This window comes from Cryptomeria japonica, chromosome 7 (assembly GCF_030272615.1).
Source record: "Cryptomeria japonica chromosome 7, Sugi_1.0, whole genome shotgun sequence".
NCBI lineage: Eukaryota > Viridiplantae > Streptophyta > Pinopsida > Cupressales > Cupressaceae > Cryptomeria > Cryptomeria japonica.
This window is the reverse complement of record NC_081411.1, coordinates 629,764,532-629,908,710: the sequence shown is the minus strand read 5'-3', so window position 1 is coordinate 629,908,710 and position 144,179 is coordinate 629,764,532.

The window sequence follows — 144,179 nt, the reverse complement described above, 5'->3', positions numbered from 1 at the left end:
GGTAACTCCATTGATAGAATAGAGTATTCCTCCACCGGTAGGAAATTCCACCGGTATCTAAGGTATAAGCCTTAGGGGTTGGCAAATTCATTGATAAATTTTGCATATTACCCCAGAAGAGATCTAAATAGATCTAGAAAGAGATCTGTGCTGGCATATGCACACTCCAATGAGACATTGTATGTGATTGAAGGTTTTGTCATTGATGGCAACTTTGCAATCCTATGGCTCCGGCAAGGCACTATACTGGCAAGGCATTACACTAACAAGTTAGTGCACCAGCATCAACAAATCACACTCTACACTGGCACTTAGGACACTGGCACCAACACAAAGAAAGGAAGTATACTGGCACAGAGGCCGATGGGATTTTGTTATATTATATTTTTTTAATTATTGTAAAAACTTTGTAAGCCAACTTGGCAAATTGTAAAATGACTCTTATATATAAAAGAGATCATTGTAGACATTTTATAGTAGTGTAGGTAGTGATAAGAAACAAATTATTAGGCAAACCTATTATGCAAAATATAGGTTGAAGGGTTTATGTAAGAAGCAGAGCAGCAACCAGTACTGAATCAAGCATTATAGATGCTATTGTAAAGCAGTACAAGATATTGGATTTGTATAATCCACATTGTAAGTCAGTGAGACTTCCCATTGAGCAGTGAGCTCTAGGTAGTTGGCCTTCTTGCATGTGCAGGCCCCTATTGTAAGTAATATTCTCTTATTGGCCAGTGAGTGAATATTGTGGGTCATAAATCCCACCAAGGTTTTTCCCACACTGGGTTTCATCATTAAATCCTTGTGTTATGGTGTGCTTTTCATGTGGATGTTCTTAATTATGTTTATTACATTATTTCTTGCATACCAGTACACTATTATAATATGTTCTACATGTTTTAAGTTAAGAAATTATAATTACTAGTTAGATACTGATTCACCCCCCCTCTTAGTATCTATGAGATTCCTAACAATTGGTATCAGAGCTTGGTCCTCTATTTCCAGAAGCCTAACAACTTGAGGAAGATCTTAACACTGGTAAAGATGAAGAATCTGATGAAGAAACTTGAAGGAGCTCTCTCAGACTATGATGCAGAGAAATAAAAAAATATCAAACTAGAAGATGATATAAGGGTAGCTTAGGATATCATTAAGGCACTTCAAGAGAATATTACTGTTGCAAGAAATAAGAGAAGAGAACTTTGTGAAAAGTTGCAAAATGAGAATGATGAAAAGGAATCAATTAATGATCAGATAGGCAAGCTGAAACAAGAGAACATGACCACAAAGAATGAGATGCAGGATATGACTATGAGATTTTGTAAAGAGATTGAGTAGTGGAAGAATAATGATGAAGAATTGACCAGAAGACTAAGTGATGCAACAAATGAAAACACAAGACTTAGCTATGAAAATGACATTTTGAAGATAGATCTGATGCACACTCAGAATGACTCCAATGAACTGATGAGATAGAAAGAAGTCTTAGAAAGAGAACTAGAAACTACAAATCAACATAAAGAAAAATTCAAGAAAGGCTCAAAGGAACTTGGCACCTTGTTGAAGAATCAAAAACCTAAAGGTGACACTTCTAGAATTGGCTTTGAAGTTGGTGAAATCTCTGGTACTGCAAATACTCATAATCACAGCAAATCGGTAAGACAACCTAATGCTTATAAATTCAATGGAAAATGCTTTAACTATAATAAGTATGGTCATAGAGAAAATGAACGTAGATCTAGAAATTATCAGAATATCAACACACCCACTGCTCAACGTTCTAAATGCAACAAAGTTGGTCACAACTCTAAAAATTGCAGAATGAATGTGAGATGTCATGTTTGTGGAAGATTTGGACATTTATCTAGTCAATGTAGAACACAAACCGGCATAGGTTATGGGAAAGCTATTCAGAAGAATAATGTAACTTGTTATGCATGTAACAAGATTGGGTATATTGCAAAATTTTGTAGAAGTAAAGGATCACCACTAGACAACAAAAATTCTAGCATGAAGGGTAAAGAAAAAGTTGAAGAGGTTAAGCAAGAATTCTCAAAACAATGGATTAGAAAAGCTGATCTAAATATTTGGAATACTCCTCCACTAGTAGAACCAATCAATGCTTCACCAGTAGGATAGAGTGATGCTTCACCGGCAGGATAGAGTGATGCTTCATCGGTAGGAAAAAGTGATGCTCCATCGGTAGGATAGAGCAGTGCTCCACTGGTAGGAAGTTCTTCATCTAATTGAAGAAAGTTTCCTTGAGGGTTTGGCAATCTAATGACACATGTTCTATTATCCCCTCGGTTAGAGATAAGAAGTTGGAAATTACTTATTACCGATAGACAATGTTAAGTGAATACTTAACTGACATGCATTTAATGTGATAGATGGAAAAGAGACACTATAAAATTGAGGTTTTGGCTCCATTTCATTTCACCGAGATTTCAAACCTACGAAGAGCATGAAGATTCTGAGCTAAGGCATTTTGAGCAAGAGGCAAGAACACTGCAAGCAATCATCCATCCTAAAGGCAGTAAAAGGTATGTTATCATGGCATCCACCTCTGCAATTGAATATATAGCAAACCCTACCATTGTCAAAGTTATAAAAAGACCTAGGCCCGTATTTCAATTAGTTCCCGAGGTAGCAAAGAAAGATGATACCTTAGGTGCTTTTTATCAAATTCCTAAGGGAGTTGTTTATACTGAAGACCCTAGAATTTACATTCACTGTAACATTGAGGAACTAGGAGATGAAGAGATTAAAACCATGTTTAAAATTGTCATATGTAATGAATCTGGCAATGTAAAAGATGAACATAAGATCATTGAAACCCTAGGATTTAGAAAGATCCTTAGCATTCTTGAATTTCCCAAGGATGTGATTAGGGTAGTCTTAAGCAGGGTACATGGTGAATTTTTCTAGCTAGATACAATCCACAAAATCACTAAGGAAGCTGTGAAAGTTGTCACAGGGTTACCGACCACCGGTAAAAGGCCAGACAAAACTAAGAAGGTTTCCAATGACCTAGTTACTTAGTTAACTAGTGCAACATCTGATAAAAGGTCCTTAAGAGTAAATGATGTAACAGACATTAATGTGAGATTTATCAGCATGATATTAGGGTATAAAGCTACTCATGCAAATAGACTTAATTTAGTTTCAAGTTTATGCATTAAGAGTGCTTATGATATGGTCACAGATAATGCAAAGATTGATGTATGTGAGTGGTCAAAGGATGAATTAATTGACAACTTAGGCAAGATTAAGAAGGACAAGAAAGGAACTTTCAGGTTTGGAAATCTGCTAGTATGCTTGATGCTACATATAACCAAACAAGTTCCCAGTATAGGCTACAAAGAACTTGGATATGATATATCGGTAGGCAAATAGTCAATAGAACTATTCAATAATATAGGAGAAGACAAGGAAAACAATATCCATGATTTCTTTCAAGCACTAAAGGTCAAAATGAAGAAAAGAATCTGACTATCACAAAAGATTGTTGACAAATATAAGGATGAAATATGCTTTGTAATCAAGAAGGATGAGATCTAGATGGAAGCAGTCATCCCTAGGATAGTTTGGGTAATAGAGATGGGTTATGAAGCAGATGATCATATAATTGAAACATATGCTAAAGCACTTCTAGAAGCCCCTAAAGAACCTAAGAAATAAGTATTTGGTAGTTCAGAAACTATTGAAATCCAAATACAATATAAGAAAAGAGTGAAAAAGGTTGAGGCAGTTGTAAGAAAAGGTTCCAGATAGGCAAAGGCCATTAAAGAAGATGTGTTAAAGCAAACTAGTATAATAGAGGATGAGTTAGCAGCTCCACAACCTGAAACTCACCTATCATCGGTAGGTACTTCTTTGAAGAGTGACATGCCTACAACTTTCAAAAGAGTTGTAAGGAAAAGAGATCCCTCACCGACAACCACACCCTTACCTAGGAGGACAAGACAAAAACAACAAGCAGTGAGATCTCCGTTAAGAAAGGCTACACCAAAGAAGAAGAAATTGACACCCAAAAAGAAGAAGAGGAGAAACAAGGACTTGGCCCCTCTTGATATACTATTGATTGAAATTACAAAGGAAGGCAAATTGAAGAATATAGAGAAAATATATGACACTCTGACAACTGATGAAAAAGAACAAGAAGAAAACAGTGTTATATTACATATGGATATGTATAAGAAATTTTTGATGGAAGTAGTAAATGAAGTTCTAGATGAACTATTTAAGAAACTAGAAGCAAGAAGACAAGCAGTAATAGAACTAGACAAGAAAATAAAGATTGAAAAGCTACTTGTTGTATATTCGGTGAATTCACCCAAAGAAATTGATGACTTAATTGCTCAAGCCAACTAGTTAGTATTTTCTACTCCACACTGGCACATTGCTTTAATGGCTGGAAGAGTCAATGAGGTGACTAAGGAGACAAAAAATGCATGGGACATTTTCCTAGTGGAAAAAGAAAAACAAGAAGAATACATGAGCCACAAACCTATAAAGGTATATCAGAAAGGAAGAGACAAGGGTAAAGGTAAAGTTAGTGGACCACCTAGTATCAAGGTTAAAGACAACTTACCCCCACCTCCTTTGATTACTCCACCGGTAAAAACAACAGCTACAGAAGATCAACTAGCAATCGAGAGTATTGATGTAGAGGATGGCAATCCTAATCCTGAAGTCTTATATACTATGGATGTTGATACTCAAAAGATCAACATTGTGGTAGACAAAGATACAACTGATAAGACTGACATGGCTAGTGAGCCTTCGGTAGCTAAGAAAACTAATAACACATAGGAGAAACCGGTAGATGACAAAGAGAAAAAGGTAGAGACTCAGACTCAGACTGAGACAATGTAACAAACAAAGAAACAAACAGAGAAAAAGGCTCCTGAACAGGAACAACAACAGGAATAGGAACATAAGGAAACAGTGCCACTAGCAACTGGAGAAGTAGAAAAACCATTGCTTAGGGAAATGAAAACACAAACAAACCTACCAGAGGTCAATACAGGCTTGGTTACTTCCACTAGCGGTACTCAAAATCTAGGTTCATCATCAGGCTACAAATCAACTAATGTGACTGAGGTACTATTAGATTCAATTAAAAAGATAACAGACTACAACTCACAAGCTTATAAGCCAATAGATGATACCATACCAATTTTGAAGGTAATTTATCCTAACTGTAATATAGACATTAAAGATTCTTTAGGACAACTTGATACCTTGTGTAAATATATCACAGAAAACATTGAGAAAATAAAGGAAGAGACATTAAAGGATAAAGTAGAAATTGAAAAGCAGAAATTCTTTGATGAGCAAATAAAGAAGTGTAATAGATATTTTGACACACTTCTACCAGAATTGTGTAACTTACTGAAAGAGTACAAGACTTTGTACAAAGATAGCTGTAAGACAAACTTTTTGACTTTAGATATAGATAAAAAAATGAGCAAGGTACAGGATGAAATCAATAAACTTGCAGATATTTTTGTTAACTCACCTAATACACTATCTGTTTTTGAGGAGAAGATAACCAATTTTGAAGAAGAATTACTTAAATTGGAAAGAGAAAAAGAGAGAATAGTGAATAAGGAAAAACATCTAAGATTAAAACTGAGTCCAAGATTGGACTATCTAGCATCACTATGGAAGGAAGTATCTAAGGCACTAATACAGGGACATAAAACACTGGCAAAGCATTTGTAGCATCTCACCAGTACAGTTAAGAGAACAAAAACAATAATAAGAGATAGTAAAAAGTTTATGGAGAGTATAAACTTAATTTTGGCATATCTATTTCAAATTGTAACTACCTAGTTACAAGGTTGAAACTACAAACTTTACTGACATCTTGACAACCTTTGTCATTGATGCCAAAGGGGGAGTAGTGGGATGAGAAAATTCAACATCACAGGAATCATATGCTCAGGGGGAGCAGACACATTTTTGGTAACATTTTTGGACTTCACATTTTTGGATAATTTTTGGATACACTTTTGAAATTTCTCATGAGTGTTGCCATCAATGCCAAAGGGGGAGATTGTTGGTATATGCACACCCTAGTGAGACATTGTATGTGAATGAAGGTTTTTTCATTGATGGCAACCTTGCAATCCTATAGCCCCGGCAAGGCATTATACCGGCAAGGCATTACACTGACAAGTTAGTGCACTGACATCAGCAGATCACACTCTACACCGGCACTCAGGACACTGACACCGGCACAAAGAAAGGAAGTATACCGACACAGAGGCTGATAGTATTTTGTTATATTATATTTTTTTTATTATTGTAAAAACTTTGTAAGCCGACTTGGAAAATTGTAAAATGACTCCTATATATAAAAGAGATCATTGTAGACATTTTGTAGTAGTGTAGGTAGCGATAAGAAAAAAATTATTAGGCAAACCTATTATGTGAAATATAGGTTGAAGGGTTTATGTAAGAAGTAGAGCAACAACTGATATTGAATCAGGCATTATAGATGCTATTGTAAAGCGATACAAGATATTGGATTTGTATAATCCACATTGTAAGTCAGTGAGACTTCCCATTGAGCTGTGAGCTCTAAGCAGTTGGCCTTCCTGCATGTGCAAGCCTCTATTGTACGTAATATTCTCTTATTGGCCAATGAGTGAATATTGTGGGTCACAAATCCCACCGAGTTTTTTCCCACATTGGGTTTCCTCATTAAATCCTTGTGTTATGGTGTTCTTTTCATGTGGATGTTCTTAATTCTAGTTATTACATTATTTCTTGCATACTAGTACACTGTTATAATATGTTCTACATGTTTTAAGTTAAGAAATTCTAATTACCGGTTAGATACTGATTCACCCCCCCTCTTAGTATCTATGGGATTCCTAACAATCTAGAGAATTATGTTCATCATCGATGAAGGTTCACCCGACACATAACTATGAAACCAACATCCGTAGGGTTGTTGGTGAATCATTTATTATAGAAAATTAGGGTTTTATTTGTTGATAAAAGAGGGTAAGTGAATTCATTTTCACTGAACAAGCATTCAAACATTCAGATAAAAGTAAAGGTGAGGCAAGAGCAAGCAGAAGCATTATGAAAATCTTTCGAGCAATTATCAATCTTTCACTAGAATTTACTTTCAAGTATTTTTCCGACATGGCATCTGGATCTTCAGCTTCTATTTTTATTTCAAATCCCACCATTTTTGATGTCAAGGATAGGTTAAGGCCTATATTTAAGGAGGTTCCCAAAATTGCTAAAAAGGAAGACTCTACGAGAACATTTTCCAGGTTTCCTGATGGTGTAATGTATGTTGAAGGTGTGAGGGCATACATTCACTACACCCTTAAGGACTTGGGCACTTAAGACATCAAAAGCATGTATCAATCCATGATACTGGGAGACTCTGGAACCATCAAACTGAAATTCAAAGCAATTAAGGATCTACGATTAACCAGTATTATGTACATACCGAAAGGTAGGGATGAGATGATCAGATACGTTCTGAGTAGGGTTCACAATGAATTTATTTGTCTAGATAGGCATTACATGATCATGAAGGAGGCAATTCAAGCTATCATCAGCTTACCTAGGGTTAGACAAGAACCTGGCAAGAAAATTTCCAACACAAAGGTCAAAAAAATCACTGGTGCTACACCTAGCAACAGATCAATGAGGATAAGCACAATCAATGACACAGATATAAAGTTTACAAGCATGATCATATGTTACAAGGTAACTCAATCCAACCGATTGAATTTTTTTGGTTCATGAATTCACGTTGCATATTAGATGCTAATGAATAATGTGAAATATGATTTATGTCAGTGGATGAGGAGCGAATTTATGTTAAACCTTGGAAAGATCAAAGGAATCAAGAAAGGCACCTTTAGATATGGAAACTTGATTTTTTGTTTAATTCTTTACTTCCTAAATGAGCTACCTAATATAGCGAAGAAGCATTGGGCTCATGACATACTGGTAGGTATGTAGATCAAGGAAGCTATTAGCAGTCTTGGTACCGACAAAGATGAGAAACTTTGGGGGTATTTGAAGACTTCTCAAGAAAACATGAGGAAAAGGGAGAGAATTTCAAAGAACATTGTGGAGAAGTATTCCACTGATATCTATTTCATGGTAAAAACTAATGAAACTCTTATGGAAGCAGTTGAACCTAGGCAAATCGGGGTTACTGAGCTTCGATATGAGGTAGATGATATCCTTTTTGAACTCTATGCAAAGATGTTGTTAGATGCCCCATTAGATGATAAGACAAAACATTTTGGTATAGCAAGAGAGAAGGCTCTTGAAGTTAAAACCAATTTTAACATGAAGACGAGAAGAAAATAAAAAATATGTCTGGATATGTACAAGAAGTGAAGAAGTGAAAATCAAAACAGGCTGCTAAACTGGTAGAGGTTGGTACTATAGAAGTTAAGAAGCCACAAGTTCACATTTCCCCTATCACTTCAGACTTTGATCCTGAAAATAATGAACCACTAGCTTTCAGAAGGGTACAAAGGATGAATGTGGTAAAACCACCGGTAGAGTAGAAGAAGATAGAGCCTAAGAGGAGACTTTCTAGAAAGGCAACTAAGCCTACTGCACCTCCACCACTAGCAAGGAAGCCTATGCAGAAGAGGAAACTAGTCACACTAGCAACCACAAGAAAAAATTAGAAGGGTGATGATACGGGAACTGGTAAGACCACAATGACCTGTGCTAAGCTTATTGATGAAATTCAAAAAGATGGAATATTGAAAAATATATCTAAATATTATGAATATTTAGAAGAGAATGAGAAAAGTGAATTAGAAGAGGCTATTTTATTGTATATAGACGTCTATAAGAAATCCTTAATTGAAATTTTGAAGGAGATACCTTTATCCTTGTATAATAAACTTGAGGCTAGGAGACTTGACGTTGTCAAGAGAGATAGGGAAATTAAAGAAGTTTCACTTTTGGAATTGTGTGGTACTATAAATAATGAGGAAATGAAAAGATGTATTGACACTGCAAATATGACAATCTTCAGTAGTAAATCTTGATATATAAGCCTTATGATGGGGAGAGTAAATGAGGTGGTAAATAAGACAAGTAAGGGATGGACCAAATTCTTTCAGAGAAAACCCATATTTTCTCACATCTCAAGAAGAATTTGCGAGGGAAATGTCTTCCACCATTCCTAACAAATCAAAAGGGAAAGGTATTTTGGGCACTTCAACTCCAGTTTTGACACAACTAGCAATAACTATAGATACTCAAACAGAACCAACAACTAAGGAGAGTGTACAGTTTGTACCTGCACAAAACATTTTTGAGCAAGGCAATGTATAGGACACTGGAAATTCTATGGATAATACTCCATAGGTAGTAAACTGTTACTACTTACTAAGGATGCCATTAGTCTTATGTTCAAAGTTATTCTATATACTCTAGTCGGTTACCTCTACCAAAATATTCAGTCGGTATTCACAAAACAGTCGGTTATAGAAGAAAGTAGTCACAAAGCCTAGTATGCACTGAGCTGTCTACCGAGTATCATTCCATGTCTACCGAGCAACAAAGATGACACACCGAGTTGATATACACCAAGTGAAACATGTTACCAGATTCATTGAACCTGGACACACATATGAAAATGTGTTACAAGATCGAGGAACATAGAACCATTATCACATTGGAAATTTCACTTAAAGATTGTGTATGATTTTGAGGTCATCTAACCAATGAAATATTTTGCATGGTTATTCATTCAATAAAACATGTTTGTAAGATCGAAGCAATGAATGGATCACCGACATAAGAGATCTATTTATACAACATAGATTAAGATCAGATATACACATGTAGTATGATAGAAAGGAAGATATAGAAATATATGAAGCATGACATGTGAAAGCACTAAGTGTTATGACTATTACAGAGACACAGAGGTCACCAAGAAGGATTTTAGAGAACAGTCAAAGAATAGAGTAAGCAAAAGGGTTTACCGAGTTACTATATGGGTTATCGAGGTATGTTATAAGCAAGGTAATCTTATTTGAGCACATAGAATCTGCTATAACATTTCAGATGTAAAGTTGTAGATATTTGTAATTATTTTATTGTAATATTTTTAAACTATGAGAGAAACCTTTAATAGGGCAACAGACTCTAATCAAGTCTATAAATTGTAAAGCCTCTAACCAAGTGTAGCATTTAGATTAAGTGTTGTAAAATCCTTTAGCAAGGTAGATCTAACAGATCTTGATACTCCTAATAGGGTAAGCTATCAGAAATAGCTAAACATGTAGCTCTAACTGAGCACCCTTTATTATTGCAGTAGTGAAGTTGTGGGTGCCATCCCCACTGCAGTTTTTCTCTCTAACCAAGAGTTTTTGCATAAACAAAATATAAGTGTTATGGAGTGAATCATGTATGATTGTTATTTATTTGGTTTAGCATTATATTATGTTACTGCACTATTCAGTTTATGCTTAACAGTAAAGTTATTTTTGAAGAAAACTTTAGAAGTACTGATTCACCCCTCCCCTTTTAGTACATTAGCTTTCCATATTGGGACTAACAATTGGTATCAGAGCTTCAATCTTTGAAAAGGGTTTAACTACCTAAAGAGAAAGATCTTATCAATGGAAGGCTATAAAAAATCTCAAAGGATTGTGTATCTGCAAGAAGAATTGGATCATGCTAATCAAGTGATTGCAGACATGCAAAGACAAATGCAAAAATCATTGAAAGTGAGAAGAAGATTATTTGATGATTTGCAGGACTCTCAAGAGTTAGTGGAACAAATTGAGACATCATCTGAGAATAGTATGTCTGAAGAGACTGAAGAAATGATTGAAGTGTTGAGAGAAAAGAACAAAGCACTAACTGATCAACTAAAAGCAATGAAAAGGGAACATGAGCATTTCAACACACAAATGACTGAAAATCTTGATGCATTGAGGATAGTCGAGGATAAAGTAAGAGATCTAGAAAGAGAGAAACAACAACTTGAAGCCTTAGTATCTGAAAAGAATGATGAAATCATAAGATTGATTGGGATTCAACAAAATCTATTAGTTCAACTAGGTTATGCACATCATGAAGCAAATTTGAAAGATGATGAGAATCAAGCATTGAAACTTGAAGTATCAAGGTTGACCAATGAACTTGAAACAAAGAAGAAATCCAAAGAAACACTGAAGAAGAGTTATGAAGCATCAAAGATGTTGGATGAGCAACCGAATACAAGATGACGCAACAAAGATGTAGGACTCTGTTACAAAGGAAAAGACTCTACCAAGAAGGGAATTCATACTACCGAGAGAGGAGAATCATCAAAGCGAGATAGAATCAAGAAGAACATCAAAAGAAAGAATCCTATTTGCAACTACTATGAAAATCAAGCTCACACTACCAACATGTACCAAATCAAAAAAGGTAAGTAACCAAATGTCACTAAGTCCAATGGTTATTGTTACAATTGCATTAAATATGGTCACACATCTAATCAATGTAGGACAAAGTCTATTAATAATTATCAGAAGGCAAAATTAAAAGGGTTTTGTAAAAACTACAATAGATATGGACATAGTATCAAGAAGTGTTGGTATAAGAAAAAGAACTATATGTGGTATGCACACTGAGAAAACACTGGAAGCTACTGAACCCACAAAGATCTTAACTGACAATATGCTGCAGTACCATGGGATTACAATACAAGGATATGGTGTGAATGTTGTGGAAGATATGGACATATAAGTGCCAACTGCTTTATAAGGTTTGGAATGAACAACCGAAGATCATGGAGAAATCCTGGTATGGCATGTTTTCATTGTCACAAAGTTGGACACTTAGCTAGAGATTGCAGAGATCAACCTAGAGGAGAACTGAGGAAATAAAAGAAAAATTAAAGATGATTTGGAAAAAGAAGGAAATTGTGTCAAATGAAGAAAGCACCTTACCTACCGAGTTAGGTGCTCCTATTCCAAATTAATCGGTAAAGGTATGAACGGACTGCATTCTCTCAAAGTTAAATCTTAACAGTTCCTACTTTATTATGTACTTAATTCAAAATCTGCATAGTTAATCTGTAGTAGTAAGTTTGAAATTCTATCAAAGTCTTTTGGAGCACTATACAGGAAACCTGTCAAGTCAGTGAATACAGGAAGCCTATCAAGTTGGTAAATGAAGGAAGTTTGGTTACTCGGTTAAAGAGAAAAACAAAGGAAAGAAAGGTTAGTGGAACTGAGTGCATTTAATGTTTTTGACCTAACCTGCACGGAGCCCGATAAGGTATATTGTGTATTTAAAGCATTTACGCGGTCATTTTTCACTCACCAAGTTTTCAAGAGAGTAGAGCAAGTGATTCAAAGGCAATCAAACCTCCTACAAAGAAAAATTCAAAGTATTTACATTAATCTCAATGCACTATTAAGCTAGTTTACTGATCTTATCAAGTTGTTATTATCTGCTAAGTGTGAAGCATCTACCATTTGAAAATCCTCAAACCCTAAGGATCTTTGTTAGTTTTTATCTAAAATCTACAAATAGCACCTAAGATCCAAGATCCCATTGTTCTTAAGAATGTTGAAAAGCCCTCACTAAAATACTCTTTAACTCCCAAAATTGTATCTGAACCGGATGACAAAACCACATTCTCACTCATCCCATATAGAGTGTTATTAGTCAAGGATGTGAGATTCTTCACCAAATGTCATGTTGAAGAACTCGATCACATTGAAATCAAGGATACCTATGATGAATTGTGCACCAATGGTAAAATGGATAGCAAGTATGAGCACATTAAGATCAAGGGATTAACTAGAGCCCTAACCTATCCCTATGTGTTCAAACCCCAGTGGGTTAAGTTTGTTCTGAGCAGGGTTCACAATGATTTCATGTGGTTAGAAGAGCAACCATTTAAGATTACTAAGGAAATCATTCATTTGATCACCAGTTACCCTATTTATGATCATGCCCGAGCTCAGAAGATTATATCACAAAAGGAATTGATCACCTTAACCAAAGTAGAATCAGATTGCAGAGGACTAAAATTGAACAATGTCACTGATGCAGAACTAAAATTTGCCATTAGAGTAATAGGTTACTGTTTCTTCCAATCAGCAAGGGAAAATAGTGTACCCTGTGCAATAGTAGACTTAGCATATAAAATTGTGAAAAAGGGAATGAAAATTGATCTATGTGAGGTGTTGTTGAAAAACTTGTTTGAGAATTTGAACACCATCAAGAAGCTGAAAAAGAACAACTCGGCTAATACACTAAAGTTTAGATCACTGCTTCTATGCATGTTTTTCTATTTTGAAAAATTATTTCCAACAGTCGGTAAAGTTGTTTGGGAGCTACATCGACCAATCACCCATCAAATCAATGACTTCATCAAGAAGCTAGGTGATAATTTTAATGATATTATGGATGATTACTTTAGAAAGTTTTAGGAAAGGATGCATAACAGGCATAGAATTCCACCCAAGCTAGTGGAGAAATACAAAGATGACATATGTTTTGAAGTAGACACTGATTATTGTTATGTGAATGTTGTGGAACCAAGAGCTCAATCTTTGCCACCTTTGGGTTATGAGATTGATTTTGACATCACACAATAGAAAATAGATGTATTTCTTAGATTACCAAGTCATGCTACCGAGCTGACATATGGAACCTATGAAGAAGTGAAAGAAAAAGTAAAAATGAGCATTGTAGTACCCAAAGCTACAAGAAAGGCAACAAAGATGATTAAGACATTATCAGAGAAATTTGGAGAAGATTCTTCCTCCACACCTATCAAAGGCACTATAGCCATTATCGAAGAGGAATCAGAAGCCCAAGAGGCAGCTATAACACTGAGCACCAAATTGCCTAAAGGGAAAGTGTTGAAAAGAAAGAAACAGGATACATCAAAGACCTCACCGACTCCTCCAGCAAAGCGACCTAACACAAGAGCATCTGCAGCTTCACCGAGTAAGAAAACAAAGAGTGTATTGTTCCCAAGGTAACAAAAACTTACAAGAAATCTACTCGGAGACTCATTTTGGCAAAAGAGTCTAGTGACATCGAATCTGAGGATGCAAGCAAATTTCAGATTGTTAAGAGCAAGAAGGTAAATGTACATAGTGTTGAAAATTTTTGTGCTAATCTGAAACAATATGGTGGATTTGGATCCTGCAGATATGTTAAGTATGAAATCAAAAATGATGATGAAAAGAGACAAATTGAAGAAGCTGTCATTTGCACACTTCTAAAATTTCGATTGGTCCCATTAGAAGTCTCTAATTCTCTTCCAAAAGAATTATATTTGCATATTGATAATAGGTGGAAATATGCAATGGACTTGGAGAAACAGATTAGAGAAAGAAGTCTGGTACATCTCTTTCCTGACATGTCAGTAGTTGAAATAAAAGAACATCTGACAACCTACCACACAAAGTTCCTCATCAAACAAAAAGCCTTGAAACTGATGAATGGTCTGCATATTGAAGTGGAAAATGAGACAAAAGAAAAGTGGCAAGAAATCTTTAGAATCAAGGATGTCGGTGAGCAAGCTGAAGTTGAAATAGTTGATGTGACTGAGCAAGATCCTGATATCACCAAGCAAGACCCTGCTGACACCATTCAAATAGATAAAGATATCATGGATACAAAGGCACCAGAATAGGAAATGATAGAAGGAAATGCATATGCAAAACTTGTATCTAGTGAATTAGTTTTGGAACAAGTTCATCCTTATCCACTGGTCAATCAACCTATCTTAACCAAAGCCCCTCAGGATACGGATCAAGGAACCGAAGGTCACAAGTGTACAATAGGAGAAAGTACTACTCAAGAACAAACCTCTCAAACACCTTCTAGAACTAAAAATGTTGCAATTAAGACACCAAGTACTGAGACACCAAAGGACACTATAGAGGCTTTAAAAACCAACCAAAGTGTTGCGTCTACCAAGCAACCTACCAAGGGTCATCAAGCCTCACAAGCCATTGTCTTAGATCAATCGGTGAAAGGTAAAGAAAAGAAAATGAAAAAGCATAGTTTCAAGATAGATATATCAAAAACAATAGTGTTGCCAAATGTTGACATATCAAAATTATAAGGGCAAGCCCTTATTCAATTCGGTGAACTATGCAAAGCAAAGGCCAAACAGAAAAAACAAATGGCCATACAAAAGAAAAATAAAGTACTTCAGAAAGTGAAAGCACTCTTAATAGATATGCTACTTGAAGCTACAATAACCAAAGATGTAGCCATCCACATTCAACTGGATGAACTCCTAACCAAGATAGAGACATCTGGAGTAGATGCATCTGAATATTTGAGAAAGCTAAAAGATAAGGAGCTCACTGCAAAAATGATAGAAGAGGTACAAAAAGCTATAGCTATTGGAAAAGTTAAACTTGTCAAATTTATTGCTGAGTTGTCCCCTCAACTCAAGCACATTCTTTATTTATTTTAGAAACCCTATACATTTTCTTTATTCATTAAAGACATCAAAAATAAAATAGAAGCAATTGAGAAAGAGATCACTGATCTCTCAAATAAGTTGACCACAGAGCCCAATTCAGTTCAGAATTTCTATACAAAGTTACAACAGCTCATGGCTCAACAATTGGACCTAAGAAATGAAGAACACAAGATCAGGATGGACATAATGACACTTCAAACATTATTCCTTCCTCATCTTTCATCCGTTCAAGAATAGATCAACCGAGACACTTACCTATCTACTACACAAGAGGGAAGCACATTAGATGGCTTAATATCATTATTGGCTAATATTCAAGCACATAATTCTTTAATGGACAGTGTAAAGGATGCCCTCTCTATTGCTCTCACCGAAGCACAGACAAAGTACAAATCCATTTTTGACCAGTTGCCACCACCAAATGGTAACTAAATTTTGATGTTTGTCAAAAAGGGGGAGTGATATAGTATTCAAAGCACCAAAGTATAGTATCAAATAAAAGGAGTTTAGTATACAAGGGGAGTATACCAAGTAGAGTGAGCAGAGTATCCAAGTGCAGTGAATTGAGTAGTGAACAGAACAATAAGCAAATAATAAGAGTAGCACATAGAACATTGATCACCGAGCATGCAAAATTAGAGTGTTGTACAATATATTGATAAGGGGAGTGTATCTAAATATACTATTTCATTGACAAATGTATATATTGTCAGTTTAGTCAAATTTTGCAATTATATAGATTTTTGAGTTATAATTTTGAAACTAGTTTTTGTCAAACATCTCAACTAATGTCAAAAAGGGAGATTGTTACTACTTACTAAGGTTGCCATTAGTCTTATGTTCAAAGTTATTCTATATACTCTAGTCGGTTACCTCTACCAAAATATTCAGTTGGTATGCACAGAACAGTCGGTTATAGAAGAAAGTAGTCACACAACCCAGTATGCATCGAGCTGTCTACCGAGTATCATTCCATATCTACTGAGCAACAAAGATGACACACTGAGTTGATATACACCGAGTGAAACATGTTATGAGATTCATTGAACCTAGACACACATATGAAAATGTGTTACAAGATCAAGGAACATAGAACCGTTATCACATTGGAAATTGCACTTAAAGATTGTGTATGATTTTGAGGTCATCTAACCAATGAAATATTTTGCATGGTTATTCATTTGATAAAAAATGTTTGTAAGATCGAAGCAATGAATGGATCACTGACATAAGAGATTTATTTATACAACATGGTTTGAGATCAGATATACACATGTAGTATGACAGAAAGAAAGATATAGAAATATATGAAGCAAGACATGTCAAAGCACTAAGTGTTATGACTGTTACAGAGACACAAAGGTCACCGAGAAGGATTTTAGAGAATAGTCAAAGAGCATAGTAAATAGAAGGGTTTACCAAGTTACTATATGGGTTACCGAGGTATGCTATAAGGAAGGTAATCTTATTTGAGCACATAGAATCTGCTATAACATTTCAGATGTAAAGTTGTAGATATTTGTAATGATTTTATTGTAATATTTTGAAACTGTAAGAGAAATCTTTAACAAGGTAAAAGACTCTAATCAAGTCTATAAATTGTAAAGCCTCTAACCAGGTTCAACATTTAGATTAAGTATTGTAAAATCCTTTAGCAAGGTAGATCTAACAGATCTTGATACTCCTAATAGGGTAAGCTATCAGAAATAGCTAAACATGTAGCTCTAATCGAGCACCCTTTATTATTGTAGTAGTGAAGTTGTGGGTGCCTTCCCTAGCATAGTTTTTCTCTCTAACCAGGAGTTTCTGCGTAAACAAAATATAAGTGTTATGGAGTGAATCATGTATGATTATTATTTATTTGGTTTAGCATTATATTATGTTACTGTACTATTCAGTTTATGCTTAACAGTAAAGTTATTGTTGAAGAAAAGTTTTGAAGTACTGATTCACCCCTCCCCTCTTAGTACATTAGCTTTCCAAATTGGGCCTAATAGTAAACGCAACTACACCAAGTAGTGAACCCACCGGTGCAATAGAGGTTGAGATAGACAAGGTAAAAGCCACTGATTCCATACCAGCAGGTAAAACTAATTCCCCAGCAAAGGTTTTGGAAATTGACACTTCTCAGGTTGAGAAGAAATCTGTCTCTAAGTTGAGTCTAACTGAATTAATGATTATGGCTACTCAGAAATTACTAAAGGATGGTACTATAGATAAAGGATTAGATCAATTAGTCTCTATACTGCACAAATTATTACCTTACTATTAGATTGAAGATGGAGCAAGCCCTTCTGGTAAGCTCAAGACTCTAACCGAGCACATATCCAACAATTTTCAATCTTTGAGGCAAATAGCAAATCGACAGGCTTTGGACAATTTCACAGCAACAAAATAAACAACTTTTGATCAGCTTATAGAAACAAGGAAGAAGAAAATTGAGGACAAACTTATCCATATTGATGTTTGTTTAAAACAATGTACAAATATCTACAAAGTGTCTTTTAACATAGAAAGTCTTACAACTAATGTTGATAGCAGATTGAAAGAGGTATATGATAAGATGGCTAAAATTATTAACTCTTTTGATGGATTGACTACACTAACCACATCTGTTGATGGACATTGGAGAATTTTTTTTTTTTCTTTTGAGAAGGAGAGAGATAAAATCATGAGAAGAGAAAGAAATCTAAGAAGATTTGTAAGTCCTAGACTAGATTCATTGGGTGTTCACAAGAAAGAGTGCATGGATATGATAGCTAAATCCATACCGATAGATATCTAAGAGAAAGAAACACTTGCCCACTTACTAAGTGGACTTGCATCTATTTCTAACACCTTTAAATCCAATTGGGATACATATCTTCAGTTATTGCAAAAGGCATACCCGAAAATCCTAAAGATGACTGAGCTCCAGTGAAACTAACAATATTCTTTTATTTCTTTTATTCTTTTACCGGTATGTGGCATTAATGTCAAAGGGAGAGTATGTTCATATGTGAAAAATATCAGAGAATACATTTCAGATGGAGTATATAGCTCTGGAGGAGCATATCAGCAGGGAATCCATTTTTCACCAGAGTGTTGCCATCAATGCCAAAGGGAGAGATTGTTGGCAATTGACACTCATTGGATTCATTTTGTTGTCATTGATGGCAACAAGATATGATGGAAGTCATAAACTAGCACTAGGAAGCATATACTGACAGATACCAGCTTTGGAGCATTTAGGGCTACACCTACACCGACACCAGCATCAATACTTCTTTGGAAGCTAACATCAAGGAGGATTTACTTAAATCATTTTGTAATTATTATTGTCAAGGCCGACTTAAGGCATATCATTTATAATATGTATATAGGTCAGTCTGCTAGGTTATTTTTGTAAGAAAACTAAGGTATATGATGTGTGGATATAGGAGAATATTGCAAAACTGTATGATGCAAATTATATATATGGAGATCATTTTGTATGCGAATTCTATAGATAGCTTGGAAAGCATTCCTGGAGGAGAAGAGATACCAATAGGAGTTTAGATTTTATGAATCGGTATAGACCAGAACTAGAACTGGAACTCTATTTGGCATAGTAGATGTAGAAAGCTTGTAGTCAGTGAGGCTCTTTAGTGATGAGAAGTATTCTCTAGGCAGTGTGCCTTCCTACCAGTGCAAGCCCTTATTATATGTAATATCTTTTCATATGGCCAGTGAATTGATATTGTGGGTCACAAATCCCATTGTGGTTTTTCCTCATTGAGGTTTTCCACGTATAAATTATGTTTGTTATGGTGTTCATTTATGTAAATGGTTTATTTTCTTCTTGTTTTTAGTATTATGGATGACTTCATCATGTGTTGCATTGGTTTTGTCATTGATCTCAACACTTGTCTTCTTGGAGGTTTACATTATGTTCACCAATATGGTTAGTGGCTTATGCACAGTCACTGGTATGTGTTCACCAGCAGGTTATATTATTCACCGACAGTGATGATAACTTGGAGATATTTTGGTTATGTCGAAGACATGGATTTGAAGTTTGGATTTGGTGTTTTTCTTATTGGTCTAATCGGGTTGACATATTTGCCTTTACCAACAGATAGGTCTAGGTTATGGACCAGTACTCTAGATCAACATGACACATTATGGAGATTATTTATTGATTGGATATTGTGCTAAATGTATTGAGCTGACATGTTGTATCACATCAAGACTTATTTAAGTGTAATATCTTTAGTGAGCCAACCTATACATTTGGTCTTAGGTTTTGTATAAATGATTGTAAGATCTTATTGAAGACCGGGATATGGTTATGGTATGACTGTTTATTGAAGAGCGAAAATAAGGAAATCCTTGTACGAATTACGTAGACATTATTTGAAGTTTTAAGGAAGGTTATGAAGGTGTTTTTGGCATTCATGTTCATAGCTTAAACTAGTACTGAATCCAACATTGGAAATGCTATTTTGAACAATACATTATCATTGGATTTAACCATCCAATTGCGTAGTCAGTGTGACTCTTATTTTGTGATTGAGCAATGAGCTCTAGGTGGTTGGCCTTTCTGCATGTCCAAACCCCATTTGTATACACATACTATCTGCAGTAGAATCTATATACACCTAAAAATGGTCTAAAGATAATTAATTGAATAAGAAATTATTCATCTCGCCATTCATCTACCTATTAATAAATCTAAGGATTTATTTAATAGATTCATTTCAATACTCCCCTTTGATTAATTAATTCAAATTAATTAATTCCCTCCATAGAAATAATTTCTTCTAATCCTCTAATTAATTAAAACAAATCAATTATGAGTTGTTGAGATTAATTAGCCTTTTCTTATCAATTGAATTTCTAAATTCAAATTCTCCTAACTTTTTAACCATTCCTAAACCTAACCCATTCTACCTACCCACATGTTCCCTTTAATTCAACCTCTTCTAGAAGATTTGTGACACTTGTCACTAAGTGTTCCCTTTCATCCAACCTCTTCTAGAAGCCTCTTAACACTTGTCACCATAGAGATGAAAAATGTTCCCTTTAGTCCAACCTCTTTGCCAACCTCCTCCAATTTAACCATTGATATCTTCAAATCAATATTGACCATTGATTCTTGCCACCTCACCCCTAGCCTTGGGAAATCCTATAAATAGACCCCATTTTGGAGCACAAAGGGTCCCAATTCATATCATTTTTGTATCTTGATTGATTCATCTCATTTACATTAAAGCATTGTTACTATAGGCATCTAGCTTCTACTTTATCAATTCAAGCATTGTTATCATGTTCAATTTTAGCTTAATTGCATCTTCATTCTAGCCTATTTTCTAGAATAATCATAAAATAATGTAGCTTAATCATGCTATCATTGCTAGATCATGCATCTTCATCATTAAAACACTCATCTTCTTCAGGTACCAACTCATATGAACTACCTTTTAGTCTTGTATGAAACATCATCTTATGTCGTATGAACTCATTATCCCTATCGTACGAGGTCTAAATGCATGTCGTATGAATTTCTGACTAGTAAATCCTATGTCATATGAACTCATTTTCATGGTCGTACAAGAGTTAAATTCATGTCATATTAATTTCTAGTTGCTAAATTCTATGTCGTATGAGTCTTCTTTGACTTATGTTTTAAATTTAACTTTGTGTCATTTGAGCTCATAAATCATGTCGTATGAAATTCTGCTTCTGAGTTTTGAGAGCAGGTTATATTTTAGGTTTTCATGGTTTCACTTGGTCTTTTCTAATGCTAATATTGTTCTGTTTGTGAGATTTTTGGCAACCTAACTCTTTTCTATAGGATGATTGAAGAAGATACACTTGTCAAAGACATAATTCAAAAACCAATCAATGACTACTAATGGATCTATTTTGCAGGTTGCCTATGAATCCGACTAAACTTTGTGTATTCATTAAATTTTTCTAGGCACACTTCAATTTTTCTAAAGGAAATGAACTATCATGTATTTTGTGTCTTTGATGATAGGCAAGTATTCTCTCACCTTTCTTAGGTGATCAGAAATCTAGACTCATCTTTTTCTTTCATTAGTGCATATCTTTAGTAGGCCTACCCTCCCGAGGAGCTTAAAAACTCTTAAAGCCATTACAACTAGTGTAAGGGGAATGGCTAATGCTAAGTAATCCAACCCACTATAAAATAAATATTCTTTTGATGGAAATCAAGTCAATGATAGTGCTTGGGAATAGCTGTCCTCTGTACCTTCGGGTATATCAAACCTTGGTTTTCAAGGCTAGGAGACCTCTTAATTGAGTTTATACCCTGACGCGCCAAATGGATCCCTTACTAGTGCCGATTAAAATAGAAGCTACCTGATTCACCTCCAAAAGGGTGATAATATTTGTGCAAGAGAGATAGTCACTCTCCCAAGACACTTGCCATATCGTGCCCCCATTAGTGTTTGGAGTCGGATAATATGACGTTGAGAATTCATTGCATGAGACTCAGCAGCCATATTCTGATTAGCTATTAGGTGTGTACCTAAGCTTGCAAGGAAAGGTTTTCATTATTAGCCAATTTCCTTAGGGTCTAGCATGCTTTGATTCACTTATCACATCATGTGTTTGCTGTGTATTCATCCCTAAATTGAAAAATCAGACATCTAAAACTGGAAAAAACAAAAGCAAAACACCAAAGTTCACTAATCAAATTCGACAAAAACAAACATATTTTTCAATGTCATGTTCTCTGAAGTACAAGTCAGGTTCTCTATTGTATGAGGAAACTATTTTTCCGTATGGTTCATGAAGTTTTGTCATACGAGTCTCTACTTTTTGAAAGGAAATTTTTTATTTGTCATATGGTCTTGTATCTTTTGTCATACGAGTCTCTATTTTTATCAGTCGAGAGCTACCACTTTGCATGACTTTTTCAGATCTATCATTCTACTTGAACAATTTGGAGTATTCATAAACACTTGTTATCTGTTGTTTTGTACTTAAGTTGTCTTCTTCATTTGCTTGGTCGAGTTATCATCTATCAAAATCAGACTTTGAAATATAAACACCTTAAGATTTTCAAAGTGCTCACACTCAACAAGTTCAAGATCTAAACATCTCAAAGTGCATTATCACCCTCTTTGATAAACTGATCACTCAAACATAGTTTCTCATCAGGATCAATCATCCTTTATCATGAAACTGAAACATTTGGTCAGGACAATCTTGTCCCACATCATAGGATATACTGTTCCTACTAGACTTGGTTCTTATAAAATCACCATCATTGCACTCCTAAATTGAAGATCAAAAAAACTTACAAACCTTTAAACACTTGAATCATATTTTTCGTGTCATATCATTCTAGCGTATCTACCTTGATAATTGATCGCTTACCCAAAATAACTTTTGGACAATCAAATTATAGCACAATATCTAACACACATGTATGCCCATTCTAACTAGAGCTTAGAGATGAAAAATCACATAGACTGAAATTGAAACATTGGAAATGAATATAATCATGGAACATGAAGATGAAATACAAGCTGAAGGAGAAATAATAGAACAAAATATCAGAGACATCAAAAAGGATCCTCAATTTGATAAATTTATGCAAAAATTGTTGGAGGAGGAAAAAGAAAAATATTTCCTAATGTTAGCCAAATCAGGTGCTACACTTCCCCAAGATTTTGATGTAAAGAAATTGACACAACAAAAAAGTGATCCTCCTTCTAATAACGAACAATATGAGGATATCTTTGGTCCCAAACTGAATGACATGTCAATCCCTAATAACACTAGAACCAATGAAGAAACTTACATACCCAAAATAGATGAAGTAGAAATTCTGAATAACATTCAATCTAATGAGGATACAAGAAGGGGTAGGGATGAAACAAGAAGAGATCCAAATCCTCCTAGAATACAAAATCATGGTCATGCAAAAACAAATCATGTTGATAATCCTATCACAACTCTCACACAACAACTACAAGAAATGCAAACACAAATTCAATATATGCAAAGAGGAAATGATAGATGATAATCACTGCAAGAAATTTGTCCTTATCCATCGAATAAAACCTAAAAAATGATACCATTTCCTATAGGTTTTGAAACTCCTAGATACAAAAAATATGATGGAAGCACTGACCCTCAAGATCATATATGAGAATTTTGTACAATGAGTATGGGGTTTGTGATAGTTCTAATACTAATTGTTAAGTACAAATGCCAAGCTAACAAGATGAGAGGGGGGGTGAATCATACAAACTTAAACCTCCATGAAATCAATAGATTCAACCTCAGTAGCTTTAACAGATATATGTAACCAAAACTGTAAAACATGCAAACTCATAAACAGATGACATCACAACATATTCAACACCAGATTTAACATGGAAACCCAAATAGGGAAAAACCACTATCAGATTTTAGACCCACTAAGAAATATACTCTTCTAGAGTATGCTCGGTTAAAACCAAATCATGTTAAAGATTACAAAAACATTGCTAGATGTGACCCAGTTAAGGGATTTCCCTCAGATCTGTTAGGATCTTCACCTTGTTAGAAGTGACCTTATCAAAGGGTTTCAAACACTCAATCAGAATATCACCTTGCTAGAGGATTTACAAATAAGACTGTTAAGTCTACTCGATTAAGAGGTTTTCTGTCACTTACAAATAAACAATAGTAATGAGTATGTCTGCAACTTTGCATCTAAAATGCTAAAGTAGATTCTTATTTTCTCAATACAATCTAATCATAGGACTTATCTTGTCCCTCTGCTAGGCTCTATACTCTGTTATTCAAACAGGTCTTCAAGCTTCTATGCTCGGTAATCACTATGTAGCATCCCTGTGCTTACACTTGCCTACATACATTGTTTATCAATAGTTCCTTATTTATAAACAATTTGCTAACCACTTAATCTCCTTGATCACATTTCCCATGATCAATCTTAGCCATTAGATCTCCATACTTGACTAGGTTCAATGTATCCTTTGATCTAAAAACGTTTTACCTCACCTTGAAACTTGCATACATTTCTTTGAACTTGTGCTAGGGTATTGCGGTTCAATTTGACTTGTAGATCTTCTTGCCAATCTTCCATTGCCATAGATCCTTAACAAACTTCATACACGTATCAATCATTTATTCATATCCAACTCATCAGCTTCCTTCATTAAATAACACATGTATTCATCCAATGCATTCTATTATTACTTAGTTTCAACTCAGTAAATACTAAACTTCACTTGGTAGACATTCCACCTTCATTAACCGATAGTGATAACCTTAGGGTTTACCGACTAGGTTCCTTAGGGTTTACCGACTAGGTTCCTGGCTCGGTAACATAGTATAGTATTAACCTTACAAATAATAGCATATGTAGGATATCAAAACAATCTAAACATCATGATCTCATCATTGTCTAACTCGTTACTCATTGCCCATTGAATAACTTATTCCTCCCCTTATTCATCACATTCTTTCTGTGCATTTTACCGACATCTTAATTCTCTTCAAAACATACTTCTTAAGATATGGCAACATCATACTAAATCAGAAAATCAATTTCTTGACATCAATGACAAAATAATATTGTTTAAGATAGTAAACATCCTTAATCAGTTATATCAACAACCTTTTCAATATCCTTATTGAAATGCCAACAATCTCCCTTTGTCTGTTATAATGCCAACAATGTCCCCCTTTGGCATTGATGGCAAAACCAATTGATTTGACCTATTGATTCTTAAATGCTCTCCCCCTATCATCAGTCTTCTCCCCCATATATTAATCTTCTCCCCCTTTGACAACAATGCCAAAAGAAAATTAATACAAAATTTCTTCCTGTGTTAACTAATTCCTTTGCTCTTCAGTATCAACTCAGTCTCGGTTAGAGCATTGTCTACAATTCATGTTTCCTGTATTGTTTCCTACACACCTTTAGCAAACCTCCTAAAGTGTGTAAATCAACATCAACTCCTAAAAGGTATTCTTTAGAGTCATCGAACTGATGCTTTCACCAAACTTTGTCAGTGAGTAGAAGATAGGGGTAGGATCCCTAACTTGCTTCTGAGATACTCAAAAGTGTCCCTTGGTAGTGGCTATTTGTTCCTTTGTGCTAACATATTCCAACACCACTTTCCTTCTTGAGCTTCTTCTCTAAGATAATGATATTTGATAGAGATGTGCTTTGTCTTAGAGTGCATTACAAGATTCTTTGAAATGTTAATGGCACTAGTATTATCATAGAATATAGTTACTGGCTTGGTATCTTTCTCATTTATGCCTTCCAATAGTTGTTTGATACATGCTATATTGGCACAGTTCAATGCTACAGCAACATATTCAGCTTCTGTTGTTGACTGTGAAACACATCCTTGTTTCTTGCTAGGCCAATGTACTAGTCTTTCTCCTAAAAAGATAGCTCTTCTACTTGTGCTTTTCCTATCATCAATGTTGCCTACCCAATCAGCATTAGTATAAACTTTTAGATCAAAATCATTTCCTTTCTGATATACTAAGCCATAATCCTTAGTGCCTTTTAAGTATCTTAAAATTCTCTTAATTGTTGTCATGTGTGTTTCCTTGGGATCTATAGAAAATCTTTCAACTATACCTACTGAATGTTTGTATATTTGGCCTGCTGTGAACAACATATTGCAACTTTCCAATCATAGATCGGTAAAGTGTCTCATCAACAAATGCAGATTCATCATTCTTTGATAGTTTATAGTTGGTAGTCATAGGAGTACTTACTGGTTTTGAATCCTCCATTCCAAATTTTTTCAAGATTTCTTTTATGTACTTGGATTGAGTAATGAAAATCTCATCTTTCATTTGCAATATCTTTAGACCTATAAAATACTTTATTTCACCGATTAATGACATCTCAAATTCTTTGCTCATTTCATTTCCAAAATTTTTGCATAAGGAGTCATTACCACAAAAGATAATATCATCAACAAATATGGTTGAGATTAGTATTCCTTTGTCTTCATCAGTCTTCATGTACATATTATTGTTTTCACTAGTTCTTATAAAACCAGTCTAGATTAAATAAGAATGCAATCTCTCATATCATGCTCTAGGTGCTTGATTTAGACAATATAAAGCTTTGTTTAGTCTACATACCTGATCTATATTCTCTCCTTCAACAAATCCTTTAGGTTGTTCAATAAATATTTCTTCTTCTAATATACCATTCAGAAATGTAGATTTGACATCCATTTGATATACCTTGAAATTTTTGTAAGCAGCATATGCCAACAATGTTCTTACTCCTTCAAGTCTTGCCACATGTGCAAAAGTTTCACCATAATCAATTCCTTCTTCTTGAGCATATCCTTTGCAAACTAGTCTTGCTTTATTTCGAATGACCTCACCTTTTTCATTCAGTTTGTTTCTGAAAATCCACTTTGTATCGATTACATTTTTGTCCTCAGTCTTGGGACCAATATCCATGTGTCATTTTCCTTGATTTGATCAGTCTCTTCTATCATGGCATTTATCCAATCTTCACTATTAAATGCCTCTTTTACTATCCTCAGTTCAAATTCAGATATTAGACATGTGTTATGTCTTAGTTTGTTCCTTGTCATCACTAGATCATTCTTATCTCCTATAATCTAACTTGATGCATGATTCCTTCTGACATACTTGGCTAAGATAGGCTCAGTAGATTCTATATGATCTTCTTCATCACTCGGTAACTGAATATTCTCTTCATTTCCTTCAACAGTTTTCTCGGTAAGGCTTGTTGGTTGAACATAGATGAATTCATCATAATCTTCCGGTTCCTTGGAATTTCCTTCATCAATTTTCACATTTGCACTTTCTACTATTTTTTTAGATGATTTGATCAGACATTTAAATGCTTTGCTTCTAGAAGAATAACCTAGAAATGTTCCTTCTTCACTTTTTTGATCAAACTTTCCATTTCTATCATCTTTGTGAACATAACATCTACTTCCAAAGATTTTAAAATAACTTACATTAGGTTTCTTGTCATACCAAATTTCATATGGTGTCTTCAAAGTTCCTTTCTTCAGTTGTACTCAGTTCAGGGTGTAAACTGTTGTGCTTATTGCTTCTCTCCAAAATGTTTATGACACTTTCTTTTCAATCATCAGGGTTCTGGCACAATCCACAATAGATATGTTTCTTCTCTCAGCTATCTCATTTTGCAGTGGACTTCTTAGTGCAGAGACTTGTCTCTTTATACCATGATTATTGCAGAATAAGTTGAACTCATCAAAGGTGAACTCTCCTCCTCTATTAGATCTAAGAAATTTCAGTTGTCTTCCTGTTTCATTTTCAACTCTTGCCTTGTACCATTTAAACATTTGAAAAGCTTCTGATTTTTCTTTTAAAAATATTACTGACATCATCCTTGAATAATCATCCATAAATACTATGAAATAATTATCACCATAATAACTCTGAACTTTCATAGGACCACAAAGATCAGTATGCACAAGATCTAAAATTCCCTTAGAAGTGTAGGACTTACTTGTAAAGCTTGATCTTGTCATTTTACCCATCTGGCATCCTCGACACATAGCATTTTTAGGTTTCTCAAGACTTAGTAAACCTCTTACTCGGTGCTTCTTACTTATTTTGATCAGATTATCAAAATTTACATGACAAAACCTTTTATGCCATAACCAGGTATCATCTATCTTTGCATATAGACACTTATTCTGAGTTGAGTCAAGGTGAAATGTGTTACCTTTTGTTTGTGTCCCGGTAGCTGCTAACTTTCCATGCTTGTCATGAACTTTGACAATTCCTTTCTAAAACTCTATTTGGTATCCTATATTGTTTAGCTGTGCTACACTCAACAAATTATATTTCAAACCTTCAACCCAATAAACATCATTACATTTAGCATTGTCAAGAAGTGTTATGGATCCTTTACCTCTTACTAGACATGGTGCATCATTACCAAATCTTACATAACCTCCATCATAATATTCTAATATAACAAACTTGTGTTTATCACCTATCATGTGATGTGACCATCCACTATCTATGATCCAAGAATCATTTTTACTTATGTGAGATACAAGGGCTTTTTCTTCATACCTTTCTTCATCTAATCCATCTTTGATAGCCACATAAACAACTTCCTCTGTATTAGTTTCATCTGATTTATCATCATTAGATTCCTCATCAGCTCTTAGGCATATCTTTTTATCTCTTCTTCTGAAGTCTCGGTGTCCTCTATAATGATTATCTTTCTGTTTGTCATCTCGGTAATCTCTCTTTTCACTTGATTCTATATCAGGACAATTAGAGGCCATATGTCCTATCTTATCACAATTGAAACATTTCAAAGGTAGTTTTCCTTTATACTTACCTTTGCCTCTCAGTACCCTTCTGGCTAATAGTGCTTCAAACTCTTCTTTCTTCCTGATTTCCTCATATAGTTTGTGCACTTTTTTCATGTTCTTGCAAAATCTTTCACTAGCTCCACTATGATCCCCTTCAGTGTACTTACTCATTCTATCATTGTAGTCATTAGATTCACCAATATGAAAAGAACTGAAAGCAGATTCTACTTTATTTACCGAAGACCTACTGTTATCAAAATTACTTAACTCAAATGTATGTAGCTTACCGATAGTAGCATCTAAAGAAACTAACATATTGGGTACCGACCTTAATTTATTGATTGCAGAGACTCAAATTGCATAAGTTGGTAGAAGGGTTCTTAACAACTTACTTGTTATAACCTTTTCTTCAATAGTTCCACCTGCTCCTTTGATTTGATTGACAATCTCCTTTAACCTTGTACTATACTAGGTTATGTTCTCACCTTCATTCATTCTCATAGATTCAAGTTGTCCTCTTAGACTGTCCACTTTTGCTCTTTGAACATGTTCATTGCCACCATACACATATATGAGCTTATCCCACATTGCCTTGGCATCATTGCAACCTTCTAGATCATTAAACTCTAGGTTGGTCAATGCAGATGTTATTTCAATCATTGCTTGAATATGTTCTTGCTTTGCCTTTGTCTCTTCCATTGTCAATGGATAGGTGCTTGGTGTAATGAAATCATTCTCTAGATAACATACAACATATTCTCCAACTCTTGATAAGTACAACTTCATTCTTTTATGCCATGTAGAGAAACTACACTTGTTCAACTTCGGTGCATCCCTCTTATACATCTTTGGATCTTTGCCTCAAGTACCTTTAAAATTTTTTTCTAGAGTCCAAAGCTCTAATACCAATTGATAGTTCTAATAGTAATTGTTAAATACAGATGCCAAGCTAACAAGATGAGAGGGGGCATGAATCATACACACTTAAACTTCCATGAAATCAATAGATTCAACCTCAGTAGCTTTAACAGATATATGTAACCAAAACTGTAAAACATGCAAACTCATAAACAGATAACATCACAACACATTCAACACCAGATTTAACGTGGAAACCCAAATAGGGAAAACCCATTATGGGATTTCAAACCCACTAAGAAATATACTCTTCTAGAGTATGCTCAGTTAAAAGCAAATCCTATTAAAGATTACAAATACATTGCTAGATGTGACCCAGTTAAGGGATTTCCCTCAGATCTGTTAGGATCTTCACCTTGTTAGAAGTGACCTTGTCAAAGGGTTTCAAACACTCAATCAGAATGCCACCTTGCTAGAGGATTTAAAAATAAGACTATTAAGTCTACTCGGTTAAGAGGTTTTCTGTCACTTACAAATAAACAACAGTAATGAGTATGTCAGCAACTTTGCATCTAAAATGCTAAAGCAGATTCTTATTTTCTCAATACAATCTAATCATAGGATTTATCTTGTCCCTCTGCTAGGCTCTATACTCTGTTATTCAAACAGGTCTTCAAGCTTCTATGCTTGATAATCACTATGTAGCATCCCTATACTTACACTTGCTCACATATATTGTTGATCAACAGTTCCTTATTTATAAACAATTTGCTAATCGCTTAATCTCCTTGATCACATTTCCCATGATCAATCTTAGCCATCAGATCTCCATACCTGACTAGGTTTAATGTATCCTTCGATCTGAAAACATTTTACCTTGCCTTGGAACTTGCATACATTTCTTCAAACTTGTTTTAGGGTATTGCGGTTCAATCTAAGCTGTAGATCTTCCTGCCAATCTTCCATTGCCATAGATCCTTAACAAACTTCATACATGTTGTATCAATCATTTAATCATATCCAACGCATCATCTTCCTTCATTAAATAATGCATGTATTCATCCAATGCATCCTATTATTACTCGGTTGCAACTCAGTAAATACTAAACTTCACTCAGTAGACATTCTGCCTTCATTAACTGATAGCGATAACCTTAGGGTTTACTGACTAGGTTCCTTAGGGTTTACCGACTAGGTTCCTTGCTTGGTAACATAGTATAGTATTAACCTTACAACAATAGCATATGTAGGATATCAAAACAATCTAAACATCATGATCTCATCATTGTCTAACTCGGTATTCATTGCCTATTAAATAACTTATTCCTCGCCTTATCCATCACATTCTTTCTTTGTCTTTTACCGACATCTTAATTCTCTTCAAAACATACTTCTTGAGATATGGAAACATCATACTAAATCAGGAAATCAATTTCTTGACATCAATGACAAAATAATATTGTTTAATATAGTAAACATCCTTAATCAGTTATATCAACAACCTTTTCAATATCCTTATTGAAAAGCCAACAATCTCCCTTTGTCTATTATAATGCCAACAATCTCCCTTTGTCTGTTATAATGCCAATAGTTTGCACATGAGGATGCCTACTTGATGAGATTATTTCTGAAAAGCTTAACTGAACTAGCTATGGAATGGTTCTCCAAACTTCCACCTAGAATGAGATCATTTTCAGAGTTGGTGGATAAGTTTGTTTCACAATACTCTTACAACATACAACATGAAGAAACAATGCTAGACCTATTTAATTCCAAATAAAAGAGTGGAGAAACTTTCACAACATTTTTTACAATGATGGAGATGGTTAGCTTCACGGTATCCTTGTATCGTGCCAAAGTATGAAAAAATTGACATATTCATCAACAACTTAAATGATCAAATGAGTTATTACTTAAAAATTCAAGGAAATCAAAGTTTCAAAAAAATGGTTGATAATGGAATCAAAATGGAAGCCATGATAAAGAGGTGAATTGAAAATATACAAAGGAGGAGTCTATCCTCCTAACAACAACAATAACAACAATCACAATGACAAGCCAAAGTTTTGGAATAGAAATCAAAATGTTGTCAATGATGGAATAGTGGATAACAACAATGTGAAACAAAAACAACTAACTTTTAATTTATTCACTCACTTAGCAGCGACTCAACAAAACAACAATCACCAAAGAGCAACTATTAAAACTTTCTTTCGAAGATAATTTACAGACATTGGTGAATCCCTTGGGTCAACACTAAAAATGCTTATCGCAAACAAATTGATTTATTTACCAGAAGAAAGGAACTATGAACCTCAAATCAAACCACCTTGGTGGAATGATAATCAATATTGAGATTTTCATCGAAACAAGGGACATCTCACAGATAATTGTCAAAAGTTGAAACATGTCATACAAGATTTGATTGATAGTAGAGTAATAACTATGGATGGACATACAAAAAATTAATCTCATATAACTTTTAAGACTCTACTTCCAAACTATGAGAAAGTTGAATCATCAACAACAAACAATGGTAAGGGTAAAGCAAAGGTAAACTATGCTCATACATATGAAAATGTGGTGAATGTGATTGTAGTTAAAGAAAAACAAAATCAAGAACACACTCAGGCTATCACAAGAAGCAAAGCCAAAGTTGTTTTGGATGGACATACAACAAATGAATCTCATATAGCTTTTAAGACTCCACTTCCAAACTATGAGAAAGGTGAATTGTCAACAACAAACAATGGTAAGGGTAAAGAAAAGGTAAACTACACTCATACATATGACAATGTGGTATATGTGATTGTATTTAAAGAAAAACAAAATCAAGAACATGCTTAGGCTATCACAAGAAGCAAATCCAAAGTTGTTTTTTTGGGTCCTACAACAAACACATCATCTGCTACAACAAAATAATACAATCTAGTGGAACAATTACAAAAAATTACCCACACAAATATCAATCTTAGAAATTTTAAAGCTTTCACCTGCACATAAAGAATTTCTTGAATGAGCATTAGTAGAAACCACAGTATCCAAAGATCTTGATATCGACCAATTCCAAACCATGGTGGGACACCTCACAACCCCGCATTGCATATCATTCACTGAAGAAGACGACATGTCCTTGCAACACCCTCACAACTCTCCTTTGCATATTGAAGTTCTCATTCATAAAACGCGAGTTAAACGTGTTCTAATAGACGACACAACTGGCCTAAATATTTTCTCATTAAGTCTTGTTCATGCCTTAGAATATTCAAAAGATGCAGTTGATGTCCAGAAAAAGATCACCATAAAAGCCTATGATGAAGAAGAACATTCCTCTAAGGGAATTGTGATACTACTCATTAGAGTGTGACCCTTGTAGAAGGACACAACATGCCAAGTTCTAGACTTGGACTTATCATATAATGTACTCTTAGGAAAACCATGGATAAATGACTTGCAAGTTGTCCCATCAACATACCACCAGTGTGTAAAATTTCCCTACAAGGGACAAGAAATCACAATCTCTATAGATGCAAATCCATTCCAATACTATAACAATCTAAAAATGGCTCAAGAAGTAATTGTTCCACATAATAGGTAGGCAACAATGTCAAAAAAACAATCCAAAGAACAATCATTTGCATCTATTTTACCAAGCATGGAGAAAAAAATGTAGCTAAGAGACCGAGGGAATGGAGAATACTCAATATCACAACTACCACTTTCTCCTAAATCCTTGGGAAAACCATCAAACTCTAAAAAACAACCAATTGTGAAACATATACCAATATTTGATGGAGCATTGATTAATGTTGGAACCTTATCAGAGGATATGGAAGACAAAGATGTGCTACAATGGCTATGCAAAGATGAAGAAGTTTAACAAAAGGTCAACAATGTTAGAATACCTATAGAAAAATATGGAAAAGGATTCAACATTCTTCAAAGGATGGGATACATTAGAACAAGCCCTATAGGAAAAAAAAAAGGTATCTCACAACCTATTCAGCCTCATACTCAATAGACTATAGACAAAACAGGTTTAGGCTATGGACAAGTCACTCTATCGAAAGACACATCTTTTAGTCAACAACAAGAAGAATATGAAAACAGACAAGAACAACTGGCAATTGAAAGGGAAGAAAAATCTTCTAAGCAACAAGCACAAACAAACATGAAATGACAAAAGAAGCAAGCTCCAAATCAACAAGAAAAATAAACCAATAATATCTGTTGGCAATATTGCATTATAACAGACAATGAAAGATTGTTGGCATTTCCAAAAGGATACTAAGAAGGTTGTTGATGATTATGGATATAACTGATTAAGGATGTTTACTGTCTTGATATTATTATTTTGTCATTGATGTCAAGAAATTAATTTTCTAATTCAGTATGATTTAAAGATTATAAAGATGTTGGTAAAAGACACAGGAAAGGATATGATGAATAAGGGGATGAATAAGGTATTCAATGGGAAACTAGTACTGAGTCAGACAATGATGAGATAATGATGTTTTAGATTGTTTTAGCATCATACATATGTTGTAAAATGTAAAGGTTAATACTATACTATGTTATCAAGCAAAGAACCTAGTCGGTAAACCCTAAGGTTATCGCTATCGGTTAATGAAGGCGGAATGTCTAATGAGTGAAGTTTAGTATTCACCGAGTTGTAACTGAGTTGTAACCAAGCTATAACAGAATGCATTAAATGTTTACATGCAGTATTTAATGAAGGAAGCTAATGAGCTAGAACTGATTAAATGATTGGTGAGCGGTGAATGAATTTTGTTAACAAATCTAAGGCAAAGGAAAGTGTGCATGAAGATCTACAACTCAAATTGAACCACAATACCCTAGCACAAGTTCCAAGAAATATATACAAGTTCCTAGGCGGGATAAAACATTTTTAGATCGAAAGATGCATTGAACCTAGACAAGATTGAAGATCTGATGGCTATAATTGATCATGAGAAATGTGATCAAGGAGATTAAGCAGTTACCTAATTATTTATAAATATGAAACTATTGATAAACAATGTATGCGAGCAAACGTATGCACAGGGATGCTACATAGTGATTACCAAGCATAGAAGCTTGAAGACCTGTTAGAATAACAGAGTATAGAAGCCCAGCAGATAAACAAGATTAGTTCTATGTCTAGACTATATTGAATAAATAGGAATCTGCTTTAGCAATTTAGATGTGATGTTGCAGATAGATTTTTATTACTATTATTTTGTGAAAGTGACAGAAAATCTCTTAACCAAGTGGACTTGATATCTTATTTGTAAAATCCTCTAGCAAGGTGACATTCTGATTGAGTGTTTGAAATCCTTTAACAAGGTCACTTCTAACAAGGTGAAGATCCTAACAGATCTGAGGGAAATCCCTTAACCGGATCACATCTAGCAATGTGTTTGTAATCTTTAACAAGATTTTCTTTTAACCAAGCATACTCTAGAAGAGTATATTTCTTAGTGGGTCTGAAATACCATAGTGGTTTTTCCCTATTTGGGTTTCCACGTTAAAGCTGGTGTTATGAGGTTTATGATGTTTATATGCTTTTGAGTTTGCATGTTTGACAGTTTTGGTTTTATTACTGAAATATATGTTACTGAGGTTGAATATGATGTTTTTATGAAAGATTAAGTTTGTATGATTCACCCCCCCCCCTCTCATCTTGTTGGCTATTGGATCTATACTTATATTAAGTATCAAAACTATCAATTGGTATCAGAGCTTTGGACTCCAGAAGAAAAGTTTAAAGGCACTTGAGTTAAAGATCCAAGATGTATAAGAGGGATGCACCGAAGCTGAACAAGTCAAGTTTCTCTACATGGCAGAAAAGGATGAAGCTACATCTATGAGGAGTTGGAGAATATGTTGTATACTATCTGGAGAATGATTTTGTTACACTGAGCACCTATCCATTGACTATGGAAGAGATAAAGGCAAATCAAGAACATATTCAAGCAATGATTGAAATAACATTTGCATTGACCGATTCAGAGTTTAATGATCTAGAAGGCTGCAATGATGCAAAGGCAATGTGGGATAAGCTCATATACGTATATGGAGGAGATGAACATGTTCAAAGAGAAAAAGTAGATAGTCTAAGAGGACAACTTGAATCTATGAGGATGAATGAAGGTGAGAACATAACTCAGTACAATACAAGACTAAAGGAGATTGTCAATCAAATCAAAGGAGCAGGTGGAACTATTGAAGAAAAGGATATAACAAGTAAGTTGTTGAGAACCCTTCTACTAGCTTATGCATTCCGAGTCTCTGCAATCACCGAATTGAGATCTATACGTAATATGCCAGTTTCTTTAGATGCTACTATTGGTAAGCTACATCCATTTGAGTTAAGTAACTTTGATAATAATGGATCTTTGATAAATAAAGTTGAATGTGAATTTAGTTCTTTTCATCTTGATGAATCTAATGATTACAATGAAAGAAAGTATAAGTACTCTAAAGGAGATCATAGTGGAGCAAGTGAAAGATTTTGTAAGAACATGGAGGTAGTACACAAACTATATGAGCAAATCAAAAAGAAAGAAGAGTTTGAAGCACTATTAGCCAAAAGGTTACCAAGAGGCAAAGGTAAGTATAAAGGAAAACTTCCTTTGAAATGTTTCAATTGTGATAAGATAGGACATATGGCTTCTAACTATCCTAACAAAGATTCTACTGAAAAGAGAGATTACTGAGATGATAGACAGAAAGATAATCATTACAGAGGACACCAAGACTTCAGAAGAAGAGATAGAAAGACATGCTTAATAGCTAATGACGAATCGAGTGATGATAAATTAGATGATATTGATACAAAGGAAGTAGTTTATGTGGCTATCAAAGATGGATCAGATGAAGAAAGGTATGAAGAAAAAGCCCTAATATCTCACATAAACACTAATGATTCTTGGATTATAGATAGTGGATGCTCACATCATATGATAGGAGATAAACAAAAGTTTGTTATGTTAGAAGATTATGATGGAGGCTATGTTAGATTTGGTAATGATGCACCATGTCCGGTAAGAGGTAAAGGATCTATAACACTTCTTGATAATGCAAGATGCAATGGTGTTTATTGGGTTGAAGGTTTGAAATACAATTTTTTGAGTGTAGCACAACTAAACAACACAGGTTACTGAATAGAATTTCAGAAGGGAATTGTCAAAGTTCATGACAAGAATGGAAAGTTAGCTACTATCGGGACACAAACAAAAGATAACACATTTCACCTTGACTCAACTCAGAATAAGTGTTTGCATTCAAAGATAGATGATACCTGGTTATGGTATAAAAGGTTTTGTCATGTAAACTTTGATAATCTGATCAAAATAAGTAAGAAGCACCAAGTAAGAGGTCTACTGAGTCTTGAAAAACCTGAGAATGCTATGTGTCGAGGATGCTAGATGGGTAAAATGACAAGATCAAGCTTTACAAGTAAGTCTTACACTTCTAAGGGAATTTTAGATCTAGTGCACACTAATCTTTGTGGTCCTATGAAAGTTCAAAGTTATTATGGTGATAAATATTTCATATTATTTGTGGATGACTATTCAAGGATGATGTCAGTAATGTTTCGAAAAGAAAAATCAGAAGCTTTTCAAATGTTTAAATGGTACAAGGCAAGAGTTGAAAATGAAATAGGAAGGCAATTGAAATGTCTTAGATCAAATAGAGGAGGAGAGTTCACATCTGATGAGTTCAACTTATTCTGCAATGATCATGGTATTAAAAAACAAGTCTCTACACCGAGAACTCCACAACCGAATGGAATAGTTGAGAGAAGAAATAGATCTATTGTGGATTGTGCTAGAACACTGATGACTGAAAAGAAGGTGTCACAAACATTTTGGAGAGAAGCAATAAGCACAACTGTTTACACCTTGAACCGAGTTCAATTGAAGAAAGGTACTTTGAAGACACCATATGAAATCTGGTATGATAAGAAACCTATTGTAAGTTATTTTAAAATCTTTGGAAGTAGATGCTATGTTCATAAAGATGATAGAATTGGCAAGTTTGATCAGAAAAGTGAAGAAGGAACATTTCTAGGTTATTCATCTAGAAGCAAAGCATTTAAATGTCTGATCAAATCATCTAACAAAATAGTAGAAAGTGCAAATGTGAAAATTGATGAATTTGCAGAAAGAAATGATGAAGGAAATTCCAAGGAACCAGAAGACTATAATGAATTTGTCTATGTTCAACTGACAAGTCATACTAAGAATACTGTTGAAGAAAATGAAGAGAATATCCAGTTATCGAGTGATGAAGAAGATCATATAGAGCCTACTGAGCCTATATTAGCCAAGTATGTCAGAATACATCATGCACCAAGTCAGATTATAGGAGATAAAGATGATCCAGTGATGACAAGGATCAAACTGAGACAGAACATATGTTTGATATTTAAATTTGAACCAAGAATAGTGAAAGAGGCATTTAACAATGAAGATTGGATAAATGCTATCATAGAAGAGATTGATCAAATCAAGAAGAATGACACATGGACACTAATCCCAAGACTGAAGGACAAAAATGTAATCGATACAAAGTGGATTTTCAGAAACAAGCTAAATGAAAAAGGAGAGGTCATTCGAAACAAAGAAAGACTAGTTTGCAAAGGTTATGCTCAATAAGAAGGAATTGATTATGGTGAAACTTTTGCACCTATTGCTAGACTTGAAGGAGTAAGAACATTGTGGGCATATGCTGCTTTCAAAAACTTCAAGGTATATCAAATGGATGTCAAATCTACATTTCTGAATGGAATATTGGAAGAAGAAGTTTTTATTGAACAACCTGAAGGATTTGTTGAAGACAATAATAAGGATCAAGTATGTAAATTGAACAAAGCTTTATATGGTTTGAAACAAGCACCTAGAGCATGGTATGAAAGATTACACTCTTATTTGATTAAGATTGGTTTTATAAGGACAAGTGAGAACAACAACATATACATGAAGAATGATGAAAATGGAATATTGATCTCAGCCATATTTGTTGATGATATTATATTTTGTGGCAATGACTCTTTATGCAAGAACTTTGGAAATAAAATGAGCAAAGAATTTGAGTTGTCATTAATCGGTGAGAAAAAGTATTTTATAGGTTTACAGATACTACAAATGAAAAATGAGATTTTCATTACTCAATCCAAGTACATAAAGGAAATCTTGAAGAAATTTGGAATGGAGGATTCAAAACCAGTAAGTACTCCTATGACTACCAACTGTAAATTGTCAAAGAATGATGAATCTGCATCTGTTGATGAGACACTTTACCAATCCATGATTGGAAAACTACAATATGTTGTTCACAGTAGACTAGATATAGCACATGTAGTAGGTATAGTTGCAAGATTCTTTGTAGATCCTAAGGAAACACACATGACAACAATCAAAAGAATTTTTAGATACTTGAAAGGGACAGATGATTTTGGCTTAGTATATCAAAAAGGAAATTATTTTGATTTAAAAGTTTATACTAATGCTGATTGGGTAGGCAACATTGATGACAAAAAAAGCACAAGTTGAGGAGCTTTCTTTTTAGGAGAAAGACTAGTGAGTTGGCTTAGCAAGAAACAAGGATGTGTTTCATAGTCAACAACAAAAGCTGAATACGTTGTTGTAGCATTGAATTGTACCAACATTGCATGGATCAAACAACTATTGGAAGGTATAAATGAGAAAGTTACCAAGCCACTAACTATATTCTGTGACAATACTAGCGCCATTAATATTTCAAAGAATCCTGTTATGCACTCTAAGACAAAGCACATCTCTATCAGATATCATTATCTTAGAGAAGAAGCTCAAGAGAAGAAAGTGGTGTTGGAGCATGTTAGCACAAAGGAACAAATAGCAGATATCTTCACCAAGCCACTACCATAGGACACTTTTGAATATCTTAGAAGTAAGTTAGGGGTCCTACCCCTATCTTCTACTCACCGACCGAGTTCGGTGAAAGCATCAATTTGATGACTCTATTGAATATCTTTTGGGAGTTGATGTTGATTTATACACTTTAGGATGTTTTCTAAAGGTGTACAGGAATTATTACAGGGAATAGGAATTGAAGACAAATGCTCTGACTGAGACTCAGTTGATACACAACAACAGGATATCACTTTATACAGGAAGAAATTATGTTTTAGTTCTTTACTTTTTGGCATTGTTGTCAAAGGGAGAGAAGACCTACAAAGGGGAAGAAGACTAATATAGAGGAGGAAGACCTATCAGGGAAGAAGACTGAAGAAAATAGGAGAAGTCTAATGTATAGGGGAGAGCATTTCAACATTTCAGAATCATAGCAATCCAAATCTTTTAAGGTCAAATCAATTGGTTTTGCCATCAATGCCGAAGGGGGAGATTGTTGGCAATATTGAATTATAACAGACAATGAAAGATTGTCGGCATTTCAATAAGGATACTGAGAAGGTTGTTGATGATTATGGATATAACTGATTAAAGATGTTTACTGTCTTGATATTATTAATTTGTCATTGATGTCAAGAAATTGATTTTCTAATTCAGTATGATGTTGCCATATCTTGAGAAGTATGATTTAAAGATTATAAAGATGTGGGTAAAAGACACGGGAAAGGATATGATGAATAAGGGGATGAATATGGTATTCAATGGGCAACTAGTACTGAGTTAGACAATGATGAGATCATGATGTTTTAGATTCTTTTAACATCATACATATGTTGTAAAATGTAAAGGTTAATACTATACTATGTTCTCAAGCAAAGAACCTAGTCAGTAAACCCTAAGGAGCCTAGTCAGTAAACCCTAAGGTTATCGCTATCGGTTAATGAAGGCAGAATGTCTATCGAGTGAAGTTTAGTATTCACCAAGTTGTAACTGAGTTGCAACTAAGCTATAACAAAATGCATTAAATATTTACATGCGGTATTTAATGAAGGAAGCTGATGAGCTGGAACTAATTAAATGATTGGTGAGCCGTGAATGAAGTTTGTTAACAAATCTAAGGCAAAGGAAAGTCGACATGAAGATCTATTGCTTAGACTGAACCGCAATACCCTAGCACAAGTTCCAAGAAATATATGCAAGTTCCTAGATGGGGTAAAACATTTTCAGATCGAAAGATGCATTGAACCTGCACAAGATTGAAGATCTGATGGCTATGATTGATCATGGGAAATGTGATCAAGGAGATTAAGCAGTTACCTAATTGTTTATAAATAGGAAACTATTGATAAACAATGTATGTGGGCAAATGTATGCATAGGGATGCTACATAGTGATTACCAAGCACAAAAGATTGAAGACCTGTTAGAATAACAGAGTATAGAAGCCCAGCAGATAGACAAGATTAGTTCTATGTCTAGATTGTATTGAACAAATAGGAATCTGCTTTAGCATTTTAGATGTGAAGTTGCAGATAGATTTTTATTACTGTTATTTTGTGAAAATGACAGAAAATATCTTAACCGAGTGGACTTAACAGTCTTATTTGTAAAATCCTCTAGCAAGGTGACATTCTGACTGAGTGTTTGAAATCCTTTAACAAGGTCACTTCTAACAAGGTGAAGATCCTAACAAATCTGAGGGAAATCCCTTAACTAGGTCACATCTAGCAATGTGTTTGTAATCTTTAACAGGATTTTCTTTTAACTGAGCATACTCTAGAAGAGTATATTTCTTAGTGGGTCTGAAATCCCATAGTGGTTTTTCCCTATTTTGGTTTCCATGTTAAATCTGGTGTTATGAGGTTTATGATGTTTATATGCTTTTGAGTTTGCATGTTTGGCAGTTTTGGTTTTATTACTGAAATATATGTTACCGAGGTTGAATCTGATGTTTTTATGGAAGACTAAGTTTGTATGATTCACCCCCACCCTCTCATCTTGTTGGCTATTGGATCTATACTTATATTAAGTATCAAAACTATCAATATCTCAACCCTTGAAACCCTTGAAACATCCCAACCTGAAGATCCCCTACCTCTAATCTACCCTAAGCTTATTGATTTGGAAAATGAAGGACATACCACCATTAATACCTTTCCAAATGACCATGTCATATCTATATATCTTAATGCAATTGAACCCATAACAAATTTCACTAGGAATCTCAACAATGCATCTCCTAGTCAGGTGTGTGCCAAATCTCCTATTCGCAAAAGTGAAAATAAAGAAAATAAAATCAAGTCTAATGCTGAAAACCATTTCTTGGCAACATTAGACCAAAAAAAAGTAAAAACAAAGGACGCATCTAATGGTGAAAACCTCCTTGAGGCACCAAAAGATGGGGGATTTGAGACTTTACCTGAGTACTATCAAGAAAGGTCATCCATTTTGATCGAACCAATAGAGGCAGTTAACATTGGCACAAAAGAACAACCAAAGATTCTTCATCCAATAACATCTTTATTAGAGGTAGAAATGCAACAATATGTGGAATTATTCAAGTGATGACAAATAAAATTCACCTGGTCATATACAGATATGTAAGAGTTAGATCCAGAGCTTATTATGCATCACTTAAATGTTAATCTAGGAGCCAAACTAGTTAAACTAAAATTATGTAAGATGCATCTGCATATCACTCTTCTATTCAAGGCATAACTAAAGAAATTATTGGATGTCAGATTCATCAGATGTGTAGCATATCCTCAATGGGTATCCAACATCATTCCTATTTCAAAACCAAATAAAAGCATCAGAATATGCACAGACTTCAGAGATCTTAATAACACATGTCCAAAGGATGATTTTTCTTTGCCTAACATCGACATCATTGTAGATTTAACTACTGGACACTCCATGTTTTCTCTAATGGATGGTTTCTTTAGATACAATTAGATCAAAATAGCACCCAAAGATCAAGAAAAGATAGCTTTCACATGCCCATGGGGTACTATCTGCTGGAATGTCATGCCTTTTTGATTAAAGAATGTAGGTGCTACATATCAAAGAGCTATGACAACTATACATCATGACGTGATGCATACTATAGCGTCCTAAAATTGTGACACTTGCAATTTTGACTGCATTTCGGTCTTCACGATGGCGACGCAACACGGAACCTGAATGGAGACCCCGAAACTTGTCCAGGATATCAAAAACTATATTTTTCTAGCACCCTGGCCTGATCCTCCTTGCACCCTGCTGTCCCTGGAGGTGGGACCATGGCACCCAGCACCCTGGTCCTTCAGGACTAGGGCACCCAGCGCCCTGGTCCGCTAGGACCATGGTGCCCAGTGCCCTGGTCACTGGCCCTATTTTTGGCCCGGTCTCTTATGGGGCTTCGGGTCTTTATGTTTGCAAATTGGAAAATAACCTTTCCTGGTCGGCCTAAGGTTGGAAAAATCAGTCTATCAGCCCTAATTGACAAGTATATAAACTACATTTCCTCTCCCATTTGAGAAGGAAAAAAAGATACAAGGTGGAAGCGATACTCAAGTATTCAAACATTCAAGCACTCAAGCATTCAAGCATTCCTTCAAGCAATTGATCATTCTAAGTCTCCATTCAAGGCTAAGTGTGGCATTCAAGACAAGGATTCAACCATTGAAGAGGAGATCACATACTACTTACAACATACAACATACAACAACATCTACACCTTCGCATGTAAGAATACAAACATTCTTACAACAAGGTACTAGTACTTGTTTTACATTACAAACATTTACATTTACAACATTTCTCATTTCTTGGTTAATTCCAAAACTGGGGTTTGACCTAAGGGCAAACCCCTAATCCCTAACCCCCCAATCGTCTTCACTTTTCTATGTGTAGGTTGTAGGTACGCGGCTGAAATTGAAGATCTAGAATCCTTGTGCAGAGACAAACAGATCGCCCTTCGTTTCGCGGATTTTTCGGAGGACCGTGTGCATGTCGGGCGCCATCGTCCCATCAACTTTCACTCAAATTTGCAAGACAGCATCGTCTCGACATTTTACTACTAATTCCAGGTCCGCAGCTTCATCCTATATTCCTATCTCTGTTTATAAGTGAATCTTTCTCACTTTACATGCATTCCTAGTTCAATCTCTCTATCTACATTCTTTACAAAAGAGGGTAGCCTTGCTGTCTTAACCCTTGTAACTCATTTAGAATCCAATCTTGCATTATGTCAGATTGGATCTTGTGGGTTTCAACCCCTCTTTTGAATGTAAAGTCTCCCCCAAGTGAAAACCGCCAACCCTAGTGACCTCTCTTCTCTCTCCTTGGAGTTGGAGAGGGGAGAGAAACTAGGGTTCGATTTTTTCGCTTTACATTTTGGTGAACCCGACGTGAACATCCTTTCTGATTATTCATGGTTAGATCTAAAAATTGGATGCCTTGATTACATTTCCATGTTTGATCTTTTGCAAATTTTAGAGGTTAATTACATGAAAACCCTAAATTTTCTTTTTTGTAATTGAGCTTGTGAAATGTTTAATTATTAATGCTTGCTTCAGATCTACCCTTCTACTGCAAATTATCAAATCATATTTGTGCTTTAATTTTGAAAATTAAGTGGTTAAGTGTCAAAACCCTAATTTTTAAAACTCTCTTGATTCAACTTCTGTCCGACAATTTCACTGATCAAAACATCTCCAAATCAGCTGTAACTTTGGATTCCGCAACAAAATCACAATATCTTTCATCCCTGAAAATTTGGAAAAAAGTTGCGAGGACTGTGTGCACCCCGAGCACCATCGTCCCCAACATTTTTTTCGAAATTTCGGGAGCTAGATCTTACTATATTTTTATGCTAAAATCTAGAATTTTGGCTGATTTTATCAATTCTAACACTTTCAAAATTAAAGTCAAAGTTGGTCTAGGGATTGCTTGGATTAAGGCTTCTAATCATTCAAAAATTGTTGAAATTGAAATTTTGTGTCAAAATTGTGTTTCTTACTGTCCTAAATCTGAAAAGTGTGTTTGCATTCATTCAAAATTTCAGTGCTTTATTCAAATTCTTGCAATTTGTGAATTTTGAAATTAAGTGTTTAATTGCAACAACTTTGATTTCCGCTTTCAAAATTGAATTTTGCGTGAAATTGAGTCAACTTTTGAAATTCAAAACTTGCATTGCTCTTAGTATTCCCTCTAAAATCATAAAATTCAAAATTTCAGTTTCCCTCTCTTTTTCAAAATTCAAATTTTGCATTTTTCGACAATCTTGGTAGGGTTCAATTTTGAGATTGCAAATTTAATTTGGCCTATCTACAGATTGTAAAATCACTCAATTTTTTCAGATTAGCTTTAAAATCATCATAACTTTCATCTCTGAAAATTTTGAAGAAAGTTGTGAGGACCGTGTGCACTCCGAGCGCCACGGTCCCTGACATTTTTTCCAAAATTTTGGGAGATTGTTATGATTGCATTTAACAACCTAAATCTAGGAGATTGGCTGATTTTATTGAAATTTGCTACCTCTAAATTCAAAATCTTCTCTCCCTCTCTAGTGCATGAGTTTTACAACAATAAGCCCTACTTACACTATTCTCGTTAGACGAAGCCATAGAATTAAGTCTTTCCGAGGTTTAATTACCGAGGAGATGGAAAGTAATTTGAATAGCCTTTTTAACGAGGACACAGGTAATTCCTCTAATCCTCCTAATGATGAAGAAGCTCTCCATGAGGTTTCTGTAGAACAACTTTCGAAATTGGATAACCAATTTGATTATTTTCAGCAATGGATGTCTCATGAGTATCCCAATAGTCAAGCTCTTTCTTTAATTGAGGGTCTAAAATGTATGGTTCAAAGTGATAAGAATGGAATTGATATTTTGCGTGGTATTCCACACATCGTGGATTCAAATGTGATGCCTATGAAGAGTTGCGTTGAAACTTTAGGTTATACACAACCTCCCACTCAAGTTAATCATTCTATTCCGTTGACAACCTCTATTGCTAGCATACCTACCTTTACATCAAACATAATGACTACTTCAATACAAGACATTCCACCTATGATCACCAGTCATGGCGGCAATCCCTCTTCTTCAATCAACCCTCTTCCTTCATTCAATCCAACTTCTTCATTCATTCCTTCAATGAGTGTCCCTATTACATCTTCACAAATGAACATGACACAAGGGGGCAATTCATTCAACCATTCCATTCCTTCTTGTAGTGCTCCTCTTTTCCAATCATCTCCTATGACTAACTATCATAGTGTCCCACCACCTTACTCTCAATCAATACCTTCTTTCAATAACATAATACCTCCATCTAAATCTAACACGTCTAATATGAATTCTTCGACTGAAGCGACCATTAACAATCTTGCACAAACTGTCTCTTCTTTATAGCAACAAATTGCCTCTATGAATCAATCTAAGTTTAGTGTGCCCACATTTGATGTTGCGAGCCCACTTTCTCTTGACATTGTTCGAGCTATCCCTCCTAAACATGTTGAAATCTCGCATTTGGAGCTTTATAATGGTAAAGGTGATCCTCTAACACATGTTAAGACTTTTCAAACAATATGTACCGATTTTGCTTATGACCAAAGGTTGCTTGCAAAATTGTTTACTAGGACATTAAGAGATAAAGCCCTACAATGGTATTGCTCATTGCCCTCTTATTCTATTACTTCTTTCGAACAACTTGCAAATGCTTTTATTCAACAATTTCAAAACAATATAAGTCCTAAAGTTACTTTGATTGATTTAATGCATTGTAAACAAGGTGTTAAAGAAAAAGTGACTGATTTCATTGGTAGATATAAGCATTTGTATGCTCAAATTTCCTTTCCAGTGCTTGACAATGATATTCAAAGAATCTTCATTTCTAATTTGCAAAAAGATATTCGAGACAAACTTCTGTTTTCTGAGTTTACTTCTTTCCAACAGTTGTGTGCAACTCTTCACAATTATCAATTGACTGTGAGTCAAATGGAACAAGCAAATCCTATGGCTCCGAGTGATAAGGGTGATAGTAGTCAACAACCATTTGGGAAGTTTAAACCGAACAGAGAATCCATCAAATTCAATGAAAACATCATCAACAACAATGTGAATGCAGCATCAGGTGTGCCTTCTATTTCTAAGTTTTTTAAGAAAGAAAGAAAGTTTACTCCTTTGAATGAATCATTGCATAGTATTATGAATAAGTTATTGGAACAAAATGTGCTTACTCTCCCTCCTATAAGGCAAATAGATCCTACAAAGATTAATTCACCCTATTTTGATAACAAATCTTTTTGTCAATTTCATCGTCAACCTGGGCATGATACTGAAAAATATTTTGCTTTAAAAGGTAAAATTCAAGATTTGATTGATAATAATACTATCTCTGTTTCTGGAGTGAATGATAAAGGCGACACATCTGTAGCTCCTCCTAACCAAAATCTTCAGATTTTTACTGATCCATTACCTTCTCATACCTCTAATGTGATTGAGACTAATGATTCCTCTTTCTCATCTGATGGTCTTGTGTCTATGACTCCAAATGTGATTAACTTTGTAAAGCAGCAAGAAAACCCTAAAGAACCTTCCATCACATTTGATTCCAGTGAAACTATCAGGGCACCTGATGGTCCTTTATACATAGTTGCAAAAGTCAAGAATACACCTTGCCGTGGAGTGCTTATTGACCCTTCTTGCATGGTTAATGTTATTACTGAAGAATTTCTTTTTACTTTGCAATTGAATCAAGTGATCTATAACAAAACAGATGTGGTTGTGAAATTATTTGATGCATTTTCTTCTCCTACAATTGGTTCTATCACATTACCTATTGAAGTTCATAACAAGTCCCTTGATGTGAGCTTTGTTATTATTCCATCTTCCGAACAATTTCGTGTGAAGCTTGGCTATCCTTGGCTATCTTCCATGAAAGCTATTGCTTCTCCTATTCATAAATGTTTGAAATTTCCCCATAATGGTGAAGTTGTTCCTATCAATCATAGTCTCTTTAAACCAGCTGAAAGAACTTCTAGCATTCCTATTGATTATTTTTGGCCTAAACAATTCCAATCTCTTCCTCTGCGAAGTGATCATCTTTTCAAATCTTATCAAAAGTGGCAAACAGATATGATCCTATCTCTAAGCGAACCTAGAACACCCAAACTTGATGTTCCTATCATTCTTGAGAAGGAAGTTCTTCCTTTGAAAGATAAAACTAATGTCTTTCCTCAAGAAGATTCCCAACCCATTCCTATGGATGTGACTATGTCTATACCTAATAAACTTTCTAAAAGTAGACCTATACCTCCTCGTCATGATGGACTTGGTCTCCTTCCTAAACCAAATATTCCTCCTTTATATGGAGCAGTTCCTCCTCCTTCCTTTTATAGAGAGAAGAGACCTTCCTCTTCTCCTATTATCCAACCTAAGAGACCACAACCTAAACACCCAAGTGATAAGGATGAGAACATTCCTCCTGCTCAATCTTCTCCACTTCCTACTAAGACTAGATGAAATCATTCAGCACATGAACACCGACGAAAGCGTCATCTTAGAGCTCAAGCAGCTGCTTCTCAAACTTTGCAATCTCCAAAAACACCTTCAACAGGCATTATTCCATTTTCTCCAAAATCTCCTAAACATAAGATGCATGATGGTCTTGATCCTATGTGAGTTAAAGATCCTATTTTTATAAATCTTGATGATGATATAGATGAAAATGTTATTCATGATGAAAATGCTACTTCTCTTGCTTCTGCTAATGAATATGAACTTGTTGATGTTGATAACCATTTATCTAACGAATTTTCTAAAGCACTTATCCTAGCTCCTAGACAAGAACAACGTGGCTTGGAACATGAACATAGCCCTTGTTTGGATCTTGTGATAGCTCCATCTGTTGTGTTAATGTTCCTCCTCTAGCATGTTTCCTGCCTTCCCGAAACATTGATCAGCAAGATTGGGGGGTGGATGACGTGCTAGACTAGTTACATTAGCATAGTAGATTCTCTCCTCCTCTCTTTTGTTACTTCTTCTATGTGTTATTCTCATTCTTCTATTTGTTGTCCTTAGTGTTGTCTACTTGAGGATGATGCAAAGCATTGAGATCTCTTTTGGTCTCTCTCATGTTGACTCAAAAGACACATGTGTTCCCTTCTTCTAGGTGACCTTCCTTGATTGGGGAATGAAGAAAAATTATGCATACATACATATGATATACATGAATTATCATACAGCATACTGACCCCGAGAAAGCGAAGTCACCTCATGCTTTGTGTTTTGTGTCTATTATCCTTGGGTTTATCTCACACTTGGGGGCTAAATCTTTGTGATAACGTGCTCCTTTCTCTTCTCATTTCTTACATGTATCACTACCTTAAATTAATCACCCCCGTTGAGGCATGTGCAATCGCTTTAACGTAGGGGGGCATACACCCCGTCTATCCCTTCAAGATAGTTGAAAATTTCTTGGCGAACTTAGCCTTGCCTTGAAAATTTTTGATATTTCTCTTGCATGACTCATAGTGAGGGAACCTTACTACTGATAGTCATGGTTCTCCCTCGTGATCTTCCCTTTTACTTTGTCAAATGAAGTCGTAACATCCTTAGTCCACTGGGGGGCTTGGCGTATCTTGCCTCCTTGACGTGGTGAAAGTCTTTCAATGTTGTTTCCTTGTACATTATCGGAAGTATGAGCGTACACTTATACTCCCACTAAAGTGGGGGCTAAATGTAGCGTCCTAAAATTGCGACACTTGCAATTTTGACTGCATTTCGGTCTTCATGATGGCGACGCAACACGGAACCTGAATGGAGACCCCGAAACTTGTCCACGACATCAAAAACTATATTTTTCCAGCACCCTAGCCTGATCCTCCTTGCACCCCGCTGTCCTTGGAGGTGGGACCATGGCGCCCAGTGCCCTAGTCCCTAGCCCTATTTTGGGCCCGGTCTCTTATGGGGCTTCGGGTCTTTATGTTTGCAAATTGGAAAATAACCTTTCCTAGTCGGCCTAAGGTCAGAAAAATTAGTCTATCAGCCGTAATTGACAAGTATATAAACTACATTTCCTCTCCCATTTGAGAAGGAAAAAAAGATACAAGGCGGAAGCGATACTCAAGTATTCAAACATTCAAGCATTCAAGCATTCAAGCATTCCTTCAAGCAATTGATCATTCTAAGTCTCCATTCAAGGCTAAGTGTTGCCTTCAAGACAAGGATTCAACCATTGAAGAGGAGATCACATACTACTTACAACATACAACATACAACAACATCTACACCTTCGCATGTAAGAATACAAATATTCTTACAACAAGGTACTAGTACTTGTTTTAAATTACAAACATTTACATTTACAGCATTTCTCATTTCTTGGTTAATTCCAAAATTGGGGTTTGACCTAAGGGAAAACCCCTAATCCCTAACCCCCCAATCATCTTCGCTTTTCTGTGTGTAGGTTGCAGGTACGCGGCTGAAATTGAAGATCTAGAATCCTTGTGCAGAGACGAATAGATCCCCCTTCATTTCGTGGATTTTTCGGAGGACCGTGTGCACGCTGGGCACCATCGTCCCGTCAACTTTCGCTCAAATTTGCAGGACAACGCCGTCTTGACATTTTACTGCTAATTCTAGGTCCGCAGCTTCATCCTATATTCCTATCTCTGTTTATAAGCGAATCTTTCTCACTTTACATGCATTCCTAGTTCAATCTCTCTATCTACATTCTTTACAAAAGAGGGTAGCCTTGCTGTCTTAACCCTTGAAACTCATTTAGAATCCAATCTTGCACTGTGTGGGATTGGATCTTGTGGGTTTCAACCCCTCTTTTGAATGTAAAGTCTCCCCCAAGTGAAAACAGTCAATCCTAGTGACCTCCCTTCTCTCTCCTTGGAGTTGGAGAGGGGAGAGCAACTAGGGTTCGATTTTCCGCTTTACACATACATTCATCAAAGACTATGTGGATGACATATTGGCTAAATCATACAATAGAGAACATATGGAGATACTGGAAAAGATCTTTGATAGGTTAGAACAATACAAGCTGTGGCTAAACCCTAAGAAATGTGCCTTTGGTGTCACTTCAGGAAAGCTATTGGGATACATTGTTTCAGCAAGAGGAATCGAAGTAGATCTAGGTAAGGTAAAAGCAATCATGGAAATGGCATCTCCCAAGAATATCAGTCAACTAAGATCACTACAAGGAAGACTCCAGTCAATCACAAGATTTGTGGCTCAATTAGTAGATAAATGTCAACCATTTACACATCTATTTCACAAATATGTTAATTTGAAATGGGACCATCAATGTGAAGAAGCATTCAACAAGATCAAGGCATATCTCATGCAACCACATGTTCTAATGCCACCAATTCCAGGAAAGTCATTATTACTCTAAGTATCAACTACCAAAGTATCATTAGGATTTTTTCTCACACAATGAGACAATGAAGGAAAAGAATGAGCCATCTACTACATTAGTAGAATAGTAGTAGGCTACAAGATCAACTATTCACTAGTAGAAAAATCATGCTTGGCAGTAGTTTTTTCTTCTCAAAAATTACGACACTATCTACTATTTCACTCCATCAAGTTAATAGCTAAAATCAATCCTCTGAAGTATTTGCTCAACAAAGCCACATTGACAGGACGACTAGCAAAATGGATCATGATTCTAAGAGAGTTTGATATTGAATATGTTGACAAAAAAGCCATCAAGGGACAATTCATTGTAGACCAACTAGTAGAGACACCACTTCAAGATGATCATCCTTTACAGATTGAGTTTCTTGATGCTGATATCCTAATAGTCACAACAAAAACATGGCAATTATACTTTGATGGTTCATATACACAGCATGGATAAGGAGTAGGTATTCTATTTATCACACCACAAGGTCATACAATCCCAAAAGCATACAAATTAAGCTTTCCATGCACCAATAACACTGCAGAGTGTGAAGCTTTAGTTACAAGTATCAAAATGGCTATAGAATGAAATATTACACAACTTCAAGTCTTTGGAGACTCTCAGCTTGTCATTAATCAAATCAATGATGACTATCAAACAAAGGATGAAAAGCTAATGCCTTATAAAAAGATGGTTGATGATATCAAGAAACACTTTGTAGAAATAACTTTTGAATAGATCCCAAGAAATTACAACAAAGTAGCAGACACCATGGCTACACTTGTGTCTCTATTGCAGACACGAGAAAATCAACAACATTATGAATTCCTGATGGAAGAGTTGTTTTATCCTTCTCATAATTGTCCTAATTCCCAAATCATCTGTCAACTTATTAGACATGATTCCTCCAACTATGGCCAAACTTACACATAACTGAAAGACAATACCCTACCTCCTGACCTATCTAAAAATCAAAAAAGAAACTTTATCCGCCAATCCTCCCATTTTACTCTTGTCGTGGATACCCTGTTCAAACGAGGTGTAGATGATACTCTTTTAAGATGTCTTCAACAAGAAGAATTTGAGAAGGCCTTAGATGAAGTCTATAATGACATTTGTGGCACTCATTCAAGTGGTCTTACCCTTTCAAAAAAACTCATATGCTTGGGCTATTATTGGCCGACTATGGAACGAGATTCTTTTCAAATAGAAAGAACATGCAAACAATGTCAGATCCATGGGAATTTGATTCATGCACCAGCATAAGTACTTCATGCTTTAGCAACATATTGGCCTTTTTTTCAATGGGGTCTTGATCTAGTAGGAAAGATAAACCCTTCATCTAATGGTCACAAATTCATCCTGGTAGCTACAAAATATTTTACAAAATGGATTGAGGTTGTACCTCTCACAAATATCATAGGAAAGCAAATTGTTGCATTTATCTTGAATTACATCATCTATCGCTATTGAATACTAATGACCATTATCATGGATAATGGGCAACCATTCAAGAACTAGGATGTACAAGAGCTATGTGAGAAGCTCAAAATTCAGCATAGATTCTTGACACCTTATTATCCATAGGGAAATGGGCAGGCAGAAGCATCTAACAAAACTATTCTGAAAATCCTCAAAAAGATAGTGAGTGATGCTAGGAAATATTGGCATATTCAACTGAAGCCTTCTCTATGGGCCTATCATACCAGTATCTATACACCGATGGGTGCCACACTTTTCTCTCTTGTATATGAATCAGAAGCCATATTGCCAATCAAAGTAGAGATACCCTCTCTATGAGTATCCTTAAAAGGCCTTATTCTAGATGAAGAACAATGAGTATCTAGACTACAAGAGTTAGAACTGATCCATGAATGAAGACAAATGTCTTTGATCATTTAAAGGTATATCAGAAAAGAATGTGTCGGAGCTATAATCATAGGGTTAAACCATGAATCTTTCAAGTTGGAGAACTAGTACTAAAGGAAAATCCATGCAACCAAGTAGAGCGAGAAAAGAAAGGGAAATTTGAACCAAAGTGGTTAGGTCCATTTGTGGTCACAACAGTATTTGGGTCAGGGGCATATCAGCTATCAATATAGGATGACGATCAACTCGAGGAACCTATCAATAGCATGCATTTGAAAAAAATTATGTTCGAAAAAGCATAAAATCCAAAAAAAAAGTAAAAAAGAAGAAAATCCAAAAACAAGTGAAAAAAACAAAATCCAAAAAAAAAAAAAAAAAAAAAAAAGTGCAATAAAAACAGACAGTGGAAACCTGGCAAACAGGCGCTATCTTTCTGCTAGTTCTTCCATCTATTAGTTCATGCATTTTTCCGCTTGCATTCATTCATTTTCCATCAACGTTAATCATCATAAAGCCTTTGTACATATGCAAACATCCCAGGTGACTTCTTGCAGTGGTTTGGATCATTGGATAAATCATAACAACTTTGTTTCTAGGCTTGGGGCAAAATCCTACACCTAGCTGGGGGCAAACTATTGATCATTTTGAGCTAAATCAAACAAGTAGAACAATAGTTAGACAACTCTTATCAAGCAAAAACTGAGACACATCCAACATTGAACACGAGATCAAACTATCAATTATTAAGATATCACAAAGTTAGTATAAGCACATCACACACTTTTCAGTGGATGATATATTTTTGGATAATGATTTTAACATGATTGTTTAAATTTTCTATATTAATTTCCGCTATCATGATTTTTGAGTGACTCCAGGATGGCATTGACTAGAGGAACAAGGAAGGAACATGATATTTTTCTTTTCTACTGTCTGAAAATTAATCATTAATATGTTTAAATTCGTCTTCGAACATGATCATCGAAATATCATTGAAGACATTTCTGATTTGCATATTGAAATGATTAATATTGCCTATTTTACACAAACAACACTCAGGTCATCTCGATTTAATTATACCTCAATGCTTGTGTTAACTTGCTATATCAAAATCCAAGAAAATAGTGCTCAGGTCATCATGGTTTAATTATACCATCGATGTTTGCACTCGCTTCCCACATTTCAAAAGCTCAATGATGAAAAAAATGCAAAATAATCTAGTGACTGGTCTGGTCGTAGTTTTGCATTTCATTTGAATTTAGCTTGCATTTCATTCTTATATGGGATCCTACATGCTCCTTTTATCCAAGGTTAAATCTATCGCGGGAATCATCAAAATATCATCGCAAGTGTATACACAATCAGAATGATGACTCATCTCTCTCATGTATCGATCTATCCCAAAGCTTATGCTATATCTCTCAACAAAATCAACAATAAACATATCCAAAAATTTATGCAACTTGATATCAACAAACTATCAGTTCTTTATCTAATCAACCTTATCAAATCAAATAAATCAATCAAACCTAATCGATTCTATCATGTCTTATATAGGATGTATCCTTCCTGAAACCAGACAATCTGATTCTGATTCATGTCTTACACAAGATGTATCCTCCTTGAAACCAGACATTCTGATCATGTCTTCTACAAGATGAATCCTTCCTGAAACTAGATGCTCTGATCATCGTTGTTTATACAGGATGAATCCTTCCTCAAACCAGACTGAATTTTGATCTTATCAATCTAATCGATCAAGATTTATCAATCTTACCAATCTAAGCAATGAAGCTAATAGAAGAACTCGCATTTTCATCAAAATATAGTTGCAGAGATCAGATCAAATCTATTGAGATATCAATTTCGCAAATAGTCCAAAGATCAATTATCTCAATTGATCTCTCGAGGGGGCATCATTGTACCAGAATTTAGCAATTAAGAGTTGGGGCATCCTATCAAATTAATATCACCATCAAAATGAGATTATTCTTTGAATCAACACATCATCACACCTCACTTCAAAGAGGGGCAAAACATATACACCTAAAAATGGTCTGAAGATAATTAATTAAATAAGCAATTATTCATCTCCCCATTCATCTACCATTAATAAATCTAAGGATTCATTTAATAGGTTCATTTAATAATCCCTTTTTATTAATTAATTCAAATTAATTAAAACAAATCAATTATGAGTTGTTGAGATTAATTAGCCTTTTCTTATTAATTGAATTTCTAAATTCAAATTCTCCTAACTTTTTAACCATTCCTAAACTTAACCCATTCTACCTACCCACATGTTCCCTTTCATTCAACCTCTTCTAGAAGCTTTGTGCAACTTGTTACTAAGTGTTCCCTTTCATCCAACCTCTTCTAGAAGCCTCTTAACACTTGTCACCATAGAGATGACAGATGTTCCCTTTAGTCCAACCTCTTTTCCAACCTCCTCCAATTTAACCATTGATATCTTCAAATCAATCTTGACCATTGATTCCTACCACCTCACCCATAGCCTTGAGAAATCCTATAAATAGAACCTATTTTGGAGCACAAAGGGTCCCAATTCATATCATTTTTGGCATCCTGATTGATTCATCTCATTTGCATTCAAGCAATGTTACTATAGGCATCTATATTCTAGTTTATCAATTCAAGCATTGTTATCATGTTCAATTTTAGCTTAATTGCATCTTCATTCTAGCCTATTTTCTAAAATAATCATGAAATCATGTAGCTTAGTCATGCTATCATTGCTAGATCATGCATCTTCATCATTCAAATCCTCCATTAAGTGTAGTGAAGTCACTAGAATTTTCATAACCAGATCTGAGAGCAAAATTCATACTTGCATTTACTAGGAGGCAATAGATCGATTAGCTATGATTTTATCTTTCATTGATTAATTTACTAACCATAGATTGTAATGATTTATTGAGTGTTTTGTGTTGTAGGTGCATGTATAAAAGGTATAGACTTCACAGGCACGATAGTATCATCTGATTGTGGGTAAGGTTTCCCACCGTGGTTTTTCCCTTATTGGGTTTCCACATCAAATTCTCTATGTCATATGTTGTGGATTTTGTATCTCTATGTGTTTTATGCATTAAGTTAAACTAATATTGCTATAACTGTTAATCTATTTTACCGACACTTAAGTTTGGTATATCGGCATTAAGTTTAAGTTGGAATAATTTTCATTTGAATTACAATTTATTGACAACTAGTTCACAACTGATTCACCCCCCCCTCTCAGTTGTCCTTCCTAGGACCTAGCAATTGGTATTAGAGAGAAGTTCTCTTTTTGTAGAAGCCTAACAGCTTGAGGAGATCCTATGGCAACAAATATTTTTAGGAAGGACAATTTGAAACTTGATGGAACTAACTATGGCATATGGAAGATCAGAATGGAAACATATATGAACTGCATTGGAAAAGATATATTGGATGTTACTAAGAATGGCTATGTTGCTCCTATTTCGAATTAACCTCATCCACCAACATTGGCTAAGGACATGGAAAATTATTGCAAAGAAAGCGAAGCACTTCTGAGTGCATTATCAGATCAAAAAATTATGGGATTATCAGATCGATCTACTACTAAACCTATTTGGGATAAACTGGAAACATTGAATGAAGGAGATACCACTGTCAAGATTGCCAAATTGGAATGTTATCGATGTTGTTCACCAAAACTGATTAACCCAAGCTCACTTGCAAATCAATCTATGAGAAATCCAATCTCAATCAATGAAACACTTCAAGGCTTGGACAACATAACATAGGATCCTAATGATCCTCCTACACTTTAGGTTCTGCTAGACCTAGGGGGGGACACCCTTTGATGCATTGAATTAGACCCATTACACACAAGACAACATCAACAAAAGTAGATAGATCTTAAAAAGGCTCAAAAACAAGGAGGGTATTGTAGATGGGCTAGATCTAAACTTACAACTCAACAATGTTTGAATCATTAGATGGATGGACACAACCACTGAACAGAAAAAAAAAAAAGATATTCTGATTTGATTTTAAACTTCTTATGCAAATAACTTCTAATTGTAACATATCAGTGCCTTCATCTCAGAATAGAGTCAACACAAATAGACACAAATGAAATCAAAGTTGTAGATCAGATTCACTGAAAGATATCCCTATATTAATGCCTAGCATTAATACATTCTAGACTTCAAATCAAAAGATTATACAAATCCAAACATTAATTCAGAATTCACAATTTTTGCTCAATGAATTTAAATCCTTTATCTAAAGGATGCCTAGGAACATGAGTTACACTCTCCATTGGAGAAGATAGATTCAAAATCCCTTGAAGACTGAATTTATTGAAATTAAAAAAATGCTTGAAGATAATCCAATGTAAATGTATATATTCCTTACATATACATGGCTTGCAACTAAGAATTTACAACTAAATGTATCTATTCCATGACAGAAAGAATGAGAACATAAAAAATTACAACACATAAAATTAAAATGCACCAGACTGGAACCCCTCTTGGAAATCTCCCATGGAGAGTTTTTCAAAAATTTGAACCCCTACAATTGAAAATAATTAAGAATAAGAAGAGGAGGGAAAAAGATCAGGTTTGCATAACACACTACCAAGTGTCCCCTTTTTCTAACTAAATATTTTCCTTTCTCCATCACATGGAAACTTCTCTTAAAATATCTAATATCTGTTGAAAATAGTTGTAGATCTAAATTCATCATTCTGAGTGCTTTCCAACGGTATATAATACTTGCTATCTCGGGTAAAAAATACCCTCTGAGCAAATTAATTTTGAATGTGGAACCATCATTTAAATTTTTTGAATTTTCCACATAGTTTCAACTATATCATTAACTTTGATTTTTCACCTTTTTTAACTCCTGATGCCTTGCCATGTGGCAGCCTATGATTCTTTAGGAGGTTCCACTGAGCACCCCTTGGGATAACACCTCACCTTTCACCACTTGTCAGCCACTCAGATCACCACTGGACTGCCTGCTTGTTGCCTCGTGGACCGCCACTTGTTGGCCACATCACTGCCACCTCACTCAGACCCACTAGCTCACTTGCCACTGGATCTGCCACCTATACACCATGTCATCTTTCACCATTTCATGATGGCTAATGGGTGTGCATCTTCCCTTCTCGAGATCATGCGCACCGTCAGATCTCCTACAACCTGCACGATCTTTAACCCATTTGTTCTCTACAAAATTCACCTCGGGAACCATGCACATGTGGGTAGAGTCACTCTGGTCACCACTTGGCCTCCTTGGTTGCCTCAGGAAATGTGCCCACGTGCATGGGGTCCGCTTGGGCTCCCAACCAACACCTTGTGTCAAAAGCCTTTGAGCTTTGACATTATACTAGTGTGGAGCTTTGCTTTTAAATACATAAACTTTCCCATCCATAGCCAATGTGGGATAATGTGTTTTGCTTAAAATTGTATTTTTTGAAGGTTTTACCTGAGTTTTAATGGCTACCTCTTAATGTTTCATGTCAATGCATCCACAGAAGAACACTAGCAATACACCTACCAATTTATATTAAAATTTCCTTCTTTTTTACATACTACATGGGAAGAAGCTTGTCATTCAAACTAATAATGGCATTTTATATGTTTCAATGCTACCCTCTAAACACCCACCATGCAAAAGACTATACTGGTTTACACCAGCCAATTCCTAGTTTGTAGAGAGTTTTTGATGGCCGTCTTTTCAATTCCATGTTCCACACAAGGAGGAGGATGCTGGAGATCATGGAATTTGGTTATACACTAGCCAATGCACTTACATAAAGGTTTCTTTGGCTTTTACCAACAACTGCGCAGGGAGAAGATTAGCCTACACACCTACCAATGTCATTTACTAAGAAGATTTAACTTCAACCTTCCAAACAACATACCATGCAGATGATGATTTGGATTTGTTTGAAACTCATAAATTGCCTCCATTCAATGCAGAGAGTATATTGGCAAAGTCACGTGGAGTGTGGGATGCCCATATGCATTTCCTAAAAAAATTTCATGTTTTGCTTCTTCTCCAAATGCTGCACATGGGGGGTTTAACTGGTATTCACTTGCCCATATACATTTGCTTAGGAGTTTGAAGCCTCTGCCAAAGAGATGTAGAGAGGGAGAACTTTGATGCTTTAAACCTATCAATTGCCATTCAATTTAACCCTCCCCATTCTCCACATAGGGGCATCATTTGCTTGAGAGTTAAAATGGCATTGAGCCATGCCACGCTGCATAGGGAAAATTATGGCAAATGGAATGGAGATTTAGCCTTATGCCTGACATCATTACATTTGGTTGGGGTTTCTAATGCCCACGTGACATGCTAATTGCATTTACAATGAAAATTTGGTGCATTTCCTAAACTCCACTCAAAAGGTTAGACATTGGCCACTGGTCTATGGAGTATTTTGCAGTTTGTGATGACCTTGTTATAACTCCATCAGAAACGTTATCAGGAGACTCCTTTAAAATAAAGAATTTTCCTTTTAGTTTGCACTTCCCTTCAACACCAGTTGACTTACATTCACCAATGTCCCCATGTAATTCAGGTTCAACTATTGATTGCAAAATTTTGACGTCATTATTCATCTTTGTCATTCCTTCAGTCAGCTTCACCCATCTTATTAATGAATTGCAGTTGAGATGACATTGATATATATTACATTCAAAAAAAGAACATTTTGCCATAACATCATTGTATGGGCATGAGCCAGGTCAGGCCCAAAAGTGGGTCCTACTAAAAAATATTTCATTTTCATGCAACTGACCTTTGAAATGCCTCAAGAACCTTAAACATACCTCTGGAATCGATCAGCACCATTTTCGGATCATCAAACTGAGTTTTACAACTTTCAGGCGCTTGTGCCTCATTTTTCACATTTAATCACGAAGATGTAATTTTCAAACTAGTCAAAACACCTTTTTGGACCTTGCAAACTGATAGACGTGTACTCTGATATACAAACATGAACTCTGCCAAGCGGTTTCTTAAGATGAATCTCTAGTGAGGAAATATTAATGGTCAAAGATGACCAACTGGCTTTGTCAGCGCTGTGGACTGATAAAGTCAATGCACAGGCAACTCATGATGCCTTTCTTAAAAATATCAAACAATCTCCGTAGACCCTCAAACCTAAGGCATAGGTACCTTGAAGTACATGTCAAAACTTAGAATGCTCTGTTCGACCAAAAGGCTGACTGGGTGCAAATGGTGCGCTCATGAAAATAGCAACTTTAACTTATGTAGTAATGAAAGTACGGAACACTGAAAAAGATGGATCAACAAACCCTTTTGTTACTATTTACTAAGTTGTCATTAGTTTTATGTCTAAAGTCATTCTATATACTCTATTCGGTTATTACTACCAAAATATTTAGCTGGTAAGCACAGAGCAGTCAGTTACAAAAGTTACAGATCACAAAGTTTAGTATACACTAAGTTGTCTACCGAGTAATGTTCCATGACTACTGAGTAGAAAAGATGGTATACCGAGTTGATACACACTGAGTGAAATGTGTTACCAAATTCATTGAACCTAGACAGTTATGGGAAACATGTTACAAAGATCGAGGAACAAGAAACCGTTAACACATTGGAAATTGCACTTATAGATTTTATATGATTTTGAGGTCATCTATCCAATGAAATAATTTTGTATGGTTATTCATTTAATGAATCATGTTTGTAACATCGAAGCATGAACAAGATCACTGTCACAAGAGATCTATTTATACAACATGAATTGAGGATCAAAATATGTGTGTAAAGCAAGACATATGTGAAAAGCAAAATCATGGGAAAGCACAGAGTGTTATGACTGTTATGATTGACAGAGATACACAGAGGTCACCGAGAAGGATTTCAGAGAACAGTCAAGGAACAGAGTAAACAAAAAGGTTTACTGAGTTAATTTATGATTTACCGAGGTATGCTATAAGCAAGGTAATTTCATTTTGAGCACATAGAATCTGCTATAACATTTCAAATGTGAAGTTGCAGATATTTTGTAAGATTTTGATTGTAATATTTTGAGTTGTAAGAGAAACCTTTAACAAGGTAAAAGACTAACAAAGTCTATAAATTGTAAATCCTTTAACCAGGTGCAACATTTAGAATAAGTGTTGTAAAATCCTTTAGCAAGGTAGATCTAAAGATATTGATACTCCTAACAGGGTAAACTATCAAAAATAGCTAAACATGTAGCTCTAACCAAGCAACCTTTATTATTGTAGTAGTGAAGTTGTGGGTGCCATCCCCATCACAGTTTTTCTCTCTAACAAGGAGTTTCTGCATAACCAAAATATATGTGTTATGGAGTGAATCATGAATGATTGTTATTTATTTGTTTTAGCATTATATTATGTTACAACAGTTTTCAGTTTATGCTTAACAGTAAGGTTATTGTTGAAGAAAGGATTTGAAGTACTGATTCACCCCTCCCCTCTCAATACATTAGCTTTCCATATTGGGCCTAACACCTTTTGAAACCTGATCAAATTGATTGGCAGGAGATTGAAATTTGAAACATATCTTTTCTTTTATACCAACAATAGCCCAAAAAAAAAATTCTAACATGATACTCACTGAGGCAACTTTTACACTTATGCAAAACAGGCCTCCGACTACTAAACTGAGCAAATGGATTGCTAGAGACTTGAAATTTTACATATCGACTCACAATTATGCATGTGATTCAGTGCATTTTTAATTTCACCATGGCTATCAATAGGGAAAAATATATAAGCACTCAGAGTAGGATACTTGGTAAAATTTGCATTTGCACCTAAAATGCACTTTCAACTCACCTCTTGAAATGGGTACCTGATAAATTGATCCAAACTGAAAACTGAAAGTTGCACAACACTTCATTAGCTAAATGAAAGGTGTAGGATATATTTCCCAAGCCTTACCCTTTGAAAATCAATTGGCTCCATTTTACCCTCTCTCTAACTAGGCCATTAAAACTGACTCATTTTATGATCATTTGGAAATGCAGAGCAAAATTTTGAAATGGGCCTCTCAAATTCACTCAAATTTAATGAGTCCCAATAGTGGCTCTAACTGGGGGATGGTTGATTGCAAGATCAACACAAGAATTCAGAATCTATGGTTAAGCAGACCACCCAAAAACGGAATACATCTCTTCTCTTCTCAAAAGCAAAGGGCCCCTTATTCTACCCAAACAACAGGGTACTTTATTCAAAACCACACAACTGAAGCAAAGCAACTGTACAAAATATACAAAAATACTTATAACTGATTATAAACTACTCCAAACAATTTTAGCATTTACCTCTGTCAAAAATCTGATTCTTATCACTTGATGTCATGATCCAAACAAAGGCACCTTTCAACAACAACTGAGCATAATCCTTATATCAACCTCTTTCACCTCATTAACACAACAGCTGGTGTGCACACCTTTTGCCTGATTTTGAACTTTGTAATCACACACTACTTCAACAAAAGTAAAATCATGAGAGAAAACACTATAGAGGCCTTCCCACAAGCTGCCATACATTTCACTATCCCAATAAACTCTATCATTTGCAAGGGCATCATCATGTTGAATTTCAAAAATAAAACATTCATTCTCACCACTGTAGTTCTCATCAATGCATGCCTTATTATCATTTAAATTTGTAGAATGAGGGACATTACTAACCAACTGATACGAACAAGGAACATAAATATTTTGATCCAGATGTGATACTTAACTATGTTGATCACACTCTATACTATCCTTGTTCATCAAACTGAACACATCTACTGCTAGGTCCCGGAGACAACTGAGAGGGGGGGATGAATCAGTTGTCAAATAAATTCAAACCAAAACAACTTAACCAGAGATTCCCTTTTTGTTTCAAAAAGATGTGGATATCCCACCCCAATCTTGTAAATTCCATTGTTGAATGGTGGAATCTTGATGTTAATGGAACAACCATGTATAAAGTTGCCAAAAAACTTAAATATGTCAAAACCAATATTAAGACTTGGAACAAGAAGGTCTTTGGTGATATTTTTGATTCAAAGAAAAAATTAGAGGAACTGGACCAGATACAAATTTCCATCCAAAAAGATGGCTAAAAAAAGTATTCCAAAGCCATGGAAGATAAGGTCCTTGACAACATTCATAGCATTATTTCTAGGGAAGAAATATATTGGAGACAAAGATCCAGGGCTATACGGCTGAAGGCAGGGGACAAAAACACTAAGTTTTTCCACATAACTTCCCTAAAACACAAGGCAACAAATAGAATCACAAAACTAACTATTGAGAACAACACTCTACTTAATAAGGATGACATCAAGGATGAAGCTATTAGATTCTTCAAGCAGCTTCTATCTAGTAATGAGGACCTTCATCAGACTCATCAACTCAATCTGGTTAATAATATTCCTAAAATCATAAACCCTATTCAGAATAAGACCCTTGCTGCCATCCCGTCTACTGAAGAAATCAAAAAAGTTGTCTTCTCTTTTCAAGGGGATAAAGCTCCGGGCCCTGATGGATTCCCTATGTTCTTCTTTCAAGAATTCTGGAATATTGTGGGGAAGGATACGGTTAATGCGGTGAAAGAATTTTTTGGATCCAGAAGAATCCTTAAGGAATTGAATTCCACTTTTATTGCCTTAATCCCCAAAGTTGCTAGGGCAGATTCTATGGGAAAATTTAGGCCAATTAGCTTATGCAACTCTTTCTATAAAATAATATCCAAAGTCTTGACTACTAGAATTTTGGCGGTGCTTCCCTTCATCATATCTGAAGAGCAAAAAGGCTTTGTTCCTGGTAGACAGATTCTTGACTCAATCATTCTTTTTCATGAGAACATTCACTCCCTCAGTGCTGCAAAGAAAGAAGGTTTCTTGATAAAGCTGGATTTGGCAAAGGCTTATGATAGATTTGAATGGGATGTTCTATTTAAAATCATGGGGGCTTTTGGTTTTGATGATAAGATTATCAAAATAATCAAAGAACTAATCACTACTCCTATGTTCTCTATTTTGGTTAATGGTTCTCCAACAATTTTTTTAAAAAGTTCTAGAGGGCTAAGACAAGGAGACCCCATATCTCCTATCCTTTTTACCATTCTGGCTGAAAGTATGAGTAGAATGATTCATAAGTTGAAACAAAGCAAAGCTATCAAAGGTCTTCAACCTTCCTCTACCAATGTGTTTTGCACTCATCAACAGTTCGTTAATGACACTATCATCATGGGATATTCTTTAGTCAAGGAGGCTGAAGCCTTCAAAATAGCTCTCAACTCCTATGCTTTGGCAACTAGTCAGCAAGTTAATTGGGACAAATCAGCTATGTACTTTCTCAATACTCTAGTCATAAGACAACAAAAAATTGCCAATATTATTGGATGCAAAGTGGAATCACTGCCTTCCACCTACCTAGGCCTTCCTTTAGGGTTGGCACCCCCAAATTCCTTCTGGAATATGATAATTGATAAAATTAATAAGAGACTTGCAGGATGGAAAGGCTCAATGTTATCTCAGGCTGGGAAAATGTAGCTCCTCCAAGCTACCCTTCAAAATCTCCCTGTTTATGCCCTCAGTCTGTTTGGTATTCTGGCTAAAATTGCAGAAACTATGGAAAGAATTTAGAAGAGATTCTTATGGTCAAGAGTGGAAGAAAAGAAGAGAATACCTCTGATTGCCTGGGACAAGGTGTGTAGACCAAAGAACAAAGGAGGGTTGGGGATTAAAATTATAAAAACTTTTAACAAAGCTCTTCATGCCAAGCAGTTATGGAGAGCCTATGACACTAAGAAAGACTGGAACCAAATTTAGTTTGACAAATACATTAAGAATCAAACTATCCAAGGAATCCTTAATTCTGAGGATATCCCAGCTGGATCCTTCATCTGGAATAGTGTAACCAAATCCATAGAAGTTGCAAAAGCTAGAGCTGGATGGGTCCTTGGAAAAGGTGACAGAATAAGGTTTTGGGAAGACCCCTGGATGAAGAATGAAGCCCTATTTGATCAAAAAAATAGTCAAGCTATTGAATAATGTAAAAGGAGGTTTGGGCTGATGGTTTGTGACTATTGGAAGGAGAATAAGTGGGTTAAACTTGAGGACATCCATCCCGGTTTTTCCTCTATCTAGAAAGAGTTGTTGTCCTTTTCCCCTAACAAAAACTATGATGATGTTTTCCTTTGGAAAAGTGATCCTAAAGGTGAATTCATAGTTGCTTCTGCCTATAAAAACACTTTCTCTCAAATCAACAATCCCATCTGGAGCAAAGTCTGGAACAACATCTTGATCCCTAAAGTCAACATTTCCTTTTGGCTTGCTTCTCATAATAATACCCATACTATTGATAATTTAATCTGAAGGGGCTTTAAATTCCCTAATAGATGTGAGCTCTATCAGAAGGAGGGGGAATCAGTTGATCACCTATTTTTTCATTGTTCCTTCACAAGTGAAATCTGGTGTAAAATGTGGGAAAAATGGAAAATTAACTGGGTCATGAACAAAAGCATTAAGGATATCATATGGCAATGGAATTATCCTACCAAATGTCAAATAATTAAGAACCTATGGTCTTTGACACTCCCCATTATATGCTAGGGAATTTGGAAAGAAAGGAATAACAGGATATTTAGGGAAGATGAGTGTAATACTCAGGTAGTCTTTGATAAAATATGCAGGGCTATAAAGGAGAACATCAACATCCCTCACAAGAATAATCAACAATGGGCTATTATTGATATGAATGATATGGAAAAAGACATTCTTACTGAATGGAACCTAATTTATAAGGTCTATAGATCAGACAACAACAAGAAGAGAGATAACATTGTTTGGAGGTTTCCTGATTATGATTGGATAAAGGTTAATTTTGATGGGGCAGCCAAACGGAACCTGGAAAGGCTGGTGGAGGTGGAGTTATCAGAAATGCTCAAGGAAGTTGTATTGCTACTTTTGCTTCCCCTTTTGTAACCCAAAACAACCATGTGGCTGAAGCTATGGCCATGCTTAAGAGCCTCCAGTTAGCCCAGGAATTCAAATTTAAAAAAATTTGGCTCGAAGGGGATTCTTTAAATATTATACAAGCTCTCAAAGGTAATAGTTCAATTTCCTGGAATATTGCCAATATTATTAAAAGTGCTAAAGCTATCTTTAATAACTATATTAGCATTATTATAACCCAAACATTTAGAGAGGGTAACAAGGTAGCGGATATCCTTGCCAATGAAGGGGTTAAATTGGAGAAGGGCGTCAAATATATAGGGGAAAATCACATCAAGTGGGAGATTAAGGAACAATTATATTTTGATCACCTTAATGGATCAAGCTAATATCATGATTGATTTCTAGGGTACGAGTACCAATGATAGATTTTGGGGGCGGATGAACTGCCAGATGATGAGTGTTTCTTGGCATCATAACCAAGATCATATGTGTGTGAAAGGCAATTGTAATAATATCTGGGTTCATATGAACATGAGTGGCAATCTCAAAATTGTGAAAGACTCTTTACAAGGGGAAACCAAAAATTCAGAGTTTTACCCATGGGCCGAGAGTTGTAATAGAGGATATTGTTACCTGGAAAGTAGAACGGGAGGCAACCTTAATAGGAATGAACCTTCAGGTTGTGAGCACCGGAAGAGAAAAAGAAAGGTGTAGAGAAGGCTCCATAGACACGATTTCACTTATTATATGGAGAAGCTCCATGGTAGTAGAAACTCTGTGTCTCACGGGTTCTCTAAAAGTTGGAGCAATAACAAGGCTACCTTGTTTGAGGAAATTTGGCAAATCGATGAAAGTTTGATCTCGGAGGTCATAGGACTAAAGATGGAGGGGACAAATTTCTATAGGGATAGAAAGTACACCGCTGAGGCCTTCAAAAATTTCCCTAAGATGGAGGACGAGAAGGGCAACCTGGCGAAGAAGGACAACATATCATACTTCACCCCCCAATAGGTAAAACCTTTCTGGCAAAAAGTTCTTAGGGCTTTAATGGAATATTTAACTATGGATGGCAAGTTTACAAAAATTTACAATTATCATTTCACCATCTTGAACCACTTCCGCCATGGGGCTAAAATATCTTTGCCCTTCTATTTAGCCTCTTCTCTAAATGAGAGCCTAGCCGACCATATTAAAAAACCTAGCTCCTACCCTCTAGCGCACCAGGGACTCATTCTGTTGATTTATGAATATATGAAGGATAAGACTAGGGCTACCAAGGATGACCCTTTAATCATCAATGCTCAGATTTTTGAGAAATGCATAGACTCTGATTCAATTGGGGAGACCAGCACCCCTACCCATAAATAAGGAAGGTTGAAATTGTGCAGGAAGAAAAGGATGTGCTTTGTGATGAAGAAGAGGGAAAGAATAGGGAAAATATTACTAAAATGGAGATTAACAAGGAGGAGAATTATGAGGAAGGAGAGGAAGGGCGCAATTCTGAGAATTGTCAACCTAACCCTGAAGGCTCGGAAACTAAGAAAGAGGCTCTGAAGCCTAAGGAAGGTGAAAACCCTATTGTGGAGGAGACAAAATAGAGAAAGGATTTTGCGGACACTATTCTGGATACCGCCCACAATTGCACCCTTGAATTCTTCAATTTTTAGAAGTGGGTGGTGGAAAACATTACCAGCATGCAGGGTAAACAAAGAGAGCTGGAAGTTAAGATCAACAAGATGATCAACATGTCTAACTCTGGGAAGCAGCACAAGGAAACAGAGAATAGTGAAGTGGAGGAGGAAATGGAAATGGAAGACTGGCTAGAGAAAGATTTGATAAAAGGTGACCTGAAACATCTGGAGGACATCATCAAAATAATGAAGGAACTGGTGGAAGAGGATAAGGACAATGTCAATGCCCGGATGGCTAGAAATGAGAAAGCCTTGAAAAGTCTTATGGACCATAGCCTCTAGGTTCTTAAAGTCTCCTCCCAGAACATGAATGTGTTGGTGAATCATTTGGAAAAGAAAAACCAAGAGAAGAACCTGGTAGTTATTGAAGATGCTCCTACTTCCAGCCTAAGCCACCAGACCCCTAGGCGCAGAACCAGGCAGACTACGGCAGAGAAGGATATGAAGATGAAAGAAAGCCAGATTGCTCAGGAAAATAATGACTTGAGGGAAGCGGCCAAGGCAATGATGCTTTTGGTGCAAGATAAAAAATAAACCATGAAAAATTTCTAAATTTATGTTTATGCTGGGCTTGGGGCCAATTTCTTGCTGGCCTCTTACTGTCCTTTTCTCTATTGCTTGTCTTTTTGCTGGTTTTTTGCAACCGTTGTGTTTTGTTTCTTTCCTAAATATCTTTCATATGTAACTAGGTTTTGGGTCCCTTAAAACTTGTTTTTAATTAATCAAAAACTTATTGCTAAACATCGGTAAACTAATATTTTATACCAGTGGTAAGTTTTATTAGATAATTGTAGTACCGGTAAAGATTAATGCATGAAACAAAAAGACAAAGTCATCCACAACACATAACACCAATATTTGTATGTGGAAACCCTATAAGGGGAGAAACCATGGTGGGAAACCTTACCTATAATCAGATGATACTATTGCAGATAGTATGTGTATACAAATGGGGTCTGTACATGCAGAAAGGCCAAGCACCTAGAGCTCACTACTCAAACACAAAATAGGAGTCACACTTAATACAATTGGATGGTTAAATCCAATAAGGATGTACTGCACAAAATAGCATCTTCATATGTTTGATTCAGTACTAGTGTAGTTCTGATATGCTTTCACAAAAAACTTACTTCACGTTTAAATGATGTCTGCATGTATATCTTTGCTTATTCTCGCATATACCTTCACACAATTCTTCTTTGCATTTGACATTCGATCTTACAAATAAGATCTTTCATTTATATCATTACCTGGGACCAATTTTAGTAGGTTGGCTCTAAAGGATATTACAATAAAATCAATTTACAAATAAAATAATATCCAATGCAATAACTAATACAACATGTCAGCTTGATGCATTTCCAACAATAATAAATCATCTCCATAGTGTGCCATGCTGATCTGGAAAAGATAATACTGTCAGTGTATAACCTGGACCTATTTGCAGGTAACAACAAATATGTAAATACGAATATGCCAATAAACAAATCTCCAAGACAAAGTGTCCAAATGATGTCTTCAACATAACCAAGTGTTTTCCATGCCATTCCAAGTGCCGGTGATAATTATATCCTGCCAGTTTACCAGATACCGGTGACTGTGCATGAGTCATTTGCTTGTTGGTGAATGTTGTTGATTCTCCAAAGTGCCAGAGTTGATAAGGTTTAATAGGTGTTGACATCAATGAAAAAACCATACCAAAATACCAACAATCTCCCCCTTTGGCATTGATGGCAACACAATATGGGAAAACCCTCAAAGTGCCAAAACAAAAATGTCAAATACCAAAATACCAACAATTACCAAAATATAAGTAATCTCTCCCCCTGAGAGTGACATGTGTTTCCTTGTGTTTTTCCATAACAATCTCTCCCCCTTTGACATCAAATGCCAAAGTTACTACAAAACCAAGTTCATATACAAAAATACCAACCAATATAGTATACCAACTATTGCCCCTGAGAAGTAGCTTCCCCATCAAAGCCGGAGTAAAAGATTTCTCTGTTAATTCTATTGGTTGATGAAAAACATCAACTCTCTAAGTATCTATCGATGGGGGTATCACCCCAAGCTGATCTCTAAGATATTCAAAAGTCTCCTTAGGTAGAGGTTTAGTGAAAATATCTGCAATCTGTTCTTTAGTATTCACATAAACCAGTTTTATTTCTTTTGCCTCAACATTTTCCCTTAGAAAATTCAGTTTGATGGAAACATGTTTGGTTTTAGAATGTAGTATCAGATTCTTAGATATATCAATTGCTGTAGTGTTATCACAATAGATAGTTAAAGGTTCTTTGCATTTTACCTTTATGTCTTTCAACATTTGCTTAAGCCATCGTACCTGTGTACAGTTAGTTGTTGCTGCAACATATTCTGATTTTGCTGTTGATCAGGATGTACAACTTTGTTTCTTACTCAACCAAGAAACTAGTCTACTTCCAAGAAAAAATTCTCTGCCAGTGGTGCTTTTCCTATCATCCACATCTCCTGCCCAATTTGCATCTGTGTATGCACATAATTCAAAGATTTCATCTCTAGGATACCATAATCCAAGATTTGTAGTGCCTTGTAAGTACCGGAAAACCCTTTTTACTGCTGATTCATGATTTTCTCTAGGATTACTCTGAAATATTGAAACAATACATACTGCATTCATGATATCAGGTCTGGTTTGTGTCAAATACAGTAAACCTCCTATCATAGATTTGTACCTAGTTGGATTAACAGGTGTAGATTCATCCCTTAGTGATAGTTTGTCACTTGTAGTCATAGGTGTGCTTATCGGTTTAGAGTTCTCCATCCCAAATTTCTTTAGTAACTCCTTCAAGTACTTGGATTGACTCAAGAATATACCTTTGTCAGTCTGTGAAATCTACAATCCTAAAAAGAATTTTATTTCTCCAATCATAGACATTTCAAATTCTTGTTGCATTTCAATAGAAAAATCTTTACATAATCCATCTTCTCCTCCAAAGATTATATCATCAACAAAAGCTTCTATAGCCAAGATGTCATCATTAGTCACTTTATAATATAAGTTGTTGTCAGCATTACCTTTAGAAAAACCAATCTTCAAAATATACTTATCTAATCTTGCATACGAAGCTTTTGGGGCTTGCTTCAATCCATGCAAAGTTTTCGTTAACCTGCAAACCATATCTTTGTTATCTGTCAAGGAAAATCCATCAGGTTGTTCAATGTAAACTTCTTCCTCAAGATCTCCATTTAGAAATGCACCTTTAATATCCATTTGATATAGTTTGTAGTTCTTATGTGCTACAAAAGCTAGGAATAATCTGACTGCCTCAATTCTGGCTACCGGTGCAAAGGTCTCATTATAATCAATTCCTTCTTTCTGAGAATATCCCTTACACACTAGTCTTGCTTTATTTTTGATAACCTTACCATCTTCATTAAGTTTATTTTTGAATACCCATTTGGTTCCAATTACATTTTTATCTTTAGGCCGGGGAACTAATGTCCAAGTGTTATTCTTCTCAATTTGTTCTAATTCTTCTTCCATAGCTTTAGTCCAATATTTATCTTCACATGGCTCATTAACTGATGATGGTTCAATTTGAGAAATAAGACATACCTCTTCATTTTTGAATATTCCTCTTGTCATAACTCCTTTATACTTGTTTCCAATTATCTGATCTTTAGAATGATTTAGTCTTACATACCGGGGTGTCTTGGTTTGATGTTGTTCCTCAGTCATAGTGGAACTTTCAGATGATACCGGTGTAATTGGATCTTCATTCTATTCTAGTGGGTTCAATGTAGGTTCATTTGTTAGAATTTATGTTGCTGGTTCAAAGTCTGTATACCTTGAAGTTCCTCTGAGTTGTTCATCAATCTTCACATTTGTAATCTCAACAATTTTCTGTAATCTTTTGTTAAAACATCTATACGCTTTACTCTTAGATGAATAACCAAGAAATATTCCTTCATCACTTCTAGGATCAAATTTCCCAATATACTCATCTCTTCTAATATAGCATTTGCTTCCGAATATTCTGAAATATTTAAGAGTAGGAGTAATACCAAACCATAGTTCATGAGGGGCCTTACCAGTTTCACCTTTGATGTGAACTTTGTTGAATGTATAGACCATTATACTTACTACCTCTCTCCAATATACATGTGGTAGGTTTGCTTCTGATAACATACTTCCAACTGCATCCAAGATAGTTCTATTTTTTCTTTCAACAACTCCATTTTGTTGTGGTGTCTGAGGTGCTGATAGCAGTCTTCTGATTCTATTCACTTCACAGAATGCATTAAATTCCATAGATGTAAATTCTCCTCCTTGATCAGATCTTAGACATTTGATTTTCTTACCAGTTTCATATTCTACCATTTCTTTGAATAGTTTGAACTTCCCAAGTGCTTCTAATTTTTCTCTAAGAAAAGTAATCCAACACATTCTAGAATAGTCATCAATGATTAGCATGAAATATCTATCACCTTGTAAGCTTTTAGTTCTAGTTGGACCACATAAATCAGTGTGAATTAAGTCAAGAGCATTATTGGATTTTTTTGGAATACTTTTAAAAGTATCTCTAACTTGTTTTCCAAATTGACATTCCTTACATACTGTATTGTGAGGTTTTTTACATTTTTAGGTAAATCTCTAACTGCCTTATTAGTACTAATTTTTACCATTCAATCAAAGTTTACATGACAAAGTCTCTTATGCCATAGCTAACTTTCATCAATATGTGCAATCAAGCATGTATTTTCACTATTATTCAAATGAAAGATATTACCTCTAGTTTCATTACCAGTTGCAATTTCTAAACCTATTCTATTCATGATTTTGCATTTTCCATTTTTGAATTGTAACTGAAATCCTTTCTCAACTAATTGACCAACACTCAAAAGATTATGCTTTAAACCTTCAACATAGTAATCATTGTCAGTATTATGCTTTCCATCAAGAGATATTGTACCTTTACCTTTGATCAAACAAGCTTTATCATCTCCAAATCTCACTAAGCCTCCATTATATTCTTGAAAATTCAAAAATTTACTTTTATCTCCTGTCATATGATGTAAGCATCCTTAATCAATGATCCATTCATCGTTTACTTCAATTTTAGCTGCCAAGGCCTGCTCTACTGATTGGAATGTAGGTGTTGGTTGATCTTTTGTTATAGCAACAAAAACCCATCCATTGTCTGTTGGATCCTCATCAGAATCATCAATCACTCCTTCATTAGCAAGATAACAAGATTTGTCTTTATTCTTCTTAAATTTGTATCTTTGATATTCAGGGTTAGGCTTGTATGTTCTTATATCTTCTTCTCTTATTCTAGCATGTCTACTAGGGCATCTTGAAGCCATATGACCAATGTTATTACAATTAAAACATTTAAAGGGTGATTTACCTTCATACTTAATTCCAACTAGACCTTTAGGCATTATCCTTGCAAATAGTGCTTCAAGTTCTTCAAGTTCTTCATTTTCTTTCCTGCTTTCTTCAAGTTCTCTTGCATAAAAGGCTTTCCAATCAGATTTGTCAAATGACGATGCAGATGATGTTGATGTTTTAAAGGCTAAATCTATCTTTATAGTAGCAACATAACCAAATTCCTCAATTTCAAAGGCTAAAAGTTTTCCAATCAATGTATCTCTAGTTGCTGATGTATTAGGCATTGTTATTAACTCATTTATAGTAGTAACCTTCATTTTATATCTTCACTTAAGGTTCCTCCACAACATTTAATACCCAAAACAATTTCATTAACTCTTTCTATAAAACTAGAAATCCTTTCATCTTCTTCCATTTTCAGATTTTTATACCTGACCCGGAAGTGCAATTTTGACTGTGGAATCTCCTTCATCCAGTGTTTCCAAATGATCCCTAATAGCTTTAGCAGTTGATCTATTTGATAATCCCACGACTTGCTGATCTATTAATGTGCTCAAAAGTGCTTCTCTTGCTTTGCAATCATTTTCTTCATCTTTTCCCAAGGTGGGTGGATTAGGCTGACAGGGAGTAGGAGCAGTATAGCCATTCTTTGTAACTTCCTAGATGTCCTTTCCAATGCAATTTAGATGTGTCTCAATTTTGATCTTCCATATGCCATAGTTGGTTCCATCAAGTTTAGGATTGTCCTTCTTGAAATAGTTAGTAGACATTGGATCTCCTCAAGATGTTAAACTTATGCAAAAGAGGACTAATCTCTGATACCAATTGTTAGGTCCTGGAGATAACTGAGAGTGGGGGGGTGAATCAGTTGTCAAACAAATTCAAACCAAAATAACTTAACCAACTTATCGCTAAATACCGGTAAACCAATCTTTTATACCAGTGGACAATTTTATTAGATAATTGTAGTACCGGTAAATATTAATGTATGAAACAAAAAAATAAAGTCATCCACAACACATAACACCAATATTTGTACATGGAAACCTTGTAAGGGGAAAAACCATAGTGGGAAACCTTACCCACAATCAAATGATACTACTATAGATAGTATGTGTATAAAAATGGGGTCTGCACATGCAGAAAGGCCAAGCGCCTAGAGCTCACTACTTAAACACAAAATAGGAGTCACACTAACTACAATTGGATGGTTAAATCCAATAAGGATGTACTGCACAAAATACCATCTTCATATGTTGGATTCAGCACCAGTGTAGTTCTGATATGCTTTCACAAAAACCTTACTTCACCTTCAAATGATGTCTGTGTGTATAGCTCTACTTATTCTCGCATATAACTTCACACAATTCTTCTTCACATTCCACATCCGATCTTACAAATAAGATCTTTCATTTATATCATAACCTAGGACCAATTTTAGTAGGTCAGCTCTAAAAGATATTACAATAAAATCAATTTACAAATAAAACAATATTTGATGCAATAATTGATACAACATGCCAGCTTGATGCATTTACAACAATAATAAATCTTCTCCATAGCATGCCATGCTGATCTGGAAAAGATAATCCTACCAGTGTATAACCTGGACCTGTTTGTCGGTAACAACAAATATGCAAATACAAATATGCCAATAAACAAATCTCCAAGAAAAAGTGTCCAAATGATGTCTCTGACATAACCAAGTGTTTTCCATGCCATTCCAAGTGTCGGTGATCATTATATCCTGTCGGTGTACTAGATACCAGTGACTGTGCATGAGTCATTTGCTTGTTGGTGAATGTTGTTGATTCTCCAAAGTGCCAGAGTTGATAAGGTTTAGTAGGTGTTGACATCAATGACAAAACCATACCAAAATACCAACATCTGCATCCTCAATATCCCATTCATGGAAAAGAATGCATACCTCTGGCTGAAGCAAATCCTTAGCTAAGTCTTTCTCATTTAGACTTACATCCACATGAAAAACTTCCATTTGTGGTTTGAAGTAATCATCACACAACCCATGCTTCTTACCTTCATCATTAAGTAATTTTTTTACAACACATACTACTGTTGTTTGGAACTACATCAGCATAACAAACTTGTTCAAAACAAGGGGAAACTTCATCATTTTCATGAATGAGGTCAACACTATGAACATTTATATCGAAGGCAAAGAAATCCATATCCGGTTCAAGCATAACATCAATATTCACATCCTCTTCATGGTATTTCAAACTTTGAAAACATTCAAATATAGGCTCATCTAAATCTGAAAATAAAACATTATCTGCACTTTTACATATGTTTTTATCTTCAAAAATACTTTAATTTTCATATTCATGACTGAGGTATATAACTTGGTCTCTTCTTATATCATCTTCACAAGATAAATAATAAGAACTATCATAAGAATCCTCAGCTACATAATTGACATTCATTTGCTGATCATAAGAAGATGAAAAACTTGTATCAAGAGCACTCTTGTTCTGAAATTGATCTTTATTGTTCATTTGTATACCTTCAAGGCGTTGAAAAATTGAACTCAATGTCCTCATAATCAGCAATACCACTCCATTCTTAAACACATTCATCACTGGGTATACTTGTATTGAAAACACCATTAATATCCACTATTTCATTTTCAGCTTTATCAGACTTAATCAAAATCTGATTTACCTCATATTGCACATCCTCACTTACACAATCAGCAATATTTGGTGATCCCTCGGTATTTGGTACTTCAACATCAAATACATCAGTGGCATGTAAAGATCGATGGTCATCATCCTCATTAATTTCATTATTAGTAACCTTAGGCGATGCATGATTAACTTCATAATTTGCAGCCACATAGTTAGCATAACTAGCATACAAATCAAATGGTGCATATCCTTTGTATAAATCTATCTTTGTATTAGCATTGTCACAAAAATTCCCACTGATCATTCCATCATTACTATGAGAGACAACCGACATTGATAGCAGAGATTCTTGACTCTCATTTAAATTTGAATCACATATATCAACAAAACCATTTGGAACAGCAGGGCTTGACATAATTTTACAAGGAATGTTTTGCTCGGCTTCACATTTACTTTCACCATTGAATGTGTTTTGACAAGAAACAATAGAAAACACAAATCTCATTGAGATACCAAATTTCAAGTTATTTTCAATGTCCCTATCTCTGTTAAAAGCTTCATACAAAGTTTTGGGTTCTTTGTTTCTTAATAAGAAACCCATCTTCTTGCCAAAAGAACCCATATAAATATCCGAACATACTTTATCATAGAACTTATACTTGCTGGAAATTTTAGACAATGTTTGTGAAAATCTGATATTAAATGCTGGTACCAATTCATCTTCGCTAATTTGTATGTATGTGAATTCTCTCACCATATCATAATCACTCACCTTTTCAGCAAATTGGTCTATGAAATATGAAATTAATTCTTCCCATGAGGAAATATAATTTGCTGACATGAAAGAGAACCAATCCCTTGCATCCTCTTTCAATGACTGGACAAATAATTTCATACACACATTTTCTTGACAAACTTCAAACTCTCCCATCAAATCTGAAAATCTTTTCAAATGTAAATGTGCTGATTATGATTTCTTCCCACTAAATATTGGCAAATGCTTTCTAATTTCCATGGGTATGGGACTTGGGTAACCCAGAATACCTTCAAAGCTTAGAGCAGCATAATGGTTCATGATGAAACTTCTCCTATTATACGGTTGCTCTAGTTTACTAGACATGGTCATATGTGAATAAGATTGGGGTTGAAATAATTGACTGCACATTGTGACTTCTCAAACTTCATACACAACCCCACCAAAATTAAACAACTTATAAATATTTCAAGCTATAAATTTATCTTCTTCACTTTTTGACAGAAAACTCATGGATACTTGCATATCATAGGAAAACATATAAGATTTTGAAACTTAACAACACTTTGAATATGCAAATATTTTTGATCTTCTTCCCTTTCAACAAAGTTTTAAACACTAGATAGGGAAACTATTTTTCTCTTTTGAGATACCCCAAAATATGTTTAATGTATTGAAATATCTGACTGTACCTAGATAATTTGCAGCCATAAACTCTTGTAGATCTGAAGGTTAACTTCAACTTTCAGCATGATCTTTTACCTCAGAATCGCTACCTCTTGCATAGAGGAACAATTTTGAAAAGCAGAATGCCATTCAACACATATTTAATTCTCTATTTTCTCCTTCAATCTCGCTGCAACCAATTCACTTCCAGGCCACAAACATATAAATTTAGGAAAATCAACACCAAATCTATATGTATCTTTATACTGCACTTTCTTATCAAGCTTTTATGGTGAAGAATTGGTGTAAATCTGCATTAGTAGTGATAGCTCATATCTCTGCACTATATATAGAGCAATAAAACCTTATGCAATACTAATTGCATAGACATTCAACACTGGTATGTGTAGATAGGAAATTTTGGAAATCATCAAAGCAAATCAATATTAATCTAGCTCAATCATGAAAGCTCAAATGCAATGATCAATCCTAAAAACACTCAATAAAGGCATGAAAACAAGACATCAATTCAAACGCAAACCATTGCAAACATGGATGTCTCCTTCATGTGGCTCCATTGTCCTTCTTTCTCCTTCAAATAGCTTTGTTTGTGGATCTCACCTACTAGTGCATAAGCATGATGTAAAAGCAAGTAGACAAGACGAGATGACAGCATAAGGGTACTAGAAGCGTGATTGATTCGACCAGGTAGCAAGGGCTTTGATTGAAGAAATTCATCCAATTTATAGACAAATTGGAGAAAAGATCAGATTAGCATGAAAGTGATTCAAATGGAAATTCAAATCAAGAATAGCAAAATTATGACAAGTGTATGACAAATTGCTATGCAAGGATTTATGTCAATTTATGACAATTTATGACAAATTGCTATGCAAGGATTTATGACAAGATTTTGAAATAGAAATAGACAAATTAGAAAATTAGGTTAGAAATGATGACTTGGAATTAAGAAATTGATGCAAATTAGGTAAATTAATTAATAATTTCTCATTCATTAATTAATTTAAAAAAATAGGAGGAATTAATTAGCCAATTAAATAAACATTTAATTGTGACAAGAAGACTTAGGATAGATAAATAAATTATTTATCCTAAAGAGAAAATGGAGAGAAAATGACAAACAAGGTTAAATGAATAAATCATGAAACTCTAGAAGATAATTTAGGAATGCAAGGACGACAATTAGGTCTTGATGTAAGATTGATTCGATGTCGATTCGACCATGATTTTGACCTGATAAAAGACCAATGCTGATAAGTGATTTGAATGATAAATGTGCCAATTGATGAAGAACAATGACTAATTGATCCAAATTGACATGATTGAGAAGGACGACGATCGATGTCGAATCAATCGCAAGATGACAAGAAAACCCTATTTCGAAAGTGATAAAAATGAGGAATGCAGAAGAAGGACTCGATGCTCGCAAATGATAAAGACCAAGTGCACAACATAGAAGAAATGTTAATGCAACACAAGAACCCTAAAATAAGGCAATGCGTCAATGTTAAAGTATGACTCCGCAAGCGTTGACCATTTTTAGACGTCTACATTTTGCCCCTCTTTGAGACAATGTGATTTTAAGCATTGTTTTAAAGAACAATAATGAAAATGCCCCAGACAATAATAATGACATATGCATGCCCCCTCGAGGAATTACCCAGAAAAATTCAGAAAAGAGGCCAGTTGATCGATAAGAATGACAAAAGATGATAGGTTCGAACGGATTGCCAAGACTGACGGAAGAAATGTTAGTAAGAAGAAATTAGATAGAGGACAATTGGAGATGAAAGAAAACTTGCTTTCACATATGCACATAAGTAAGTGAGAACCTTTATTTATTGTAGCAAAGCGGATGCAGAGCATCATGGCATTGAAGGCCAGAGCTGAAACGCAACCCCTTTTGCAAAAGACAGACACATCACACACAAGGAATGAGTGAAGCATCCTAGGGTGCATACATCAAGGGTCGAGGTATGTGCGGCGTTCACAAAGCAAACATACTTATCACAGACACCCAATGATATAGTTGCCCCAGTTTGTGACAAACATTCCACAAACAAAAATCACAACAAAAAAGAAAGGGACCATGAACCATCCCGATCACTCTAAATCACTCAGTGACATCATCGAGCAACATAGGAACATGATCAAAGATAAATTAGTAAATGACAAGACTTGCTAATTCCAACAAGTCAAACAAACATCTTGATCTTCATTGTCAAAAGTTGAAAGTGCTGATAGGACGATCATGCTATCTGGTTTTAGAGAATGCGGTACCCCATCTAAGATAGGACACAGTCTGGTTTCGAGTATACCACACCCTGTATAAGACCCATGATAGTGTGCCAAGGACGAGTGATATTGATGTTGATGTTCAATTGATAAGACAATGTTGATTAGTTTGAATGTCTGGTTTGATCAAAAAAATTCATCTGTTAATGCATGATTTCATTAAAGCACAGTGTGTGATTGCGTGTCGTTGGAGGTATGCTCAGTGATCTGTCTATGCACAAAGGGATCATTTATTGCAAAATGCTTGTTTTTGCGAGTTTTATAATGTTTTTGTTCATTTTTCAGGACTTTATTTGACTTTTTAGGGATTTTTTCAGGACATTTTTTTATTTTTATGATTTTGCCTCCAGTGTCTAGCAAGGCAAGGAATATGATAGGTGAATAAATAGGCTTGCTGAAATGATGGTGGATAGAGGGAAGACAAAGGCCTTTTATCATGGAGAGAATATGGATGCAATTTTCAAGGGCTATTGCGTGATGGGACAAGAGACTAGATATGACAATGTAAAGCAGTGACATGGCATGAGGGACATGTCAAGAGGTTTTTGAAAAACATGTTTAAATTTTGCATCCTTATGTCAGATCAAGATCAAGGAATGAAAAAGAGTGTATGGATAGTGATAAGATATGGATAGGATAAACAAGACCAAGAATGGATAAGGGACATGGACTGAAGGTCAGGATAGGATACGGGATAGTGGCAGAAAGTTGCAATAAGATAGGGAATATGGATGAAAGGTTGTAATAAGCAAATGGATAAATGACCAAAAGCTATGATAGACTAAAAGCTACAAACAAGATGCATGATGCTCATGAAGATCCTTAGCCTTGTCAAGATCAAAGGTGGAAAGAGGAAATGGACATGAGGGACAATAGGATAATGAAGGAGTATGACATGGTATGATAGAATAATGAAGGGCAATAGGATATGAAGGAGTATGACATGGGTTCGATAGGATAATGGAACAATGAAGGACTAAAGGATATGATAGGATAAAACCTGCCCCCAAGTGTGGTGTGCAAGAAGTTCATAAATTACTCATGATGCCTGTTTGCCAGGTTTTCATTACGGTACTTGCCCAAGGCGCCTGTCTGCCAGGTTTTCACCAGTGGACGAATTATTTTTTCTTTACTTTTTTTTCTTTTTTGTCTTTTTTTTTTTTTTCAATTTTTCACTTTTTTTTTGTATTTTGACTTTTTCAATAGAAGATGGACATATGATAGGGGATGGAAGAAGGACTCAGGCATCTTTTTGTTTTGTTTGGATAGTAACCTTGAAAAAAAAAATGGACCATGACCTTTAAAAGCATGCTCAAAGACGTTGGTAGGATAAGGACATGGAAAAAGAGATGAAATTAAGGCAAGGATTTATGCAAAGGATTGGACCAGAGGGATCGAAGGATGGAAAATATGCATTGGATAATAGATAGGGTATGGGAAAAATTGGGCTTCAGTGGACGGAAATGTTGGCAAGATCAACATTGGCACACACCTTGAGGGGTGATGGACTGATGGAGGACAAATGTATTTTGGATATGGAGAGTTTGATGAAGGAAAGGCTATGGATTTTGGGACATAAGGGCCCAAAATGGATGAAGAAGGTGATGGAGGAACAAATTTGAGAGGGTTGGATGGAGGAATAGCAACTTTGGATGCCAAGTTGGATGTTTCTTTAGGCTTTCGTGCTTCAAGGAGCCGCTTAGGGATCCACATGGTTTTTGATTTTTCATGCTTTTGTGGTTCCTTGGAGCGCATTGCTTGCACAAGGGATTTAGGAACCCATATATATTTTAACTTTTGTTTTTGAGCAATGGGCCTTTGTGACCTTTTGGATATTTCTTTTTCTTTATAGATCATATTGTTCTTTGTTTTGACATGTTGATTATATTGGACATGTTGATCCTTGAATACATGTGGATTTCTAGACTTATGATGTTTACACTTGGCATCGAAATTGCTTGGAGGGGGAAAGGAATGCATGGATGGATAGGAATGAAGTGGACTTCTTTTGGATTGATGAAATTTACTCAAGGATGTGTGCCTTTTCTGACCTTGTATAGAGGATGAAGGGATATAAGGACCTAAGATGGATGGAAAGTATGATGGGGAAGGTGTATGTTTTGATTTTGATGGAGGGATACCAGCGTCTTGAGAGTGAGTTGTGTAGACATAACCCTTAAGATCTTCTTTAACATGAAGGGATTCTTGCTTATGGAGATCTACTCCTTTGCCTTTATGAATATATTGACTGTAGGATACTCTTTTCTTTGGGAAGAAGATGCAAGTCCATTATGAGGTGGATATGATATGAGAGAAATAATGAGATCTTCAAGTGGATCAGATTTCACCAAAGTGGAAGAACCCATTGTTAATGTCAGGGGTTCATGAACATCTTGCACTGACACGTTAGAATCATGAGGGGGATTAGGATCATGAGGGGGACTGGGATTGTGTAGTGGACATGGCTCAATGACAGGCTCTTCAAGAGATGGAATGGGAGAAATAATGGGATCATCAAAAGAAATGCGATCTTGGAGTGTATATGGAGCATTAAGACAAGGAGATGGAGGAACAAGTGGATCTGGTGGAGGATCTGAACGAATGATAGGGTCTTGTGTTGGAAATGAATTTGGAAGGATACTTTGATCTTGACAAAGAAGAAGATCATTGGATTCCTCTTTAAAGGTGCTTTGCTCTTGACTTTTAATGGGATCATCGGAAAGGATGGAAGGGATATCTTGATCTTTCTTAGGAAGTGGAATGTCAATGGGATTTGAAAGGACATTGTGTTCATGAAATGGAAGGGGATCATTTGGGACTGGATGAACTAGGATATCTTGATCTTGCCCGAGGAATGGAGTGTCAATAGGACTTTGGATAGGATGGACAAGAATAGGGGAATCATCATGAGTTTCTGGGAAGATGAGATCCTGGTCAACAATTGGATGGGATGATAAGGTTTAATCTTGATCTTGATCTTTTTTAAGACATGTTTCTTCATGCTCTAAATTATCCTCTTGACATGGGGTTAGACTTTGGATATGCATGGGGGATTCTGACAAGGGATCAATGGTTTGGCATGAAGGAAATGCACTTTGAACATTTGTGATGGATTCTGGCAAGGATTCAATGCTTGAACATGAGGAAGAGGGACTTCGAATGGGGTCCTCTAAAATAGGTAATGACAATAAAGTGCATGGTGGCATTGGGTCTTGTATTTCTGAAACATGAAAAGGATGTCCATCATGAATTGGATTATCTTGGCAATCAATTATGGATAGCCCTTGGATAATTTCATCCTTGGGTGTATTGTTTGATGAGGACAATATGGAAGGTTCTTGTGAAACTTCTAGAGGTGTAGGGATAGATGCCACTGGAGACTCAATTTGCTTGCGAGGGGATGAGGCATTGCTAGACATAAGTGTATTATTTTGATCTTCCTCAAAGAACTCACTTGGTAATTTCCTTAAGATCATTGCAATAAAGCCACCTTTCTTTCGAGGTTTTGACATAGTTGTATTTGGAATTTGAACTTGTTTGGCAAGGAGTTGGTTCTGATATAATGTCATGTTTTGATATTGGACTTGGTTCAATTGTTCTGACATGTTTGAAACTTGGGTTGGTGTGTGCTACAACCTTTGTTTTTGAATGTTTGGTTGTGGTTGTTGACATTGATATTCCACCATTGGTTGACCCATTTGTGGACATTGTATAGTTGGTTGGACATATTGTTGAAATTGGACCATTGGTTGTATTGGTTGTATATGTTGAACAATTGGTTGAACCATTGGTTGTATTGGTTGAAAATCTGATTAATAGTAAACACCTTCTTGTTCTTGTTGTGGAGGCACATAATGTTGAAATTGATGTTGCCTCCTTTCTTGAAATTGTTTCATCATCTCTATTTGGGAGAGGAGAGCTAGTATGTCTGATCATTCAAGAAAAGATCTTACATCAATTGGCTCAATCTTTGGATTTCGACCTACAAATTTTTGAAACATTTTGGACATTTGTGATCTATTCTTCTCAACGTTTTTCACTCTTTGTTCCAATATCTCCTCTTCTTGAGCTAGTTTCTCCTCTAGTTTTTGTATTTGGACATTTACATCATCATGATAAGTTTGATCCAAGTTCTGAGACATGTAGAGATTGGATTGACATGATTGATTGCTTAATTGTGATGACATGGCTTGGTAAGAAGGTTGAGACCTCTTTTCAACAAACATGTCACTATGCAAATGCAATATTTTTGGAATTTTTTTTTTCAAGGATGATGTATGATATGCAACTAAATGCAAACTAAACAGATGGAAATGCAATCTATGGCAAGAATGCAACCTATGTTTTTGTTGTTTTTCAGGATTTTGACAAACTTTTGAAATGCAATTCTAAAAATGAGACCCTTAGGAAATTGAAATGATTTCTAGACCTCAAAGGACAAAAGGACCTAGTGACAAAAGGACAAAATGACAATGTCTCCCCTATATGCTTGGATACTAAGCTAGGTTTGACCAAATGACATAGATGACAAAAAGACAAAGGTTTGATAAGGTCTAGACTTCTTTACAATGACTTAGGGTTTATTCAAAGATTTGGATTACTCAAGTATGCCAAAACCTAGTTTTGACACTATATGCAAAGGGACAATTACTATGCAAATGACCCTAATATGATATGCTGATGACCTACGCTTAATGAAGAGACCTAGGGTATGCAAATGCAAATGTGTGACAATGGTATTACTCTAATGCAAGAGGACACATGCAAATGGAGGACCCTTATTGATATGCAAAGGAGTATGACCTAGGTGAAACTTAACCTTGGTACTTGACAATGAATTTGCAAAATGCAAACCTAGGATGAACCTAAATCTAAGTGACATGAATGTTGAGACAAGATTTTGAAAAATGTTTGACAACCATGTTTGAAGGTGTTTTGAACTTTGTTGGATGAAATACTCTTGTGTTTAACCTTGTTTTTGAATCAATTTGTCTTGTTTTTGAAATGAGACACAACTCAACTTTTGATAAGCAAAGAAGACAACATATTTTAAATTAGACTCAAAACAATCATGCTCATTCACACATTTCTTATGGTAGGCAAGGACAATAGGTACTTGAGAGGTAGACTCATTATGGGATTCAAGGAGAATACATAGATGCTTGACCCCACGGGCTCCCCTCCATAGCACTCACTTCTTAGGGTAGCCAAGCATCAGTCCCCATGGAAATCTCCCCATGGCAAACTTAGTATCTCTTCCAAGTATCCAAACTCCTCCTTCTCAAGCAACTAGAAGGATTTTTGGCCTCTAAATACAAGGTGTTTAATAAGGATTTCTGTTAAGTGTTACTCCTTGGTGTCAGACAAGCATGATTGAGACATTAAGCCCACCAAGATAACAAACAAATGTAGTCGTGCAAGCACGATTTAGACTGTGAGGCCCTACTTAGATGTTGATATGAGAAAGAGTCCAAGGGTCATCACTTCCCACATAACCCTTCCTTCAAAGCTTTCACTCATCAGGTATTTATTTATAGTGAGTTAGAATGCCAAGGTATTCTAGCCGTACTCACTTTGGGTCATTCCCTTCTCATGATTGTCACTTGCTTGCAAAAGCAAATGGTCGAGAAGGCAGGCCCTCTAAAGGTGACACACAATCAAAACATGAGCATGGTATCGAAGATCTAGATTTTTTATCACCCTAAGAAGGATGAGAGCATACTCTCCTACTCCAATGTCAAACTCAACAATAAAAGAAAACATACATTCATTCCATCCTATTTAGAAATCATACTAGGTGCCTAAATATGAATTACAAACACAAAGTTTAGTTGTATTCCAAGGCAACCTGCAAAACCACCATGTTAGAAGTTTGATATGTTTAGTCTTTGACTATCGAATCTACATAAAATGTGTTAGTAGTTTCATTTGTTGTCTTTGTCCTGCATAATGCCAAGATGTTGCACAAAGAATTAGTACCAAAGCAAATCCAAAAAGCAGAAACAGAATGCAAAACAAATCAATTTGCAAGTAAAAAACACTGCTTTTTACCTTTGTTTCTAGCCTTACACAGGTGCAGAATGTCTCACACAGGCATAGAATGATGCAACACAGGCGCAGAATGATGTAACACAGGTGTAGATCCCTTTGAGATAGGCGTAGAAGTCTTTGACACAGGTGCAAAATGCTTGACACAGGCGCAGAACTCTCCTACACAGGCGCAGAAGTGCCTAGAAAGCCCTGCATTACCCTGTTTCTTGGGTTTTTGACCTGCAAATCATCTCAAAAGCACTCAAAAGCATGGTTAGGGGGTTAGTTCACGTCAGGTTCACCAATTAATGTAGATAGGAAATTGTGGAAATCATCAAAGCAAATCAATATTAATCTAACTCAATCACAAAAGCTCAAATGCAATGATCAATCCTAAAAACACTTAATAAAGACATGAAAACAAGACATCAATTCAAATGCAAACCATTGCAAACTTGGATGTCTCCTTCATGTGGCTCCATTGTCCTTCTTTCTCCTTCAAATAGCTTTGTTTGTGGATCTCACCTACTAGTGCATAAGCATGATGTAAAAGCAAGTAGACAAGACGAGATGACAGCATAAGGGTACTAGAAGCGTGATTGATTCGACCAGGTAGCAGGGGCTTTGATTGAAGAAATTCATCCAATTTATAGACAAATTGGAGAAAAGATCAGATTAGCATGAAAGTGATTCAAATGGAAATTCAAATCAAGAATAGCAAAATTATGACAAGTGTATGACAAATTGCTATGCAAGGATTTATGATAATTTATGACAATTTATGACAAATTGCTATGCAAGGATTTATGACAAGATTTTGAAATAGAAATAGACATTTAGGAATTTAGAAGAAATTAGAAAATTAGGTTAGAAATGATGACTTGGAATTAAGAAATTGATGCAAATTAGGTAAATTAATTAATAATTTCTCATTCATTAATTAATTTACAAAAATAGGAGGAATTAATTAGCCAATTAAATAAACATTTAATTGTGACAAGAAGACTTAGGATAGATAAATAAATTATTTATCCTAAAGAGAAAATGGAGAGAAAATGACAAACAAGGTTAAATGAATAAATCATGAAACCCTAGAAGATAAATTAGGAATGCAAGGACAAAAATTAGGTCTTGATGTAAGATTGATTTGATGTTGATTCGATCATGATTTTGACCTGATAAAAGACCAATGCTGATAAGTGATTTGATTGATAAATATGCCAATTGATGAGGAACAATGACTAATTCATCCAAATTGACATGATTGAGAAGGACGATGATCGATGTCAAATCGATCACAAGATGACAAGAAAACCCTAATTCGGAAGCAATAAAAATGAGGAATGTAGAAGAAGGACTCGATGCTCGCAAATGATAAAGACCAAGTGCGCAACATAGAAGAAATGTTAATGCAATGCAAGAACCCTAAAATAAGGCAATGTGCCAATGTTAAAGTATGACTCTGCAAGCGTTGACCATTTTTAGACGTCTATAATATGAACCATGGAGTCGCCATCCAAATAAGTAATCGGGGAAAAGTTTGCATACAACTGCAAGGACTTGCTCACAATTCAGCAATATAAATTTACTGTTACTCCTTCATAAAATATGACATGAAAAAACATATCATTTTATAGATCCAGAATAAGGAACACTCTGTTCACCATAAAATCACTTTTAAATCTATGCATATCTTAATGAACTGACTAACTGGATGAAATTATGCAATTTCTCTTTAGCTTCCCTGGCAGAGTCACCATTTTTGTTGTTCACCAAAATTTATTAACCCAAGATCACCTGCAAATCAATCTATGAGAAAGCCAATCTCAGTCAATCAAACACTTGAGGGCTTGGACAATATAACATAGGATCCTATTGATCCTCCTACACTTTAGGTTCTCTTAGACCTAGGGGAAGACACCCTTTGATGCATTGAATTAGACCCATTACACACAAGACAACATCAACAAAAGCAGATGGATCTCAAAAATATTCAAAAACAAGGAGGGTACTGTAGATGGGCTAGATCTACACTTACAACTCAACAATGTTTGAATCATGAGATGGATGGACACAACCACAGAACAGAAAAACAAAAGATATTCTGATTTGATTTTAAATTTCTTGTGCAAATAACTTCTAATTGTAATAGATCAGTGCCTTCATCTGGGCATAGAGTCAACACAAATGGACACAAATGAAATCCAAGTTGCAGATCAGATTCACTAAAAGATATCCCTGTATTAATAGCATTACTACATTCTGAACTTCAAATCAAAAGATAATACAAATCCACTCATTAATTCAGAATTCATAATTTCTTCTCATCGAATTTAAATCCTTTATGTAAAGGATGCCTAAGAATAGGAATTAAACTCTCCCTTGGAGAAGATAAATTCAAAATTCCTTGAAGACTGAATTTATTGAAATTGAAAAAATGCCTGAAGACAATCCAACGGAAATGAACATATGCCTTATATATATATAGCCTACAACTAAGAATTTACAACTAAATGTATCTATTCCATGAAAAAAAAATGAGAACATGAACAATTACAACCTAGAAATTAAAATGCACCAAACTAGAACCCCTCTTGGAAATTTCCCATAGAGAATTTCTCAAAAATTGGAACCTCTACAATTGAGAAGAATTGAGAATAAGAAGAGGAGGGAAAAATATCAAGTCTGCATAGCACACTGCCAAGTGTCCGCTTTCTCTAATTGAATATTTTCCTTTCTCCTTCCCGTGAAAACTTCTCTTAAAATATCTGATATTTGTTAAAACTAGTTGCAAAACTGAATTCCTCATTCCAAGGGCTTTCCAATGGCATATAATACTTGCCATTTCGGGTAAAAAATACCCTCTGAGCGAATTAATCTTGAATGTGGAGCCATCATTTAAATTTTTTGAATTTTCCACATAGTTTCAACTATATCATTAACTTTGATTTTTCACCCTTTTTAACTCTTGATGCCTTGCCATGTGGTAGCCTGCGATTCATCAGGAGGGTCCATTGGGTGCCACTTGGGATGACACCTCACCTTTCGCCACCTTTCGGCCACTCGAATCACCATTGGACTGCCTGCTTGTTGCCTTGTGGACCGCCACTTGTTGGCCACATCATCGCCACCTCACTCAGACCCGCTTGCTCACTTGCCATTCGACCTGTCACCTTATGCCATGTCATCTTTCACCATTTTACGATGGCTAATGGGCGTGCATCTTCCATTCGCGAGATCGTGTGCACCATCAGATCTCCTGCAACTTGCATAATCTTTAACTCATCCACCATGCCTCAGGAACCATGCACACATGGGTAGGGTCCATCGGGTCACCGCTTGGCCTCCTTGGTCACCTCAGGAAATGCACCCACATGCATGGGGTCTTTCTGGGTGCCCAACCAGCACCTTGTGTCAAAAGCCTTTCAGATTTGACATTATACTAGTGTGGAGCTTTGCCTTTAAATATATAAACTTTCCCATCCATAGCCAATGTGGGATAATGCGTTTTGCTTGAAACTATATTTTTTAAAGGTTTTACCTAAGTTTTAATGGCTGCCTCTTAATGTTTCATGACAATGCATCCATAGAGGAACGCTAGCAATACACCTACCAATTTATATTAAACTTTTCTGGTTTTTTACATGCTACGTGGGAGGAAGTTTGCCATTCAAACTGACAATGGCAGTTGTTATCTTTCAATGCTGCCCTCCAAACATCCACCAAGGAGAAGACTATACTGGTTTACACCAGCCAATTCGCAATTTGCAGAGAGTTTTTGATGGCCCCCTTTTCAATTCCATGTTCCATGCAGGGAGGAGGATGTTGGAGATCATGGAATTTGGTTATACACTAGCCAATGCACTTGGATAAAGGTTTCTTTTGCTTCCACCAACAACTACACAAGGAGAACATTAGCCTACACACCTGCCAATGTCATTTGCTAAAAGTATTTAACTTCAGCCTTCCAAACAACATACCACGCAAAGTATGATTTGGATTTGTCTGAAACTCATAAATTGCCTCCATTCAATGCAAAGAGTATACTGGCAAAGTCACATGGAGTGTGGGATACCCATATGCATTTGCTAAAAAATATTTCATGTTTTCCTTCTTCTCCAAACGCTACACATGGGGGTTTTAATTGGTATTCACTTGCCCATATACATTTTCTTAGGAGTTTGAAGCCTCTACCAAAGCCACACAGAGAGGGAGGACTTTGATGCTTTAAACCTATCAATTGCCATTCAATTTAACCCTCCCCACTCTCCATGCAGGGGCATCATTTTCTTGAGAGTTAAAATGGCATTTAGCCATGCCATGTTGCATAAGGAAAATTTTGGCAAATGAAATGGAGATTTAGCCTTACTCCTACCATCATTATATTTGGTTGGGGTTTCTAATGCCCACATGACCTACTAATTGCATTTACTTTGAAAATTTGGTGCATTTCCTAAACTCCACTCAGAAGGTTAGACATTGGCCACTAGTCTATGGAGCATTTTACAGTCTATGGTGACCCTGTTATAACTCCATCCAAAACATTATCAGGACACTCCTTTAAAATAAGGAATTTTCCTTTTAGTTTGTAGTTCCCTTCAACACCAGTTGACTTATATTCACCCATGTCCCCATGTAATTCAGGTTCAACTATTGATTGCAAAATTTTGACCTCATTATTCCTCTTTTGTATTCCTTCAGTCAGCTTCTCCCATCCTATTAACGAATTGTAGTCGCACTGACATTGATATATTGCCATGAAAAAAGAACATTTCTCCATAACATCATTACATGGGCAGGAGCCAGGTCGGGCCCAAAAGTGGGTCCGACTATAAAAAATTTCGTTTTCATGCAACTGACCTTCAAAATGCCTCAAGAATCTTAAATATACCTCTGGAATCGATCGACACCATTTTCGGATCATCAAATTGAGTTTTTCAACTTTCAGGCACCTACGCCACTTTTTTTGCATTTAATCGTGAAGATGTAATTTTCAAATTGGTCAAAACACCTTTCTAGACCTTGCAAACTGACAGGCATGTACTCTGATATACAAACATGAACTCTACCAAGTGGTTTCTCAAGACGAATCTTGAGTGAGGAAATACTAATGGTCAAAGATGACCAACTGGCTTTGTCAGCACTGCGGACCTGATGAAGTCAATGCACAGGCAACTCATGATGCCTTTCTTAAAAATATCAAACGATCTCCATAGACCCTCAAACCTGAGGCATAGGTACCTTGAAGTACATATCAAAACTTAGAATGCTCAGTTTGACCAAAAGGCTGACTGGGTGCAAATGGTGCGCTCATGAAAATAGCAATTTTAACTGATGTAGCAATGAAAGTATGGAACACTGAAAAAGATGGCTCAAGAAACCCTTTTGAAAACCGATCAAACAGATTGGCAGGAGCATGAAATTTGAAACATAGCTTTTTTTAATACCAAAAATAGCCCAGAAAAAATATTCTGACATGACACTCACTGAGGCAGCTTTTACACTTATGCAAAACAGGGCTCCGACTAGCTGCTGAAATAGGGACTTGTCAAACAACACAAACTTCAAACGGATTGAGCTTGCTAAACTGAGCAAATGGATTGCTAGAGACTTGAAATTTTACATATCAATTCACAATTATGCATACAATTCAGTGCACTTTAAATTTCACCACGACTATGAACAGGGAAAAATATATAAGCACTCAAAGTAGGCTACTTGTTAAAATCTACATTTGCACCTAAAATGCACTTTCAGCTCACCCCTTGAAATGGGTACCTAATAAATTGATCCAAACTGAAAATTGAAAGTTTCACAACACTTCATTAGCTAAATGAAAGGTATAGGACACATTTCCCAAGCCTTACCCTTTTAAAATCAACTGGCTCCATTTTACCCTCTCTCTAACTAGGCCATTCAACCTGACTCATTTTATGATCCTGTGGAAATGCAGAGAAATTTTTGAAATGGACCTCTCAAGTTCACTCAAATTTAATGAGTCCCAACAATCGAGTGAGGTATGAAAATTTGAAAATGGAAGAAGATGAAAGAATTTATGCATTTATGAAAAGAGTTAATGAAATTGTTTTAGGAATACAATGTTGTGGAGGATCCTTAAGTGAAGATGAAATTATTTCTAAAGTTTTAAGAGCATTGCCACCGACTTACAAATGAAAGTGACTGCTATTAATGAAATGAGAACAATGCCTAATACTTTAGTTTCTAGAGATACTTTGGCTAGAAAACTTTCATCATTTGAGCTTGAGGAATTTGGTCTTGTTGCTACTATAATACTGACAATCTTTATTGTGTAGAAGGTTTAAAGCATCATCTTTTGATTGTTGTTCAGTTAGTTGAAAAAGGATTTCAGTTACAATTCAAGAATGGGAAATGAAAAATCATAAACATAACTAGATTGGAGATTGCAATCGATAATCAGACTAAAGGTAATATCTTTCATTTGAATACTAGTGATAAGACATACTTGATTGCACACATTGATGAAAGTTGGCTATGGCATAAGAGACTTTGTCATGTGAATTTTGCTTGCATTGTAAAGATTAGTTCAACTAAGGCAGTAAGGTATTTACCTAAGATTGTAAAACCTCATAATCTGGTATGTAAGGAATGTCAAATGGGAAAGAAAGTTAGAATAGCATTTAACAGCATTACTGAGAAATCCAATCATATTCTTGATTTAATTCATATTGATTTGTGTGGTCCAACAAGAATAAGAAGTCTACAAGGAGATAGACACTTTATGCTAATAATTGATGATTATTCTAGAATGTGTTGGGTTACTTTTGTCAAGGAGAAATCAGAAGCTTTTGAAAGATTCAAGATATACAAGGCAATGGTAGAAAATGAAACCGGCAAGAAAATCAAATGTTTAAGATCATATCAAGGAGGAGAATTTACATCTAGAGAATTTAATGCATTCTATGAAGTGAATGAAATCAAAAGACAACTATCAGCACCCCGGACAACCAGGAGAATAGAGTTGTGGAAAGGATGAACAAAACTATTCTGGATGCAGGAAGAACAATGTTAATGGAAGAAAATATACCTCATGTGTACTGGAGAGAAGCAGTGAATACAATGGTTTATACTTTCAATAGAGTTCACATCAAAAGTGAAACTGGGAAGACCCCTTATAAACTATGGTCTAGTCATATTCCTCCTCTTAAGTATTTCAGATTATTTGAAAGCAAGTGTTATATTAGAAGAGTTGAGTATATTGGCAAATTCGATCCTAGAAGTGATGATGGAATATTTCTTGGTTATTCATAAAAAAACAAGGCATATAGATTTTATAATAAAAGGTCACAAAAAATCATTGAGAGTACTAATGTGAAGATAGATGAACATTTTGGAGGAGATTCAAGATCTGTAGAACAGACAGTTGAAATGATTATAAATCAACCGATATAGACTGCACCGGTACAAAATGAAGACCCAATCACACCGGCATCATCAGAAAACTCGACTATGACTGAAGAACAACAACATGTGAATGTTAATCAAAATAAACCCAGGTATGCAAGATTGAATCATTCAGAGAATCAGATAATTGGAAACAAGAATCAAGGTGTTATGACTAGAGGAAGACTAGCAAATGAATTTTAATTTCTCAAGTTGAACAAGCATTTGTTATTGAAGCATGTAAGGATGAACATTGGATAAAAGAAATGGAAGATGAATTAGAACAAATTGAAAAAAACAACACTTGGACATTAGTTCCCCAGCCCAAAGACAAAAATATAATTGGAACTTAATGGGTATATAGAAATAAACTTAATGAAGATGCAGAAGTAATCAAGAACAAAGCAAGATTAGTTTGTAAAGATTATTCATAGAAAGAAGGAATTGATTATAATGAAACCTTTACACCAATAGCCAGAATTGAGGCAGTTAGACTATTTCTTGCATTTATAGCCTATAAGAACTATAAATTTTATCAAATGGATGTAAAATGTGTATTTTTGAATGGAGATCTCAAGGAGGAAGTTTACATTGAATAGTCTGATGGATTTTCTTTGACAGATAATAAGGATATGGTTTGCAGGTTAAGAAAAGATTTATATGGATTGAAGCAAGCTCCCAGAGCTTGGTATGCTAGATTGGATAAATATCTTTTGAAGCTTTGTTACACAAAAGGAAATGTTGATAGCAATTTGTATTACAAAGTTACCAATGATGATATTTTGGTTATTGAAGTCTTTATAGATGATATCATTTTGGGAGGTGAAGATGGATTATGTAAAGACTTTGCTAATCAGATGCAAAAAGAATTTGAAATGTCTATTATTGGATAGATAAAATTATTTTTATGTTTACAGATTTCACAAATAGATAAAGGTATATTCATATGTCAAACAAAGTACTTGAAGGAAATTTTGAAGAAATTTGGTATGGAAAATTCCAAACCAGTAAGTACTCCTATGAGTACAACTGATAAATTGACATTAAAGGATGATTCAACTCTTATTAATCTGACAAGATACAAATCTATGATTGGAGGATTACTGTATTTGACACATAGAAGACCTGATATAATGAATGCAGTATGTATTGTTTAAATATTTCAAAGCAATCCTAAAGAAAATCATGAATCAGTAGTTAAAAGGATTTTTCGGTACCTACAAGGCACAACAAATCTTGGTTTATGGTATCCTAAAGATGAAAAATTTGATTTATGTGCATACACCAATGCAATTTGGGTAGGAGATGTAGATGATAGAAAGAGTACCACTGGTGGTGCATTAGTTATTGGTAGAAGATTGATTTCATTGATAAGCAAGAAGAAGACTTGTACATCATTATCAATAGCAGAATCAAAATATATTGCAGAAACAACTAATTGTACTTAGGTATTATGGATCAAGAAAATGTTGAAGGATATAAAGGTAAAACACAAAGAACCAATAATCGTTTATTGTGATAATTCAACAGCAATTGATATATCAAAGAATCCAGTATTTCACTCTAAGACAAAGCATGTTTCTATTAAGTATAATGTTCTGAAAGAGAATGTTGAAGCAAATGAAGTGAAATTGGTTTATGTGAATACTAAAGAGAAAATTGCATATATCTTTACAAAACCTTTTTCTAAGGAAACATTTAAATATCTCAGAGAGAAGCTTCAGGTAATTTCCCCACTAATAAAGACTTAGATGATGAATTTTGGCATCAAACCGACAAGGACTAACAGAAAAAACTTTTTCCGACTTTGATGAAGGAGAGCTACTTCTTTGGGGGAGTAGTTGGCTGAATGTTAAGTTTTGAATTCTTAACTACTTTGGCATTTGATGTTAAAGGGGGAGAGATATCTATGGAAAAACATTATACCTTGGAGGAGAGATATACTCTTTGGAGAGATGTATTTTGGTTTCTATTTCTATTACAGAACTTTGTATCGATCTACCCTTGGGAAATTGTTGGTCTATTGGTTTTTAGCATTCTATTTTTGGCACTTAGATGTTTTTCCATCTAGTGTTGCCATCAATGCCAAAGGGGGATATTGTTACTATTATGGATAACTTTGTTATGTGTTGCATTGGTTTTGTCATTGATGTCAACACATGTCTTCTTGGAGGTTTACATTATGTTCATCGGTATGTGTTCACTAGCAGGTTATATTTTTCACCAGCAATGATGATAACTTGGAGATCATTTGGTTATGTCGAAGACATGGATTAGAATTTTGGATTTGGTGTTTTACTTATTGGTCTAATCGGATTGATAGATTTGCCTTTACCGACAGATAGGTCTAGGTTATAGTTTGGTACTCCAGATCAGCATAACACGTTATGTAGATTGTTTATTGATTGGATATTGTGGTAAGTGTATTGAGCCGACATGTTGTATCACATCAAGACTTATTTAATTGTAATATATTTAGTGAGCTGACCTATACATTTGGTATTAGGTTTTGTATAAATGATTGTAAGATCTTATTGAAGATCGGGATATGGTTATGGTATAAGTGTGTATTGAAGAGTGAAAATAAGCAAATCCTTGTGGGAATCACGCAGACATTATTTTAAGGTTGAAGGAAGGTTATGAAGGTGTTTTTGGCACTAATGTTCAGATCTTAAACTAGTATTGAATCTAGCATTGGAGATGTGCTTTTGAACATTACATTATCATTGGATTTAACCATCCAATTATGTAGTCAGTGTGACTCCTATTTTTTGATTGAGCAGTGAGCTCTAGGTGGTTGGCCTTTCTGCATGTACAGACCCCATTTGTATACACATACTATCTGTAGTAGTATCATCTGATTATGGGTAAGGTTTTCCATCGTGGTTTTTCCCTTACCGGGTTTCCATGTCAAAATCTTTGTGTCATGTATTGTGGATGTTGTTTCTCTTTCTGTTTTATGCATTAAGTTAAATTGGTACTGCTATAACTGTTAATCTATTTTACTGGCACTTAACTTTGGTTTACCGACATTAAGTTTAAGTTAGAATAATTTGCATTTGGATTACAATTTATTGACAACTAGTTCACAATAGATTCACCCCCTCTCTCAGTTGTCCTTCCCAGGACCTAACACTTGTTATATGTTTATTTGTTTACCGGTATATATGCATGGTCTAGAAAGTTAAAAATTATTAATTTCAGTAGAACACTGATTCACCCCCCCTCTCAGTGCTCTTGGATCCCAACACTTGGTGCACTTACTAGTGACGAGACCATTGACTTATGTTCTTTTTACCAACAATCAAACTTTATAACAAATGTGATAAGATCACAAGAACACAAAAGAAATAAGGTGATATAAGAATACAACTAATGTACTAAATATAAAAGTAAAATACTTTCTTAAATATAGAAATGATTAAAAATAACTAAGAATAATTTCCTAATTTGGTGCATAAGCAACCAAGTTTCAAGAAATATTATAAACATGAGTACAGTTGAATCTTCATCTAAAAAGAGAGCATGATTGGGGGTTGGTGGGTAAGGGTGGTCAAATGTTGTACAATGAAGGTGAACAATATTAAGATGCAATGGTAGTTAGTATCATAATGGGTTATAGTCAAGGAATTTTTCTAGGCATTTCAAAGTCGTCATCTATATCAAAAATGAAAAGAGGGTGTGAGCAAGATGAAGAGGCAATTCAAGTCAGAGTCATAGGTAGTCATGGTCAAGAAAATCACATGCAAGAAATTATTCAAATCAGATATCTAGATTTAGACAATTTAAAAATTAAAATTTCAAAGAACTCATACAAACAAATGACTTTTCACGAGGAGAGAATTTGAAGATGATGATGAGGAAGGTGATAAATATTGAAATAGAAAATGATGTTGGTTCAAAAGAAAAAAATGAATACGAGAAGCATTGCTTGCTCTTTGTACATGAAAACATAATCATAAAAATATATTTTTCCATCTTTTTAATGTGTATTGAAAGGTCCATCTAAATTTGTATTTATATAGTATATACCCAAGTGAATTAGTAATGAAAAGAATTCCTCAATTTATGTTTTCATGACGATCATTCACCTACAATTTCATGCCTTGTACAATAATTTTTTGGCATGCTTAAACTTTTATGACTATCCTCTTATATTTGGATATTGAATTATCATTAAAATAAAGTAATAATTATACACAAAATAATAATAATATTTAATAATACCTAGAAATTCAACAATGAGAACTGATTGAGAGATAACTATATAACATTGTATTAGTCCAATTTAGTCTATCAAATTCATGTTTACTTTTTTTGACTTCTAACATATCTCTCAATGACTACTGAAATTTACAATAAAATATAAAATCTGATTTGGTTTTCATGACTTTTGGTTTTGCAATGTTCATTTTTTTGAACAACGACTAAGATAGGTAATTATTTATGAGCAAGAAAATGTTCTGGTTGAATCTATTTTAGAAAGAAACTTTTTGGTTGAATCTATTTTGAATACAATAATACCATTAAACATTTAAGTAAATCAAGTTTGGGATCTTGAATAAACATTTTGAGTAGTCCTTATCCTCAAACCCATCACTATATGAATAAACTAATGCATCTTATGTTACGAGTGAAAGCTATCTTATCCTTAAGATCCTAAACATTGTATTGTGATTGTTTTGATTCAAAACTATTTAGATCACATAAACAAGTTATAATGACAACCAATTTTGTATGGTTTCTCCAAAAAACCAATCTTAAAGTGTGATTGAACTTTGGAATTTCAATCGATCATAAATCTGAATTGATGGTATTGAATAAAAAATTTAAAAATTTAAATATTTAAAATTTTGAAAACTTGTTTTGACACTCCATGAACCTAAGATGACATCCTCAACCCATTTTTTTATTATCCTACAATTAGGACGTTCCATGAGGACATATTTCTTTGAGGCATTTTGTCAAACAACTCACATGCCTTGTCAAAACTAACACATTTTGCATACATGCCTGCCAGGGGAGTTGAAGCTACAACATATGACAAAGTTCCTCTATTATTTATGCGACGATGGATGCCCATATCCTGTTATAAAGCTCCCATTTTCACATGGGCTGGGACGATACTGACAAAGGTTGTGGAGTCTGGGTTTACGCCCACCAATCTCATTTGGTTGAGATTTTTAGAATCCTATTCAGCAAATGCCTTTTGTGCATATCTTGGAATCATTTATTCGATGCACATTTCTTTGAGGCGTCTGGTCAAACAATTCATTCACAATGTCTATGTTTCCACATTTTGTATGTAGATACAAGAGTATTTCTAGCCACTTTTATGGAAACGGATACCCCATTCCAAAACTCTCATTTTGGCAAAGGCGAGTAGTACACTGGAAAATAAAATTGATTAAAATCGGTTGGTATGAAAACCTGTTGCATCAAATGCATTATCGTGAGGATGTCCATGTCTTCTATCTATTGCAAAATCCATTTGCATAAAGCAAGAAAAACCCTAAAAATGCGAGTTCCCACTTTATTTTATGCCAAAAACACTTTCAAAGTTTTGAGCGGGATCGGTGTTCAAATTCAAAGTTAACAAAAAATCTTATTTAGATGGGACAGACGTTAGGGAATGGAAGTTAGGCAAAATAAATGGTGGAAACAAAAAAATCTGTTAACAGAAATGCTCTGAACATGAAATCTATGTTGAGTGAGCCCAACCACCTAAGCAGTCAATGCTTAAATTGTGTCGGTTAAGCTTGGTCGTAGCGTGCAAGCTTAGAGTTAACACACCAAAGTTTGTTGAGATCAACACCAATGTGATTGTTGTTGATGTTGTGAAATTCTAAGTTCCTTAATGTGTCGAAATCTACTGCAAGCAGATGATTAGAGGCCTCTCCCATAACTGATAAATTTCTTATCAAGTCAAGGTACAAACTTGGGAAAATCCCTCTAGGTATTTCTTGGGTGTCATCATAAATGCCAGTCCAAACCCAGATTGTGAAGGCAAAGAAGGAACAATGCTAAACACAGAAGTTGTGCTGAAAGAGAAACTAGAATTCAGTGAGCCGTGATCTTTCATACACACAGGGTGTCTATAGAAATCTTGGCCCATATCGTATTGCAATCTACTATTAAGGGAGATGGCCTTGGACTGCACTGAAGCATTCACATACAATTCAAGGGTCAACAAATTGAAAGTGTCCATGTGTTCCAAAGTAAACATGAGCCCCTGTACCCATGTACAATAAGTTAAAGGCTACGTTTCTAGGAAAATATAGAAAAGGTTTCAAACGGAGCTAGATTTTGACATAAAATTGACTACCTAGTTAGTGGTTATTGTTTAACTTGTTAAATTAATTAGTTTTTTTGTTTAAAAAAATTAAAATTAAAAATTATTAAAATTATTATTATAAAAAAATAAATATATTGAAATTATTACATTCATGAATTTTTTATTTTTATTTTTTTAAATAGTTTTTTTCTTAATCATAAGTACCATCTATTAAAGTAAGAAAATAGAAAGAAAAAAATGAAATTAAATGCAAGAGCTCATTTCCATACCTACATAAAGAAACAAAAGAGAAAACATACCCTTATTTCATGTGAAGGCGAAACTTGTCAACTTCACATTCCATCTTTCTTGAGCATTCCTTTCTTCTTAATGCGCTGTGAAAGTTGAGAGATTTTTCCTTTCAAGAAAATTCCACGTGTCCACCCAAAATGGGTGAGTTATAAGAAGGGATTATTCATTCCAAACCAACCTCCACAAACATTGATGGTAAAACAGGATGATGACACATCACCCATTTCATCTCTCAACTCTCAATTTTTGTCACCAACTTAAAATGCCACTAAAAAGAACTTAAACCAACCATTGATTAAAATAAAATCTCCAAAGTATTCCTAACCCCTAGATACATACCTAATGCCCTTAAATAGGCACTTTAAACTCAAAGCAGATGCCCATAAAAATGCACCTAACAATGGGAAAACAAATTAGAGTAAACCAAGTTAACAAAATGGTGAAAAATTACCTTCTAGTGTATAATAAAGTTTCTATTTCTTCTCAAAGATGTCCATTATCATGCTTTTTGCATAATATATGAAAGATCTTTGTTTATTCAAATAGGGGAGAGGAGCCAATATGTGCGTAGGGTCTAGAATGTGATATAGCTCATGCGCTATCTACGCCCCATAGTTGAGCGCCTAGCCTTACAAACTGTCTTAGGACCAAAACTAAAATATATGCATATTCAAATCAATAATCATCCCATTAAAAACATAACATGTTTTAATAACAAAGTTTTTCTATTGTATATTTAAATATTAAACATAGAGAGACTAATGTAATCAGTCAAACAAGTTGGACTGCAACTAACATGACCTCAATTGCCCATGTGCACATTCCAAAGTGCCAAAAATTGGGCCAAACTATCAAAAATTAAGTTTCTTTTAAAAAACATAACCAAGAAACATACATCACATTTATAGACCCTGACACCGACTAAAACACTAGAAATAACTAGTTCATATTGCCACTCATGCAAACGTGGAACCAAAAGTGTCCCATCAAATAGCAACTAAACAGATATGGTTGGTCCATGTGTGCACCATAAACCATGACAACATTAACACAATTTCCAACTCTCTATCTGATCTATCCAGATCGAACAATCACATACTAGTCAGTTCTCGCATGCATACTAGTCATGTCATGACCATTCCCACCTACAACCATGACAAGAAACGTTTAAGGCCATCATATTCCATATAAAAATATTCAAGTTAGGCTTAAATGAATTGCATATACAAATATAATGGAGATTCAAATTTTGAATTCAAAATAGTAAACTCATTAAAGATGGCACCACGACATGTTTATATAAAAAAAGACAAGTTCTCATCTCATTGAACTCACAAAGAAAGACACAGCAAACATTGCAGAGAGAGAAAGACACAACAACCATTGCAACAATAGAAAGAGGTGAGAATAAGCGAATAGGACAAAACAAGCACACAAACTAGAGGACCTTGTCCAAATAGACACTACACATAGAAGAGGACCAACAATACAGAGGAGTATGCAAACCCGAATAGTTTTTGAGGTATTAATCTTGTAAGTGACATACATGTTCACAATCCTCCTTTGCCGACTCAATCAAAAATCATTTTCTCCATTCACTTTCACTGTCGAGTTCGTTGAAATGAACTGTTATGATTATGTTTTAAAATATTTACTACTACAAAGCTTACACAAAAAACATGGACAAAACTTTCGTCATTCACACACACACCTTAATTTCTTTGGGATCCCTAGGAGACCATTCACCCAGAAGTCTCACAAACTATAGGGTGTCTTCTTCTCTTCACAATCATTCCTACTTGGACCTCCCTTTGCCTCCATTGCATGCCCATCAGGGTCCAACTCTTTGTCATGCAGAAATTGGTCTAACAATATCCACCCCACGTCTACTTCATCCCTCCTTGTCTATCGATCATCCCCAACTCTCCATATAATAAAGGGTAAGAGGGTAGTAACTCCACCATTCCCCCCCTTTATCAGATCAAAACCAATTCCTAGGTTTGTCATGAGGAGCAAACTGTGGGGGCGACCAAGCCATTCTTTCCCCATGCATGCCTTCATCAACCACTTTACCTTGTTTGCCCTCTTCCCAATCTCCAACCCCCATGTAGCCACCATTCCAACATCCAAATTTATGTGATACCTGTGACATGTTTGCAAGAACCAATCCCCCAGAGACAACTTCAAAGAATTCAAGAACTATTCCTCATGGTACTTGAATATGGATTTCAACCTTTTGTGAGAAATGTTGCCTAGAAATGCCAATTGTTTCTTCATTGTGTAAAGGGTGAACGTGGCTTCCATTTTTCCTACAACTTCACAACAGCCAGCTATCCACTACAGAGAAGAACCCTACCAAAAATATCCATGAGATACCTTCTTCACCCCTTTAAACTCTACTAACTTCTAAATTAAAAGGCAACTTAAAAGCTTTTGCAGAGATGTCGGCCACCAAAATATATCGTATCTCTTCTGACTCAATGCACACTTCCCATTTTGATTTTCCAAATGCCACATCATCCTACTGTACTACATGTAAATTAATTGTCATTCACATTGTAATTCAGAAAAGGACTTTAAATTTATTATGTTTAATAGGATTATTATCCCCTCACACGACATATGTCATTCTAGGAATCAATTAATAATGTCCCTTTCCAATTCCCATTCGTACACACTTACTTAGCTACTTCCTATATGGTGCAGGAGCACCCCATCAAAACCTTCAAGATGATAAGTCAAACTTTGAGAAGGGAGGATAAGGCATCAAATATGTCTTTAGAATGTTTTGTATAGGTTTCCAATCATGCATTGTGTGTGTTGTAATAATGAACCCCATCTTGTGAGCCAAACTCCTATTTTGTCATTTCTATAAGCCAATTAGGACTTTTGGACAATAGGGGATCAAATGCATTGGTTTTATTACTTCTAGAATGTTATAGGAGGGGTTAGACTTGACCCAAGGCATTAGGAGGCAAAAGATGATATTTTGACAACCTTTGCAAAAGTTGTCAATAGTTGTCATGAGCAACTTTTATGCAATTTTTGCATTTTGTTTATTTGAAACTCCTCCAATAGCTCTAACCTCTTGTTTTCAATTGAGAGTAGTTATGGAGTGGTTTATACACCTTATGGATCCCATTCCCAAAGAGAGATTGTATGGAGAAGATTTTTTATGACAACAAACTAATAAAATTTGTTTTTCCCGCAATTTTGGAGTTTTGATCCATGGTATGGTACTGTACGGATTGAGATTTATTCTCAATGATGTGAATTAGTTTGAGAGGAGAGTTAAATTTGTTTTGGTTTTGGCTTCAAGTTATATTTTTGTGTTTTGCTCCTGATATTCAAATTTTACTATAGGTACCCAGAAAACCAGGGTTTACCTTTGGTTTTTCCTCCTCCATTGCCATATCTTGCACTTTATCAATATGAGGCCCATGGGATTTGGTGAAAGGAAAGTATAATCAGTTTATTCTAGGATTCTAATATTTTTTTGTAGGAGGAGCAAGGGAGAGGTGTGTTTGGAGTGACCCTAGGTAGACATCTCTATGTGGCTACCAAGGAAATGAACTGACAAAGTTACCCTTGTGTGCAAATGGAAATGATTCTAGGTGTGTAATCCTAGAATCCCTTATGGTTTATGGTTCCCTACATTCACATGAGATTTTAATTGGCCGATTCATTCATCTAGATATAGGTGCTTCACAAATGGAGGCCTACTTAGTGCTTTAGGATAGTCAACATCCTACCGACTTAGACCTTTATTTCTTAGAACTTGACACTTCCTTTTGGGGATTTGTGTAACATCCAAAAGGGTAATTGAATACATAATTTGTTTTCCTAGGTGTTTCAGAAATTTTGAACTTAAGGTCTCTTTACTCGCTAAAAAGGGCTACAAGCAACTAGGGCTAATTGGGTTGGTTTCTTAAGCAATGGGCATGAATCCTTACAACCGGTGCTCAGTCCAACTTTGGAAAGTCTTGTATGACCCAAAAATAGTATGAAAATGATCTGTAACCCTTGGAGGTATAATAGAGTGTGTTGGAACAAGGTACCCAAGATTGAGTAGGTTTGAGTCTTGAAGATGGTGAGAGGATTGAACTAATGTTGTAGAGCCTTGTCTTGATAGGATCCCATTGTTGTCTTGAGGGGTCAATGTCATACATTTTGAGGTGTTTGGCAGGTTCCAAGGAGGGCTCTACATCAAGTGGTATCAGAGCTAGTAATGTCTTTGGTAAGGAGATAGATAATTGAGAGATGTCAGAGGAACAAGAAGAAGAGGTCCCTAGAGGACCAATCACCAACATGGAATTGGAAAAGATTGTGAGAGAGAAAGCCGCTTCTTGTAAGGCAATGTAGAGAGAGCTAGAGTGGTTCAGAGGTAGAGTAGATGGGAAGGAAGATGGAGGCACTAGTAGTGGTGAAGAAGGGGATGAGGATGAGATCCATATGTTGGAGGAAGAGGTGATTCCTCCTAACTTGAGGCACTTCTTGAATACCCTCAAATCCATGGAGAGAAGAACCATGAAGCAGAAGATTGATATGCTAACTTTCACTAGGAAGATGGAACCAGATGTTGTGGTGGATCGGATATACTCCTTGTTTAGTTTCTTTGAATGTGAAGACATTCTAGGACACCAGAAGGTTAAGATTTCTAAATCCAAGTTGAAGGGAGCAGCCCTAACTTGGTGGAACTTTGTCCAAGAGGAAAGAGAGAAGGACAACAAGCCCAAGATTGTTTCTTGGAAGAGGATGGTTGCCTTAATCAAAGAGGCCTATGTACACAAAGACTATGAAATACAACTCCATAAGAGGAGACAAAATCTCAAGCGGAAGAAGATGGATGTGAACTCATACACCAAGGAGTTCCAAAGGCTATGCATGAAGTCTAAAACAAAAGTGGAAGAAAGCAAGAAAGTTGCCTCGTACCTGAATGGATTAGGGTACAACATTCAAGAAGAATTAAACCTTCTTAGCCCAAATACCGTTGGTAGATGCCATCAACTTGCTATCAAGGTGGAAGAGAAGATCAAAAGGAGATAAGAGAAGAAGAATAAAGGAAGAGGAAGACAGTACAGGGGTGGAAGAAATTTTTTCAGAAGTAAGGGAAATGGTTTTGGAAACCAAAGTGAAACCAGTCAAGAAGGCACTAAAGGAGAGAGTAGTTCTAATAGAGGATACAATCAGAGAGGTAACTTCAGAGGAAGAAGACCACCATTTAGAGGGAGATCTCAAGGTAGAGGTCCAATTAGGTGTTATAATTGTAATCAAGAAGGACACATGGCCAATAGATGCCTGGATAAACCTACTAGTTCCATGGGAGAAAGGAGAAGTAACTTGATTTTAGAGGCTGGCTTCCAAAGTGTGGCAAGTACAAACACATACCAAAGTGTCAATACCCCTGATAGTTATGGCTACCTTGAAAGAGGTGAAGCTTTGATGATCAGAAGAGTAGTAACCACTATGAAGATGTTTGATAGAGAACCCCCACAAAGGAAGTCTCTATTCAAGACCACTTCCAAAGCACGTGGACAAGTATGCAAGGTCCTAATATATTCCAATTCAACTGAGAACTTTGTGTCTCTAGAGATGGTGGAGAAACTAAAGTTGAGGAGACTACCTCGCCCTTGCCCCTACAAGGTCTCATGGCTCACACAAGGATTGGGTAGAATTGATTGGAACCTATAGAGATAGGTTGATGTTTGACATTGCAAAGATGGATGCTTGCGATCTCCTATTTGAGAGACCATGGTATTTTAATTTGAAGGCACACCATGATAGTGCTAGGAATACATATTTCATCACCAAAGATAGTAAGGTGATTGATTTTCTACCTTTAATGGAGGATAAGGAGGAGACCAAACAAAAGGAGGCCAAGGTGTGTGTGTTAGGAGGGATTTAGTTCATGAAGAACATGGCAAATGAAGCCATGGTTTGTTTATGCCCTTATCCCTATTCCAATAGTAACAAAGGTGGAGAGGTCTGAAGATAAGAAAGAGGACATATTGAGGTTGATTGACCCTATAGTGCAGCGGCTACTAGACAAATATAAGGATGTCATCTCTGATGGCATGCCAAGGTCACTACCTCCCATGAGGGACATAAACCATTGTATAGACCTTATACCTAGATCCACCATGCCTAATAAAGAAGAATATAAGCTCACATCGGATCAAAATGCTGAGATGGCAAAACAAGTCGAAGAATTATTGGAGTCCAGATTGATTGGCAAAAGTTTGAGCCCATGTGCAGTCCCTGCAATCTTGGCACCCAAAAAGGAAGGCACTTGGAGGATTTTCACCAACTCAAGAGCCATCAAAAATATTACTATTAGGTATAGGTTTCCAATGCCTAGGATTGAAGCTTTGTTAGATTGTTTGGGAGTGCTAGGTTTTTTACAAAGGTTGACTTAAAGTCTTGAGGGATTTTATAGGGAAATTTGTTATAGTCTATCTAGATGACATTCTAGTTTTCACTCAAACCAAAGGAGAGCATCTAAAATATGTAGACCTAGTCCTAAGAAAATTGAATTAAAAAAAATTAATGATCAACTTGGAAAAGTGTTTCTTTATGGAGGAAGAGATCATTTACTTGGGGTTTGTAATCTCATATGGTGAATTGAAAATTGATCAAGAAAAGGTGAGTGGCATATTGTCTTGGCATACACTTAGGACAATGAATGATGTTATAAGTTTCCATGGCTTAGATACCTTCTATAGGAATTTTATAAGAGGCTTTAGCCATATTTGTGCTCCTATGCTTGATACCATAAAGGGAGCACAAAATTGCAAGTTTAGTTGGACAAAAGAAGCATATAACTCTTTTGAAACATTGAAGAGAAAAGTTGTTGAGTAGCCAGTCTTTGCCCTACCTAATTTCAACAAGATCTTCTAAGTGGAGTGTGATGCCAGTCACATGGCTATTGGGGTAGTGCTCAGTCAAGAGGGAAGACCTATTTCTTTCTTTAGTGAAAATTTGAATGTGGTAAAGAGAAGATATTCATCCTATGGCTTAGAGATGTATGCTCTAGTCCAATCCTTGAAAAAGTGGAGACACTACTTGCTACCAAAATAATTCATAGTTTTCACAAACAATTAGGCCCTTATCTTTATAAATAGTCAAGAAAATTTGAATCACTGGCACATGAAGTGGGTAGAGACCCTACAAGCTTTCACTTTCATTCTTAAGCACAAGAAAGGGGTCAAGAATAAGGTGGCAGGTGCTTTGAGCGGAAAAGTCCTAATTGCAAATCAGATTCAATTGGAGAGTATTGGAATAGACTCCTTGAAATCCATGTATGAGACTGATGAAGATTTTGGAGAGGCCTATAAGGTATGTACTTCATTTGATGAACAGTTTCATTTTGAGTATTTTGAATTTTTGATTCAAAATGGATTGTTGTTTAAGGGTGGACAACTATGCATACCCAAATGCTCTATGAGATTGAATATAGTTAAGCAGAAACATTATGGAGCAATGTCAGGCCATTTTGGTTTTGACAAGACACTAGATTTAGTGAAGAGACACTATTTTTGGCCCAAACTATAGGCAAATATCAGGAGATTTGTGGAGACATGTGTGATCTGCCAAAAGGCAAAAGGAGTCCACCAATGCAGGCCTATACCAGCCTTTACCCATACCTTCAAGACCATGGGAAAGCATAATTATGGATTTTGTTTTAGGATTGCCTAGGACAAGGAAAGGAAATGATAGTGTTTTTGTAGTGGTGGATAGGTTTAGTAAGATGACACATTTCTTGCCATGCAAAACCACTTGTGATGCTTCTTATGTTGCAGACTTGTTCTTCAAGGAGATTGTCTGGATACATGGTTTTCCTTTGAATATAGTCTTTGATAGGGATGTGAAATTTATTGGTCACTTCTGGAGGACCCTTTGGAAGAATCTTGATACAAATTTATCCTTCTCCTTATCCTACCATCCCCAAACGGATGACCAAACTAAAGTTGTAAATAGGTCACTATGGAATCTGCTAAGGTGTTTGACTAGAAAGCATGGAGAAATATGGGATAGTATATTGTCTTAGGAAGAATTATCCTATAATGATATAGTGAATAGAAGTACTGGTAAGTCACCTTTCCAGATTGTATATGGTACCCACCCAAGGGGTGTGATGGAGTTGAGAGAGCTACCTCAAGGAGAAGCCATTAGTGCAGATGGAGAAACCTTTGCTACTGCCATAAAGGAAATCCATGACCAATTTAAGACTCATCTTCAACAATCTACACAAAGATATAAAGCTCATTCTGACAAAAAGAAGAGAGATGTCTAGTTTGATGTGGGAGACTTGGTGTGGGTTCACTTGAAGAAGGAAGCACTTCCAAAAGGAAGACATACAAAGATGATGCAAAGAAAGATTGGACCCTGCCAAATCTTGAAGAAATATGGTCCAAATGCCTATGAACTTCAACTACCATCTGATCTTGGTTTGTCACCTATCTTTAATGTTTGTAACTTAAATCTTTATAAATGTAGTGTTGGTGCAGGAGAAGACACAATTTAGGTTATTGCTGATGATGACATTCCCAAACATGAACCACCAAAGTTACATAAGGTTCTAGATAGTAAGGTTGAAAATTGAACTAGGAGAAAAGTTTACATGGATTATTTGGTGGCTTGGAGAAGATAACTCGTTTCTGAAAGTAGTTTGGATCACAGAGCAATAGATCAAAGGCCATGGTGCAGACCTACAGACTCTCATCTCAAGTGGACTTGAGATTTCTTCTTTCGGGGAGTATGGTGCAGGAACACCTCATAAAACCCTTCAAAATGATAATTCAAACTCTCAGAAGGGATGATAAGGCATCAAATATGTCTTTATAATGTTTTGTATAGGTTTTCAATCATGCATTGTGTGTTTATAATAATCAACCCCATCTTGTCAGCCAAACAACTATTTTGGCATTTCTATAAGCCAATTAGGACTTTTGGACAATAGGGGATAAAATTTTTTGGTTTTAGTACTTCTATGATTTTTTAGGACGGGTTAGACTTGACCCAAGGCATTAGGAGGTGAAAGATGACATTTTGACAACTTTTGCAAAAGTTGTCATGAGCAACTTTTATGCACTTTTTGCATTTTGTTTATTTGAAACTCCTCCAATGGCTCTAACCTCTTGGTTTCAATTGAGAGTAACTTTGTGGAGTGGTTTATACACCTTATGGATCCCATTCCCAAAGAGAGATTGTATGGAGAATAGTTTTGATGACAACAAACTAATAGAATTCTGAGTTTTTCCTGCAATTCTGGAGTTTTGGTCTGTGGTACAGTACTGTATGGATTGGGATTCATTCCCAATGATGTGAATTTTTTGGAGAGGAGAGTTAATTTTTTTTGGCTTTGGTTTGAAGTTCCAGTTGTGCGTTTTTCTCCTAATATTCAAATTTTACTGTAGGTATCCAGAAAACCAGGGTTTACCTTAGGTTTTTCCTCCTCCATGGCCATATCTTGCACTTTATCAATTTGAGACCCGTAGGATTTGGTGAAAGGAAATTATGCTTATTTTATTATAGGATTCCAAGACTACTTTGCAGGAGGAGCAAGGGAGAGGTTTGTTTGGAGCGACCCTAGGTAGACAACAAACCTAGACCTTAAACAACAAAGTTACCCTTGTGTGCAAATGGCGATGATTCCAAGCATGTAACACTGGAATACCTTATGGTTTATGGTTACCTCAATTCCCATGGGATTTTAATTCTTTGGTAAATTCATATGGATATAGGTGCTTCACAAATGGAGGCCTAATTAGCCCTTTAGGACAGTCAACATCCTATCAGCTTATACCTTTGTTTGTCAGACCCTGACCCTTCCTTTTGGGAATTTATGTAACTTCCAAAAGGGTACTTGAATCCATAATTTTTTTTCCTAGGTGTTTGGTAAATTTTGAACTTAAGTTCTCTTTACCCGCTAAAAAGGGCTACAAGCAACTAGGCCTAATTGGGTAGGTTTCTTAAGGAATGGGTATGAATCCTTACAACTAGTGCTTGGTATAACCTTGGGGAGTCTTGTATGACCCAAAAATAGTATTAAAATGATCTACAACCCTTGGAAGTATCATAGAGTGTGTTGGAGAAAGGTACCCAAGATTGAGTAGGTATGAGTCTTGAAGATGGTGAGAGTATTGAACTAATGTTGTATAGCCTTGTCTTGATGGAAGGTTCCAAGGAGGGCTCTACATCACTATAGGGGAGAGGAGCTATAATGTTTGCACCATTCCTTCAGGGTTCCAAGAAACTCAATGCATCTTTTTGACTAACTCCAAGAAATTGTAACAGTGAAACCCTCAACCAAAGAATTTGAAACCCTTACACCCTTAATTTTTAACAATGACATACAAACTATGCATATAATCATGATTCAAAACAAACCTACATGTATATACACTAGAAATATTCAATTGAATCTCTTAAAGTGGTTTTCAATGAGACCCTTAAGCCAATTTCAAATAGTGAAACAAATAGTAAACCAAAACACATTTTTCTTTGAATGATACAAATTTGGAAATTAATATGTATGGATTTTGGAAATACAAGTATATATGTATATAAACCAAAAACATTTTTCTTTGAACTGTACAAATATGGAAATGAATATGTATGGATTTTGGAAATACAAGTATATATGCATGTAAATACACAATTTCATATACTATATGTTTCTTTTTATTTCTTTTATTGGATACCCTCATTGTTTGAATTACACAAAATATTTCATCATCATTATCCTTTCATCGTCAACCTCATGCTTACTGTCATGTCCCTATTTGTAAATGACAACTCATTCCTTTACTCTAAACTAATGTTTTGAGTTCACATGATATATTTTTAATTTAAACCATGATGTAGATGACTATAGACAAGTTGGAATGATACATTCTAGGCAACACATAGTGACAAAGAAGAGCATGGAAATGTCAAACATAGATCAACACTATCAGATTGTAAAAAATTATGAAAACAATAGGCTAAAATATTTGAAGGCCCATCACACACTAACAAGTCATGGTATTATTGCAACCCTCCCTCCAAATGATGCAAATGATGGAACACTGAAATATCTCCACATCAAATTCAGTAATTCCACCAACGAAATGGCCAGTTCACATCCTATTTCCATGCATTCGACCACAACAAGAGTGGATTGTGAAGCATGCTCATATTGTTCACCAACTCTTTGTCTATCTATACCCATGTGATGATCTTGTCTTCCCCACAAGATCTTCTTTCTTTTCAAAATTATTCAAGCTTAGGCTTGAATCATAGAAAACCAACTATATCAATAGATTTTTCTTAGAAAAAATTGGTCCTAAAATTCGACAATTCTCTAAAAATCTGTCATGGCAACAAATGCTTTGTATGGTAGTGAATGAACAAATACCATCATGGATTTTTACTAAAGTGTACATTACACCTAATTTTAAGCCTAATACCCCTTCCCAACTATACCTTCAAGGAATTCTTTGGAAAGAACCCATTCCAGGTACACCACCACATCTAGTTGACCCCAAAGGTTTCAACCTTAAATCCCTACCAGAATAAGTGTTGCATTATTTATAAAGTTAGTATTTTAAACCCATACTGTACAAGTGTCAAATATAGTAAACAATTAAACAATTGCAGGCCTAACTATAGACAAAAATTTTGGCCATTTGGAGGAATTGATTATGTGTTGCATTGATGTTTTGTCATTGATGCCAACACTATCTATTTGGATTCTTGTGAGGCCCTACCCCAACTCAGTTTGACATTTTCAGTTATTTGCATATTGAGACTATTATGGATGCTTTATTTTATGCTTTATGGATTTAGAACTTTTATGATTCCATGATTTGGATCACATTGACATATGTTGATGCTTTATTTTATGCATGATGATTATGAAACTTTATATGTTGCTAGATTAGAATTACATTGAAATGGTGAATGTCATTATTGGAATTTGCAAGACTTCATTTTGATGATAGAAAAATGATGCTTATTGTATGAATGGTTAAATTTTGAGAATTACGTTAATTGCTTATGTGAAATCGAATTTAATTGAAAGAGATATTGAATTATTGTTGCCAATGTATGAAGTGAACTTGATGTGCAATGAAATCCATGCATTTGATTAGGTATAATTGTGATTATTTGGAATTACTAATGTGTTAATTGAGATGCACAGGAAAATTATCCATGTGACCATGGAATTTATATGGAGAACCAAACCTAGACCAATGTACGTTTGTTAAGCCAGGAGTTGTCTATTTGGAGAGACCACACCCCATTTGTAATGTATTTTATTTGTGAAGTGTATGATGCTTGAGTGTTAAAATTAATTTTTATGTATATGTGTAATCCTACAAGAGACAAATTCCATGTGTGATTTTAATATTGTATTTTTATTGTGTCACTTGACACACGTGTTGATTAGTGTCATTGATTTTCACTTGTCTCTTGGAGGGAGTTTTGTTTCTACCAAAGCCATTCAAAAATATGAGTGTGGTCCCAAATTTGCCTTGGGTAGGGAGTCTTGGGAGTGGTCAACTCAGGTTTGACCCGTAGGCAAACTTCAGTTGGGTTTCTAAAGGGCTAAATGGACTCCTAGGGTCAGTTTTAAGGCTTTTCCAAAGGTCCAAAGGGTATACCTATGGGTTAGGGGTATTTTGAAACATGTGACTTCTCCCATGTGACTGTTTAGTCACCTCGAAAAGTGGTGTTTCCAAGGTGAACGAAAATTCAACTTAGAAAGTTCCTCCTAGGATAGACAACCTTCCCTTTTGGTGACAAACTCTCTTCCCCATCTTCTCTCACCTTTTCGCTTTCCAGTTTTAGTAATGTGTAAGAGTTTGGGAAGAGCAACCAATGGGAACTCTCACCTCACCCGAGGGGTTGGGAAGTGTGTGAGAGGACTTCTTAGGCAAGAAATGGGAGACTTAGTGAGTAATCACCCACTCTCCATTTTTGGAGATTATGCTTTTGTTTTGAAAATTAGTAGGAGAATAGAACTTTTGGAGAGATTGGAGAAAAGTTTGTGTGGAATTGTGCAGCTCATCCCCAACTAATTTTAGCATACCTATTGGCAGAATAAGGTTGGTTTTTATCTCCCCCTATTTATGTTGTTTATGTTTGTTATGTTGTTTTGTTGAAGGAAAGAAATGCTTGTGAAAAAAAAAAGAAATGTGTTATTGTAAATTGTTGTTGGGAAAAAGAATGTGTAGTTTTTATTTCTATGTTTGTTTATGTGTTCTTGTTGTATTTTTTTGGGAGTGTCCAATATCTCCTACTCTTGGGGGAGTAGGATGATCTTGGGGTGGAAGGAGTATGACAGCCTTGGGTGAGAGGCTCTCCTTATGGAGAGTGATCTCAAGGGTGTCCTTTGTGACCCTTGTTGCATAGCCTTGTGTATGCATTTGGGGGTCATAAGGGGAGTAAATATGGCCTTGAGCCTTTTGTGGGGCATAAGGTATGTGGAAGTATTTTGTTGCATTTGTATTGCCATCAGGTGGCTTGAGTTGTATTTGGCTTGCAATCTCCCCATTGGTACTTGGTCCACTTCCACCCGTGGAAGAATCATCACAAATGTGGTGAAAGTGTAGCTTGAGATGGGAAATTGTATGTTGAGTGTCTTCCTATATTTGTTGTGGAGTTTGCTTGTTTGTAACCCGTCTAGTGCTTGGTTCTCCAAGCTCGGGGGTGGCTTCTAGTAAGCCTAGGCTGGGAGGTGAGCTCTCCATGGTTAAAGTTGTATTTTATTGCAGGTTGCTTAGGTTGGGAAAAGGAGGAAGAAAAAGCTTGTTGCTGTTTTATGCTGAAGAAAAGTGTTGAAGAAAAAAAAAAGAAATGTATTCAATGTTGTAGTTTGTATAAAAAAAAAAAGAGAGAATGTGAGCTATTGTAGTATTTATTTTCAAGGAAAGAAGTGTAGTATTTCATTCATATTATCATGAAAAGAAAAAAAAAGCATTGTTGGGTTTTCAAACCCATTTGTATCCATATTTATTTTGTATCTACCTTGCTAATGAAATACATAATGTCTTTCCTACTTTAGTTAGTTTGCAAAAGAAAGAAGAAATGTATTAGATTGTATGTAAATCTTCATGTTTTACAAAAAGAAAGAGAAGTAAATGCATTTTTATGAATTCTGCAAGTAAATGAAATTTATTACTACATGTTCTTTCTGTTAATATGCTGCTGCAAATAAATAAACCAGTTATGTATTTCTCCATGTATAGCAGAAATAAAACATTTCTATAGTAGTCTATTTCTTTTAAAAAAAAATAACATTTAGTTTTAGATTTATTATGTTACCCAAAAATATTATATTTTTAGTTGCTATTAGAATGCATTGTAGTTATTGTTATAAAATGTTAGTTTAAAAAAAAAGAATATGCCTAAATGAGTTATAAATGGTAACACACAAATATATATGTATAAATATATGTATATACATATATATATATAAATATTTTATTCTTTATTCTGGAAATCTATTCATTTTAAAAAATAGGAGAAAAAATAAACAGTTATGTATATTTTTACTAAATCTGGCTGCACCTACATGTATATATATATATATATATATATATATATATATATATATATATGTATATATATATATATATGTATGTATATATATATATATGTATGTATGTATATGTATATATATATATATATATGTATGTATATATATATATAAATATTTATATATACAAATAATTCTGTTCATGCCCTTTTAAAAAGACATTTATTGCATGTTAATCTTTTAAACCAAAAAAAATGGACTTATTAAAATATATATATATATATATATATGTATATATATATATATATATATATATGTATATATATATATATATATATATGTATATATATATATATATATATATATATAAAATCTTATGTTGAGTGATATATCTTACATTTTGTAAATAGTTAAAAAAAAAAAATAACGAAAAATATATGCCATCATGTATACTGCGGACTGGGGAAGGGGCCACGAAAACCCTACCCTCGCTATCCTTCGAAACCCTGCAGGTGCCACAGTGGGCGGCGCCGCTCGCTGTGGGCCACCGCACTGAGCAGGGCGAAGCCCACCACTGCGATGGCGCACAGCGGCGGTGACTGCCACTGTGGCCACCCGCAGTGAGCGGCTGCCGTCACCTATAGTGAACGACGGCCGCTCCCTGCGGGGTGCCATAGTGGCTGCCACCCGGATCTCCCTCTCCCTTCCCTCTGCTCGGCTTCCCTCCTCCCTCTGCCTTGCCTTCAAAAAATGTAAAACCGCCTTCGGCTCGGCCCTGCGCGCGCCATCGGGTTATGAATCTCGGGCCGCCACGTCCGCACCTGCACACACACACATTTTAGAAGAAATAAAAGAGATACACACACCCAGCACACACACACAAAAAAAAAGAGGATAAGTATAGATGTTTTTACACACATGCCCTAACCCTATTTTCGGGTTAGGGCAAACACATTTAGTTCTTTTAAAAAAAAATAGATAAGTGGTGGGCATATTTAAAAGGGGTAACTTAATATAATAGAATAAAAGCCCCACCCCTTCTTTAGAATACATTCATAAACTAATATATAAAATTTATAAGTAAGTAAGTATATATATATATATATAAAAGTAGATTAATTTTAGTATTTATTTGGAATTAAATCTGTTAGTTGTAAAATTAAGTTTTGCATTTTTTTAAAAATATTTGACAAATGTAGGAGAATTTTTATAAGAGGATTTTAAATACTTAGGTAGATTAGACTCAAAAAAAAAATATAAACACAATGATATTTGTAGGGGCAAGAGGGCCATTTAAGCCTAAATTATAATGTATTTTTAATCCATAGGGATTTTGTTTTAATAAGGTGGTTAAATAACTAGAACAATTAAATTTAGAACCTAGGTGGTTAAGAACGATAAGATAAATTTTGGATCATTTAAAATTGAGATTAATCATTATGTTTGAGATTTTAATTATTTATTAATGGACATTAGTGATAACCCTTTTGGGGAAATATTAACTCGTTGATGACTTAGTTAACTTTATCACCAAATTGAATTTAATTACCTGATTTACACAAAATGTAGTTAAGACCAAACTAAGTTGCATTATTTTATCTAAGTTAATCGTACTTAGTAGAGTATTTAAAAAAAAGTTTATTCCGTTCGTGCCCAAAAGTTTGGGCATGACATTTTGGTATCAGAGCAAGGTTGCCAACACTAGGAACCTTACTCCATTACGTTTCGCTATAATTATTTAATTAATTAAATTGTATTTATTTTATTATATTTATTTTTTTAAATTAGCTAAAATATTTTCTCTTAAAATAGTTATTTATTCCATTTTAGTTTATTTTCTTAAAGAGGATGCCTCCAACTACGCGACAAGCTCGCAAATGTGGTAGAGGCCCTAGGCGTGAATGCATGGCACGCGAAGAGGTCATTAGGGAGGAATTGGTTCAGGAAGTGGACCCAGCATCTCCTCCTGAGTGATCAGTTGAACCAAAATGAGACATCTTGGTAGCTCTTCAGAACCTAATTAGCATAGTTCAGGATAGGCTTCCCACAGTAGATCACAATGTTGAGAACCAGAACTCAGGAAGCCATAGAACAGTAGAATGGGAATGGAGTAGGAGTCCACCTCCTAATCCCGTAGAGAGTCAGGCTGGGCATGAGCCCAAATCCATTCACCTACCAGCACCACCTCCAGCCGTAGCACCAGTGTATATCGAGAGGGCACATCGGGATCTAGGCGATCTAATCAGAGAGGTTATGCATCTTCAGCCACCATCATTTGGGGGATCTACCGATGGGGTAGAGGCAGAGGCATGGCTTTTAAGCCTAGATAGGTGCTTTGCATTGCGCTCTTATGAGAGCAATCTAAAAGCACGTGCAGCGGTTGACCTATTACGAGGAACAGCCTCCACATGGTGGAGACAGGAAGAGTATAAGTGTGGCTTAGAGATAGAGACCCTCACTTGGGATATTTTCACAGAGAGATTCAGGGAGAGGTACTTATCAGAGCATTTTAGACAACGTAGGGTGGATGAGTTTCATGACCTCCAGCAGAAGGGTCTTTCAGTGACCTAGTACGAGAACAAGTTCTTTGAACTCTTACCTTATGTAGACTACCTGAAAGATGAAAAGCTTCTCGTCAACTGATTTATCAGAGGATTGAATTCTGGCATAGCAGGACCAGTGAGAATGGCCGCTCCAGGAAGCCTTCGGGTTGCCGTGGAGAAGGCTTTGATAGCCGAGGAGATTCAGGTCAGACCACAAGACTCGAGGGATCGGTTCCAGAATCATAATCCTACACCACAGACTTATGGGTTTCAGAAACCCCATTGGAAAGGAAACAAGAGGCACTCATCGGGGTTCTCCAAACCCCCTCCTCTGCAGCAGTCACAGCAAAACCAGAGGCAAAGGCCTCCGCAAAGTTAGCAGGGCACGAAGCCCAAGCAGTGGCAGTCACAGGGTCAGAGGTGAGATCAGAGATCTCAGGCTCCTTACACACCTCCGGTGTGGACTCAGCAGTCTTCCAGAGGTGGGTACAGTGGTTCTAGTAGGATAGGGGGACAGTCTTTCTCCAGACCACAGGGAGTGCAGTTTCAGGCATGTGGTGCTTGCTTCACATGTGGAGCCATGGGACACATGGCGAGAGAGTGTCCTCAGGGTCAGATGGCAGGAAATCAGAGGATGGCAGCATCAGAGCCAACAGTTGGGGATATGGGTAAGTCCCATAGGGTCTTCGCAGCGGTTGACAACCGCCAAGCAGAGCATCAGACCACGGTTATTGAGGTAGCAGGTATGATCAGAGGTAGCAGTGTATCTATATTATTTGATTCAGGAGCTACTGATTCTTTTGTATCTCCATTGGTTGTGGAGCGTTGTGGGCTAGTGGCAATTAGGCAAGAGGTTAGTTGGGAAGTGGAATTAGCTTCAGGGGCTAGAGTGTCAGTGGAATCGGAGGTTAAGGGTTGTTACCTTCAGATTGGTAATACCACCACCTTAGTAGACCTTAGAGTTACACCACTCAGATCATATGGCATCGTACTTGGCATGGATTGGCTTTATGCCCATAGAGCCAAGATGGATTGTCACCTAAAAAGGATCGAGTGTGAGGATGATCATGGCTCTCCTATAGTGATCACTGGAATTCAGAGACTCGTGTCTCTTCGTATGATCTCCGCCATGCAGCTTAAGCGGAGCATGCGAAAGGGATGTCAGTTATTTGCCATCACCATTAGTGATAGAGAAGAAGAAGAGGAAAAGGAACCATCTATTGACGACCATCCTATCCTTAAGGAATTTTTAGATGTATTTCCTTCAGAGTTACCAAGTATGTTGCCCCGTAGAGAGATTGATTTTCATATAGACCTTGTTCCAGGAGCCGAACCAATTTCAAGAGCACCATATAGAATGACCACAAATGAGCTTAATGAGCTCAAGATATAGCTTGAGGAACTCCTAGAGAAGGGCCACATTCGCCCTAGTGTATCCCCTTGGGGTGCACCAGTCATCTTCGTGAAGAAGAAGGATGGATCTCTCCGATTATGCATGGATTACCATCAGTTGAACAAAGTAACTATCAAGAACCGATATCCATTGCCTAGGATCGATGATTTATTTGATCAACTTCAAGGTGCCAAAGTATTTTCCAAGATTGATCTAAAGTTAGGGTACCATCAGTTGAGGATAGTGGATAGTGATATCCACAAGACCGCATTTCGCACAAGATATGGCCACTATGAGTTCACCGTGGTCCCATTCGGTCTTACGAATGCCCCAGCAGTTTTTATGAGTCTCATGAATGGAGTATTTTGTATATTCCTCGACCGCTTTGTGATTGTGTTTCTCGATGACATTTTGATATATTCACGGAATGAGGAGGAACATGAGGAGCACTTGAGACAGGTTTTGTAGTGTTTGAGGGAAAATCAGTTGTATGGCAGTTTGTCGAAGTGTGCTTTCTTTAGAACAGAGGTCAAGTACCTTGGTCATGTTATATCCGGTGATGGGATCTCAGTAGACCCATCAAAGATCAGAGCCATTATGGATTGGCCAGCACCTACCAGTGTGACAGAGGTCAGGAGCTTCATGGGCTTAGCAGGTTATTATCGACGTTTCATTGAGGGATTCTCTAGAGTTGCTCATCCTATCACTTCTCTTCAGCGCAAAGGGAAGAAGTTTGAATGGACAAAGAAGTGCGAGAAGGCCTTTCAGGAACTTAAAAAGGCACTTACTACTACACTTATCCTTGTAGTACTAGATCCTTCAGTTGATTTCATGGTTTGCACAGATGCTTCCCTAGAGGGTTTAGGAGCAGTCCTTATGCAGAGTGGCAGAGCTATAGCTTTTGAGTCTAGGAAACTCAAGACTCACGAGCTTAATTACCCTACTCATGACCTTGAGCTTGCAGCCGTAGTGCATGCACTTGTGAGATGGAGACATTTCCTTTTGGGTCATCATTTTGAGTTGCACTCAAACCATCAGAGCCTTCAGTACATATTCACTCAGCCGAACCTTAATGCACGTTAGAGGAGATGGATGGAATTCTTGTGTGAGTATGATTTTGACGTTCACTACATCAAAGGGAAGGAAAACGTAGTAGCAGATGCTTTGAGTAGGAGACGTCATGAGGTATACACCATGTCTATGAGCACAAATTTGAGAGATCAGATCATGCAGCGATTGCCAGAGGACAGATGGTATTTAGAGGTTTGCCAGGCTATACAATCTCAAGAAACTTTAGAGGGGAAATATGTGGATTATTCTTTAGAGTCTGATGGTTTATTATGCCATAGAGGGCGCTTCTATGTACCTTCTTCCGAGGGATTGCGGAAGTTCATTATCACAGAGGCTCGTAGAGCTCCTTATGCAACACATCCCGGGGTCAAGAAGATGCATGCAGACTTGAGGGAATTATATCATTGGCCAGGAATGCGACAGCTTATTGCTGAGTTGGTAGCCCGATGCCTCGAGTGTCAGAGAGTCAAGGCAGAGCACTGCCATCCAAGTGGGTTGCTCCAATCTCATGCTATACCAGAGTGGAAGTGGGATAATATATCCATGGACTTCATCATTGGTCTCCCTATGTCATCTCACCACCATGATGCCATCTTGGTGACGGTTGACAAGTTGACCAAAGTGGCTCACTTTTCACCAATTCGTACCACCTTCACAGCACCAGCAGTAGCTCAGGTGTTTTTGTGAGACATTGTTAGACTTCATGGTGTTCCACGTAAGATCATTTCCGACAGGGATTCCCTCTTCACTTCTTCCTTTTGGAAGGCATTACAGGCAGCTATGGGCACCAAGCTCAATTTCAGTACAGCCTATCATCCGGAAACGGATGGCTAGATAGAGAGAGTTAATCAGGTGCTAGAGGATATGCTTTGCATGTATGTGATGGATCACCAGACCAGATGGGAAGAGTACCTTCCCTTAGTGGAGTTTGCCTATAACAATGGGCATCACACGTCCTTTGGGATGCCACCCTATCAGGCATTATATGGCAGGCCTTGTAGGACACCATTGAGTTGGGACCGCATAGAGGACAGAGTTGCTATTGGTCCAGAGATAGTTCGGGATATGGAGTAGCAGGTGGATTTGATTAGGCAGTGTCTTAGAGAGGCACAGGATAGACAGAAGAAATATGCAGATGCAAAGAGGATTGATCGTAGCTACTTGGTTGGAGATAGAGTCTTCTTGAGAGTGCAACGACATAAGAGTCCAATCCGATATGGAAAGGGTTCTAAGCTTGCACCTCGATTTGTAGGACCATTTGAGATCCTTGAGAGGATAGGACCAGTTGCGTACCGTCTAGCATTGCCACCTAGCCTGTCACGCATCCACGATGTGTTTCATGTTTCAGTTTTGAGGAAGTATATCTATGATGAGTCTCATATTCTAGATTGGAATGCCTTGTAGGTGGAGTCGGACGGGCAGCTAGCTTTGGAGCCCATTCGCATTTTGGCACGCTAGATGCTGGGCCTTCGAGGTCGAGAGCTGGACGAGGTTAGGGTCCAGTGGGATTGCTATGATGAGGTCACAACCTCATGGGAGGATGCAGCACGTATGAGATCACAGTACCTCCACCTTTTTGATGAACTCCAGGAGGAAGTTCATGCCTAGAGTGGGAGGGTGTGAGGCCCTACCCCGACTCAGTTTGACATTTTCAGTTATTTGCATATTGAGACTATTATGGATGCTTTATTTTATGCTTTATGGATTTAGAACTTTTATGATTCCATGATTTGGATCACATTGACATATGTTGATGTTTTATTTTATGCATGATGATTATGAAACTTTATATGTTGCTAGATTAGAATTACATTGAAATGGTGAATGTCATTATTGGAATTTGCAGGACTTCATTTTGATGATAGAAAAATGATGCTTATTGTATGAATGGTTCAATTTTGAGAATTACGTTAATTGCTTATGTGAAATCGAATTTAATTGATAGAGATATTGAATTATTGTTGCCAATGTATGAAGTGTTTGATGTGCAATGAAATCCATGTATTTGATTAGGTATAATTGTGATTATTTGGAATTACTAATGTGTTAATTGAGATGCGCAGGAAAATTATCCATGTGACCATGGAATTTATATGGAGAACCAAACCTAGACCAATGTACGTTTGTTAAGCAGGGAGTTGTCTATTTGGAGAGACAACACCCCATTTGTAATGTATTTTATTTGTGAAGTGTATGATGCTTGAGTGTTAAAATTAATTTTTATGTATATGTGTAATCCTACAAGAGAAAAATTCCATGTGTGATTTTGATATTGTATTTTTGTGTAGGAGAAAAAGTGACACTAAGCAAATATGCCCTAATCTCACTTTCAATCACACATTTGTGGAATACGAAAGAGCCTAGAGGTATCACACAATTGGCTGCTTCTTTTTGTGGAAGAGAGAGCCATGGGATACCTATTAGGATTTCTATTCCTTTGTTGCAAATGATAGATAAAATGATGCAAGTTCAATCCCTAACCCCAAAATGCAAGTATGAACTAATAACAAGATTGCAGAATTGAACTTAAACAATGGAAAGTTGTAAACACAAGGACAAGGAAAGAATGCAAATGCGTACCTGGAGTTAAAATCTGACTAAAAATGTTTGGGATGGGGGCGCCGGCGCCACTGTCATGATTCTGCCCCTAAAACTGCTCCGGAAACTACTGTTTTGCACTTTGGAAAAAAAGCTGTCAAAAATGCTGAAAATGTTGTCTGTCAGGAGGACCAGGGCGCCCAGCACCCCTGTCCCGGGGACCAAGGCACCCAGCACCTCTATCCTGGCAGGACTAGGGCGCCCCATGCCCCTGTCCTGGTCTCCTGCTCTGAAATTTGGTGGGAAGGTCGGTCTGAGTCTGCTTCTCCCAGATCTGCAACCTGTGGCGTCGTCCGAGTCCTGAAACCTGCACTTATATCTGAAAAGGTGTTTGGGTGGCTATATAGGGTTTTGCCTTAGTCAAACCCCTACTTCGGTGATTTCCACCTCCACGAATAGCCAAGTTGTATTGTAAAATGTATTGTGTGTGCAGACCTAGTGTGTGTGCAAGGTCCTAAAATGCAAGAAAGCAAACTAGAGCAACCTAGAAAGTAAACCCTAATTGCTTGTAAATGATAATGTAAATGCTCTAAATCAAGATGCAAGGTGATCTAAAGCATGAATAAAGGATATATTGAAGCTTATGCAAAGACATGAAAACAACATGAAATCATACCCAACCCTCAAGGGAGGAGTACAAGCCAATCTTCAGTCGGTAATCTCCTATTGTTCTTCAATGTCTTCCAAGCCCTAAATGAATGAATGAAATTGATGAATGCTTGATAGAAGGATGTTGAATGTTGTTGAAGTCTTCAAAGATCTGCTCTTTCGCTGCATAGAAGGTCCTTGAAAGCCAAAATTTCCATCCTTTCAAATGAAGAAAGAGAGCTCTTATATATGAAACCCTAGGTCTTAATTTCGACTTTTGGCCGACCTAGAGATTGAATATCCCGCCAATTTCTTTGGGTTAAGCTTTATTTTATGATTGGATCGTGCTCCTAAAATTTTGGGAAAAATGTCCGGGACCATGTGCACTCCGGGTGCCATGGTCCCGACAACTTTTCACCAAATTTTCAGGGCCGTCGGATATGATGATTTTAGAGAGAATCCCGAAGTTACAGGTGATTTCGAGATGTTTTGACCCTGAAACCAAGCCCCAAGTTCAAAATAGGGCTTAATTAGGGTTTTTGATTAAATGATGTATTGGAAGAATAAAATGAAAGGGGCACACTTTAATGAAAAGGGCCCAATTTTATGATATAGGAGATGATAAAATAGAACCTTAGACCTAATTAATTTAATTAATTAAGTGCTAAAGGGGAAATGCAATGCAAAATGCAAAATGCGCCAAGGCGGGTGCTAAACTAGGTGTGAAATTGTACCACCCTAGCGAGTGCGTACAATTTACGACGCTACATTTAGCCCCCACTTTAGTGGTCATATGAACACTACGTGCATATGCAAGCTAAAGTACAGAAAAGTAAACATTATTTGAAAAAGGATATATCCATAAGTCTATCGAACGAAGCCCCCAGCGGTATCTGCAGTACATAGTTAGGAACCGCACCCTACAAAACACATGTTAGATCACAAAATCACCTAATGCTTACTAAGGAAGGTGATGAAAATTTGAGGGTAGCTATATGCCCCCCCCTGTTTCGGCTTGCTAATTTTAGTGAGTTGAAATAGGGTATCATGTTTACCACTTCGAATTGTTAAAGAATATTGATGACAAACACTCACAAGAAGATTTGATATGAGATCAAGAACTAATGGAGAATCATTTGGTAAGAAAGAGGACTAAATCTCAATTCCAACACAACAAAGAGTGTGAGGATTCGAGAGTTCTCTAACACAAGATGAAGGATGTAAATGGAAACAAAATGCAAAGAGAAGAAAGGAAAGGAAAAAAAAAGCATGAATACACACATTGGTGATCCAGGAGAAGAATAGTGAGAGAGAAAACATGGACTTCTCGCCCCTAGATCTTGTCTAGGTGATCCATGGAAAAGAAGACATGGAAAACTAGCCCCTAGAGTCTGTCTAGGTGATCCATGTAAGGGAGGAGAGTGAGAAAGTCTAGCCTTATGCCGCTAGTTCCACTCAACCTCGTTCATGTGTGTGTAAGTGAGGTTAGAAGCATCTCATAGGAGTCTATGCCCGAGTATGCTACAACCTGTATATGTATAGTACAAAAGCGTGACATCTCGCTCTAAGAGTCCGTGCTCTGGTTCTGAGAATAATCACCTTGGATAAAAGAAAAATGGAGACATCTCGCTCTAAGAGTCTGTGCTCTGGTTCTGAGAATGACCCATTGCTCAAAAAGTGTAATGTTTATGTCATAAGAAAAGTAAAACAAGGATACCTACCTTCATCACAAAAGAAGATACCCCAAAAATGCAACAATGTTATAGATCCAAGCAAGGGAATTTTGCACTCGTTAAGCAAGGATAAGATAGTTGAAAAGGGATATCTTGTAGTATGTGTAAAGGAGATCCTTAGAGGAGAAGAGATCTGTGTACAAAAGACACCTATCTCTGAGAGGAACTGTCTTAGACAAATATAACATCTTCTAGAATAAGACAAAGAAGAGAATAAGAATGCAATACTTCCTTCTTTTGCGAGGTGAAAGTGATTCTTAATGAAGGATGACACTCTTTTTAACCCAATTGGGAGAGTGAATTCATTATAGATGTATTTTACCAAGTGCAAAAGAGGTTGTAGTCAAGGACTTACACCTCTTGTAAGAGAGAATCCTTGAACAAACAACAACAAATGCATACAAGGAATAACATCAAGTAATAAAGTTCACACCATCCACGAAATAGGAAAAAGTGGATCCTTAGATAAAAATAAGGAAAGATCATTGCCTCACTGAGAAGGACTTACACAATCTTCTAGGGAGAGATTTGGACATAAGCAAAAGAAGAGACGTATGAAATCACTCTTGTCCCCATAGGAACAAGAAAATTAGGCTATTATGTTGCTTCAAAAAATATATGATTGCACTTGAAATTGTACCATCATGAATGACAATGAGCCCCTAGTAAATGAGCTACCAATGTCACATAATGATGAGCAACATAATAGCCATTAATGTTATTTAAAGACATGATAGATTGAATGAGGTATTTGAATATGACATGCTAAATGCTCAACTATAAGTGAGATAAAAAACATGTATAAAATGATAAAAATTGAAGAAGAAAAGTCACAAGAAATCTTAGAAGAGGGATGAGTGTAATTTATTAGAGCCTTATCCCTGGGGAAAAGGACTTTATGATGAATAGGAGATAAAGATTCATAAGTAGATTTAGAAATTTGAGGGGATTCATAAAGAGATTTGTTCATCGCCAAGATTTCCTTATGAGGGGAATGAGAGTTGATAGAAGTAGAAGATGGTTTAGTTGAAGTGAGATCATCATCACTACTAAATATAGCATTCACATTGAGAGATGGTCTTTTAGATGCTTTGGTACGTTTGCAGGGATTATAGCCAAGTCCAAAGGCATAATTGTGAAAATTAGTCTCTAGAGGAACTTTTATCACTTGTTCATGAGCACCACAACCTTTTCCATGATACCCATGCTTAGCAAAAATGCAAAAACCACGACCATAACGATCAGCCATTTCAGGAAGAGAAGGTGGTTTTTCATAAGACAAAGAATCAAACTCTTCATAATTAGAGGGGTGAGGAGAAGAAGTTTGAGAAGTGGCCACAAAATTATTGCTCATAGGTTCAAGTAAGACTGATTGATCTCTAGTTTCTTCCTTCTTTTTACTTTTAAGATCTCTAGGAGGAACCCTATACTCACCTACAAAGGTGGGATTAAAATCAAGAGATCCCCAATCGTCTTCTGCGAGAACCTTCTCAGGATCAAAAGCTTTTTCATGTGTAGATTCAAGTCAAGAAGGATCTTCTTCAGGAGCTTTAGACTCATCCAAAGAATTTTGATTATTAGAGGGTGATGATTCATCCATAGGTATTTTGTTTAAAGAGTCGTCATTAGAAGAGGAAGATTTAGAAGAACTCCCTTTGGAAGTAAATGTTTGCAAACAAGCCTGAAGATTAGTATCACCTATCAAGGTATATGTCTTATTGTTATAAATAAATTTAACTTGTCTATGCAATGTAGAGGGGACAGCTTGCATACTGTGAATCCAAGGTCTCCCTAATAACAAGTTGTATGTTAGATTTCCCAACATAACATGGATAGGAGTAGGCAAAGTAACAGGTCCCACTGTGATGGGTAAGGTGATAATACCTAATGAAGACTTAGCCACATTATCAAAGCCTTGAATGGGACGAGAGTCGGGCTCAATAAGGGATGTATCCACATTCATCTTATGCAATAGATTAATGCTACACACATTAAGGCCAGAGCCATTATCTGCCAGTGTTCGTCTTATAGCAGTGTCATTTATGATAACCACAATCATCAAGGGATCATATTGTTGTTGAATTTCACTAGTAGGAAACTCATCTTGGGTAAACACAATTTTAGCTTTAGGATTCATCACAGAGTTAACTAAAGACACTATATTACTAGATGTATTAGGTGGAGGAACATTCAAATCTTTTAAGGCATCTTTTAACATTCCATGATGAGTGGAAGAAGTTTGAATCAAATCCCAAAGGGATATCTTAGTAGGGGTAGCTTTAAGTTGTTCTATGAGATCATATTCCTTACCGAGAACTTGTGAAATATGTGGAGCTTGTGGAAGAATTGGTTGAGAAGGAGGAAGTGAAGTTGGGCTAACTGGAGGAGGATTAGGTTGCCTATTGTTCCTTGTGCTATAGGTATGAGCAACCGCATGATAACTCTCTCTAGTCAGTTGCTTAGCATACTCATAAGGGCTCTTAGTAGAATAACCTCCTTGCACAGTAATAATAGGTTTGTTAGGAGTGCAAAAAGAATCATTAGCATAACCACCTTGAACCACTAAGATAGGCTTATTTAAAGGTTGATAATTTTGAGAAGGACAAGCGCCTTGGATAGTGAAGAGAGGTTTGTTAGGTGTTCCATTCACATGTATCAAATTGATTGAGGATGGTTTAGGAGAATGAACAAAAGTGTTGGAAGAATTATTGATAGTCTTCTCTTGCACTAAAATCTTATCACAGATTAAATCAATTTTAGGAGAGAGACAAGGGGTAGGCATTGATGTTCTAGTAGGAAAAGTAATACTAGGAAAGGTCATATCATCCTCTATCCTCAAATGATCTACATGGGGAATAAACTCTCTAGGAGAAGGATCAACATTATTCTCTAAAGTCTCACTTTTGAGAGGGAGATCTTTGAAAGAGATGTTAACCATCTTGTTTTGAACTAGGGTATCCTTATGAGTAGAACCAAGTTGAGGAAAGGGAGATGCTTTATTTTTAGAGGGAGAATAATTAAGGTTCAAGGAAGGTGAGAAACTATCAAGGGAGTTTTCAATCTTGATTTCATCCCCTTTGGCTAGGGTTCTCTCATGGGATAGAGAATAATCTACACCTTCTTCTAATGGTTCATCCCAAATGGTGAAGTGGTTGAAAGGAATGTTTGAAGTATTGTCAATTTCGGGAGAGGAGATAACATTGTTTATTAATTCCTCATCCTTAGAAGGGAGAGCATCAATAGATGTGTTAAAATCATCCTCTTTCCTCAAAATCTATTCAATATGATCTTTAGGGGAGAGAGAATTAAGGAAATTGCTTATTATTTCATCTTCTTTCTCTAAGGGATGCTTATGGATAAGACATATTTTAGGAGAAGGGTAAGCATTTATCATTAATTCATCATCTCTAGTGGGAATTTTGTTGGAAAAGGAAATGCCATCAATAGGAAATGTAGGGATAATGTCATCTTCTTGCACAAAAGGATCCTCATGAAGGGAGTGTTTTTTAGGAGGAACATGAACAGACTTCTCCAAAGATTCATGCTTAGGAAGGAGATCTTTGAAAGAAGTGTTCATAACCTCTTGTTGCACTAATATGCCCCCATTGGAAAGACCAACTTTAGGAGAAAATAAGTCAATGTCCATCAATACCTTTTCACTTAGAGAGGCATCATGGAAGGAAGGTGAAGTAACATTAAGAAAGGTGTTTATGATATCATTCTCTTCCTCTAGGATAGCTAAATAGGAAGGGCACGTTTTAGGAGAATTGTCAAGATCACTCTTAAAGACTTCATCCTTAGAGCATGGAAGAGTCTCAAAGGGATTGGTAGCAACTCTTTTAGGCACTAAAATGTTGTTATAGATGGGGGGAGGTTCTTTAGGAGAAGGAAAAATTGAAACAAGGGAAGCCAACCCATTATCACATCTATGAAATGAATGCATCATGACAACAATTTTCCTCTTTCAAATGATAACACATGCAAAATAGAAGGAAATGTTTAATTTCAACCAATGCAAGCACTTAGAATGTAGATTTAGAAAATGAAATTTATGATTCAAATGAGTTCCTAAATCAGATTTGAAATTATTGATCCCAATTAAGCTATCCACAAGTTCAACTTTGAATTGAAAAATTAGGGTTTTAGCAAAAATTTCCTCTAAATTTTTTTGAATCTTGCAAGAAATTAAAACTTGTAAATAGCATAAACACTCAAATTTGAAAACATAAATCAGAATTAGAGAAGATTGGAGTTCACGTCGGGTTCACCAAAAATGTGTAGGAGAAAAAGTGACACTAAGCAAATATGCCCTAATCTCACTTTCAATCACACATTTGCGGAATACGAAAGAGCCTAGAGGTATCACACAATTGGCTACTTCTTTTTGCGGAAGAGAGAGCCATGGGATACCTATTAGGATTTCTATTCCTTTGTTGCAAATGATAGATAAAATGATGCAAGTTCAATCCCTAACCCCAAAATGCAAGTATGAACTAATAACAAGATTGCAGAATTGAACTTAAACAATGGAAAGCTATAAACATAAGGACAAGGAAAGAATGCAAATGCGTACCCGGAGTTAAAATCTGACTGAAAATGTTCGGGACGGGGGCGCCGGCACCACTGTCCTGATTCTGCCCCTGAAACTGATCCGGAAACTGCTGTTTTGCACTTTGGAAAAAAAGTTGTCAAAAATGCTGAAAATGCTGTCTGTCAGGAGGACCAGGGCGCCCAGCGCCCCTGTCCCAGGGACCAGGGCACCCAGCGCCTCTGTCCTGGCAGGACCAAGGCGCCCCATGCCCCTATCCTGGTCTTCTGCTCTGAAATTCGGTGGGAAGGTCGGTCTCAGTCTGCTTCTCCCGGATCTGCAACTTGCGGCATCGTCTGAGTCCTGAAACCTGCACTTATATCTGAAAAGGTGTTTGGGCAGCTATATAGGGTTTTGCCTTAGTCAAACCCCCGCTTCGGTGATTTCCACCTCCACGAATAGGCAAGTTGTATTGTAAAATGTATTGTGTGTGCAGACCTAGTGTGTGTGCAAGGTCCTAAAATGCAAGAAAGCAAACTAGAGCAACCTAGAAAGTAAACCCTAATTGCTTGTAAATGATAATGTAAATGCTCTAAATCAAGATGCAAGGTGATCTAAAGCATGAATAAAGGATATATTGAAGCTTATGCAAAGACATGAAAACAACATGAAATCATACCCAACCCTCAAGGGAGGAGTACAAGCCAATCTTCAGTCGGTAATCTCCTATTGTTCTTCAATGTCTTCCAAGCCCTAAATGAATGAATGAAATTGATGAATGCTTGATAGAAGGATGTTGAATGTTGTTGAAGTCTTCAAAGATCTGCTCTTTCGCTGCATAGAAGGTCCTTGAAAGCCAAAATTTCCATCCTTTCAAATGAAGAAAGAGAGCTCTTATATATGAAACCCTAGGTCTTAATTTCGACTTTTGGCCAATCTAGAGATTGAATATCCCGCCAATTTCTTTGGGTTAAGCTTTATTTTATGATTGGATCGTGCTCCTAAAATTTTGGGAAAAATGTCCGGGACCATGTGCACTCCGGGCGCCATGGTCCTGACAACTTTTCACCAAATTTTTAGGGCCATCGGATATGATGATTTTAGAGAGAATCCCGAAGTTACAGGTGATTTCGAGATGTTTTGACCCCGAAACCAAGCCCCCAAGTTCAAAATAGGGCTTAATTAGGGTTTTTGATTAAATGATGTATTGGAAGATTAAAATGAAAGGGGCACACTTTAATGAAAAGGGCCCAATTTTATGATATAGGAGATGATAAAATAAAACCTTAGACCTAATTAATTTAATTAATTAAGTACTAAAGGGGAAATGCAATGCAAAATGCAAAATGCGCCAAGGCGGGTGCTAAACTAGGTGTGAAATTGTACCACCCTAGCGAGTGCGTACAATTTACGACTCTACAATTTTTATTGTGTCACTTGACACATGTGTTGATTAGTGTCATTGATTTTGTCTTGTCTCTTGGAGGGAGCTTTGTTTCTACCAAAGCCATTCAAAAATATGAGTGTGGTCCCAAATTTTCCTTGGGTAGGGATTCTTGGGAGTGTTCAACTCAGGTTTGACCCGTAGGTAAACTTCAGTTGGGTTTCTAAAAGGCTAAATGGACTCCTAGGGTCAGTTTTAAGGCTTTTCCAAAGGTCCAAAGGGTATACCTATGGGTTAGGGGTATTTTGAAACATGTGACTTCTCCCATGTGACTGTTTAGTCACCTCAAAAAGTGGTGTTTCCAAGGTGAACGAAAATTCAACTTAGAAAGTTCCTCCTAGGATAGACAACCTTCCCTTTTGGTGACAAACTCTCTTCCCCATCTTCTCTCACCTTTTCGCTTTCCAGTTTTAGTAATGTGTAAGAGTTTGGGAAGAGCAACCAATGGGAACTCTCACCTCACCCAAGGGGTTGGGAAGTGTGTGAGAGGACTTCTTAGGCAAGAAATGGGAGACTTAGTGAGTAATCACCCACTCTCCATTTTTGGAGATTATGCTTTTGTTTTGAAAATTAGTAGGAGAATAGAACTTTTGGAGAGATTGGAGAAAAGTTTGTGTGGAATTGGGCAGCTCATCCCCAACTAATTTTAGCATACCTATTGGCAGAATAAGGTTGGTTTTTATCTTCCCCTATTTATGTTGTTTATGTTTGTTATGTTGTTTTGTTGAAGGAAAGAAATGCTTGTGAAAAAAAAAAGAAATGTGTTATTGTAAATTGTTGTTGGGAAAAAGAATGTGTACTTTTTATTTCTATGTTTGTATATGTGTTCTTGTTGTTTTTTTTTGGGAGTGTCCAATATCTCCTACTCTTGGGGGAGTAGGATGATCTTGGGGTGGAAGGAGTATGACAACCTTGGGTGAGAGGCTCTCCTTATGGAGAGTGATCTCAAGGGTGTCCTTTGTGACCCTTGTTGCATAGCCTTGTGTATGCATTTGGGGGTCATAAGGGGAGTAAATATGGCCTTGAGCCTTTTGGGGGGCATAAGGTATGTGGAAGTATTTTGTTGCATTTGTATTGCCATCAGGGGGCTTGAGTTGTATTTGGCCTGCAATCTCCCCATTGGTACTGTCATGCCCAACTTTAGGGCACGATCGGAAATTTTTTTTTTAAAATACTTAACTAATTATCGACTAACTAAATTAAAGTAATGTGACTTAGTGTGATTAACTTAAATAAATAATGCCTTTTGGGTTAGGTCATAACTATATTTGTGTCGATCAGGTAGTTAAGTTTCAATTTAGTAGCTCGGTTTACTAAGTTATCAGCGAGCTAATATTTTCCCAAAAAGGGTGATCACTAAGCTTCGTTAATAAGGAATTAAAATCTTAAATGCAACGATTAGTTTCGAATATAAACGTTTTAAAACTTATCTTATCTTCTTATCCACTAGAATTTTTAAGTTAGTTAACCTCGTCATTATAACACTTTACTAAATTAAAAACCTCTAGGAATAAAATACTTTATTTCCTTGGACTTGATTGGCCCTCTTGGCCCTATAAGGAACTAGGTGTTCACACCCCTTAATTTTAAATCTAATCTACCTGAGTGTTAAATTCCTTTTAAAAATTTCTCCTACAATAGTCCAATAAATATATTTAACAAAAGTATTCATATCTTAACTTTACCACCTAACAAATTTTATCACAAATTGTATATCATTTTAATCCTACTTAGACATATATTTATATATAAATACATATATTTTTATATATCTTTATACTTATATTTTTACATAATTTATATATATTCACTTATAACCTTAAGCATATGAGTTTGATAATTAAATATCATTAGAAAGGGGGATAAAGAGGTACCCATCCTTCCTTAATTTAAAAAAAAAAATATAATCTCCCCCCCTCCCTTTTAAAAAAAAGAACTTCCCTCCACACCCATCTTTTGTTTTAAAGACTTTGGTGTGTTGCCCTAACCCGTAACTAGGGTTAGGGCAAAATTTTTAGAACACCTCCTTTATTTTTGTTTGCTATTTTTGTGCTATGTGTGTTGTGTGCAGGGTAGGTCGGCGGCCATGGAAAGGCGGCGCTCAGTGGCCGATTCTCACGGCCGGGACTCCCCCCTTTTTCCTTTCATTATATTATTTTTTTGTGATGTGGTTTACTGGGGCGGTTGGGCGAAGATGGCTGCGCGAGAGGATGGATCGGGTGGAGGGAGAAGGAGGTGGAACCGGGCGGAGCGAGTTTTCTTTTTTTTATTTGCGAACGAAACAATTTCCACCTGAGCGGAGCACGGTTTAGCAGAGGCGGGGTACGGGGGTGGCCGCTGGCCACGGCAGCACCGCCCAGCCTGCGGCCCCCGCAGGTCCTGGGCGTCGCCGCCCAGGGACTGCGGGTTCCGCAGTCTGGGGATGCCGCCGCCCAGGGTTTGCGGCCCGCGCGATAGTTACGCCCTGCGTTCGATAGTGGTTGCTAACTTGGTTAAAATATGTTGCGTGGCAATTTTTTTTGTATGATGTTTTTTTTTTTATAATATATATATATATATATATATATATATATATATATATATATATTTATATATATATATTTATATATATAGATATATGATTTTGTAAAACAGAATACATAGGATTTTATCTTCATTTGATCTGGCAGTTTTTAAAAAAAATATATATATATATATATATATAAGGATATATATATATATATATATACTTAGAGATTTAGCATTATATTAGTCCCTATTTTTTTTGTAGTAAAACCAGATTTACTAATATATCCTTTTTGTAACAGACTCTTTAATGTTTAAAATGCATAAATATATATATATATATGTATATAAACATATATAAATAAATATATATATATATATATATATATATATATATATATATATATATATATATATATATATATTTATATATCTTTGTGTATGGTTATTTTGTAAATGAAGGCATGATTTTCTGCAAAACTAACAAGGTAATCTATCAATAAATATCCATGTTTTCTTTTAAATATCAGAATAAACCTGAAACTAGGTGGTTATTTTTTTTCTTTTTAAGGAAAAATAGACTTCTACTACTAGGGTTCCATTTTCTGCAATAGTGGAAAATAAATGACTGTCCCTTTTTTTTTAATTTAAATTTCCAGCAACCTAGTTTCATCTATTTGCAGAATACATGAAAGAAATATATTGCATCTACTTTTCCACCCTAGTTAAACACAAAATTTTCATACAATCTAATACACTAAGGCTTTCATTTGCAACTAACTAGAATAGTGAAAACATCATGTATTTCTTTAACAGATTTAAATACAATGAGCATGGTTACAAGAAGTTTTGGAGTTTAAAACATCTACATTTCCCCTTTTCAAGATAATAAAAATACATTGCTACATTATTTTTTTTGAAAACAAATACACAATGTCCTTCTCTATCTTTTACAAGCTAATGATGCATACAAACATCCTTCTTCCCATGTAAATAAACACTATCTAGCCCACCCTTTTTTTTTTTTTCTACTTTTCATTTACATCTCCAAAAGAGAATATATTGCAACATAAAACAGCAACTTAGTTCTTCATTTGTTTCTTTTCCCATTCCCATGCAACCTGCAATAAAACATATTTGACCATGGGAAGCTCACCTCCTAGCCTAGGCTTACTAGAAGCCACCCCCGAGCTTGGAGAACCAAGCACTAGACGGGTTACAAACATGCAAACCACTACAAAACATAGGAACATATTTACAATCAACTTTCCCCTTCCCAAGCTTCACCTTCACCACTTTCATGGTGACTCTTCCATGGGTGGAAGTGGACCAAGTACCTATGGGGAGAATGCATGCCAAAAAACAATACTACATTAGCCACCTCATGGCAACACAAATGCAACCCAAATACTTTCACAACCTTATGCCCCCCAAAAAGGCTCAAGGCCATATATGCTCCCCTTATGACCCCCAAATGCATACACAAGGCTATGCATCAAGGGTCACCAAGGACTCCCTTGAGAACACTCTCCAAAAGGAGAGCCTCTCACCCATGGCTATCAAACTCCTTCCACCCCAAGACCTTCCTACCCTCCCAAGGATAGGAGATCTTGGTCACTCCCAAAATACCACAAGAACACAAACAAATACATAGAAAAGAAACTACACATAATAACTTCAACTAAAAAACTTCATAAACACAATCTTACAAGCAACTCTTTCCTTATCACAAAACAACACAACTATCATTTACAACATAACAAGAGAAAGAAGGGAGTAACCAACCTTATTCTACCAAAAGGTTTGCTAATTTTAGTTGGGGATGAGCTGCCCAATTTCCACTATCTTTTCTCCCAAAATTCCACTAAAAATGCCAACTCCTACTAACTTTTTCCAAAACAAGCAAAATCTCCAAGAGAGGAGAGTGGGTGATTACCCACTAAGTTTGCAAATTCTTGCCTAAGAAGGCCTCTCACACACTTCCCAACCCCTTGGGTGAGGTGTGAGTTCCCATTGGTTGCCCTTCCCAAACTCTTGCACATTACTCAAATTGGAAAGGGAAAAGGTGGAAGAGGATGGGGAAGAGAGTTTAACTCCTAAAGGGAAGGTTCTCTATCCTAGGGAGAACTTTCTAAGTTCAATTTTCGTGCATCTTGGAATTATCACTTTTTGAAGTGACTTCATAGTCACATGGGAGAAGCCACATGTTGCAAAACACCCTTAACCCATAGGTATACCCTTAGGACCTTTGGAAAAGCCTAAAAACTTACCCTAGGAGTCCATTAAACCCTTTGGAAACCCCACTGAAGTTTACCTACGGGTCAAGCTTGAGTTGACCACTCCCATGACTCCCTACCCAAGACAAATTTGGGACCACACTCATGTTTTTGAATGGCCTTGGTAGAAACAAAACTCCCTCCAAGAGACAAGTCAAAATCAATGACACTTAATCAGCACATGTGTCAAGTGACACAACAAAAATACAATATAAAAATCACACATGGAAAATTGGTCTCTTGAAGGATTACACAATTACATATAAATTAAATTTTACATTCAAGCATTATACACATCACAAATAAAATACATTACAAGGGGAGGGGTGTTGTCTCTCCAAATAGACAACTCCCAGCTTAACAAACGCACATTGGTCTAGACTTGGTTCTCCATTAAATTCCATGGTCACATGGATAATTTTCCTGCGCATCTCAATTAACACATTAGTAACTCCAAATAATCACAATTATTCATAATCAAATACATGGATTCCATTGCAAATCAAACACTCATACATTAGGCAACAATAATTCAATATCTCATTTGGTTTCAAATTCAATTTCACATAAACAATTAACATAATTTCCCAAAATTGAACCATTCATAAATAAGCATCATTTTCTTTCATTGAAATAAAATCCTGCAAATTCCCAATAATGACATTCACCATCATAATGTAATTCTATTCTAGAAATCATATCTAAAGTTTCATAATCATCATGCATGAAGTAAAACATCAACATATGTCAGTGTGATCCAAATCATGGGATCATATAAGTTCTAAGTCCATAATGCATAAAATAAAGCATCCATAATAGTCTCAATATGCAAATAACTGAAAATGTCAAACTGAATCGGGGTAGGGCCTCACACCCTCCCCCTCCAAGCATGAACTTCCTCCTGGAGTTCATCAAAAAGGTGGGGGTACTGTGATCTCATAAGTGCTGCATCCTCCCATGAGGTTGTGACCTCATCATAGCAATCCCACTGGACCCTAACCTGGTCCAGCTCTCGCCCTCGAAGGCTCAGCGTCCGGCGTGCCAAAATGCGAATGGGCTCCAAAGCTAGCTGCCCGTTCGTCTCCACCTGCAAGGCATCCCAATCTAGAATATGAGACTCATCAAAGATATACTTCCTCAAAACTGAAACATGAAACACATCGTGGATGCGTGACAGGCTAGGTGGCAATGCTAGACGGTAGGCAACTGGCCCTATCCTCTCAAGGATCTCAAATGGTCCTACAAATCGAGGTGCGAGCTTAGAACCCTTTCCATAACGGATTGGACTCTTATGCGGTCGCACTCTCAAGAAGACTCTGTCTTCAACTGAGTAGCTACGATCAACCCTCTTTGCATCAGCATATTTCTTCTGCCTATCCTGTGCCTCTCTAAGACGCTGCCTAATCAAATCCACCTGCTGTTCCATATCCCGAACTATCTCTAGACCAATAGCAACTCTGTCCTCTATGCAGTCCCAACTCAATGGTGTCCTACAAGGTCTGCCATCTAATACCTGATAGGGTGGCATCCCCAAGGACGTGTGATGCCCATTGTTATAGGCAAACTCCACTAAAGGAAGATACTCCTCCCATCTGGACTGGTGATCCATGACGTACATGCGAAGCATATCCTCTAACACCTGATTAACTCTCTCTATCTGGCCATCCGTTTCCGGATGATAGGCTATACTGAAATTGAGCTTGGTACCCATAGCTGCCTGTAACGCCTTCCAGAAAGAGGAAGTGAAGAGGGAATCCCTGTCAGAAATGATCTTACGTGGAACACCATGAAGTATGACAATGTCTCGCAAAAACACCTGTGCTACTGCTGGTGCTGTGAAGGTGGTACGAACTGGTGAAAAGTGAGCCATTTTGGTCAACTTGTCAACCGTCACTAAGATGGCATCATGGCGGCGAGATGACATAGGGAGACCAATGATAAAATCAATGGATATAGTGTCCCACTTCCACTCTAGTATAGCATGAGATTGGAGCAACCCACCTGGATGGCTGTGCTCCGCCTTGACTCTCTGACACTCAAGGCATCGGGCTACCAACTCGGCGATAAGCTGTCGCATTCCTAGCCAATGATATAGTTCTCTCAAGTCTGCATGCAACTTCTTGACACCGGGATGCGCTGCATAAGGAGCTCTATGTGCCTCTATGATAATGAACTCCCGCAATCCCCCGGAAGAAGGTACATAGATGCGCCCTCTATGGCGTAATAAACCATCGGGCTCTAAGGAATAATCCTCATATTTCCCTTCTAAGGTTTCCTGAGATCGAATAGCCTGGCAAATCTCTAAATACCATCTGTCCTCTGGCAATCGCTGCATGATCCGATCTCTCAAATCCGTGCCCATAGACATGGTGAATACCTCGTGACGTCTTCTACTCAAAGCATCAGCAACTACATTTTCTTTCCCTTTGATGTAGTGAACGTCAAAATCATACTCACACAAGAATTCCATCCATCTCCTCTGTCGTGCATTAAGATTCAGCTGAGTAAATATGTACTGAAGGCTCTGATGGTCTGAGTGCAACTCAAAGTGATGACCCAAAAGGAAATGCCTCCATCTCACAAGTGCATGTACTACGGCTGCAAGCTCAAGGTCATGAGTGGGGTAATTAAGCTCGTGAGTCTTGAGTTTCCTAGACTCAAATGCTATAGCTCTGCCATTCTGCATAAGTACTGCTCCTAAACCATCTAGGGAAGCATCCGTGCAAACCATGAAATCTGCTGAAGGATCTGGTACTACAAGAATAGGTGCAGTAGTAAGTGCCTTTTTAAGCTCCTGAAAGGCCTTCTCGCACTTCTCCGTCCACTCAAACTTCTTCCCTTTGTGCTGAAGAGAAGTGATAGGATGAGCAATTCTAGAGAATCCCTTGACAAAACGTCGGTAATAACCTGCTAAGCCCATGAAGCTCCTGACCTCTGTCACACTGGTAGGTGCTGGCCAATCCATAATGGCTCTGATCTTTGATGGGTCTACTGAGATCCCATCACCAGATATAACATGACCAAGGTACTTGATCTCAGTCTTAAAGAAAGCACACTTCGACAAACTGCCATACAACTGATTTTCCCTCAAACACTGCAAAACCTGTCTCAAGTGCTCCTCATGTTCCTCCTCATTCCGTGAATATATCAAAATGTCGTCAAGAAACACAATCACAAAGCGGTCGAGGAATGTACGGAACACTCCATTCATGAGACTCATAAAGACTGCTGGGGCATTCGTAAGACCGAACGGAACCACGGTGAACTCATAGTGGCCATATCTAGTGCGAAATGCGGTCTTGTGGATATCACTTTCCACTATTCTCAACTGGTGGTACCCTGATTTTAGATCAATCTTAGAAAATACCTTGGCACCTTGAAGTTGGTCAAACAAATCATCGATCCTGGGCAATGGATATCGGTTCTTGATGGTTACTTTGTTCAACTGACGGTAGTCCATGCATAGTCGAAGAGATCCATCTTTCTTCTTCACGAAGATGACTGGTGCACCCCAAGGGGATACACTAGGGCGAATGTGGCCCTTCTCTAGGAGTTCCTCAAGCTGAATCTTGAGCTCATTAAGCTCATTTGTAGTCATTCTATATGGTGCTCTTGAAATTGGTTCGGCTCCTGGAACAAGGTCTATATGAAAATCAATCTCTCTACGGGGCGGCATACCAGGTAACTCTGAAGGAAAAACATCTGCAAATTCTCTAAGGGTAGGATGGTCGTCAATAGATGGTTCCTTTTCCTCTTCTTCTTCTCTATCACTAATGGTGATGGCAAATAACTGACATCCCTTTCGCATGCTCCGCTTAAGCTGCATGGCGGAGATCATACGAAGAGACACGAGCCTCTGAATTCCAGTGATCACTATAGGAGAGCCATGATCATCCTCACACTCGACCCGTTTCAGGCGACAATCCATCTTGGCTCTGTGGGCATAAAGCCAATCCATGCCAAGTACGACGCCATATGATCCAAGTGGTGTAACTCTAAGGTCCACTAAAGTGGTGATATTGCCAATCTGAAGCTGACATCCCTTAACCTCTGATTCCACTGACACTCTAGCCCCTGAAGCTAATTCCACTTCCCAACTGACCTCTTGCCTAGTTGCCACTAGCCCGCAACGCTCCACAACCAATGGAGATATAAAAGAATCAGTAGCTCCTGAATCAAATAATATAGATACACTGCTACCTCTGATCATACCTGCTACCTCAATAACCGTGGCCTGATGCTCTGCCTGGCGGTTGTCAACCACTGCGAAGACTCTGTGGGACTTGCCCATGTCCCCAACTGTCGGCTCTGATGCTGCCATCCTCTGATTTCCTGTCATCTGACCCTGAGGACACTCTCTCGCTATGTGTCCCATGGCTCCACATGTGAAGCAAGGGCCTCGTGCCTGAAACTGTACTCCCTGTGGTCTGGAGAAAGACTGTCCCCCTGTCCTACTAGAACCACTGTACCCACCTCTAGAAGACTGCTGAGTCCTAGCCGGAGGTGTGTAAGGAGCCTGAGATTTCTGATCTCGCCTCTGACCCTGTGACTGCCACTGCTTGGGCTTTGTGCCCTGCTGATTCTGCGAAGGCTTTTGCCTCTGGTTTTGCTGTGACTTCTGCGGAGGAGGGGGTTTGGAGAACCCCGATGAGTGCTTGTTGTTACCTTTCCAATGGGGTTTCTGAAACCCATAAGTCTGTGGTGAAGGATTACGGTTATGAAACCGATCCTTCGAGTCATGTGGTCTGGCCTGAATCTCCTCGGCTATCAAAGCCTTCTCCACAGCAACCCGGAGGCTCCCTGGAGTGGCCATTCTCACTGGTCCTGCTATGCCGGAATTCAATCCTCTGATAAATCGGTTGACGAGAAGCTTTTCATCTTTCAGGTAGTCTACATAAGGTAATAGTTCAAAGAACTTGTTCTCGTACTGTGTCACTGACATACCCTTCTGCTGGAGGTCATGAAACTCATCCACCCTACGTTGTCTGAAATGCTCTGATAGATACCTCTCCCTGAATCTCTCTGTGAAAATCTCCCAAGTGAGGGTCTCTATCTCTAATCCACACTTATATTCTTCCTGTCTCCACCATGTGGAGGCTGTTCCTCGCAATAGGTGAACCGCTGCACGTGCTTTTAGATTGCTCTCATAAGAGCGTAATGCAAAGCACCTATCTAGGCTTAAAAGCCATGCCTCTGCCTCTACCCCATCAGTAGATCCTCCAAATGATGGTGGCTGAATTCGCATAACCTCTCTGATTAGATCCCCTGGATCTCTACGTGCCCTCTCAATATACACTGGTGCTACGGCTGGAGGTGGTGCTGGTAGGTGAATGGGTTCGGGGTCATGCACAGCCTGACTCTCTATGGGATTAGGAGGTGGACTCCTACTCCGTTCCCGTTCCACTGTCCTATGACTTCCTGAGTTCTGGTTTTCAACATTATGATCTACTGCTGGAAGCCTATCCTGTACTAGTCCAATCAGGTTCTGAAGAGCCACCAAGATGTCTCGGTTAGGGTCAACTGGTTTCTCGGGAGGAGCTGCTGGGTCCACTTCCTGAACCGATTCCTCCCTAATGACCTCTTCGCGTGCCATGCGTGCACGCCTAGGGCCTCTACCACGTTTGCGAGCTTGTCGCGTAGCTGGAGGCATCCTTTTTAAGAAAATAAAAGAAAATGAAATAAATAACTATTTTTAGGAGAAAATATTTTAGCTAGTTTAAAAATAAAATTAAATACAGTTTAATTAATCAAATAATTGTAGCGAAACGTAATGGAGTAAGGTTCCCTAGTGTTGGCAACCTTGCTCTGATACCAAAATGTCATGCCCAACTTTAGGGCACGATCGGAAATTTTTTTTTAAAATACTTAACTAATTATCGACTAACTAAATTAAAGTAATGCGACTTAGTGTGATTAACTTAAATAAATAATGCCTTTTGGGTTAGGTCATAACTATATTTGTGTCGATCAGGTAGTTAAGTTTCAATTTAGTAGCTCGGTTTACTAAGTTATCAGCGAACTAATATTTTCCCAAAAAGGGTGATCACTAAGCTTCGTTAATAAGGAATTAAAATCTTAAATGCAACGATTAGTTTCGAATATAAACGTTTTAAAACTTATCTTATCTTCTTATCCACTAGAATTTTTAAGTTAGTTAACCTCGTCATTATAACACTTTACTAAATTAAAAACCTCTAGGAATAAAATACTTTATTTCCTTGGACTTGATTGGCCCTCTTGGCCCTATAAGGAACTAGGTGTTCACACCCCTTAATTTTAAATCTAATCTACCTGAGTGTTAAATTCCTTTTAAAAATTTCTCCTACAATAGTCCAATAAATATATTTAACAAAAGTATTCATATCTTAACTTTACCACCTAACAAATTTTATCACAAATTGTATATCATTTTAATCCTACTTAGACATATATTTATATATAAATACATATATTTTTATATATCTTTATACTTATATTTTTACATAATTTATATATATTCACTTATAACCTTAAGCATATGAGTTTGATAATTAAATATCATTAGAAAGGGGGATAAAGAGGTACCCATCCTTCCTTAATTTAAAAAAAAATATATAATCTCCCCCCCTCCCTTTTAAAAAAAAGAACTTCCCTCCACACCCATCTTTTGTTTTAAAGACTTTGGTGTGTTGCCCTAACCCGTAACTAGGGTTAGGGCAAAATTTTTAGAACACCTCCTTTATTTTTGTTTGCTATTTTTGTGCTGTGTGTGTTGTGTGCAGGGTAGGTCAGCGGCCATGGAAAGGCGGCACTCAGTGGCCGATTCTCACGGCCGGGACTTCCCCCTTTTTCCTTTCATTATATTATTTTTTTGTGATGTGGTTTACTGGGGCGGTTGGGCGAAGATGGCTGCACGAGAGGATGGATCGGGCGGAGGGAGAAGGAGGTGGAACCGGGCGGAGCGAGTTTTCTTTTTTTTATTTGCGAACGGAACAATTTCCACCTGAGCGGAGCACGGTTTAGCGGAGGCGGGGTACGGGGGTGGCCGCTGGCCACGACAGCGCCGCCCAGCCTATGGCCCCCGCAGGTCCTGGGCGTCGCCGCTCAGGGACTGCGGGTTCCGCAGTATAGGGACGCTGCCGCCCAGGGTTTGCGGCCCGCGCGGCAGTTACTCCCTGCGTTCGATAGTGGTTGCTAACTTGGTTAAAATATGTTGCGTGGCAATTTTTTTTGTATGATGTTTTTTTTTTTTATAATATATATATATATATATATATATATTTATATATATAGATATATGATTTTGTAAAACAGAATACATAGGATTTTATCTTCATTTGATCTGGCAGTTTTTAAAATATATATATATATATATATATATATATATATATATATATATATATAAGGATATATATATATATATATATATATATATACTTAGAGATTTAGCATTATATTAGTCCCTATTTTTTTTGTAGTAAAACCAGATTTACTAATATATCCTTTTTGTAACAGACTCTTTAATGTTTAAAATGCATATATATATATATATATGTATATAGACATATATAAATATATATATATATATATATATATATATATATATATATATATATATATATTTATATATCTTTGTGTATGGTTATTTTGTAAATGAAGGCATGATTTTCTGCAAAACTAACAAGGTAATCTATCAATAAATATCCATGTTTTCTTTTAAATATCAGAATAAACCTGAAACTAGGTGGTTATTTTTTTTTTTTTTAAGGAAAAATAGACTTCTACTACTAGGGTTCCATTTTCTGCAATAGTGGAAAATAAATGACTGTCCCTTTTTTTTTAATTTAAATTTCCAGCAACCTAGTTTCATCTATTTGCAGAATACATGAAAGAAATATATTGCATCTACTTTTCCACCCTAGTTAAACACAAAATTTTCATACAATCTAATACACTAAGGCTTTCATTTGCAACTAACTAGAATAGTGAAAACATCATGTATTTCTTTAACAGATTTAAATACAATGAGCATGGTTACAAGAAGTTTTGGAGTTTAAAACATCTACATTTCCCCTTTTCAAGATAATAAAAATACATTGCTACATTATTTTTTTTGAAAACAAATACACAATGTCCTTCTCTATCTTTTGCAAGCTAATGATGCATACAAACATCCTTCTTCCCATGTAAATAAACACTATCTAGCCCACCCTTTTTTTTTTTTCTACTTTTCATTTACATCTCCAAAAGAGAATATATTGCAACATAAAATAGCAACTTAGTTCTTCATTTGTTTCTTTTTCCATTCCCATGCAACCTGCAATAAAACATATTTGACCATGGGAAGCTCACCTCCCAGCCTAGGCTTACTAGAAGCCACCCCCGAGCTTGGAGAACCAAGCACTAGACGGGTTACAAAAATGCAAACCACTACAAAACATAGGAACATATTTACAATCAACTTTCCCCTTCCCAAGCTTCACCTTCACCACTTTCATGGTGACTCTTCCATGGGTGGAAGTGGACCAAGTACCTATGGGGAGAATGCATGCCAAAAAACAATACTACATTAGCCACCTCATGGCAACACAAATGCAACCCAAATACTTTCACAACCTTATGCCCCCCAAAAAGGCTCAAGGCCATATATGCTCCCCTTATGACCCCCAAATGCATACACAAGGCTATGTATCAAGGGTCACCAAGGACTCCCTTGAGAACACTCTCCAAAAGGAGAGCCTCTCACCCATGGCTGTCAAACTCCTTCCACCCCAAGACCTTCCTACCCTCCCAAGGATAGGAGATCTTGGTCACTCCCAAAATACCACAAGAACACAAACAAATACATAGAAAAGAAACTACACATAATAACTTCAACTAAAAAACTTCATAAACACAATCTTACAAGCAACTCTTTCCTTATCACAAAACAACACAACTATCATTTACAACATAACAAGAGAAAGAAGGGAGTAACCAACCTTATTCTGCCAAAAGGTTTGCTAATTTTAGTTGGGGATGAGCTGCCCAATTTCCACTATCTTTTCTCCCAAAATTCCATTAAAAATGCCAACTCCTACTAACTTTTTCCAAAACAAGCAAAATCTCCAAGAGAGGAGAGTGGGTGATTACCCACTAAGTTTGCAAATTCTTGCCTAAGAAGGCCTCTCACACACTTCCCAACCCCTTGGGTGAGGTGTGAGTTCCCATTGGTTGCCCTTCCCAAACTCTTGCACATTACTCAAATTGGAAAGGGAAAAGGTGGAAGAGGATGGGGAAGAGAGTTTAACTCCTAAAGGGAAGGTTCTCTATCCTAGGGAGAACTTTCTAAGTTCAATTTTCGTGCATCTTGGAATTATCACTTTTTGAAGTGACTTCATAGTCACATGGGAGAAGCCACATGTTGCAAAACACCCTTAACCCATAGGTATACCCTTAGGACCTTTGGAAAAGCCTAAAAACTTACCCTAGGAGTCCATTAAACCCTTTGGAAACCCCACTGAAGTTTACCTACGGGTCAAGCTTGAGTTGACCACTCCCATGACTCCCTACCCAAGACAAATTTGGGACCACACTCATGTTTTTGAATGGCCTTGGTAGAAACAAAACTCCCTCCAAGAGACAAGTCAAAATCAATGACACTTAATCAGCACATGTGTCAAGTGACACAACAAAAATACAATATAAAAATCACACATGGAAAATTGGTCTCTTGA